This window comes from Stigmatopora nigra, chromosome 1 (genome assembly GCF_051989575.1).
Source record: "Stigmatopora nigra isolate UIUO_SnigA chromosome 1, RoL_Snig_1.1, whole genome shotgun sequence".
Classification (NCBI taxonomy): domain Eukaryota; kingdom Metazoa; phylum Chordata; class Actinopteri; order Syngnathiformes; family Syngnathidae; genus Stigmatopora; species Stigmatopora nigra.
Genome location: NC_135508.1, coordinates 10,036,912 through 10,163,030, shown reverse-complemented (window position 1 = coordinate 10,163,030; position 126,119 = coordinate 10,036,912). Strand labels below are relative to the sequence as shown.

Here is a 126,119-nt window from a genome sequence, read left to right as displayed (position 1 = left end):
GGACGCTCACCTGAAAAAGAGGAGAAAGAGTTGAGGGTCAGTGAGTACACGTTGGGATGTCTCGATAGGACGGCGAGGTGGGAAAAAAGCCAACCTGTGTGCGTACGGATGTGTCCCCTCAGGAGCCAAGGTCTGGAGAAGGCCTTGCCGCAGGTGGGGCACACGCACGGCAACGTGTGGGAGCGGATGTGCATCTTCAGGGCGCCCAGACTACTGTACTCCTTGGGGCAGTGTTTGCAATGGAAGGCAGGCCGTGGGACCTCTGCGGGCAGCGACGGGGCACAAAGGTGGGACGTCTGGTGGCGGGAAAGTGGTGAAACGGTGTTGTAGCTAGTAGTGCACTGGTAGATGGGTTGGAAGAAATCTGGGCTCGGGGGATCGGATGAACGTCCGCCGTCTTCGTCGTCTTCGCCGCTGCTGCTGAAGGGCGAGCTGCTGAGGTCCAGAGGCCCGAGGGGCGACGGAGGGAGAGATGAAGGTGCGATTGGGGAAAGGGGAGCCGGCGGCGGGCATGCCAATGGATCTGAGGGGTAGCGGGTGTGAGCAGAGGTGTGCTTCCGGCTGGGAAGATCGACTCGGGGGAAGCTTTCTGGGATAAAAGCTGAGAAGAAAAGACAAAAGATATTAGGAATTACGTGTGTCACTGGCTTCAAAATCGACATTTCTTAGTGAGTTACAAGTACAGAGTACCTAACTTATATACTACAACGGCTTAAATCACAGAGCACTTTAGTTATATACTACAAAGGCTTAAATCACAGAGCACTTTACTTATATACTACAACGGCTTGAATCCTTTAAAAGGACAATACGGCTATTTCCAGGCTGGTTCCACGTGTTGTTTGCACGCAGAGTCAACATTTGAGAAAGTGAAATGTGAACGTACCGGTTTGGCTGTGCATGAGGCTAGCTCTAAAGCATGCTTTCTTGCAGGAAAAGTACTTCTTGACGAGGAACGACCGAGGCATTGTTGCCTTTTATCAAATTCAAAGTTAATTCCGCTGCGATTGGGCTGCTCGCGAGTCAGAGAGGCCACGCCACAAGGCAACAACGCAACATCCAGCGGGAAAAGTGAGATCTGAACGCCTAGTTCGCCTCCTCAAATAGTGAGCGACGAGAAGCGGTGGGCGTCTTAGGCGAGGGTCTCCGCCCCAAGCGAGGACACACCCAGCGTGTCGGGGCGCCACGGCTAGCTTCACTCACCACAGGTGCCCCCAGTATGCGTGAATCCTTGCCGCAAATCGCTAATCTAATTGTGCATTTCACGCCTCTAATGGCCCACTCTTTCCCACCCCCTCGCGCTGTAACAATGCGGCGGACAATTGCGCGGTGTTCCAAAGGAGTTTTACTCCAAAACTTTGCTTGATGGTCGATTTCTAAATTCACGAGTGAACTTTGTCCCCTTCAACCGTGAGCGACTCCTATTGGTTAGCATTTTGTAACGCACTTTTTTAAATGGTGAAAATGGACATAGGGTTTGATCAATCTACCAATATGACAAGCTGTTATGCATTCAATGATCATGTTTCAATGACACGATTGCATCAGATCTATTTTGATTGGAATAGGCTGCCCTCCCTGTTAAACTGTTAAAATAGAATGGACATCTATCCTTGTCAATGGCAGCCAATTGTTCAATTTATGAAATATTTTATATTCAACTGTAGAATAGTGTGGGGATATATGGGAAAGATTTTTTTCTTTTGAAATATATATATATATATATATATATATATATATATATATATATATATATATATATATATATATATATATATATATATATATATATATATATATATATATATATATATATATATATATATATATATATATATATATATATATATATATATATATATATATATCACATTTTTATCTATTCATTCATTTTCTGTACACACAGAAAATGAATGAATATATATGTAAATATATATATATATATATACATAAATCATTTTGAATAGTTGTAAGGGATTATCATTGGTTAGTGAAAGATCCATTTTGGGGAGGAACTTTTAACAATAGTATAAATACAAAAGAAAGAAAATTGCAAAAACACAACTTTTAAAAGTACAAAAAGTTGCTCACTCACTGTTTAATGATCCCCTCAGTCATGTCATCGAAAACTAATTATGATTTAGTCTTACACCTGTTTCAGTGAGCGCTGTCAGATTTAATCCCTGAGGCAATGGTGCCAAACATTTGTTCTGAGCTGGAAACTTGAAGTCTTCATGTCTTCTCAGGTTCAAGAGGTCACTCTGACCCGTAAAAATCATCTGCAGTCTGCCTGCTGCCAAATCATAGCAAATGTAACAACATTGTGTAGTTAGGGGCTGTGTTCACTCCCTCTGTGGGTGTCAGGTGAATATTCAACTATGTCCTTCTATTATACATAGATGTCAAAATATACACTTGACTCGCATTGTATAGCTAAACGAATGCTGCATGTACGGGCCAGCTCATCTACCCAACTCCACCATCACATCATGCAAACAGCTGAGATTAGTTTCACACGCGTCTCTGCTATTTGTTTTTAATTTTTATTAGCGTGGTGCCCCCCTGACCCCCAGTCTCCGTGGCGTCGGCATCAACAAGCGTCTAACGACGTGTGAACTTTTTGGGCATGCCGCGACAATGGCCCCCAAAAACAGGTGCTCCCCCAATCCCAAAGCGCACATGCTCACCAGGCCCTCTAACCCAATGGGGGTCATTTATGGGCAAGTGATTTGAGGCTTTGAACATGATGTGTAGTATCACAAATCAGAAACTTCAATTGGTTGCTTTTCTGGACTGATCTTATTTGAGAAATCATTATCTATCGCACTCTTGTCTTCTCCAATTGTGGCCACCTCGGCACATTTCATGCAGCCCCAAGTCGGAACATTTCGAACTGGGATAATGGTGGCGACTATTGGCCCATTCAAATTGCACTGTGAGCAACCTGTGTAAAAAACAGCACCTCTGCTATTGAAACGTCTTGCTCCCCACTGGGTTTTGTATTGCCGTCTGCAAAAAGAACAAGAGGGTCTGTCTTCCACACCTTCTTCATTAACCCCTTCCTCGCTAGGGTGCATAAGTGCCCCGAGCAACAAGGCAAAACTCAAGTCAACTCCATTATTGTTAACCCTTCAATTGGCACCTGTTTAACTCATGAAATGTGAACACTCGCAACCATTCTTCCCATTTTAGATTCATTAGACCAGACATGTCCAAAGTCCGGCCCGCGGGCCAATTAAGGCCCGTGGACAAATTTTTACCGGCCCGTGGCCTCTATCATGAAATCAATAATACACGGCCCGCCAGCACTGTTGACCACAGTATAAAATACATGAGTTCATTATTTTTTTTGTGATGGTCAAAATCACAGTTTGAATATGCAGTGATCATTGTTTTGTTTTCAGCACTGTTCCTACAGTGGGCATATAATAGTGAATAATATGTGATGTTTCACATGAACTTAGATATCCTTGATAGTTTTCTTAATTTTTTGTGGTTTGTGATTTCGGTAAAAACCTAAATGTAAAGAAAAATGTAAAAGTAAAAGTATGCCATTTGTAATTAAAAAAAATCCCAAAAGGTTTATTTGTATTTAATGTTAATGGTTCAAAGAATGTCAGGGTAAATAGTCGGCCCGCACACATTTTCACCTTACCAAATCTGGCCCACTTTGCAAAAAGTTTGGACACCCCTGCATTAGACATTTATCGTTGTCACTTGCAGGCATCGAGTTAACTTTTGATTTGTGTCTCAAATTCAAAACAGTTTTTTGAAAGAAATATATGTTTACTTTTTATGAAGGTTCTGTTTATTTGTAATGTTAAAATATACATCTGGCCATCAGAAAACTAAAGCGGACAGAAAATGAGCCTCATTCTGGATTTCCGAGGTCACTAGGTCAATCTCCAGATGAATGCAAAATGAACAGATATATTTCCCACCCGTTTTTGCATACAGGTGGGATCTTTTGGGTCACCCCTCCTCCAACAAATGCTATTATATGCATTTCCTCACTTTAAAGAGAAAGGTTAATGACAAGAGAGGGCTGCTAGAAGGTTACACCCAGTTACTTCTGTTAAACTTTGCATAGAGTAACCTGCCAGGCAGAATATTTAACATCATTTATCATATAATCTCTACCAAAAGTGTCAAATGAAGACATTTGTGGAAGACCCTCTCAATATAGTATGTGTATATACTGTTGTGTGAATGCTAGCTTTCAAAAGACTCTGAAGCCTCAGCTTTGAAGAGTTTGTGGAGACTTATCAGGGAATCACAACAGATCAAATACAGCGGAAAAGGGCTACAGTAAATCTTTCAAAAACTCATTTGCAGGTTTTTTTTCTAATGCATTTGTAGCAGTGTGATCTGTCATGCAATGAAATGACACATTTACATTTCATTACCGACCCTTTTGGCTGCTTTGATTAAGCTGTTTCTCATTCAAAAGGTAGCCAACACCCACCTTTATTTGGGACAACTGTTTATAGGCAGGTTGCAAAGTCACAGGTCAATTTTAAAGGAGTAGAATTTACATATAAAAACAGGTGAATAATCAAGTACATTGTTGCCATTCAGCACATTCAGACGATTCAGGTAACGACCACTCAGCAGCATTTGCATTTGCCAACTTGTTTTTTTTTAGAATATTGTATGGCCAACCCCCATTGAATCTAAAAGAGAATTTGTACATCTGTAAATGTTTTTATCTTCACTCGTTCACACAAGTCATTTTAAAGACTTCTTTCTTGTTGTTTTTGTGTTCAATTGTGCGATTTGGATGCCACCTATCCCTGTCGTTGTTTGTATACAGTGTTACAGTAGTATAACTAACTTGTATCTAAAACAGCATTTGCATCACAGTAGGAAATGTTTGCTGTTTTTACATAGTGTATGTATGTATGAGGGTTAGTGCACAGTGGTGTGGTAAACCAGCAGGAGCAAGATAAGGTTATCCCCGAGGAATGTGACAAATTTTCTATGCCACGCAAACTGTATGACTAGAAGTGCAGCCACTTCTAGTCATACAAGTGTCTGCCTTTAGTCTGAATTGCCATCCTCTGTTTAAAATTAAAGTTCATCCAAAATATTATTTCCCAGATTAGTGGTTCCCACCAAACCTATGGAATATCCCCAGAATGATAATAATAATCTTTCCCAATAGCATGTATACAATATATAATAGTGCATGGTACTCACAGCACTTATCACATACTATCACCATTTAAATAAATAGAAATACCATTTATCTCTTCCTCAACAATTTTTACCAAAAGTGTTTTTCATTGCTGGCTAACATGCTAAGTGTGATAAACGTTGATGGGCAAATGCTTACAAAGCACGCAAATATATGTGCATACAGCATTTATTTTATTTTCAATATGTCAATCACCAGCAGATCATTAATGACACAAAGCCATGTTTGCTATTTAGTTATTGTGCTGCATCTTCATGAGGCTTAAAACAAACAGTGGAGAGGAATATTAATTGTTAGACACTAGTAGCTATCATCGCAGTTCATTTTTGACCCCAGATGAAGACCTTTTTAGACCGTTCTGACAGTTTTGTTTGTTAATGGCTTTAAAATACAAAGTAATACTTTAGATAGCATCCCGTAACCCAATGTTAACACAATGGTATGTTTTTTTTTTTTTTTTTTGTGTAGAAGCGTTATCTATCCAGGCAGGCGCCTACGTTTAAACCACAGTACTCCCTTTGATGTAGTAGCGGCACCATTGAAGGTCATCCAATGGTCAATTCAATCCAACGATCCATCTATCTACAACAGGGTTGGTGAACAAGTTAAACACAAAGAGCCAAACATTTAAACCGGGAGAGTGAAAAAGCCACAATTTACGTCAGAAGCAGGATAAAAAAAAATCCAATCTGCCAAATTATTTTTAAAATATAAATTATTATTTGTCTGTAATGGGCTCCGATAAATTTGAGTGTGTTTTTCGAGCGAATAAAAATAAGAGAAACATGAAACGAGGCAAAGAGCAACAGTATAGTATGCAAAATATGATAAGAAGCAAAGAGCCACATGCGGCTCGACAGCCACATGTTCACCACCCCTGGTTTAGGGTGTAGTTTGCCTTTCACCTGAAGTCAACTGGGATATACTCCAAAACCCTGAGGCCCTGACAAGGACAAGCGCTGTTAATGAATGAATGCTATTACTATTTCACTGTCTGTATGTCTGTTTACTCTATATAGTGCCACTTAGCGTTCAAACTGAATATTGCATCTACAGAAACAAATATGAAACCAACCGCAAGAGCGCAGCCAAAGATCACTGATCCAATGTTTAGACAGAATTTTCTGTTGAGTCAGTGCATGTAAAAATAATGTCAGTGTAAAAAGAATGTTGCCCTCTACTGGCGAGGTCATATAAAATCTATGGATGATCACTCTTTATATAAAATCCTCATCACAACTCAGTTGTTAATTGGTCAAGTGGACACTTGCTAAAAATAACAATACTAATAATACGTAGCAGCACATGAGGAAATCACTATGTTATTCTGAAAAACAACAACAACAACAACACATTGTTGCATATAATCCAAGCGGGCCACCTTCCTTTAGGATTTTAACATAGACCCTTAGTCAATATTTACATTGTATTAATTAGGGAAGCAGGGATCCAGCCTGCCCTCACTTTTTGCAGCATTTATCAGCTTCCCCTTCCCAAGGACACCACCAGACTGGAGAGATGCATGAAGGCTTTTTGTGAGCTCTGGTAAGAAGAGAAGGTGGGAGAAACAGTCATTTTTTCTCTCCGCTTCCATTTGCTAAATAAACTGTGAGGGAATCTCCCACATATGGGAAGGGCATACTTGCCTGATATAAACAGTGTTGTGTAATTTGGACAGAGGACAGAAGGCTATCAGGTGGAGTCTGTGTATTTCAGGGTTATCTTAGGACCACGACGTTCAGTTGAGGATAACCTTTACAAATAAACTGTATGTAACACGATGCCTAGAGCAGTGTAGTGCGTCTGTTGGATATCGATTCCGAAGAAAAAAACAGGTTTAAAAGAGATAGTTTTACCTTTTTTCTCCCATTTAGACTAAAAATAGGTTCATTTAGCCTTTCATACAGTTATTTTTTTTAAAAAGTCCTTCAAATTTCAGCTACAGTAAACAATTTTTAAACTTTTTTCAACAAAAAGTCTTCTGTACTGATCCTTATTTTCTTTCCATGTGTAAATGTAGTTGTACAATGTTTTAAATCAAGAAAAAATTCAATGGCCTTTTATTTAACCCTCAACACCAGGTTTAGTTGCCCTCCTAAGCATTTCCTGACATTAACAAAGCAGAAAGCTTTCAAACTTCTGCTTCTGAAAAAAAAAATCTTTTAAATAATTGAGTTTCAAATTGTATTTGTGATTTGTAGATGAATGGCCGAAAAATTAGAAATCATTTTACCGTTGTTTTGCATTTTTTATTAGAAAAAAACTTGGCATTTGAGAAGGAAAGCGTAGACTTAGTATATCCATGATATGCTGATATTTTGAAAGCATTAAAATCTTTTGCCTTTGAACTTTTAGAATTGTGCGGTACGCAGGCCCTCAACATCACTTGATGCACTTCATGTCTCATCTAACTTGCCACACTTGACACACGCTTATCGTATGTAAACAGCCGGTACTGCAACAGAGAGGCCAGAGAGGAAGGAAGAAGGAGAGTAACCAAAAATAAAAGCTGCAGACCACGTTGAAGGAATCAAAACACATAACAAGGTCACCGTGGGTAAAAGGGACATACCGTACTGTTCCATTCATGTGGTCTTTTATTACATAACATGGTCAAAGTGGGGACAGTGTTTTACATTTGGCATGTTTCCAAATGGTCTCGTTTTAAAATAGACTACAGTAAACACATTTCCTTGTTAGATTTCAGGCCAATTGTAATGTTATTTGTATTTGTTCAAACATAAAAATCTATCAAAGAGGACAACTTAAACAAGTAATGACCAAGTTTTGGCTGCAAAAGTTCTAAACCACCATCGCGTATACCTACAAAGCGCTTAAAAGTGCTTTTGTGTTTTTTTAGAAGTCAGCTGGGGAAAAGACTGACGTGCCGGTAGAGCATTGTGTCACATTTGTGAACCTAAACATGCGCACAGGGAGCAAGACCCGGCTCTGAACTTTCACCTATTTTTTTCAGCTGGCTTGGGAAAACTGTGGGAATTTTCTGTCTAAACTTTGGCTTTGTGTTGCAGATTTTTTTTAAAAGGACCCACAAACCAAACCTGAATTTTGCATTGATTCAATGAACATTTTTCATTATTTGAAAGGATAATTCTACCATATGTGTAATTTCTGAGAAAATATGCAATAGTAGAGTCAACAGTAGAAAAAACATGAGCACCACACAAAATGTTCTTGCATGCCCATATTGACGGTGGTGAGTTGATAGCGTGTCGTTGAGTTGCTTAGCATCTGGTAACTATATAGGCCGAAACCTTATCATCTTGCCCTAACAAAGCAAAAGCCATGTAGAGAAGGAGCCTTTCCTATTATTTCCCAGGAGGCAGATGACAGCATGACAACAACTAACAGGCAAAAATAATCTTTGTTTTAAATTTTATGGGGAATAAGTGCTGGCAGACATAATAACACTATTTAAAATCTGTTTATGTATTATTTGTTTCCACTTTGAAACAGCCACTGTCATTATACTCAGAGGCTGAGGTGATAGCAATCCCTATACTTGCTTGACTATGTTATCTTTCAACATAAATTGTCATTAGTTTTAACAATCACTAACACATGTACAAGTTTGTTCTGATGCTCTATTTTTGTGAATCAGCAGTTTCATAAAGGTGGCCCAAGACTGCAAAAGGGACACCTTTTAGGATGATAAGTTCTCTCCGAGTTTAGTAAGGTCTTCATTCAGGATGTCGAAACTGTAGACCAGGGTGGCTGAAACTCTTTTTCTCAAAGATCTACTTTTTGCGTGATCTACACTTTTTTTTTTCGGGCCGCTGACAAAGGTCAGCAGTTATGTATGCTGATGATATAATGTACCTGATGCCAGCAGGACTCAATATGGTGTAGGCAGGTAGTAATTGTCCTTGGACTTACAATGACGCTGTTTTGCAGCTCAAGTCCCATATATTATTTTACTACAAATCCAATCCCTGGAGCAAATCTTACTGTCATGCGATCTACCAATAGTACCTTAGCGATCGACTGGTAGCAAACCTTGGTGAGGGCATTGACTTTGTGATTGATATACATTTGAAGCTCCTAAATTTTCTAAAAAATAAAGTTTATATATATATATATATATATATATATATATATATATATATATATATATATATATATATATATATATATATATATATATATATATATATATATATATATATATATATATATATATATATATATATATATATATATATATATATATATATATATATATATATATATATATATATATATATATATATATATATATATATATATATATATATATATATATATATATATATATATATATATATATATATATATATATATATATATATATATATATATATATATATATATATATATATATATATATATATATATATATATATATATATATATATATATATATATATATATATATATATACACAGATTATATCATGTATATGTCTTCATGTGTATGTGTGTAAATGAAAACAAATTTAGTTAAGTGCAGGAGATTATTTGAAAATGCACGTTTACACAGATGGGCTTCGGGGCCAAGAGTTAATCAAAAAATGCACAGAAATTTGATATTAAAAAAAGAATTAAAAATAAATAAAAATAAAAAATAACTTGGAAAAAAAGATATATTTTTTATCCCTGTCTGCCCCTTATGGTGGCTGTCATATAAGCGCAGACCCAGAATCGGTTTACCATCCCCCAGCTGTGTATTCCGAAAAGGGGGCGTGGTGATTTTAAGCTGATTGGGGATCAGCCAGTGAACCGAATGTCCTCCTTTCTCTCTTGTTGCAGGTTGACGTCTCCATGACCCAGCCCCCACCCTAGCTGTTTCCCAGCACTCGGGCTTGTGGCTTGTGTACGATTCTGATTGGTCCGCTTGCTCCTTGTGGGCGGAGCAAAGGCGTGTCTCTGTGTATTGTGATCTCACAATCAGCTGTTTTGTACGTTCCACATACTGATCTGAGGATCAGCTGGAGGCAGCAATAAACAGGAGGACTAACGATAAAAAGAGGCTCGAAAAGCTGCAGATGTTATGATCTGAAACATCGGTGTAAATATATTACACGAAGCCCTTCTTCTGAGAAGAAAGCCTTTTTATTTTTATACGATGGTACTTTAACTACCTCTCTTAAAGGCTATCTACTAAAGCTATGCTTTAAGAATTTTCCTTCCTACTGTGTGTGATTACGTTTACAACTTGAATTTAACACCGCAAAGGCTGGTAAGCATATTTTCATCGCTTTGTTTTCCACATCCTCGGTGCTAATCCAGTTATGTAGACGTGTAGATGCCTCAAATGTCATCCGTCATGACTGAAAAATTCCATCGCGTTTCGTCATTTACTCAGCCTAAATCTTTTTACGATTCAAAGAGGGTTTTGTTTAGTATTTTTTGCGAGGCCCTATGCTGGGAAGATGAAACCGATCTGTATTGTGCAGCCGCTGCACCAAAAGCTCGATGGGGAGTCGACGGCGGATGTTGTGATCTTTCTTTCGAGCGGAAGGCTAACATTAGTATTCCTTATTTTCTATACATATATTTTTATATCTTTTTTTCCCACCCCGGCTTCGTTTTCATTTCCGCCAATTCATATGAATTGACGTCTTGTTATGAGCTCTGCGTCGCTGAGCCACGACTGTCATTGCTTTGACCCTTCAGCTCGAGAGCTTTACACGGATAATTCATCTGTAACCTGGATACATGACCGACACATTAGTCTGCCGCTTTACCTCGAGTTATATACTCATTTTTCATCGACCGATGACCTTTGAGTATCTAACATCACGCTAGCGGCATATTCATATTAATAATATTCGATGGTGGACATTTTTTAAGGATTAGCCCATGCACTGTTTCGTCCGGCGTCATGCATAATGTGTCCGAGAATTTTCCTATGTTTGCGCCTGTGACACTTTTTTTTTTAGGCTGGGCGACCAGTGCGTGACGTCAGAGCGTCTTGTTTTCATTCTTAGACCACGCCCACAAACCAGGCCCAGCCCCCTTTATGCAAAATCTCCACTTTTGGTATCAAAAACAAGATTTGTTGGTATAGTCGCCGTGCAGGTGTAATTTATTTTATTTCTTTATCTTTTTGTAATGATATTTGTCCAAAAATATAAGTTTTCCACAAGTTTCCTAGCTACAGAGCAGAGAAAATCTATGCCCGAGGAGCAAATGAGATGTTTTTAGGGCACAAATGGGCAAGGATAATTGCAAATGAAAAAAAAAAAAAGTTTTATTGGTATCCCAAACCAGGCCCCTGTTTATACCATTTATACAGAGGAGCCCTGATCATTATTTGTTTGCATACTGCAAGTGCTTGAGGCTTCAGTGTCTATCCAATGTTTACAACAGACATGACACATTGCTTTTGATATAAATAAGTACATAGAATTCTAAACTGTATTACTCATTGGTTTAGGTGTTCTTTTGTTCAGTAGTTAATTCTTAATACTAGTTGTGTTCTCCAAATAAGGACTGGGCGTCATACTTCACTGACATGTATCCTTGTCAGCAGACATAATGAACTTCACTTGAACACTATTACATAATTGTCACTTTTTATGTTAAACCTTGTCCTATACGTCAGTATATGATGTCCATCTTATCTATTTCATATGCATGTTTACATAATTTCAATATTGTTTGTTGCACTACCATTACCAATTTTCAAAAACTGCCTATGTAAAAATATGGAAAAAAGCATTATATTGTTTAGATAAAAATATGTATTGTCAGTGAAGGAGTTTTAAACAACTTTTCAATACCATAATGTTTTTGCTCTCTTTCAGGCCTTTGTTCCAAACCAAGTGAAACCTTACATTTTGCACTACTGAAGCCCACCCTCCACTTGTCAAAAAACCAAGATCAAGCAAGGGCAAAGAAAAGCAAAGTCAAATAATAATAATAATAATAATAATCATAGTAATAATACTTAGAACGAAAACTTTTCAAAGGCAGCTACAGCTTTTTTTTGGGCTTCAAGTCTTCAAATCTTAAGGCCAAGTCATCATGTTTAAACGTCTCAGCAACTTACTTTTTGGGGAGGTGGAAGAAGTGGCAGCCGAGCTCAAGGGACCCAATCCCTGTGTGACTGAGGCGGACGAGGAAGGATGGATGCTGGTCAACCTTTCCGGTGAGTTTTACCTGTACTTTGTTGACTTGATAATATCTTTTGGTAAATTAAATTACAACAATGTAAAGATGTTACAAAAATAAATATATGAAAAATTCAAATGCGGTTTAAAGAGTAAGTACAAGTGCTGTCCCCACTTCCATAAACATAAAGTTGTGAAGTGAAGGGTATGATGGGGTGTAGACCAAAATTGATCAAATATAGGTCATGGGGACTGAAATACCTGAGTTGTTTTAGCCATATATAAAAAACAGGACAAAGTAAATTGTTAAAGAAGTGTGGCTTTAGAAGTCATCAATCAAAGGACAAAAAAATGAAAATAGGAGAAACAGTCAAAACCCAAGAGGGTCAACACAACTAATGTGACTCTTTTATGTTTTGTGTCTCCTTGCCCTTTCTCCCCCATCCCCACCAATTTTTGTATACACCCTCACATCCCCTACACTGGTATGTGTGCGCGTGTGTATGTGATGGTCACAAAATGATCCCTACCTCCTGCATGACATTTTAAAAATGGACCACATTTGCATTAACACCGTCCACCTCCACCTCATTGGCCTTTCCAAACCTGATCTGACGTGTGCCACGCATTCAGATGAATCTGGTTGTGTGACACCGGCTGACCATGAGACCCAGGCCCAACTTATTATCGCAAGTCCATTTCCAGACAGTAAAGAACCAAACCTTGAAGATGCTCATGTGCGGACTGAATGCCAAACTAATATCGCACGCCCACCAAACAAGCGTCGGAGAACACGTAACGACCGGGCGAATGGGGCAGTAATAGCGCCAGACCCCGTGGCGACATTGTCAAGACGGACCAGACTATCCACAGCCTCCTCCGCCCAGTCAACTTCCCCTGCTGGGAGCGAGTGTGGGGGCAGTGGGGATAGCAGTAGGGCAGGCTCGGAGAGAGGCTGCATGGATGAGAGCTGGTTTGTCACCCCTCCCCCATGTTTCACTGCAGAGGGTGCTACAGCGGAGGCGAGCCCAATGGAGGACCTGCTCATCGAGCACCCCAGCATGTCCGTTTATGTTTCGCCAAGCAACCTGTCCATGGTGTCTAACAGCAACCTCTCCGTGGTGGGTGAGGAAAGCATTGTGAGCATGGCCAGTAGTAGTGTGAGGTGAGAAACACAACACATTTTCTTTGTACCCCTAAACCTCATGATGAGTATCTCGGCAACTACTTTGTTTTGTCTTACCTCTTACAGCAGAGTGGCTGAGCCAACTGCTGCCACCCACACCCCTGGGCCATTCAGGGTGAGTTTTGGACCTTATGTCCAACCAAAGGTCGCCCAAGTGGCCAGAGTCCAACGTAGCAAAGCTCGCATGGAGAGGCGTCAATTGAGCCGTAACCGCATCCAACGCCAGAACCGCAGCAGGGAGCAGATTCCTCGCCACGCCAGTCACGCTAGAAACACCTTCCTGCATCAACCCAGCAAGCGTAACTTCTGCCACTAGACCCCCGAGACCCTCTGAGGGCATATGATGAGCATAATCAACTTCATACGTATTGAGTGCATTCTTTTTGTCTCCTTGAGGTTTTAGTATATTATATTCTCACTCTTATGCCCATAAGCACTCTGAGTAGTCCTACTAAATATGATTTAACTATACCTGCTGCAATGTCCAGAAAAAATATTCAGAAAAGAGTCAAAAAAAGTTTTTTTTTTTTTAAATCTTCTCTTAAACTTCTTATAATCTTGTTTTACTGAACCATTACCAAATATATCATTAGACTAAATTTACGATATATGGAATAACTTAATGGAAGTGATTTTAATTTAATTATTCTTCACTGACTGAACAGAAAATAGTGGGAACTTTGCATGGCTGCGACAACACTGAATTTTATTTGCAAAAAAATAGCTCATTATTTCTTCCGTTTTTTTTTGTTAATATATCAACTTTTTTTTCTTGTCGGTAAACAAATGGACGTGTATACACAAAGTGTGACAATTGTGAGATGAAAAGCACAAAACCAATTGTGTTTGCAACACAGGAACTTAGAATTGTGTTATTTCTCACATCTTGGAGATAAAGTCAACAAGTAGAACCTTTTCTAAAACTGAGAGTGAACCAGACTAAAGATTAAATGAAACAACACATCCACTTGGATTAAAAACAATAATATTAGCTCAATGGCAAAAGAAGAGACCCATTTTTCCTTTTTAAATTGGTTATCAAAGTGCATCCAGAATTTCCATGGCTAAAGGTACAGGAATACAAGCAAAATCATCAATAACAGGCTCTACATTTGGGTAACAATATATGATACGATTACAGTAAATGTATAGATCGATATTAATGGGATAACTTTATTTTGTTTTGTTTAACAGTCTCTGCAGTGCTTTGCTAATAACAAGTCAAGAAGAGAAGGTATATAAATATTCAAACTTTGTCAGATAGCAAATAATATGACAATGTGTGATCCACCAGATGAAGCAACGTGCCCAGTACACACCAGCCACTGTGTGTATTGTGATTTTTTTTACCTCCGTTGTTTTCATCCCAAAAGAGAAAAAAAAATACACAGTTCCATCGTTTATTTTATCCCACGTGTCACATTTACCTATTGGAAGTTCAGTTCTGACATGTATAAAACAATAGTAAACTATGGTGCTGAATAGTAAACAAACGTTTGTATATTATTGGAGACATGGATGTATGTTTGCACTATCATACATTTTTGTGAGTCAAAAAGTTTTAGTGGTGTGCTGTGTGCTTGTGTTTTTCTTTTGTGACTGTTTCCATTTGCCTCCCAAGAATACATTCATTATGCTACTCCTTAAATATTCTTGTAAATGTTCTAAAAAAAAACAATTCATAGTGCTCTGTTAGATGTCAAAATGCCTCGAGACCTGAGTCCACACTATTTTGGTTCAATGGGTTTTAAGGTGAATATTCCCTTTGCATCACTTTGGTGCTCTTTCACAAAATGGATAAGCAAAAAAAAGCAATGTTTGTCTCATTTTGAGTCACATTTACTAAGGAGTGGACAGAAAATCATACAAAGCTTAGAGTTGATGTGCCATAGGTTCATCATGCCTCTTGTGAGGACAGTGACGTGGTTGTAATGCAATCCAAGCTGCTAGTTCTAAAGAATTAGTTGGTAAGCGGTGATGCATTCACATTCTCTGGAAATGGGATGAGTGTGTTTTAAAATAATCTTTCCAAATAGTTATCTTTTCCTTTTAAATTCATTTTTTCAGATAATCTCCCAAAAATATATTAATTTATTTCTACCCCCTTTGTTTATTCTATTCAAATTGTGAAGTGTAAACATGAAAGAGTATGCTCAACTGAATTTTTGATCTTCAGATCTATAAATGGGAGAGAGAGGGTGGGTGGGTGTGCATGCTTGCAAAGATTGAGCTGTGTGTCAGCAAAATTATTGTGTTTATTTTGACTTCCATCCCAGCCTGTGTCATTTAAGGAAATGTATTATCAGTGTGTTGTGGGTAAGCATTGGACATTTTGTGCGTCTAGAAAAAAAGACATTGTGTAGAGAGGGAGTGGATATATACCGTGTGTTAAACACCTGTGCTGAAAGCGTGTGTGGACAGGTAAATGATTAGGCAGGAGACAGTTTATATTTAAAGAAAGCAAATGATGTTTATGTATAAAAATTCATAACAATCTGCTTGTATTTTCTTGTATAGTAGTTAGAGCTAGGATGTTTAAATGAAAAACACTGAATGTCTGGGGGGTATGTGGAGTTTATGCTGTCCCCTGAAAAGATGGCAGCTTACCAACCAACACCTTGGGCTTTGGCTCATGTTACATCTAAAAAAAAACTACACACCTCCCCGTGAAATGAAATATTTAGACACATAAAAATGTGGTGTATCTGATATTTATGGTGATTGTGCCTTTCACTACTGCATGGTTTTTGTGATTTTTTCCATCCCTAATGTGGACACTGGTTCACAGACAGGCAAAACCTATGCAAAATGAACTGATGGCTATTCCAGCATCCATTCAGAAAAAAAGGTATCCACCAACAAAACCACACTCGAAAACAACACAATAAATTCTCAGGTTAACGCCTGAATCTTGTGTCATTATTCTTGCGTGGGACGCAGTGTTAGGAGAATGCAATGCAAAAAAAAAGAACAAAATGCGGTATATTTTTTTTACATACATTTACAATTTAAATAAAGAACATTTACGCAGACACATAGCCTCGTATATATGCAAAGTACCTATTTTTCCTCTGCTTTTAACTCACTACCAAAGATGTCATACAACATCCCCTTTTCTCAAATGCCATTGACTTTTTTAAAAATCTACACACAATTGTTTCCATCTGTAAACATCTATAAAGCCCAAGAATAATGTACAACTCATTTGCAGAGGCACAATGTTGTTTAGACCAAAAATTTGAGAGTATTACTATATATTTAATGTTTTGTTTTTCATGGCTTTTTAAACGTAGGAAATAATCTTGGACAAAGCTCAAAAGATTTGAGAATTTTATTGTGTTTTTGTATTTTTCACGACTTTTTAAATGCAGGAAAAAATGTTAGATAGACAAAGCTCAAATATTTGAGGATATCACGTTGTTAAAAATTTTCACCACTTTTCAATGCATAAAATGATATTAAGTATATTACAGTAATAATAGTAAATATTGTGATATGGATGACCTTTTTAATATCATTTAATTTAAGTAGAATATAATAGTTTCAAGGCTTCACTTTTGGAAAGAGGGCTTGGTGTGTTTTAATGTATGGGATGTATGACATGTTGAGGTGGGCGGGGGGCAGGAGGAAGAGGAGAAGAATGCGAGGAAGAAGCCGACAGCAACAGGACATGTACGTCGAGCAGGTAACCACGATCACAATTCGGATTACAAAATTGCGTTGCCCGCCTAACTTGTTTTTTTGGAAGATTGGCGATTATTAAATCGTGGTCATGTTTAAATAGCAGAACAATTGGCACTAAGGAATAGGACACCTGCTAGCCTCGTCAACACATCGTCGTCTGAAGTAAGTATGACTGACTAGCGCTACTTAGTAGTATACTTAGACGATCTCGTTGGTGGACATACGAGAGTATATGCAATGATGTTGTTGTACCACTTCAATGTCGATGGCTGGTTCTGTATCAATACTACTAATAATATTGGTTGGACACATTCCAGTACGAGTACGAGCTCTCTTCAATTCTACCCTTGCAATTCATACTGCAGGCGCCAAATGTTTTAAACCACGAAAACATATTATTGATTATTTTTTTACTCATCAAAATGGTATTTAAATGAAAATATGATTGTGCTGTCTTCGGGCCTAGCTCTGATTTAGTACCGGAATTAGCCAGGACTTGTTAGCTAGCGTTTGCATGGAACGCACCGAACCTGCTTTACAGGTTATGTTAATACCTTGACTATATGTTGCGCTGTTTGCTTGTTCATTATAGGTGAATGTAGTGTCATAACTACGTGGCCAGCTTGTCTAGACGTGTTCGTTTTAAAGGGGGCGATTAAGAAAATGAAATGATGCACGTTTCTTTATGTTCTGCAGGTTCCTCTTAGCCCAGATTCCGAAGTGCGCCATCATAGGAGCAACTCACTGGTTTCCCAACAAAATTGGGGCCCTAAAAATGTCCAGATAAATGGTAAATTTCCTCAAATTATCAGCAGAGGAAATATTTTTCAGTTGGGACCTCAAGGAGACTCAGAAGGATGATGACCTTGGTTCTTGATTTGTATTTTACAGGATAGGACCGACTAAAAGGAATAGCCATGCACAATAATACATCCCCGGAATTAGTGTCAGGGAACCCTGACAAATCTGTGGTGGCGAAAGATGTGACTCCAGAGACGACGCTGGGCAGTGCCTATTCGCCAGTGGACTACATGAGCATCACTAGCTTTCCCAGGTTGCCAGAGGACGAGGTGATGCAAGGGGATGGTGCGTTCAAATCTCGCAAGGATGATTACGTCTTGGGTGAGCCAGAATCAGGTGAGGAATACCACGCCACTTCAATTCTCCTTTTGAAGTCCTTCATGCAGGATGTTCTAAACTCAATTAGCGTGTTACATGCATTAAAGCGCTGGAGAAAAAGAGTGTTGGTTATAAATCTCCTTTTATATTTTCACATCCTAGACCCCATTGGGTTTTTGCAATCTGCTCGTCTTCAGCGTCTTCCATCTTCTGCATCTGACTTAGCCTACCAAGATGGCGTGTCCTTAAGGGAGACAACAACAGACCCTTTTACGCAAGATTGCGCTTGCCAACGGGATGGACTTAAAGTCATCATCACAGCAGGTCTTACCTTTGCTACGGGAGTCACCATTGCACTTATTGTGCAGATCTACTTTGGAGACCCTCAGGTAGGAACTGACATTAACAGGGTTTGTTTTTCTCAATCATTAACTGACGTGTAATGTCGACAAATGTACACTTCCTGATGACAACCTTATTTTCCGTGGTAGGTCTTTCACCAAGGAGCAGTGGTGACAGATGTGGCTCAGTGTACGTCCCTCGGGTTTGACGTTTTGGGGAGGCAAGGGTCCAGTGTGGATGCTGCCATTGCTGCAGCACTCTGTTTGGGCATTGTACACCCTCACACCTCTGGTTTGGGAGGGTGAGTTGTTTGGGGAAAACCATTCTTATGGCAATATGTATATTACAAAATGTCTGTGTGGTTTCTTTAGAGGGGGAGTTATGTTGGTGCACGATATCCGGAAAAATGAGACGAGGGTCATTGACTTCAGTGAAACGGCGCCGACTGCCATTCGGGAAGAGTTACTCCAAACAAACCTTGATTTCAACGTGAGGATTTTTTTTCCCAGTTACCTGTTAGGAATGCTCTACTTCTAATTGCTTATTAGTTAATGCAGTGGACAGATACTAAAACGTAACCTTTTTTAAAGCATGAAGAATAACAAAAAAAAAAAATCCCCAAAAACCTAATTCATGCATCAGAGGGTCTTAATGACTTGTTTCATGTGCCTTTCAGCCCGGTTTGCTTGTTGGAGTACCAGGAATGCTCAGTGGAATGCATCAAGCACACCAACTTTATGGGAGGTATTCAATAACATATTTTGATTTAATTGTGTATTGTTTTTGATTGTTTTAATATGATTTGCATTGACTGATTTGCAAAAGAAAACCTAGATTAGACTATTTTAAGGATTGGTTTGAGTTTCTCTTAATTAATAGGTAATCTGAATGTGTCATTAGAAAGATTTTTCTTTACTGACATGGATTAGCATTTGTGAACTTCGACCATGCATTGTATTGAACACTATATAGAGCAGATTAATGAGCTGTTGGTTAGCACCACACATGAGTTCCTGACTTCCTTTACTCAAAGAACATTTATACATGACAAATCGGTGAAGTAGTTTTAAATTTTTTAAACCTTGGATGACAAAGCCAACCTTTAATGACATGTAATTTTCCCAGACTGTCTTGGAAGGATGTGGTTACCGTGGCAGCAGATTTGGCTAGAGATGGATTTAATGTCACTCATGAGTTAGGTAAGTAATAGTATTGGGGATTTGTGATTGTCACTATTGAAATGTTTGGAATATGTTGCAATGTTTTTTATTTTTATTTGTATTCCTAGCTGAAGCACTTGCTAAAATTCAGAAGCAGAACATTTCAGATGCTTTTCGGGATATTTTCCTCCCTAATGGCCAAGCTGCCCTCTTTGGGCTGTTGAGCAGACGCCTGGATTTGGCCAGTATCTTGTATGCTGTTGCAGAAAAGGGGATATCAGAGTTCTACAGTGGAAACCTGACACAGGAAATTGTCTCTGCGGTAAACATTTCACCCATCCCCAGATATGATTATACTTTCCAGTTCATTCATTCCAAACATTCTTCCTCAGCATTTGTACCGTTGCATAAAATACTTGGTACTCATATTGTATATTAGGGATTTAACAATTCATTGTGCCATCAGTTTGACTTGTACCTTGATCCATCAGTACATATTTGCATCACATTTATGAGTTCATTTAGAGCGAATGTAAGTAATTCAGTGGGTTGTGTGAAATGTTTTTAATAAGGAAATCAGGACACTTTAATATTGTACTTTATTGAACACAGTAATGACATACTGGCAATTACCACCAAGGGACAGAATAATACAGTTATGCAGACAAACACATTTTACTTAGTTATTGTCATTGTTTTCCAAAAATAAAGAATGTGTATCTATAAGTATTGTTAAATGTAGAATGTCTAAATGTTTTGGTACGCCATTTTTGGTGTCTTTAAGAAATAATGATTCAATTAAAAAACATAAAAATGTAAGACCACCTCATACAGTAAATGCTATTCCTTATTAAGGCTGTCTATGGCTCCTATCATACATCAGCAGTGTGCTTGCAGACTCAAAAGCAAGGTATACTAATAAGTGGTTGTTTTAAATATACAATGTCCCTTTGTTTGTTTTAGGTGTAGGTCTAGTTTGACAGCATACAAACTGGGATTGGCTAGAACCCTTTTACTCCTAGTATTTTATTAACTATGCCAAACTGTTTCTTGTTGTGGAGTGACAGCCAAGTTGAGTCTAATACCACAATATATTGTTCATATCACAGTTTTTTTTTTAAATCAAAATTCAGAGCAAACATTTATTCAAATAACTGCTTGAATTTAAGTCATAACTCAACACTGGACGATTGCATGATTCTGTTTTCCTCATTTCTGAAGGTACGTGTAAACAATGGAGTCCTCACTGAAGACGACTTGGGTAACTACAGCACAGTCCTGCAGCAAGCAGCCAATATCAACTATCAGGGTGAATACTCATTTCCTTCCTCATTTACTTTCTTAATTGTTGCCACTCATTTTTATGACAGAAACAAAAGAAATGACATAGTTGTCTTTGGGTGTATAATGGAGGACACCATGTGATGGCGACTCCAGCTCCTCATGCAGGTATTGGGTTGATCGCAGCCCTTAACATTCTCGAAGGTTACAACATCACCAAGCACGTGCCCAAGAAGAACATCTATCACAGGACTGCAGAGGTAGTATTGTGACCTTTTACTATATCTTGTCAAAAATCAAATATAGTACAACACAGTTATTCATCGATCGTTGTTTCCAGTCTGTGAAAATAGCTCTGGCCCTGGCAAGTGGGCTAGGAGACCCCATATTTGAGACTTCAATCTCTGAGATGGTCAGCAAGATGATGAGGTAAGCGTGGCATTCAAATATCTCATTTTCTGTCAGGCTCGTTAATTAAAGCTTCACGTGTCTGATTTCTAAGCAAACAACAGGCATCTTTGCTTCGCCAAATGATCAATGACTCTCAAGCCTTTCCTGCCAGCCACTACACCCCCTTGTTTGGTTTGGAGGATGATGCAGTAGCTGCTCAGGTTATAGTCATGGGTCCAGATGACCACATTGTTTCAGTTGTAAGGTGGGCTTGCTCATTTTGTTTGTTTTTAGTTGTAGATACCCCATTTGGTTTTACTTTTGTGTTCTTTTTAATCAACGTTTGTAAGATAATAGGGTCAAAAAATTCAAATCCCCAAATGTTTTACTTAATTGATCTAATGCAATACATTAACAAACGGCATAGATATCAAACTTTATCCCAGGTCAGACTTATTTTGTGGGGGACGTGGAGATTGATCAAAGGGACCTATGAAGTAAAAACAGTCGCAGACTAAATCCAATTTTCTTCTTAGTTCCCTAAATAAACCATTTGGCAGCCGGATTGTGACTCCTTCTGGAATCCTTTTGAACAGCCAAATAATGGCCTTCTCTTGGCCTAATAAAACCCAAACCTCTACACCTAACCCTGTAAGTATGCATGTGCATGTTTATATTTTATGATGTCAGATGATAGTTCGTTATCCTCTTGGCTAACGTGGTTGATTTCATTAGTATAACAGCCTTCAACCTGGGAAGAGACCACTGTCGTTCTTGATGCCCACTGCAGTGAGGCCATCCAACGGACTGTGCGGTACATATATTGCAGTTGGATCCTCAAATGGGGCAAAATCCTTAAGCGGCCTCACTCAGGTGATAAGCTTTGAAGTCCAGTGCAACATTTTTGGAATGAGTTTTAGTATTTTAAAACATTCAGGAGCATTCTCTCTCACTTTTTTAAAATAATTGTACCTTTATTCATTTACTGCCATTGTTGTTTTGTTATCTTTCACAGGTGCTGTTGAATATTTTGTCCTCACGTGAAAACATGAGTGACAGTTTAGCATTTGGTAGGCTCCATCCACAGCTGGAGCCAGACACCCTACTAGTTGATGGTACGTTTTTTTCCCACATTCCTTAATAATTTAACAAAATTGCAATTCATTTTTTCCCCTCGAACATCACTTTAGTTATGTTGACATCATTTGATACTCTTCATTTGCACGATTGCTGTTTAAAACATTATTTCTGAAAATAATCTCAGGCTTCCAATCCCTTTTTTACAGCTGAATTTCTCGAAGAAGATGTTGCACTGCTGGAAGCAAAAGGACACAAGATTGAGAGGATAAATGTTTTATCTTTGGTTGAGGGCACTCGGAGAACAAATGACCTTATCATTGGTGTAGCAGACCCCCGCAGTGCTGATGCCTCAGCCCTAATAATGTCCAGGAAATAGGCGTTTTGCTAAAACACTCCTGCTGACTTATTTGTACACTGAACAAGTTGACTCGTGTTGCATTGTTTCATGTCAAACCAAAGTAGTTGATTTTTCTTCTACTGTTTGGACAAATGATTAGAATCAGGAATCAAACAGACTCTTATTGGCATGCCTGTCACAAGTTGGGCATACATCCACCCATTTTTAGTCACATAATCAAAAATATCAAACGTGAATTGAAGCAGTACATAAAAAAAGACAGATTATTGGCATTAAGTTAATGTTTGAAATAAGGGCAGATGCTTTTCTGTAAATAAAAGGAAAATTCTATTGATGAAAGTTGGTTTAGCAGATAAACACTAACTAGTGTGGACTTTGTCACACGTCTACGCCTAGTCAACAAACTTCTACTTTTTTTGGTCTGATTAGGGTTTCCGGATCAAGAAATGTAGACGCCAACATAGGGCATTGCTTCAACTCAACTAAATGAGCAAAAACTCCTTTTCTTGAGCCATACTCAAGATTCATTTGAATGCAAACCTAATTACAGGTGAACATCATCTCTTCCCTACACAATGGCATTATCCAGTATCTGCAATAAATAAAAAAAATTAGGAGCAAAATATCGTTATTCAATAAAATTCTGGGCATTTGATATCATCTTAAACTGCAGAAACTGCCGTTTTGCACGCGACAAGTTTTGTGAATAGGCTTTGAAACAGCTATAACTTATGTTGACAAAACATTGCTGCTTACTATGTGCACTTTAGTTTGTTTACTGTGCAGTTTTGGTTAAGTTTTGTCTGACCCACTGATAATAGTGACTTAATTAATGCAAGTGTACAGTCACCGCAACCATTTTTTTCGTTCATATTTTAAGTTTTTGGTTGTACATTCATTTATTTATACTTTGAATATCTTGTGTGAACTGGTGATAGTCTTACATTTTGCAGTTTGTCTTTGGTGCAACGGCAACACTATATAAAAAAATGATTACATATGATTTTGACTTTAAATAAAATTGAAAAAACACCCTGCTGATAAAACTTTACCTGACATTCAACTGCATGTGTCGATGTATACATTATCCAAAACTTTTTGTACAATGTTTTGTATATTGACACATTGGTATAAGTATTTCTTTTAAAATGACGATATTTTAAATTTCGAATATAATTCTTAAAACGGCAATGACCAGTAACAGGCCAGGGGCCGAATTGGGTCGTGTTTACCTCCTTTTATTTTGGAATTCGGCGCCGGAAACGCATAGCCTGCTTACTGCTGTGTACTTTTCCTTGTTTTGTTAGCTAATTTGGCTAGCAGATGTCGCCAGGTCGAATTTATTTTCTCAAGAATATGTGCGGTAAGATGTTTTATTATGATGACTATTATCTTGGAAGAACATGTCACGGGTAGCACGCAGCTATTGCACTAGCCTAAAATAGAATTGTGACGCCATTATGTGCGCTTTCAAAGCATCAGTGGTCAATTACCTGTACAACGCTAGCGTTTGCTAAATGAAGCTTGCCTAGACATCGCTTGGTTATAGATTTGACCTGTTCGTCATGTAGAAGTCAATCTTCCGGAAGCTGTGATCTTTATCATCAAACAATGGGGGAAAACGAGGGCTGCAGGATGTAGATTTTCTCGGAAGACTGCTTTGGTTGGACCGAGTCTTCGGCCGAGGCCCTCTAGTGCGGGAACCAATTGTGTCACCCGATTTATGCATTGCTTTTTATTTACTGCCTCTATCTATACTCGACAATGATGTCAGCCCTTCGTGGATTTATATCACCTCGAAGTTACAACCCCCACGGTGCAAAACCCACACCATTTTACTTCCAAAATATTTTGCTTTCCCTATTGTCACTCACCCAGGGGGAAATTTGTGTTTATAAATACGTATGTAAACACAAATAGCGTCAATTGTCAATGGGCTTCTCTTGATGAGAGAAACCGATCTGATGCTCACCAAAATAACTTGGAATTTAGGAATAATTACAACTCCCAAAAAACAACAATAAAAAAGTGACCTATGCAATATTGTTTTTATTTATGCATCATTTTCATAACGTTTGATGTGATTACACAAGTTTGCAAGACAGTTAGCTTTTCCCTATTTTTCCCTATATTTTTTTTATTTGTCATTTTCTTTCCTCCGCAAATATCTCCATTACATATGTATATATAGTTAATAGGATAAAAAAATTTAGTATTTGGTATAAAAGTGTCATGCAACTGTTATCAATTTTTTCCAAAAAATTCATCCAAGCACCTCCTCATCATTTTCTCATGTATGAAACCAACTGGGAAAATAGAATTTAATTCAAGGTCACCCTCCAATATTGATGACCAGGAATTCTTTTTAGTGTATTTGTTAGTTAAAGGAGCTACAAATACTTCCTTGGGGTGGGTGACAATTTAACATTGCTAGTGGTTCCCAGGATTAAGTTTTTTTTCCCCTTCCTTGTGTGGAATTCCAGCATAAAAGGACTAACGCCACTCCCAAACAAGAGGAGAATGGCTCATCAAGGCCTTCCACTTCAGCTGTCTCAGCGGGCAGAGGACCTGGAGAATTGCAGTGACTCCGACTGGGACTCTGGTGTTGGTGATGACGCCGAGAGTTGCCATGGAAGCCCCGAGACTCAAGAGGACAACCATAAAGATGCCACAGAAGACACCAGTGGTGCAGGAGCGCACTTTACTGTATTTGTCGCCTTTCAAGGGAGTATGGAAGATGAAGACTTTACTCATAAACTCGACAATGTTCTCTGCGGTATACCCGACATGCTTAATATGGGTTAGTACAGGTGTTTCTTTTAATACCTTAAAATGCGTAACTCCTTCATGTACAATTGGTATATTTAGATTTATAGCAAATTCAGTTATGAAGCAAAGCAAACACTGCTGACTGTTTTTTTTTCTTATGCCATTTCAAACAAAAGTCAAAACTCTATTGCAACATGAAATTTCACATTTTATTCTGCTCTCTGATAGAAACAAAGACGCTTCAGCCGCAAAACGTAGAGCCGTGGAACAGTGTGCGCGTGACCTTCAACATTCCGCGGGATGCTGCTGAACGACTCAGGCTACTGGCTCAGAACAATCAACAGCAACTACGAGACCTTGGAATTCTTTCAGTGCAAATTGAAGGTCGATATACACAAATTATTTCATTAATATTGTACTGGATTCCCATTAAGGTATAATTGCTATACAAAGTGTAAATATAGAATACAATGATGTGCAAGTGCCAACTCTCCAAAGCTATTTTTCGACTGAATTATGTTACCAATGGATCTTAATTGGTTTGTCAATTGTTATTTTTATGCACAGCACTTTTATAATATTAATTTTGGGCACTTTTATATTTTTTGTCTTATGCAGTGATCTTGTACTTTTACACTTAATACTGTGTCTTAGGCTGAACAATTTGTTTTATTCTCATATCATTTATTTAATACTTGAAATACTTCACTTGACTCCTTGCACAGAGGATATGGGACAATCTCATTGTATCTTCTGTTACAGTGACAATTAAAGCTATTCTGATTTATATGGGCAATTCAAGACATCAAAGCCTCTTAAAAAATGTTAAATGTTACCTCTTTTGTTTAGGGGAGGGGGCCATCAATGTTGCAGTGGGACCAAATCGAGGACAAGAAGTCAGGGTTAATGGACCAATTGGAGCTCCTGGCCAGATGAGAATGGATGTGGGTTATCCAGGGCAGCCTGGTCCAGGTATTTGCTGCTACAGTTTAACATTACAGGAATTGTTGGTTTTAGCTCCAACATCACATAACTCCCTTTCATAAAAGCTAAAAACAAAATTGAATTTGAGTTCTTTAAGCTAAATGTCACATTAATACTAGAAAATCCCTTGTTTTTCACCATATATAAAATAGTGTAATTACAAGAGACATAAACAGAGATAAAACTTCCACATGGACATGGAGACTTTTCTACTCCACTGCTAATCAAATCTACTTTTTCCCCAATAAGGAGTAAGGATGGCAAATCCATCAATGGTGCCCTCAGGCTCAGCCATGGCAGGCCAAGCGCTGATGCCAGGCAATAGTGGACAGATGCACCCACGTGTTGCAAGACCATCTTCACAGACAGGTTCATAAGTCTTACGTACTGTAAATCATATCCATATGAAAACAACTGAAAAGTTCTTGAATTATATTTTATAATGCACATTTTATGAAAAGATCAGAAATTTTAGCATTCAAGTATTTATATTCTTTTTTCCCCATTCATTCATTTATTAATTTTCTCAAGATGTCATGGATCCAATGATGGCAGGCCTGTCAGTTCAGCAGCAACAGCAACTTCAACATCAACAGGCTGGTCCCCATGGGCCAATTCCTCCCCAGGCTGCCCATCATCTGCAGGCTTTGCAAGCCGGTAGACCAATCAACCCTGTGGCTTTACAGCAGCTTCAGCATCATCACCAACAGCAACATGCCCAACAGCAAGCCCATCTCTCCCAGCTTGGACCCAGACCCCCATTCAATCCACCAGGCCAGATGGCAATGCCTGCTGGCTGGACCCCCTCTGGAGTCCTCCAGACACCAGCTGTGCAAGGAGGCCATGCCTGGAGAAAACCTCCACCTCAAGGCCAAATGGTTCAACGCCCTCCTTCCCTTGCTACTGTTCAGACACCCAGTCATCCACCACCACCTTATCCATTTGGTAGCCAGCAGGCAGGTCAGGTGTTCAATGCAATGGGACAAGGACAGTTGCAGCAGCAACAAACAGGGATGGGTCAGTTTGCCGCACCTCAGCCAAAAGGGCCACAGGTTGGCCCGAGTGGTGTCGTGGGGCAACCTAGACCTCCTCCACCGATCCCACAGACAACTGGCCCCCAGGGAAACCTTACTGCCAAGTCCCCAGGTTCCTCATCATCTCCTTTTCAGCAGGGTTCACCTGGAACTCCCCCCGTGATGGCTCAAAGGCCTACAACTCCACAGGGTTTTCCGCAGGGTGTTGGTTCACCGGGAAGAGCAGCACTCACCCAACAAGGTAACATTCAACAAGGATTCATGGGAATGCCCCAACACGGACAATCTGGGACACAAGTTCATCCAGGTCGGTATCTCTTTTTTTATGGGTATAATTCCATGTATACAAATTCAGTATTTATTGCATTGTTATGTACAGCATGAGATGATAGAATCAAATCTCCACCACAGGGATGCCAAAGCGGACAATGGGTTTTCCAACCCCAAACTTTCCTCAAGGTCAGGTGGGCACTACAACACCAGGAGTCCCTGGTGGAGTATCTAGTCAGCAACTACAGACTGGCCAGACAATGACCCACACAGGTATAATGCTCTCAAGCAGTGAACTCGAAAAATACCAAAGGTTTGAGTCTGTATGACAACAGGTGATAATATATACTAAATATTGTAATACATCCATATAATTTATTATTTATTTACTGTGTGCTGGCGCCTATCCCAGCCAACTGGGGCCAGTAGGTGAATGGTATTTTTAATATTGATATGAATTGTATCATAGCAAAAATATTATGAATGATAAGTGATTTTTGGATCTTGGCCTTGGTTTTATCATATTCCGTTTTTTTTTTTGTTGCCTCTACGGCAGTGTGCTAACTGCTGGTTAACTTCATCTATGTAAACTGCATATTTTCCTTCTTTATTTGCATCAGGAGTGCAGCAGTCATCTTCCACACCAAATTCAATCCATGCTCAACCCAATGTTCTGGGTGTACAAAGTGGCATGCCAAGCCAGTCCCCTAGCACAGCTACTGGGCCTAGCATGCCCCATCAACAGCAGCAACAGCAGCAGCAGCAGCCGAGCCTTCAGACCCCTATGATGGGCCTCCAGCATCAGGCCCAACCCGTGTCCTCCTCCCCCAGCCAGATGGTTCAAGGCCAGGGTGGAGGTCAGACTGTCCTCTCGAGGCCCCTCAGTCAAGGGCAGAGAGGGGGGATGACCCCACCCAAGCAAATGATGCCTCAGCAAGGCCAGGGGGTGATCCATGGGCAGGGTCAGATGGTTGGAGGTCAAGGGCATCAGGCAATGCTCCTGCAGCAGCAGCAGCAGCAGCAACAACAACAGCAGCAGCAACAGCAGAATTCAATGATGGAACAGATGGTTGTCAACCAACTCCAAGGCAACAAACAGCCATTTGGAGGAAAAATTCCTCCTGGGATCATGCCTGGCCAGATGATGCGTGGGCCCTCACCAAACGTTCCAGGTAACATGGCGCAGTTCCAGGGCCAGGTTGGTCCGCAGCAAATGACACCACAACAGCAGCAACAAATGGCTCATCTTCAACAACAACAACAGCTACAACAGCAACTTCAACAGCAACAACAGCTTCAGCAGCAGCAGCAACAACAGCAGCACCACCAGCAGATGAATCAGCAGCAGCCTCAACAGGTTCCACTTGCTGGCAATCCCAATCAAAACATGGGCATGCATGGGCAGCAGTTGAGACTCCCTGCTGGTCATCCACTCATTCAACAACAGTTGCAACAGCAGCAATTACAGCAGCAGCAGAAACAGCAGCAGCAAGTTATGTTGCAACAACAGCAGCAGCAGCAACAACAGCAACAACAGCAACAACAACAGCAACAGACAGTTCAACCACACCCACATCAATTGGGAGACTCCAATAGTGGGACGGGAGATTTGGGGGTCCAACAGATGGTTCCTGAGATGCAGGTACAGCATGCACAAGGAATTATGGGGGGCCCTCAGCACATGCAAATGGGAAATGGACACTTTGCAGGTCACGGCATGAACTTTAATTCCCAATTCCAGACTCAGGTTCCAATGGGGGGACCATGTGCACAGGCAGGTGGGTTTCCTGTCAGTAAAGATGTAACATTGACAAGCCCCTTGCTGGTAAATCTGCTGCAGAGTGATATCTCAGCCAGCCAGTTTGGACCAGGAGGCAAGCAAGCAGGTGGGGGCAATCAAGTCAAACCGAAAAAGAAGAAACCCCCGCGAAAGAAGAAACCAAAAGATGGAGAAGGGCCCCAGCAAGTTGAGGGACCTGGGTAAACAATTTTACTTGAAAGAAAAAAAAACTGTTCAAAAACAATTGTCTTGTATTACAAAATTCCCATGCAATGTATTCATTTATTGTTATGTTTTAGTGGTCTGGATGGGACTGGTACTATGGAGGATTCAGAACTGCAGAACTTTGGTGGCGAACAGGGTTTAGGCCTCGATAACCCGGGGCCAAAGCTTGCCGACTTTACCAATAGACCTGCAGGTATTTGCACAATATTGTTTTGTTTAAACATGACTTTTTTTCAAGTAATTGAATTAAGCACATAAAAGTTATTTGTCGCTAAATACAGTTGTAGCCTGTAATGTTAAATGTCTAATTTTGTTCAGTTGAAGCAACATTCTGAGTTTTTACAAATGGAGACATGTTCCTTTTTTGGTAGTATTCTCAGGTCAACCTGGTGATCAAAGGATACTCCAGCAAGTACCAATGCAGTTCATGCAGCAACAGCAGCAACAACAGGTGCAGCAGCAGGTGCAACAACAGCAGCAGCAGCAGCAGCAGCAACAACAACAACAACAACAAATTCAGCACATGCAACAGCAGCAGCAAATTCAGCAACAACAACAACTTCAGCAGCAATTACAACAACAGCAAATGCAACAACAGCACATGCAACAGCAGATGCAACAGTTGCAGATGCAAAGTCTCCAGAATCCTCAAGTACAACAGGGCATGACAGGTCCACAGACGCCAGGTCAAGGCCAATCGCAAGTCCCCCATCAAATCCAGCAACAGCAGGGTCAGCAGCAACATCTACAACATCAGGTGATTTTATTATATTACCACGGTATTTTTCAATCTACAATGAATATTCAATTGAAAAAATCATGTTTAATTTCAACCTAAAACTACAGCAACAGCAGCAGATGTTGATGATGCTTAAGATGCAGCAAGAGCAGAAAAATCGCATGGCCGTCACTCCAGGAGGTCAAGTTCCTCCTCGTGTCGTTGGCAATCAACCTGAGGCCCAGAGGCTGCCAGTCTCTCAGCAAGGGAACATGCCAGTGATGATCAGTCTTCAAGGGCATGCAAGTTTGGCACATCCACCTGACAAAACTAGAGGGATGCCACTGATCATAAATCCTCAGGTAAGGTCGAATTAAAAATTTACAGGAACTTATATAAGGAAAGACATAACAAAAACACTTTGTGGTGCCATATTTAAAAATGTTTACATTTTTAGAGCTAATTCTATTAAAGGTGACCTTGCACGGAATAGCAATTTTTTCCTCCATAAGAAAGATCAAAATGATTGTGTGACTGGGTTGATTTTTAGAATCTGTTGTTTATAATATGATTGCATTTGCACACGAAAAAGCATATTCAAAATTTATGATATTAATGTCACACTCAGCCTTATGAAGCAATTACTTACCCACTATGCTAAACCAGGGCGACTCAGGATGAAGAACAAAATGGCCAGTAAAAAAATGTAAAATAAAATGTAAACATAAAATATTGTAATTTGATCCAATCGTCCATCCAGGAAGGGGAATCGAGATATTTCCAGTAGAGAGCAAAATAGTAACTACTGGCCAACTAAAATAAATGAGTAGGAAAAAAAATACTGATTCTGTCAACTCTGCTGTGTCTTGCCTTTTAGCTTGCAAGTGCTGCAAGGCGAATGTCACTTCCTGATTCAGGGCAAGGTCCCCAAGGGTCTGGATCTGATGAGACCGCTTCTGGGATTCACCCAAAGCAGGACAGGCCAAGTGGTGCAGAAATGAGCATGCAGCCTGGAAATGGCACCCAACAGATGATGGCCAATCAGAGTTCCACGACACATTTGATGAAACAAGGCCCTGGTCCATCTTCAGTGGCCCAGCACACTGGCGCTAGCCCCCAACAACAGTTGCCAACTCAACCTCAACAAGGAGGACCTATGCCTGGCATTCATTTTCCAAATGTTCCCACCACTTCACAGAGCTCCAGACCAAAAACACCCAACAGAGCCAGCCCAAGGCCATACCATCACCCGCTTACCCCGACTAATCGTCCGCCCAGCACTGAACCCTCTGAAATCAACCTTTCACCAGAAAGGCTCAACGCTTCTATTGCGGGGCTATTTCCACCTAAAATCAACATTCCTCTGCCCCCCAGGCAGGCGAACTTGAACAGGGGATTTGACCAACAGGGCCTTAACCCTACAACTTTAAAAGCCATTGGGCAGGCGCCTCCAAACTTAACTTTACCTGGGAACAACAACAATGGAAATGGTGGAAGTAACGCCAGCAACAGTCAACAACCTTTCACGACTGGCCCAGGAGGTGGAGGCAATAAACTGGACAAGCAGTCTGGAGGACAAAATAAAAGGGTAAGCCCAAGCAATAGTCGTCGGTCAAGCCCAGCTTCAAGTCGCAAATCAACCACACCAAGTCCTGGAAGACAAAAAGGAACAAAACTAACCATCACCAACCCTTCCCAACCTCAACAGATTGTCAGTGCTCAAGGTCAAACTATGATGCTAAGCCCCACAGCAGTAGCATCAAATCCAGTACCTCTAGGTCCACAAACAGGTGGCAGTGCGGAGACACAACAGCCCCAAATTCCTTTCCCTGCTTCACAAGGTAATGCTGAGGGCAACAGAGAAGGCCAGGTAATGATGGCAGCAGAGCAACATCAAACAGCTCAGCCACAAACACATGCTCAGGCTTTGCGGGAATTACCTACTCCACGTAATACAAGTCCTCGTCTCCCCGCTCCTCCTCAGCCCAAACCTGACTTAGATTTGCAAACCACGACAGTCGATAGGCAGCCAACACAGAAAGCGGCACCACACAACTCTGGGGGACCAGTTGCTGTCAGGGCTCCTCCCACTTCCCTTAACCAACTCCTGGATGTTCGGAACAAACCTCTTCGACCTGTGCATGGTAATATTGTTAAAGATGTCATGGGAAAAGAAAGCCCCAAGTCGACTATAGATCAAGAGAGACAACATCACTTAAATGCTCAGAGTACAGACGTTCCAGCCCCTGTTGCTACCCCTACCACTCACACTGAAGCAGAAGCTAAACCCAAGCCTACTGTTTCAACGTCTATCAGCAGTCAGAGCACTCATCTAAACATGACCTTTAATACCACTCCCAACAATAGCCAAACCCCTTTAACCTCACCTACTATCAGTTCCAGTCCAAGTGTCACTCATGCCCTTTGTTCTGCTTTCACGACTGCCGTTGTTCAGAGTGCAAGCCCTAGCCAAGTTACTTCTACTCAGGGTAGTCATCCTTTAGTTGTTAGTAGCAGTACTAATAATACCACCTGTAGTATGAGCCAAGCCAATGTGACACTCAAACCTGGCATGGCCCCAAAACCAATTACTAGTGTTCACTCAGTCATACAGATTCCTGCTTCGTCAAGTTCAATTTCTCCCAACCAGATCACCGTGTTTGTCACACCTAACCCAGTGACGACTGGACCCACATCTCAAGTTCCCGCCTCTATGGTATCCACAATGGTGAATGTCCCAAACAAGAATATTAGGACACAGGATACCCGGCATCAGACACCAGTCACTCGGCCACCTCAGTTTATCACCACGACTCCTGTTTTTATCAATCCGATTTTTCAGGTCCCAAATACAACGGTGTCGCCCAATACCACAGTAGTATCTCAGTCAGTCACTGTGATGGGACCTATCCAAGTCTCAACTAAAAACATACAGCTTTCAACTTCCCCGAGTCCTACCCAGTCCTCAGGAGTGAACATAAGCACATCTCAACTTGCTCGAAGCACTGTTGGACTTCCTCAGACTGTAACTAGTGTATCATGTTCCAAACCAGTTGGTGTTAATTCAGCTCCTCAGCAAATCAACCAAGGCCCTGTTAAAATAGAAACTAAAGTTGACGCTAAGAATTCAAGTCCCCCGGTGATCCAGCCATCTCCTTCAACTCCTTCAACAACCTCTTCCTTTCACCCTTCCATTGCACCTCCAACTTGCTCAAGTCCTAGCAGTATGAACACACTTGTAACGGCCCCCATGTCCCCTGCTCCCACTGTTCCCACTGCTCAGTTAAAAAGTAAGCTAATACAGGTCACTGTAGCTTGCTCTACAGCGACTGATACCCAGATACCCGCTCAAACATCCAGTGCATCCGTTCCAACAGGTGTCGTCACTCCCTCTGCTTCCTCTGGTGTTCCAAGTGAGGTAGTGGTGGCCCAGTCAACTGAAGCCAACCCAAACCCTACTACACCAGCAGCGTCCTCTCTTGTCACAGCTCCCAGTCAGATTGCTACTTCTAACCAGGCTCCATTGCTACCTACAGCTTCATTGTCAAGCTTCACCCAGGCTGCAACGTCTCATAATCCCATTTCCGGTGAAGTTATTACTACCACTGCAGTCTCCTCCACAGCCTTGCTCTCTACAGTCAATCCAGTTCAGAATCCAGTCGCATCTGTGGTTCCAATCGTTGCCACGCCTTCACCGATCCAGGAGTCCATATCCACAAATGTATCTGTTGCTAACACCAGCAGAGTGACGCTTTCTCAGACTGGACCTGTGTCTTTTGAGCCTGCCGTAACAAAAGCAGTGGATCCCGCTGAAAATATTGGGACCATGTCAGGTAAACACAAGACTTGAAATATTGTATGAGATCCTATGGTACCTCTACACCCTGAAATTATAGCCCACAGTTTGCTCCACATAATTATAACTATTATGTAGTATATATGAATAGCCTGTGACTCTGTCTCCCCATAGAATTTGTTCAGCAAGATGCTTCACAAGAGCCGGCCGCTGGTGAGAAGATGAGTGAGTGTGTCGTTTTACATATTCATGCTCAAACAGATAATGGAATTTTGAGTGAACTCTTTGGAATTAGGTGACATGTTTGTTTTTTGTGCTTTTTCAGCTGACGAGGTCTTGATAAGTCCTGATCAGGGGTAAGAGTCCTCATATGATTACTGTCCCGGTTACTTTATGACTAGATAGCCATCTGATTACTGAGGGTTACAGGATTACCCAAAATAATCATTAAGGTATATTATCTAAATTGGCCCAAGGATTGAATAAATGGTCAGGCATGTGATTGGCCAGGGGGTACATATTGAAAATCAGTCAGCCTCAGGGCCTCGACTCTTGCTATGTACGATAACCAACGGTAATGAAAGTACCAGGTTGAACTCGAAAACAGTGGATTGCCAAAGGAGTCGTACAACTCCGCTGACTTACATGGCCTCATCTCTTTTTTGGGGAATGTATTAGTATGGTTTGGAAGTGAAGCCATGTTTGTTCAGCACAGTTGATAGTTTACAGCTGTTTTTCCACTTCTATCATAGATGGGCAAAGAAAAGAAAGACGCCCATCAACTTAGTTCCCAGGTATGTATTTGAACATGTATACGCTGCAAAAACAGAAGCAGTGGTCTTGTTGACATAGTGGAGCTGTCTGGATGAAGATGGACAGTATTTGTGTTAGATGAGGAAAAACAGCAGAGTCCTGCGTGGTATTTTGTCTTCCTGAGCAGTGCGGTAGATGAACTGAACTCCTCTTTAATACGGCTGTCTTGTCCTTTTCTCTGTCGTTTGTTCTCGTATCTACCATTCTCAGGGTCGCTGTGGAGAAACCCAAGGGACCAAGTAGACGCAGCTCCCGAGCAGACAAAGAGGTGGAGGAAGAGCCAGCAGCAGAAAGCAGTGTTAGGAAAAGATCGGCGAGACCTGGCACAACTACCGCTGCTGTGAAAGGTAATAAACGCCCTAAATTACCATGATGCATGAATCTCGACTGTTACATTACAATTAAACTATGTGGCATGTGTTATCTACATTTTAAAAGAAACTGGAGCCAGCCCCACCCAGGCCAAGCGAAGGAAGTCAAAATAGGAGCAAATGACTCTCTTGACCACTTAGGAACTATCCTGTTATGTTTGTTTTCTGCTGTGAATGACTTGATTTCAGTTCCTCTGTGCCATCGTTTTTTTCTTCTCCCAAGAAATCATGTACAGATTGTTTTAAAAATAATTATAATGTATTGTCATCCGGTAATGTGAGATTGTAGTTCAAAGGTGCATATAATTTGTTGTCTTTTTTTGTTACATGCTGGATTTTAATCGTGTTTAGACTGATAATTAATTAAGCTTGTCATGTTTGCAAAATGATGTTGAAACGGAATAAATTTTTTTTACGCTCTAGCCAATTTTCAGCTATTCAGCAAACTGTACATCAAAGCCAACTGGCACACTTCTTCATAGAGTGTATACAAACAAGCGATTGCTTCCTACCACATCCAGACTCCGATTAAAATTAGGTGCTGTCTGTGATCTGTCAGTGCCGTGTAGATCGACTCTTATTTAAAGCGGTTTGTCAGTCCGCAACGTCTGGAAAAGTAGGCAATCCTCTAGATTTCGACATTTCGACATGCATACGCAAACTACCAATGGGTACGGTGTGACAAGTGCAGTACTTCAAAACTTTTAAAAAAATCATAAACATTAAAAACGAATCAAGTCCTCAAAATTCAGAGTATTTGAGTAGAGCAAAGCATTCACCTCAGTCTGGGGCAATAATCCTTTTCAGAGTTAATTATGCTGTTTTTAAGGTGTAATGTGTGTGTGACAAATTCACCTGTTTGACCAAAAGATTTGCCCTTGAAAGGCAAATGAGTTGAAACGAAGGTGAATGTAGTATTTGAATATTCAATTACACCCCTAAAATGAGATACAATCAAGTCCATTTGTTCATTCATTTACTGTTGTACAACAGGTCGTTCTCTCTAACCATCATAGAGCGCTACCAAAAACATTTGCCTAGCTCTAGTCCATGCAAAAACCTCCACACGTACATTTCATAGTTCTGTTTCCTCCTAGTGCCATTGTCTGTTGATTTTACTTTTCCTCACAAGAGGTAATGACTAGGCGCAATATTGTTCAATGTTTTGATGAACAGAATCAACTTTCCGCAGCCAGGAAGCAGCTGGAGGCCACTAAGGCTGATCACTAGGCTTCCCAATATGAAAAAAGAAACCCTCATTACTAGATGCAAAGTGTATGAAGGTTTATATTTTTCATTATTTTATTTTTCATGTCCCCACTGGTGTTGTTCATGTGGACAACAAGTTTAAAGTCCCACTTTTCTGTCATTTGTAATCTGATAATCTTAAAACTTGGTAGCGATGTAGTACGGGCCAGCAACTATTATTTCTTGGGACCTGATTTTTTTTCTCGACTATATACGTAGTCCGTAATTTATTAACACTTGATTAAAGTACATACACTGTATCTCTTCCATGTACTCTATCTACATGAACATTGTTTGTTGAACATTTGTTTTGATTTATCATCACTACATGGTGCGCAACATTTTGTTTCTTCCTCCATGTAGGAAGTCGGCGTAGAGCTGCCTGTTTGGTGTTTGCAGGGTCAGGTGTTGCACACTCCCTTACCGATGGCCTACTGCTATTTATGGAGAACCTCCTCCTATAGTACAATGGAAAAAAGGAATGTTCTGTGTATTGTCTGGTTATCAGGCTTTCACCTTTCAGGGTAGTGCATGGGGAACTATACTATGTAATGCAGCTAAGCATATGTGAACTATGTAAAAGACAGGTCAGGACATGATAAAGTATAACAAGTTTAATGTCGGTAACTTCATTATTTTTTCATTCATTCGTTTCTCTTCCGCTTATCCTGCGAGATGCTCTACCTTATCAAATTGCAAGGTGTAATAAGACAAGAAGCCATTCTTATTATTATTTTTGTAACTTGTATTTTTTTGAGAAATTGGTTAAAATCTGCTTTTACTTAAGTATTTTTTGGGACTCCATTGATTTAAGTACGTACTTTGTAAAACAATTTGATTACAAAGAAGAGATAAAATAAGATAAGGGAATAAAAAGATACTAATTTTGCATCTGCGTGCCAGTACAGATAGTTTATCTGATTGTCTTTTATATCTGGATTGCCATGAATGTCCTTGCTCAGTGTAAGAAAAGATATCACATTATATTTTTAAAAACGTAAAAACTAAAAGTGCACCGGTCAATTAATGACATCACTGGGATAGGGTTCATAGACCCCCTCAAGCCCTGTGGCCTCACAGCTCTGGGGTATTAGGTTCAAATCCAGGTCAGTCCACCTGTATGGAGTTTGCATGTTCTTGCATGGGTTTCCTCTGGGTACTCCAGTTTCCCCCCACATCCCAAAAACATGCATAGTAGGCGTATTGGACACTGAATTTCCTTTTGGTATGAATTTGGGCGTGAATGGTTGGCCCGGAGTCAGCTGGGCTGCAGCACCCCCCGCGAGCCTAATGTGGAAAAAGCGCTTCAGAAAAACGAAGGAATGAATGACCTAACCATCTGAACAACAGTAAGCGAATAACCCAAACGCCAGAGAACCGTAATCTTGATAGGATCGCTCTTACTGTGAAAAGAATTACCAGAAAAGGTAGTGTTTTGTTTCCATCTAAGCAACATACTAGTATATAGCGGTCCAAATGTTAGGGAACCGTAGACTTGATGGCTGCGCTTTTATTGTGAAAAAATACCGGAAAAAGGTAGTGTTCTGTTTTTCTGTTTTGACGTTGCTGGTGGTCGCTGGGAGGAGAATGCGTTGGGCTGAAACTGGCAGTCTCCGACTTGAGTGAAAGACAAGACTTGCGTACCTTTGCCACGACTCGCGTAGTCTGCCCCTCCCTCTCAATGGACACTAGCCAGAGGAAAGACGACAAAACTGGACGTATTCTTGAGACTACCCGTGCTCTTGACTCTATTTGAATCCCGGAAAAATAAGGAAAGGCAACAAGCGGCAGAGAGCGAGTGTGAGAGAGAGAGTGAGAGAGAGAGAGAGCTCCAGCAGCCGTGAGAGATGTGCGGTCAGGCCGAGATTGCGACGGTAAGTGGGCCACAGTAGAACTGCTACTGCGACGTGTAATTCCCTCCGATTTTTCCTCTTGACGAACATAAATGTCAGGGATGTCAAGACGGGGTGGAGGAGCTAGTCCGATCTCCACTCGACCACATTTGAGGGACTGAAAAGCTCCAGGGCACCATGTCTGTGGCCCAGCGCGTGCTAGCTCTCGCTGAGGAAATAGCCAGACGTTTCTTGTTATCCCACTCGGCTGGTTGCTTCCCACCTTGGGCCGCCAAGTGGCTCCCCCAAATTGGCTATCTTGCTTTAGTTTGCCCCGAATCGTATTGGATCGTGGGTGCGGACGCTTGTTTTGTATAAACCGCTCAAGACCCCCAATCTTGTAAAACTACGGTACAATGTAGTGGTGGAGAAAGTTAGAGAATACATTTTGTGATAAGCGATAAAAACGATAGCCTTCATGACTAGATCTGATTTTATTTTTTCATCGTATGTGTGATTCTCTAAATTGCATTTAACATGAATTCATATTTCTTATCTGTCAATCGATTTTCAAATTAAATTATAAATGGATATATTAGTAACAGATAAATACAACACATTTTGCCTAGAGAACCAATACCAGTCAAATATTTTTTTTTATCATATTGAACTCATTGCATGCTATTGACAACGTTAGATCTTTAATGTATTTAACCTCGGGGGGTGGGCAGTTAGTGCTCATTTGTTATGGCAGCCAATGAGTTAAGTCACTAACTTTTGGTTATTTGATAATCCAATTCCATTTAAAGTACCATGCCAAATTTAAATAGTAGTTCTAATTAATGAAGAATGCTGTCTGGCCAGTTCTTTCTGACGTCGTATGTGTTTGCAAGTATGCAGAGGTCTGATCGTGAAGGATTGTTGTTTCATGGGCCTCCCTCCTCCTACTCTTGTAGGTATCCCTGTATGAGCCTAGGCTGAGCATATTGTTCTGAAAGGAAACTGATAACAAACAGGGGAAGCGAACATGGCTGGGACCTCAGGCTTCTTTTCCAACGGACCCATCGCGTGGATGGACAATGATGCAGAGATGAACAACCTCTACCGAGACCTGGAGCTGGGCACGGTGTTGACACTGTTTTATTCCAAGAAATCTCAGAGGCCAGAGAGGAGGACTTTCCAGGTCAAGCTGGAAACGAGGACCATTATCTGGACACGAGGAACAGACAAAATAGAGGGCGAGAGTGAGTACCCACATTGATACACTCAAGTCATGTCAGAAAACTAAAATGGTGATGTCAAAACCTGCATACATTACCTCGATTCAACAGTGAAACAATATGGCAGCATAACTCCAAAGCTGGAGTCTATCCCAACTAACTTTGGGCTCAGTTTTTAAACCAATAAAATCATTCTTTGTTATTATACACACAAACACCTTGATACAATAATGCCTGGATTGTTCTCTTTGATAATGATATCAATCTAAAATGATTTCCTCAGGCTTTTACTTACAGAACGTGTTGATAATTCAAACCCATCAAAGTCATTAGTAGTGAGGCATTCCTTGTTTGCATTATCATTCTAAAAAGATTTGAAACATCACACAAGGCAAACCAATTTGGCTTATTCCCATTGGAATTAGTCATACATTGCTTCTTTGTTTTAATAATTGTTTTGCTTGGATGTGATTCAAAACTGATCACAATACCAGAACTTACAAACCTGCTTGTTTACCTACATTTTGCTGCTATTGTTTGGAGATTCTTGAATGAATGAGCAAGCTGAACGTTCCTTAGCAAGCACTTATTTCATAGCTGCAATGGAATGCCATTTTTAAAATCTGTGTAGGTTTGCTGTGTTTTAACTGGAATTTTTCACCTGACCGTCTCATAGTTTGGGTTTGCTTTGCTCAGCTCTTGTATTTCAAATTTAGTCTCAGTTCAATATATTTTCTTATTACTATGGACCAAAACAAATTTTCTGTTATGCTATTCCACCTCAGATTTGGTGAACTTTCAAAACATTGAAGCCGTTGAAGCAGGGAAAAAAAACAAACAGTACGAAATGTATTTTCGATTGATGGGTCTATTCTTTAAATGGTAGATAAATCTACATATTAAATGGTAGAACTACCCAGTATTTGTATGCGTATGAACTCTGGCATTGGCATTATCATCTATACTGGAAAAAGTTCCCTACCTAACTTTGTATCTAGATAGTAGTACCACATCGCCAGGTAGCAAAGTCGGTATCAGGAGCCAATTTCTTTTATTGGTGACACACTAAAAATACTTTTAATGGATTATGTTTTATTACTTTTGAGCTGGACACAAAAAACACCACACTGGTGTTTCTATGTTGGTTTTGTGTCATTTCATTTTGTTGTATTTATTCTTGGAACCTGATGAGTCCATGAAAATATTGTGTGACATTAAACCACACTATGGCGCAAAAAAGGCTAAGCAATACCCTACCGAAGTACGTACATGGCTACGATGCCATGAGTGCACCTAACTGACGGAATTCACTGAAGCCGTTAACTCGTAAGTCTACGCCTGGCGGAGCAGGATACCTTGTGAACAGCTGCACTCTGCTCCGGATGCAACATTCAAAGGCACACACACACACACACACACACACACACACACACACACACACACACACACACACACACACCAAAAAGGAGCACGCACGTTATGTTTTTTTTTTTCTTCCACAATAGTATCCTATTCCCTCAAAGCAAATAGCGCATACACATGGAGTTCATGCCTGCAATTTGATACTCCTGCAGAGATAATGTGATGTCTCATTTGCAAAAACGAAAAGTCTTGAGTTTTTTCATTTAATCTTTTATTTTTTTAATTATTTAACATGAGTTTTTAGTTAGGTGAAGTGACCCCCACATTGTATTAAAGGCACCAGAACAACTGTCCCTTTATGTTTAACAGTCCTGGAATTTGTGGTTAAATGTATTTTAAGTTGGAAGTCCACAACATTAAATTATGTATGGAGGTTGTACTAGTTCCTAAAAAGCTTGTGAAATTTGAATTAATAAACACATTACTAGGTATATGTAATTACGCTTCCCACGCTCATATACCATGTGCTTCAATGCAAATGCATCGTAGGCTTTGTGTTAGTGTTCCAAAAACTCAGTTTGGTAGAAGTAGAGCTTTTCCCATGGAAATACTAAAATGTTGTCGATAGTAGACCTTGCCAGGCTTCCATTTCAATCGAAACATGGACTGTTAGACATATCAGTTGCATGGATGATTGATTAGAGATCTCAGCTGCCGACAAAGCTAAGTTTTATAAATGTATACAGTGGGGCATCTGAGTTCCTCAATGACAGCAGAGGAACTAATTCTCAACGACACACTCTAAGCACACAAATACCTCATTTGAGTTATAAAAAAAAAATCTTTACTTCAGTTTTTAAATTATTTTTTTTCAGAAAAGGCCCATATAATGGACAAATCAAGTGCTTCTTAAATATAGCTCCTTTAAATATCCAGACATCTGTTTGTGTGCAGTTGGTTGCTAGGCCAGTAACAAGTGGCTCCTACCAAGGCCATGCTGCATCTGGCATATTATATTACAAGTTATGCCTCCCTGAGTATTTTTAAGACAGGTAAAGGATCAAGCCCCTTTGTATCCAATCTGGTTGCTTTGTGTTTTGGCCAAAATATAGTGTATGTGTCTGCCTGTGAGTTTTTGCTGCTTTTGTTCAGGAAGATCTAAAACATCTGCATTTGCACGCACACACCCATCCCCACACAAAGAGTAAACTTAAGTTATTGTTCTTATATCTTTGTTTGTAAGCATTTTTCTTATCTCCAGATATGCCATTCTACCTTGTAGGTGTGGCATTTAAAGATGCTTATACTATCTCTAGGTGCTATCGGTATGATTAATTTATTGGGCACATTTGAGATGTACCAGATGTATGTATGTCTCTGGCTTTTCTCACGCAATACAAGACTAACTGGACCAGTCAGTTCACTAAGCTGTGACAGAAAGCCCTGTAAATAACTTTGACAGATGGAACACTCTATGCACTGCATGAATTTTTGGTATAGCGACTAGAGGATACCCATATTCATCTTCTGTTACATCATACTATTACATCATCATGTTTCGTTTCAGTCAAATAAATAAAAGCCAATGTATTGGCTAGTTTTCACTTAAATGAGATATGAAGAGTATAAAAATGTTTTTTTTTTTTACAGTTGTTTTCATCCACATATTGAAAGATTTCCTCATAGTTGGAGGATTAGTTGGTTGGTCTGGTTACTTTTGTGGTAAATTTGTTTACACAAGTAATGTTGTTTGTGTCGTATGTGTTCCATGGAAATAGATAAGCACTGGTTTGTCTAATCATGGCACTCAAAAACTCGGTTTTAGAATCATGTTAATGCCAATTTATGTAACTTTGCTTAGTCCCGAGTGATTTTTTTTCCCCACAGATATAGAAATATGAACGTAATCATATGCTCAAAGAACACCAATTTTCAGTTGCTTTATTCTTACTTGCTATAAAGATACTCATTTTTTTTCTTCTCTCACACGTCATATGTCATGCCATTTCTTGCCTGGTTTGGAAACATTTCACCCAAGTGGAAGTTACGTGAAACATGGGGGCGTATAGTTCAGTAACTGTCTTTGCCTCACTTCTGTATGGAAACTTTGATATTTCAGGTGTGTGTTGAGTGAAGGCTCACTGAAATTACAAAAACAAAAAACAAATCTTCTCTCCCGGGGGTTCTAATTGAATCTAGCCTAGAGGTGCAAGAACACAAAAATGGACATTGAATGCATTATTGTCATTGGATAATTTTTGTTGTCTTGCTCACCCACAAAAAATAATGGTCAGGTCTAACACTTGATTGGTTACACATCACAGCATGCCAAAACAGGCAGATGGGATTTCTGAGCCACAGCAAACAGTGTAGTACTTCTCCCAAATTCGTGGGATCCCGATCTTCAATATCTAGCTTGTAAAGAAAGGAAAATACACCAACAACCCCAATAAGATCCTCTTCTTTGCACACTACATGTTCAGAGTTTGACTTGGATTTATTTACTAAGGGACAGCACATATTAATGAACGTCTTCATGTTAATATATATGTATATATTTAAGATTGTAGCCAAGGGCTAATTTCCATCTTCTTCCGGCATAAAATTATTTTTAAAAAAAAGAAACAATGTAACCACCGTGGTTAACATTGTGTGGTATGTAAATTAAAGCTAGACCTAACCATAACAATGGCAAGTAGTAGAAAAAAAATAGGGATTAATCAATGTAAATGTTGTTCCCATTGTTTGTGGACATTAGCAGTGCTTGTAGGAGGCAGGATGGAGTGCTGAAGGAAGCGTGGGAGTCTGCTGCAGGGTACATCCTCTCATCTCATTTAATGAGCTTCTACCTCAGGCCAACTCCATATTTTTGACAATTACTCAACTAGTAGACCCGGAAAGGTTTGACACAAACGACTGACACAAGTCAGCCTGTCTCGCTTTTCACTCTAGTTGCCACTTATGTTGAAAACATGATTCAAATGAGACATCTGTTGGTTCAGGCAGGTGTGGTTGATCCATTACTTTCTTATTATGATTTTTTTTGTGTGAGAATAAGCTTCATCATTATGTCACCATGTGATCAAGATTCCAGTTCAAAAATATTTTCGAGATAAAAAAGTGAAAGCTGTTTATAATTTACTGTTTGAACTTGGCAAAAATAAGATTGAGAAGATCTTTCTTGTTTTTATATGCTTCAGAAATAAAAACGTGTACACCTTTTATTTAAGCAGATGTGCTGTCTAGCGACAAAAGCACAGGAAGTGTGGTGCAGGAGCAGGAAAGAGGGGCTAGAGTTGAAAAAAAAGTGTGATTCGTGTGAGTGGGTGCGCACATGTGCGTGTTTGAGTTAGAGAGACAGCAAAGGAAAGACAGAGAGAGAGAGAGCGTGAAATTTTCTGCATTTTTCAAGAGGGTCCCTGGCTGCCAAGGCCTTTGTGCTACTTCCGCCCAATTGGTGAAAATGTATCCGTTCACAGAGGCAGGTGAAAGCAAACAGCTACTGTGTTTTTTTTTTTTTTTAATCACTGAAGATCAGTAAACTACATTATCAAATATAAACTTGATAAGTACACGCAGCTTACTAAATTAACTTTTTAAATTGCAATCATAATTTCCTTTTGTGTTTTCAACACTAGAAATACACTAAAATCCTATTGTCCATTTTGCTCTTTCTTCAATGGCACTAAGCCCTTTTGCTGATCTTGACTCTCAATCCCAAATGCCACTAAGCACATTGAAGTGCTCTACTTGTTCACAAATACGTACGCTGCGGACATCCAAAACTGTGAAGTGAGTTACAGAGGCTAATTTGCAAGCTGTCTTGCCTAACTTGCCAATTCAAAACTCTGGATAGTGTAGTTATTGTTAGCGAATATTACATTTATATAACTCTAATAAGTATAGCTCTTTCATTAACGAAAGTTAAGTCAACTTGATGTCTTTGATCGCAGTGCAATCTGACTGAGCTAAGTGATGTTATCTTTATTTTTATGAAAACATAGCATTCTAATAAGTTTTTATTATTTTTTAAATTGTTAATATAACCCTCTGCTGCATATTGTAAGCCCTTTTTCCTCAATCTGGAGGATGTTGCTCAAAAATATATAACTTCCGATACAATGACTGTTGAGCGTTTGAAACAGGTCCATTGTACATTTTTCATAAATATTCACTCTATTTTTGTGTAGCCTGTCTTGTTTGGTAGCTATACGGATTTTTCGCCACACTTATGTACGCCATGTCGTGTGTGCACCTTATCTCCAGTTGACATCCGAGAAATCAAAGAGATCCGACCAGGGCAGAAGTCCCGGGACTTTGAGCGCTACATGGAAGACTCTGCAGCCAGGCTAGACCAAGCTCACTGCTTTGTCATTCTGTATGGGACAGAGTTTCGCCTTAAGTCTCTTAGCTTAGCAGGTATGCATGCATGCGTGGACTCTATAAATGGGAATGTTGTAAAAGTGACTATTATTTCATTGCTTGGGAACATAACAGCAACGTCCGATGAGGAAATGACCATGTGGGTGAAGGGATTGAACTGGCTCGTGGCTGACACGCTAAGGTCTCCAACACCACTTCAAATAGAGAGGTAAGGAAATCAAAATTTGGCATTGAACAGCTTGGTTCTCATTTAAAATTCACATCCAGAATTTCCTCTTCATAGATGGTTACGGAAACAATTTTATGCTGTTGACCGCAATAGAGAAGATAGGTAAGTTGCTCATTCAATAGTTTCATTCTCTTTTATATATTAGTATATTTCATCTTTTGGTGCCATTGATGAGGATTTATGTCCAATCGATGCTGATCCATTTTCATCCTTCTGCTGTAAAATTGAAGTTAGGCAGTCATGGGTAGATAGATGTCCGATCCATTTGACCTGGGAGGAATGGCACCAAATTCGTTTTAGATAAAGATTTGACCTTCTCCACCATGAATTCCAGCTGTAAAGTTAAAAAAAGATTAACCACACCCAGACTATTTGTTGTAAGGTGTAGTTAAAGGAAGTATCTTCAGAGAAATGCATGAACAACTTTTCCTACAGCAGAAAAATGGCTGTGCATAACTTGCGTAGACTCCTATCTGAGGAAGGAAGTCCATTTGAGGCTGAAGGGCTTGTTGTTTCTGGCCTATGATTTCTGTTAATAAGAAGTACACATTCATTTTTGTGGTTGAGTTTTTAAACCAAGCCTATGCTCATGTCTAGGATATCCTGTAAGGATTTGAAGAATATGCTGAGCCAGGTCAACTACAGGGTGCCCAACATGAGGTTCCTCCGAGAGAAACTTCCGGTAACCTCATTGTTTAACAGTATACTTCAGTTTCTCTATCAGGATCAATTTGTATTTGGCCTAATTCCTCAGTTGAAAGATGATGACACTCTTTGTTGTCTCATATTTGTTTTTCAGGATTCTGAGTTGAGGAATGGCGAAGTGTCCTTCAGCCAGTTTTCTCAACTCTATCGCAACCTGATGTTTGATGCTCAGAAGAACGTAAGTTTATGTGAGGCATCACATGGTGTGCCTATTCTTTACAGACACATCTGTCTGAGTTTATGCATCCCCTGACACTCCACCCCCACCACGGTCTGATGCCGTTATCCAGGCTTGCTTCCTCCCCCATCTGTCTGTTCTCAAATGGCAACAAGATCAATACAATCTAGTTCCTAAACTCACAAGCCTCACTAGTGAAGGCCATTAGGACACGCAATAATACACTCACATAAATGAAGAGGAGGCAGTCTGTGTTGTATTTAAAATAAAGGGATGACCTCAGTTCCTGCAACAATTTACTACCCTAACATAACACTATAGTTTGTACAAATACTCACTCAGCCTTTTAAATAACTCTATTTTTTCACTTTCCCTCCTCCATTCAGATGGAGATCCCATTTTTGCAGAGGTAGGTGAAAACTAAAGTAAGACGACAGTTCTCAGCCACTTCTCATATGTGCTTACTGAGGCATTATTTTCTCTACCAGGATCATTGACAGACCAGAACAGAGGATCTCCCTTGAGAACTTTAAGAGCTTTCTCCTGGATTCTCAAATGGTATTAATCTTCCGCTTTATTGCAGAGTTGTCCTATGCTTGTATATATTTATTTGTTTTTCCACATTCTATGGAAATGCAGGATATGTGGGCTACAGATGGCAGCAAGGTTCAGGAGTATATGTTTGGCTACCTGAAAGATCCTCTTAGAGAAGTAGAACAGCCTTATCTTCTCCAAGATGAGGTACACATGCTTATATATATTTGTTTTGTTTTTTTCCATTTTCTTAATATTTTAAATGACCCTTTATGTTCTGCTGATAAGATGTAAACTAGTAATTATAATGCTTTTTTTTACACTTGGTGCATTTCCTATTTGGTGCATTTCCTACTTCCCTATTTTTTTGCATGAGGAGTTGATGATCGTCAATTAACTTGCCTCTTTTAACTACTATATATGCAAAAAAACAACAACCTGAAAACGTATTGACAAAAGGCACTGTTTTCAAACCGAATTCATGTTTGCCTTTTGAAATGTAAACAGAGAATGTAGGTCAAAAAATTGCCTAGTTTTGATTACTGGTAATGGCATTTTATAAAAGGAAGAAAAGTAAGCTGTCAAGAACATGAGCCTTTCACATTTTGCCCATGTCACACCTACTTCTTAATGGTGCTTAATTGCATCCAGATTCTCTTATGATAAAATTACTACACTACAGGCAATAGATTGGTAAAGCATGATATAAAATCACTTGATGAATAAAACATGCACGTGACCAATAAATAGCACACCTGTCAATGTGGATAAGCATCTTGGATTTTAAAATGTTGAGAGCATTTAATTTCTGGATTATATGTGAAACATTGTGCAAAAAAAGTAATTCACAACATTTTTTTTCAAAATAGGAAATTTTCTGATTAATATTAAATGAATAATATATATATATATATATTTTGCTTTGGTCTCACCTCTCTAGTTCCTGACGTACTTATTTTCCAAAGAGAACACCATCTGGGATTCTTCATTGGACCAAGTATGTCCAGAAAATATGAACAACCCTTTATCCCATTACTGGATTTCCTCTTCACATAACACGTGAGAATCCAACACGATTTTGTCTTTACAAGTTGTTGAGTCTTGGGAACACAAAAGTCTGGCATTCAGTGTGAAACCTAAACTTACTACATAAGAGCTTTTGAATTAATATTTCCAATCTGATAAAAGCAGAGTATTGAAGAAGCAAAATCAAGTTACAGTATATTTAGCATTTTCCTTCAATTCAAAAGTGTGGATTGCTGTCAAAATGTCACCCTTCTGTTCTTGTTGCCAAACAATACTCATTTTAAAGAGGTAACTTCCGATGTGACTTTGATTGAGGTTAAAAAAAAATGTACGTGCACAGGCCAACAATCAAGATACTTGAAATTTTTACGTCAGTCATGCCGGTATAATTAAGCATGGTATGCTGTGTCTCTTTCAACTGCCTATTTTTAGGTACTTGACAGGTGACCAGTTTTCCAGTGAGTCGTCTCTGGAGGCGTATGCTCGATGTCTAAGGATGGGTTGCCGCTGCATTGAATGTGAGTAAACACAGTGTCCTTCTGTATTACTTTGACAGTAGCGCACACAGCAGTTTCACATGAACTACATTACGTCATATGTGAGCCAGTCAAGCAGGTTTCTTTGCTTTGTACTAGTGTTTATACGTTTCTTAGATATGTAAACATAACATTAGTTACTTTTTTTCCGGCAGCGAGAAGTGGCATAAGTTCAAACTGAAGCAATGTTGTTGTTTTAGATCCGGGGTGTCAGACTCCCTTTGGTCTGCGGGCCGAATACAGCTTAATTTGAGATCAAGCGGGCTGAACCAGTAAACTCATTGCAAAATGACATATAACTAACAATAAGCCCACTTTTTTCCTTTGTATTAGTCACTATACTAATAATTAGTGCAAAGAATGAGTAAATTATCAAAATGTTTATTAACTGAATTTTCCTTTTACATTATGAACAATATATTATGAACAAGAGAATAACATAAGAACATAAATATGTCAATTAATGTTGTCTGCACGTACTAAAACACTGCGCCCCCTAGCTGATAATACAAGAAATACGAATTTTAAAGAAAATTCTTTTTTTTTTTATACAATGCAGCTTTCTTCCCCCGGCCGTACCAAAACACCAGACGGGCCGGATCTGGCCCGCGGGCCATATGTTTGACAACTGTTTTAGATTGTCTTTTAGTCTTTTTTTTCCTTTGTCATTGCTTTCTTTTTTGCAGTGGATTGCTGGGATGGTCCTGATGGAATGCCAGTCATTTACCACGGACATACTCTCACAACAAAGATCAAGTTCTGTGATGTGTTGACCACAATCAAAGAGCATGCATTTGTTACATCCGAGTGAGTTCTCAGAGTTTTTGGTTACTTATTCCAGCCGTCCTCCATAACATAGATAATTAGGCTGCACACAAAAAGTGTGGAGAAACAATGTGACCTGAGGAAATTGTGCTGTGTGAGAAAATAAGATAAGAAATGGAACCAAGTGCAGTGTAAAGCGAAGTTGCAGCTTTAACTTGTGATATCTCCAACAGCTTTCCCATCATCCTGTCCATTGAGGACCACTGTAGTATTGTCCAGCAGAGGAATATGGCCACTTACTTTAAGAAACTGTTTGGTGACATGTTGCTTACCAAGGCAGTGGATATTGCAGCAGATGGCCTGCCATCACCTCACCAGCTCAAGAAGAAGATCCTCATTAAGGTGGAACTTCCAATGTCATTTTCAAAATCAATAGTGTACATTGACACATGTGCGTCTCTTTTCTATTGTGGCAAATTAGCACAGTCAAATGCTTTATTTTCTGTTTTTATGTGGATGACTTAGCCATGTTTTTTTAGTTGCAATATTATTAATATATATTTTTTTCAGCCTTCATTTCACTTTTATGTCAATGTTCTCCTTTTCTGTGAAACAGCATAAAAAACTTGCAGAGGGCAGTGCCTATGAGGAGGTGTCCACCTCTACTCCTTACTCGGAAAACGACATCAGCAACTCCATCAAAAATGGAATTCTCTATTTGGAGGATCCCATCAATCATGTAAAAACATTTTGAATAGTCTCAAACTTAACTTGTATATATTCAAGAACATTTTTCTATAGTATGTTCATCGTTTGTGGATATATTTTACTGTAGAGAAATTGTGACTGTTTACTGATTACCTTTTATTTTATTATTAAATTCTTTGTAGATGACATTAGGCAAAAAAAGCAGGCTTAAGAGAAATCTTGTTTGTGGAGAAATAATTCAAACTTAAGAAGTCATTTTGGAACCAATACAGAACCTTGTGAAACAACACATGCTGTCATAGCTTTATCGGTTTTAGTGTAACTTATGTTTGTGTTGAGTCTTTTTACTTACTTAATAGTCTAAATGTTGGCTGTAATTCTAAGATTCCATTTTCTTTATTGATTTTTATGAGAACAACACTATGCAACACTTTTTTTTTTACTTTTTAGAATCGATAAATATCGTATCTGGCTTAGAACCAAAGATCTTTGAGCTGCTTTTCTGGTTAGGTGGTGGTCACATTTCTGTGCAGCAAATAGATGTTCTGAATAATTCATGTGACTCTCATAATGTCTTCTCATATCCTGTCCCTCTCACTGTACATAGGAGTGGTACCCACATTTCTTTGTCTTGACCAGCAGTAAAATCTACTACTCAGAAGAGACCTCGAATAATCAGGGGAATGATGAGGAGGAAGAACATAGAGAGGTAATTTTGGCCTCATTTGATGTGAATAGAGACTTGGCCTCTGTTCCATAACTGTGTGACAGACAGTGTGTGCTCTTTTGTAACACTGGCGTCAAGTATACTTGCTGTAAGTAGTGTATTTTGGCTGTGAGATTACTCCTTTCTTCTCTTCAAAAGGTCACCAATGGGATGGATCAGCATGTTACAGAAAAGTGGTTTCATGGGAAGTTGGGAGCAGGGCGGGATGGACGACAGATAGCGGAACGACTTCTGTCGGAATACTGCCTTGAGACAGGAGCGCCAGATGGCTCCTTCCTGGTTCGAGAGAGTGAGACCTTTGTAGGAGATTACACACTGTCTTTCTGGTAAGTTCCATACTTGGCATTACAATTACATGTGGTTTCTGTGAACTCCGTCACATCCCAAAATAAATGGAAGTCAATGCAGTCAATGCAAGTCTTCCTGTTTCAGAGTAAAGCGATCAAACTTTTTTGACCCGGTCAAAAGTCTCTCTGCGCTATTCTATAGTGATTGGTGAACTTTAAATTAACTAAATTGACTTAAACATTTTGCCATTTTAACACTGTGTTAGTTAAGGGATGTCAAATGAGGACTGACATGATTCAGTCATTCACGGGAACTAATTCTGCATTTACTGGAACGTATTGTTGACAAAAAAGTACCATAACATTAAATTATTACCCTTGGCTTGACGTCTTGGCTTTTTATAATTACATGGCAACCAAAAAAGATTGACAAGCAATTGTAAATGTTTTTGTTTAATTATTACTTTTGTTTTTAGTTCATCTTTATGGCAACTTGGTCTGGCAATTAACAAGATACTCGTATACAATAGCTGCTTGCCCAAAGCAGAGTAAAATAAGACATTTGTATTCATAATTTGAACCATTAAATTAGTGTTATAAGCTATTAAGGTCTCCAAATCCCAATTAATTGATTGAGTGTCTCAATTCATGTGGCGACTATGTTCTTTCTATCCTTCATCAATCCCATCTCTTTTCCAGGCGCTCGGGACGAGTGCAGCACTGCCGCATTCATTCTCGTCAAGAGGCCGGCAGCCCCAAATTCTACCTGACTGACAATCTTGTGTTTGACACCCTTTTTGCCCTCATCAACCACTACCAGCAGGTGGCGTTGCGCTGCAATGAATTTGAGATGAAGCTGACTGAACCTGTGCCACAAACCAATGCCCATGAAAGCAAAGAGTGAGACTAATTTTCATAATGAGAACGACACATTTTTAAAACCTACATGTATTTCAAAGGCACGCCATTTAATCAATTTGGTGCTTTTCAAATGCTCCAAACTCTATGTACAGTATATTCTGTTGCTTTCTTCCATCTCTCATTGGATTTTCTGGACAATATTGGACAGTCTTTCATCTAAAAAACCTGTGGAGAGAATTATGCGTTTGCAGGCTTCCAAAGAGAAGCAGTTACACTGAAATCTGACAAATCTTTCTTTGAATAATCTATAATCAAACACAAAAAAATGACTATTTAGTTAAAACTGAAAAAAGCATACCTGTTCTAATATAGCCTATTTTGTGGTGTTTTTTGTTTGTTTGTTCTTCCAGGTGGTATCATGCAAACCTATCAAGGAGTCATGCTGAGAACATGCTAATGAGAGTTCCTAGAGATGGTGCTTTCCTTGTCAGGAAAAGGGCTGAATCCAACTCATTTGCCATTTCCTTCAGGCAAGTAGTAATTGTACATTTTGGAGCTATTGTATGAATTGATCATAAGCTATTTGGATTGGATAACTTTATTCATCCCGTATTTGGGAAATTTCATTGTGACAGTAGCAAGAAGGGAATGCAGATACAGAAAAGAAAAAAAACACATAGTTACAAGTTAGACAGTACAGTCGCTAAGGCCGCAGAACAACAAAGCAAAAGCGCAAAGTACAAAGCAAACAAAGTAAATGGGATCATTAAGAATCATCGAATCATTAAGACTGAAAAGCAGCAAAAACACAACACGAACAAGAGTTGATGGACCTACTGCCACCAGCTGCTACTTGAACGGCGCCATCTTGGTTGCGCTAGCAAAAACGGATACAGCCTTGGATAAAACTGGAACTTCTGCAGAGTGGGAGTGAGGTAGAGAATATGCAGAGTCACTCTTCCAAGCGTATCCGCACAGTTCCGCAGTAGTCTGGAGTAGAACTCCTCGACTCCGTTTCCGGCCTGGTACGCGCCGACAGCTCTTTCATCTTATCCCATGATGGAATAGTTGGTCTGAAGCGTTGCTTCTTCTCCCGGCACTTTTGTCCCGCACCGAATTTCCAGCGGTATTGAGGTGTTGCTTCTTCTGCTGTGTATTGTAACAGCTAGTCCCATGTGTATGACAGCGTAGGCATGGCTGAATGGTTCCAAAAAAAGAAGTAGCAGAAAGCAGAAAGAAGCTAGCCTAACAGAACACAAAAAGTTGTAAAAACATTAACGCAAAAAGGAATGTATTAAGAAATATTAAAATGTAATTTAAAAAAGATAAAAGGGCTGTAAAACACGAAAAACTCAGAAAAATAAGAGTGGACAGAGCTACTGCCACTGGCTTCCGCATGACGGCGCCATCTATATTGATATTGCTTCTATCACATGACAGTCATTTATTGTATTTTTACGCTTGCTATGCAGGGCCGAGGGCAAGATTAAGCACTGTCGTGTACAACAGGAAGGTCAAACGGTGGTGCTGGGCACTTCAGAGTTTGACAGCCTTGTAGATCTTATCAGCTACTATGAAAGGCACCCTCTATATCGCAAAATGAAGCTGCGATATCCCATTAATGAGGACACACTGGAAAAAATTGGTACTGCTGTGAGTATCACTTTGATCTTTGACCCCAATGATTAAAATTCAATTCAATTGCTGCATGGCTCCTTAATATTGAATGTCTATGACAGTGTAGATAAGAGATGTTTTTTTTTTTTGACAGGAGCCTGACTATGGGTCACTGTATGAAGGCCGAAATCCTGGATTTTATGTGGAAGCCAATCAAATGCCTACCTTTAAGGTAACTCTTCCAATCCTCCTTAAAGGTTGTCTCAACCAGTTTTTTCTTCACAGATACAAAATTGTAATTATTTTGCAGCTGACTAGTAGTCGAGTTAAGAGTCACAGGCTTAGAACTAGTGAGAAAAACGACTTAATTAATGCTGTGATTGGCTGGGTTTTAACTGCCTACTGCCCATAGTTAGCTATGATTGGCCCCTGTCAGGTTTTTATGCTTTTCTTATATATAGCAAAGTCCTTCAAAAGGACTGGGGACTGCCTTCGAAAAGCAATTCTTGAAAAATAATTGGAATATGGTATTTATTTTAATGTCCAATTTCATTTATTGTCTTTTCTGATGAGTTTGTATACCCCATGACATTCTTTTTTTTCATTTTCAGTGCACAGTAAGAGCAATGTATGAGTATAAAGCCCAAAGAGATGACGAACTCTCCTTCACTAAAAATGCTACCATTTCTAATGTGGACAAACAGGAAGGAGGGTGGTGAGTTTGACATTCATTGTGAAAGCATCTCTCTCTTTTTTTTTATTTTCTATTTTTGGTAAATAGAATTTAGCAAGTCACAGGGATTTGGACCTTGGCTGCATTATTTTAGTTAATGTTGGTAGTCCGTTGATTATAAAAGTATTCTCTCAATGTTCACTTTGCTCAGGTGGAAGGGAGACTGTGGGGGGAAGAAGCAGCTGTGGTTTCCCGCAAACTATGTTGAAGAGATCAGTCCGTCAGCTGCAGAGCCAGACAGAAGTGTGAGGATCAAATCCACACGGCATCTCTTGCTTCCTCAGCGTCACTCGATTCACTTGTGCTCTTCTCCCCTGTCCAGCAGGAGATGACAGAAAACAGTCCCCTGGGAGATCTGTTAAGAGGAAGTGTCGACGTCTCCTCCTGCCAGATTGGTGAGTGTCAAGCACCCCCCCCCCACCCCGCCCACTATAAATCATCCAAACCCTCCAGAGAGGTAGAGAGCTGCTCTTTGCAGGACTGTTATTCCTCCTCAAAAAATTAGCTGTTAGCTGTTACCCTTGATTGAAATTTGTCTCCCTCTAGTGCCAGTATTCATCTTCACATGTTGGGTAGTAAATTAGAAGTCTTAAAGTGCACAAATTGCTTGATTTAAAAAAATACATTTGGTCAAGTGGTAGACGTAATCATTTGTAAGAGTTTATCAAAACACCTTCTACAGACTGACAATCTACTTTTAAAATTAGAGAATCTAGCCCTTACCATTAATAACCAGGTAGTAGACGTATTTGCATAAATTAAATAAAAAATTGAAATATTATTGCCGTTTCATGAATGAAAGGAGAGCATTTCTTACATATGTCTCCTTTATAATAAATATAATGAATAAAAATGATCAATTGTGACTTCAGAATTTGAAAATGAGCAAATTTCAATGGAAGACTTTCTAATTTCTAACGCAACAAAACTTTGTGATTTTAATAAGAAACTGAAACCATGAATAACTCCTGTAGTGTGACATTTTGCCTTGTATGTGTGTGTATGTGTGCTTATAAAAACGTGTATATATAAAAAAAGAGAAAACTAGGAATGTTCTTGACTTCTTGTTCTGTCTGTACCCAACACAGTTGTGCGGCCTGAGGGGAAAGGAAGCAGGCCGCATGTTTTCTCTCTTGTGCCCACCACGGCCATGCGGACGGGCCCGGTGCTGGAAGTTGCTGCCAGCAGCCAGGAGGAATTAAAGGAATGGGTACACAAGATCCGTGACGTCACCATGACCTCGGAAGCCAAGGTTTGTGTCACCAAACTGTGGGGAAAAACCCTCACCTTGATGGACTGCTCTTTTAGCAATGCACAGTCAAGTCCATAAATATTTGGTTAATTTCTGGTTTTATACTGACATGTAGTACATTTTGCTTTAGACGTTTAGATTTGTGTTCATCCTATGTCTCTTTGCACAGCTGGAGGAGGGAAAGATGATGGAGAGGAGGAAGAAGATTGCACTGGAGTTATCTGACCTGGTTGTTTACTGTAGACCCGTTCCCTTTGATGAAGACAGTAAGTTGATGCAACTTAAACTCCATTGATATTTTAAAAATGCTCCTACTTGTTTTTTTTCCTTTTGAAAAATATCTTACATGATTTTTTGAAGAATTTACTTGCTCACGGTTGGTTCTCCAATGTACATTTGTGATCTTTTTGAGAGGTCATGGCACCAAAGCAATTGCTGAAAGGAAAATCTTCATTTCTGTTGAGAATGTAATTTAGTTCCAAATGTAAATGACTATAAAGCTGAGGATCTTGTATTTTAGGGAGGAAGTGAATTTAGCTTAGAGCCTTGTGCATCGTTTTCCCCAAATAAAACGTGTAAGATGTTACTTTCTTGGCGATGAATTAGGCCTTACTTTGTATCTGAAACCATTAGGTCAGTTGCTGGTAGTTTTTCCACTTTTCACGACAGGCGACACCATTCCAGGTGAGTAAAATCTGTTCTTGTTTCACTGGATCCTGTAGAAATTGGCACGGAGCGTGCCTGCTTCCGGGACATGTCGTCTTTTCCCGAGACCAAGGCCGAGAAGTACGTCAATAAAATCAAGGGGAAGAAGTTCCTGCACTACAATCGACTACAGCTCTCCAGAATCTACCCACGAGGCCAAAGACTAGACTCCTCAAACTACGACCCTCTGCCCATGTGGCTCTGTGGCTCGCAGCTCGTGGCGCTAAATTTCCAGACAGCGGGTATGTAGGCCCCTTTTTTTTTGGAAAAATGTAAAAAGGATTTATCAGAGCCAGTTTTTAACCTGCCACTTTCTGGTCCAGACAAGCCAATGCAGATGAACCAGGCCTTGTTCATGTTGAATGGAAGGAGCGGCTATGTCCTCCAGCCCCCCATTATGAGAGACGACAACTTTGATCCCTTTGACAGGCACACACTGCGGGGACTGGAGGAAGTCACCCTTCAGATTGAGGTACGCCTTTGGGCTTAATTAACGAATGAATGAATTGAAACATTCACTAGCATTACAAGAGCATACAGAGAACTGAACTCTATGAATATTTTACCCAAATTATTGACCTTGTATTTTTTTATGTGGAGTGCTAAAGTTGAAACCAGAAGGTGAAGATGCTTTAACTGTCTGTAAACAAAATGTACTTAGCTACTGCTCTCTCCTTTTTAAAGGTATTAGGTGCAAGGCACCTCCCCAAACATGGACGTGGCATCGTTTGCCCTCTCATCGAGATTGAGGTGTGCGGAGCAGAGTATGACAGCGTCAAGCAAAAAACAGACTCGGAAGGTAAGGAAAAAATATTTTTCTTCTTGGCTACTTAGGCCAAGTCATTTTGATATTCGACTGCACTGAAGTTTTGATCGCAACAAACAATGACAAGGAATGTGCTGATATTAAGCTTGTCAAAAGTAGCAATGTATCCATACAGCATTGCTGTAGGTATATGGATGCTATATTTGTAATAAATATTACGCTGCTTTTGGCATGTTTTAATTAAAAATTACGCCAAAAGGAATACATCCCTCAATTTTTTTTATTTTTTATTTTTAGTTAAAGCTTCTTAGTATGCGACAATAAATCGCAGTACAAAAATCATGTTAATCAAAATTTAAAAAGTGCTGCAAGTGGAAAATGTTCTCTATAAGCAAAAGTACTGATATAAATTGTCAATAATTTGTATATATTCTTTCAACAAAAATGTACCCGTTTTTCTTTAAACTGAGAATGTAGTACCAACAATATAAAAATAACAAAAAAAAGTGTAACCAATAGAATTATCGATTCGTTTTTTGCTGTCATACTTTGTGTTGTTATCTCTTAAACAAAGCTGAGTGCATCATTGCTCTACAATTTTTCCTGTTTTAGCCGACAACGGGCTGAATCCCACATGGCCCAGAAAGCCTTTCCAGTTCGTTGTTAGCAATTCGGCTTTCGCCTTCCTGCGCTTCGTGGTCTACGAGATCGATATGTTCAGCGATCAGAATTTCTTGGCTCAGGCCACATTCCCCATTCACAGCTTGAAGACAGGTACGTCTGGCAGGACTGCCACTCGTTCATTTTCCTTAGCTGCTACCTTACGTTGTCTTTTTGTTTTACCAGGTTATCGCTCAGTCCCTCTGAAGAACAGCTTCAACGAGGACCTGGAGTTGGCCTCGTTGTTGGTCCACATGGACATCGTCAGAGGAAGAGTAAGAATTTAATGCATGTTACAATAAATACTAAATGAAACACATTAAGTAGAAATACGAATATTCGCTTTAGTTGTTTTTAACCACTCGTGGCCTGGATTTCACCCTAAAGCCTGCCTTTTTCACCTCCAGAATGAAAACGGCGATATCGTGTGCCCGTTCTCCGTTGCCTCGTCCATCTCCACCACAGCCCAAACCGGGCGGGAGCGTTTAGGGGATCGTGTCTCGGTCTCGTCCACGTCCTCTAATGTCTCCCCCGTGCCCCATTCGCCGGGCCAGGCCGTGGCCTCCTACAGGGGCCGGGAGGGCTCTTTCGACTCCCGCTACCAGTCACCCCTCGACGACTTCAGGGTGTCGCAGGAGCCGCTGCTGGACCACATGGACCCGCAGAACCGAAGGTGCGCATGGCGAGCGGCAGTCCCGAGCTTTACAGCCCTGATTCTTGTCTTTGTCTCTCCTTCAGAATAATGCGGCGGACCAGAGTGGGCGGAGAGAACCGCGTCTAACTCGCAACAACCCCCCCACCCGGCTGCCTGCCCACCCTTTTCATCCGCACGCCTCTGCCCGTACTGATGATGTCATTGACTGCTGTGAAGAGTGTTTCCATGGAAACACCCGGCACCGCTTTGGCCTACATTTCAGGCAGCTCACACAGCCCTGACCCGCAACACCCCCCCCCAACCGTCAGCCCAAGCCTGCTCCACGTCGGAGAGGGATGGGACCACGACACCAGAGAGGAAACCGGTAGCTGCACAAATAGGTAGAAAAAGAAAGACGTTTTGAGAGAGCGAAAGTTCCTAACCGTTTCCCGCTCCAGCTTGTTTACTCATCTCCGTATAGGAACTCAATGTATTTATTCCTGGCGCTGATGGCGGCGCTCCACACGCTCTCAAAGAGCTCCCGTCTCCCATGTTTTTAATTATTCTAATTATTTAAGCATTCATAATGTGAGCTTTCCGTTTCCTTTTTGTGTATATGTGTAAAACACGAGGGCTCCGTGACTGTTTTTCAACGTCTCACTCTCTCTCTCTCTTTGCGCTTACGGAAATATTATGGACCTCGTATGTAACTTTTCTTTTTGGTAGGGAAAGGCATCAGGAAGCCGTAGCCGGTGAGATGGCAGATGTAGCCGTTTTCTTTTTGTTACATTCCAGACAGATATTGCACATGACGATTCCGTTCGGGCGTTACAAGCCAGTCCGGTGCAGTCGAAGGTCAGTCGCGCCGCTCTTATGTCAAATCAATTGCATCGTTGTATTTTGATTCATGTCGGCAAGGATCACTTTTGTATTGCGGCACTGTCTTGTCAAAGTTCCCAGATTTTGGTCCGCCAGCCCGCAGGAGGCAGAGAATAGCCCATATTTAATAAGTTAGACCACTGCCATCATGCGTTTTCGAGGGTCTAAGTTTCACTGCCGATGTGCTTTCGTCTAAATGCAAACGTCATTATGTGTTTTGGCTTTACAGGAGGGGATGCCTCGGAGTGTTTGGATGAATGTTGAGGTGCCTTCAGTGGTTGCGCGTATACAAACTTTGCCTGTTACTTTTCTCGATGATGATGATGTAGTCAGTATTGGTGCTCGGAGTTTGACCTCTGAGACACACCCAAGCCATAAGGTATAATGTGATTGAGGTAAGTGCGATAAAGGTAAGCGCAAGGATGAGTGGGATCACACACCCGCAAGAAGTTTTTTTTAGCGTCCCGTATACATCCGGATTCCATGCTGCATTACTACTACTCTCATTCCCAAGCATTCACCTACATTGAACTTGCAGCCGCTTTGACTGACCCGGGTTTCTAGAAAGAAAATGATGCCCTCATGCTCAAATTGTTTGTTTTTGTACACTTTTTTTTATGATTCATGCAGTTTGGGATTGAAAGAGGTCTAGTACCTGAGAATCACCCAATTCTTACTTTGATGTCCGTGCAGGGCCCATCAGTGTCTTTTTATTTCTTTACTGATAGCCTGGGCTTTCTGTAATGTGCCTAAACTAAAGAAAGTAAAAGTATTCGTTTTAATTTTGCCTTTCATAAGCGTATTCAAGCCTGTGAAGTAGTAAATAAAATACCTACTTCATACAACACTGTCTTAATTCCTGTGCATGCATGTTCACTTTGTTAGGGTATGTCTAATCCACATTCATATATAAAGCATCTTTAAGTATACATAATTAGAAAATATAAGTATTGACCTACAGAAAAAATATTTTGTGGATATTTCTTTATTCTTCAAATAACTAACTGTAAAAAGTATACATTAAACCTAAATAGGGAACTTTGGAAAAGCCCTGTTTTTTGTCTTTACACCTAAATGTATTATGTAAAAGTTCCATTAAAAACTAACACGTCAAAGACAAAAAAAGAAGCACTTGATCTAACTGTATAAACAAAACTTTCCACTTGTCAGTATTTGATTTTGTCTTCTTAGGAAAAAGGCATCTGATCCTTTTATAATTTTATACAATATACACAAAAAATGGACAGTCAGGAAAAAAAACATCAGTGCTTAGTTTGTCATAAGACCCTTATGAACTTGCACGTTTCGTGTCAGCTGCCAGAGTCCAGAATGAGTGCAACGTGGCGTGTCTTCTTAAGGCGTCAGGGAACACATTTAGCAAAGAAAACTCACTAAATGAACATGATGAAAACTTGGTCTAGCCTCCTATCTGTAGATCCCTCAGCACCCTTTGTCCCTATTCCACTACTACTTGAACGGCCTAGAAGCAACACGGTGCACAGCAGGATATTGAAAGGAGCATGAAGAGGGGAAAAAAGGGTGGATGATCAGGGCCAGACATTTGTGTCCATCTCACATAGCAGCTAAGGTCCCATCCACCTATTGTAGTGGTTCAAGGCCCATTCACAGCGAGTGATTCTGTCAGGTCTCCACCATCTCCTCCTGTAGTCATTCAAACAGCAAAGGATAGCATTAGACTGCTAGTACATCTCATTAGATTTCACATTGCACAAAGTACCTTTAGAACAGAGAACCTCGCGAGAATTGCCCTCCCCTGCTTGGCCACACAGCGACTGCCCTATTTTCGCATCGCTCTCCCTTCTCGGCTGCGACTCTGGAGGGGAGGAGCCTGCAAGCAGTGGCTCTGCTGCAGGTTTTGGCAACGCCCCTCGCTCGGGTTGAGCTGCAGGCGGTCTGCTGGCGAGCCAGTGTCTCACGAGATCTGTTGTCAAACCGGTCATTTTTGCCAGCTTCTGTAACTGCAGCGAGAAAGGCCAGGGATCAATTTGGCTCGTATCAAAGATGCACAAAAAAGACCAAAGTATAGATGAATCATTAAACTAACACCCCCAACCCGATTGGGAAAAAAATGTGTTAGCCTCGCTTTGAATTGGATATGGTTTAGAACTTTACATTTACAGGGTCTATTGTAAAATAACTTTGAGCCAATAATTTACTTGATTGTCATCAGTACCTGGGACTCTTCCTGACTGCCATGGCTATCCAGGTGGGCCTGGAGGAAGTGCTCATTCTTCTGGTCAAGCTCTTCCTCCAGGGCCGTGTTTTGGTAAGCCTCCAACCACTTCAGTTGGCTGTTCTTCTGCATGTAGCGACAATCGCCGAACCAGCGCACCACGTCGGGCCGGGGCAGCCCCGTGCCCGAGATGAGATCGTCGTACTGGGTGGCGCTGGGCCACTGCGTCCGTGCGTAGATTTGCTTGAGGAGGTGCAGTTGCTCCGCCGTTTTCTTACCTCGCAGCACGGCGGGTTTGGCCGTCGGGTTTATAGTGGATTGAACGTTTCCGGCGGGGCATTCCGGCGCTCCGTCCTCCGGGTTACCATTAGCTTCGGTCACCTTTAGCATCTTTAAATTGATTTTGATGGGGTTGACTTTGGGTTCTCCGGAAGCGTCGTCGTTGGGGTACTCTGCTCCGTCAGCTTCCGTCTCCCCGTTGGATGCCCACGCAGTCTCTTCTTTCCTTTTTTCAGCCGCTGCTGCTTTCTTTCGTCTCTCGGTGAACCAATTATGGATCTCCCTTCTGGTCATTTTGGTCTCACTTCGCAGTCTGTCCACTTCGTCTCCCGACGGTTCGGGGTCCTGAGAAAAACTGGCCTCTAGCGCTCGGATCTAAATGCCAAGAACAAAAGGAAATCAGTGGCTTAAGAACCAAGTGTAAACATTGTCATTGGTAGTCTCCTGCTCACCTGATGGGGTTCTCTCTCCTTGTAGCGCATCAGCGTGAAATCAGGAGAAGGCGATCTGGGCAGTCTGCGCGATGGCGTACTAGGTGATGTGGGAGTGTGCGTCGAGGTCGGGCTAAGAGAGGCAGAATTGTGCTGAGGCGTTTCTGTGCCAGAATTGCTGACGCCGTTTTCTGACAGGTCAATGGGTTCGGGGCTGCTCGCCTCGACACCGCCTTCGCCGCTCCCTGGAGTGGACTTGGTTGGCACACCCGTGCTGGCCCGCGGGCCCTTGAGGTTGCGAAGGTGGTAGCGTCGATCGCTAAACCATTTACGAACTTCCCGCACCGTAAGCCCCGTCAGGGAGATGAGCCGCGCCACTTCCTCTTGGTCAGGGTATGGGTTGGTCACAAAACTGTCCTTGAGGGTTCCCAATTGCTCCTGGGATTTTTTGCTTTTGCAAAAGTTGGGGTCCAAGAAGGTGTTGACGCCACGGGAGCCACAGGAGGCCCCCACTGCCGGGGATGGTGATGAGGATTTGGAAGATGGCGACGATGCCTCGTCCATTTTTAAGAGGTTGCTTGTGCTCACGTCCGTGTCGCCCATGTTGGCACTGGAAGTTTCGTTTTTGTTGTCGCTACCCCTTGCGTCTTTGCCCTTCTGCCCGCTGTCTTCAATTGCAGTGCAGCCTTGTGAAAGCTTGCTGTCCGCGAGGGCTTTTGGAGAATTTGATCTCTTACTGACATCGGTTTTGCTGCTGTGGCTTTTCGCCTTTTGGTTTGCACGATGATTATTCCCCAAAGTGAGGTTGATGACACTGGCTTGACCCTCGGCGCTAATGACGCTGGCCGTGGTGCCTCCAGCGCTTCTGTTACTTTTACTGCTACCGATGACGTCGTTCCCCACGTTACTGCCTGCCGCCCCCACCATCACGCCGGCGCCCTTGTCGGTGGTGGGCGCAGCGGCGGGCCGTGCCTGCATTACGGGCCGGGATGCCGCCTGCGGCTTAGGCGTGACAGCCAACGCCACGGGGGCACCGTTGACCTGAATTCCATTGGCCACCATGGGCTGTGTCACGATGACGCCCGCTTGGCTGACGAGCGAGCCTTGCAGGATTTGAGGAATCCCGGTGGTTCCCAAGACTGTGATTGTGTGCGGAGCGGGACTCTGCGACTGGTTCTGTGCGCCGGCGCCGGCAGTTTGGATGATAGTGTTGAACATCTTTCTCCTGGCCTCTTCGATCTCCTCAGGAGACCAGCTGATGCCCTGTTTGAGTCTTTGTGCTGTGAACCAGATCTTGATTTGCTCTTCGGGGAACTTTGTGACCACAGTCAGGTAGCAGAGTTCCGCTTTGGTGGGGTACGGGAATTTGCTGAAGGAAGTCTTCAAAAAAGAGGAAGAGTCCATGGAAGCGTTGTAGGTTGGGATGCTGCTCAAAGGAATCATGACCTAGATTAAAACAGAAGATCTGGTGAACACATGGTTTGTTTTTTCTCAAAAAAAAAAAAAAAAAGAATAATGAAATCATGAATCATTTATTCTAAATCCCGAATTTGTGCGCAAATTTTCAGTTAACTTTAACTTCCTTGAACCAAATCTGAACTTTCACCTAACTCAACAGGATGGATTGAACGAAAAAGCAAACAACATAGAGATGATAGTGGCATAATACATCAACTTTTTGAGCATGACGACGTCAATGCTGCCTACATCAGCCTACCCGTATTGGTCGTAAATATATAGGCAGTAGCAATCGCTTATTATTTTTCTTCCCACATAGCCCATGTATCTAGTTGTATTATTGGAATGGCCGGCAATTAAGCACCACACGAGCGCAGCCTATGAAATAAGTGTTCAGGAATACTGTCGAAAGGAAAATTAGTTTAGTCCTTACTTGAATTTATTGAGGACGGCATCAAGTGTCTAATATAATAGAAACATTGTTAGATTTTTTTTTTTAGGTATTCAGCGGTCATTTTTTGTTTTTAAATCAAATTTTTGATTAAAAAAACATAAAAATCAACACAGATTGTCCATGCTTAACAGATTGTGATCAAAACAAGAATTACCTTTGGGAGATTCTTGGCAGATGTGGCATCTGAGGAAGCTGTTGTAGGAGAGGACTTATGGAGGCTCTTGTTCTAAACAGAAACCACCATTGTACATGTTGAATGTCTTTTTGAAAGTGTTAAGACAGTAAAACAAAGCATGGCCTAAGCAAACCTTACCTGTGCGACGGCGGTCTTGATCACCGGTAATGTTCCAGACCCATTGACAATCTGAATCGCAGAGGGTATGGTGACCCTGCTTGTTCCGTTGTGGACAATTGTTGGCACGTGTGTGACTGAGACGGTCTCCTTTTTCTCCTGCTCTTTGGAACTACATACAGAGTGCCCATCTGAGGAAGGCAGCTGGGAGACTACAATTCGTTTAGGCTCAGATTTGCCCTTCAGCATCTTCATGATTGGAGTTCTGGTGATGGAAATCTCATTATCTTTGCCCTCATCTGTCCCACTTACTATAGTCTGCTCCACTACCGCCCTCCTCTCCCTCCTCCTCAGCTGCAGAGGGCAGTTAAAGGTGCTGGGGTGAATCCTGGCATTATGCAGCGCCAGACCTTCAAATTTCAATGCCGAAAACCCGCAATTCACACAGAGGAAGCACGGGTCTGAACGGAATTCTGGGTGTCTGGCGTAGACGTGGTCCAAGAACAAGTTGAGGTCGTAGGTTTCAAAACTACAAGGCTTACAAATGTAGGAACCGGCGTCGTCTATGGTGGCGTCCGCTGCTTCTAGTTTGGGAGCGTCTGCCAAGTCATGCGGGCCGCGTGCATCTCCTGAAATGGTGGTTTGCTTCTGAAGAACTGGCATGTCGGCTTCAGCGTCTTCCAAGTTTCGTATGATTTTGCTGGGGATCATACAGGGTGTTGTGGACTTCCTCTTGCTGGCCATGGTGTGGCCGCACGGTGGGGCACGGGGCTCAAATAACTGCGAGCGGGGTGCGATTGGGAGGATGGGTGCTGGTAACTGGTAGCCTATGGGCTGGGCGCAGAGGGAGGGCGTGCACACAGTACGTCCATAGGTCCACTTGGAGCTTTCATGGCGGCCTGTAAAAGCCAATGTGGAGAGACAATGAAACATTTGATCTTACAACGCCATGCAAACATCAAGTTGGTCTATTCCAATGATCGACAAGACGGATTTTTAAAGGGAGGATGCGTTGTCTTCCACGCTAAAACCAATCAAACCAACAAATGAAATGGCCTTTGTGCGTCATCGTGCTCATTGGTGAGGATTTTTCAAGCTCCCTCAACTTCTTGGGAAAAGCTTATTTTAGGAGTGTTCCTTTCTGACCCCTTCCAATCCCCTCCCCCATTCTGCTACGTCTCACTTCCCCTCCATCAAGACCCCCCTCTGTCCCCACAGGGAGAGCTTTCAGGGGAAAATGTACCTTGCACACCTTGGCGGGAAAAAAGTCAAATATTTGCAGTACAGTTCTACTCTTAACTGTAGTTTTTCATATTTTTCCACCTAGGTGAGGTTTTTTTTTGCTACCAATGGATGAATATTTCTTGTGTATCCGCACAAAATGGCGAGGTTTCCGGAGGAGGAGTTTTACCATCTCACCCCCCTTTTGTCCCTCCCCCAGGCGCAGAGCAGAGTAGCCAGAATCAACACATGGAAACGTACTGTTGCTTGAGATTAACGCAACAGTTAATCCAAGTAATTACTTTTGCAAATCTCCTCTTGATATATTTTTTATCAATGTCAAAGACACCAAAAATATCATTTTAGGCACTTGTTTGTTCAATAAAATATTGGCCATTCGGCCACAATTGAGTTTTTACAAGTCCTGGAAACGGGATCAAAAAGACAGTTGGAGGGGCCACTTCATGTCGCGTTCTCGAGTCCGCCTCCGACTCTCGACCGCAAGTCAGTCGTCAATCTGCGACACCGGGAAGCAAACCCAGGTCTCTCCGGCTGAAAGCGAGTGAGCAACCCACTACACCAACTCGTGCCCCACTTATACATGGTTAGTGAAATGTTTTATCCGAGGAAAAGGGTGAAACACTTAGTCCTTTTTTGGACAAAATGCTTCATCCACCACTGAATACTTATTCAGTTAGAAACTTAGCCATTAGAACTTATCCTTTTAACTGAATAATATTTGGAAAATCTTTGCAGGCACTGGGATTTGAACCCAGGACCACAGAGGTGGCAGACTGATGACTTAACCACTGACCCACTATTTTACAGTTTTTTTTGTTATAACATGAATTTCACTCTCTCTACCCATATTCTATATAGTGTACTGTATACAGGGGGCTAAAAAAATAAAATGTAATTAAATTCAAATAAAGCATTTTTGAAGGGGAATCCCTACTTCGCGGAAATTCACTTATCGCGGGTGGTCCCGGTCCCCATTAACCGCGATAACAGAGGGAACACTGTATTAGTATTTTGTATAAAAGTGATAACACAGTCTGAGCCCGCATCTTTGCATTCGGCAAAATATTGTCAGAATTCTAGATATTGCATAACTCTAGCCCCTTGTATGTGTCTCAAGTTCCACATGGAGATGCTGTTTAAACTATAACAGTGGCAATTTAAGGAAGACACAAATGACAGCACATGATGTCGCTGTTTTTTTTTGTAGTTAATCTATCTTTGTTCCACAGCACTTATACTCATTCAGGGCAAGGGTGAGCTGGAGATTATCTGTAAATTAGATTTAGAGATTCCTCCCATTCTTGACGTCAATGAGTCACTTTGAAAAATGTTTTGCTTCTGTGTAGAGTTGTGTTAGCAAGTTAATTTAGGGGGTCGAAAGCAGCCAAATGTCAAAGGTTTGTCAATAAATTTATCAAACAGAGCTACGGGATAAATGTTTCTCTTAAAAACCCAAAAATGATTGTGCGCGCAATAAGAAATCCATAAAAATACAAATAGCGATTCAAAAGTAGTTAAATGATGACAATTCAAGTAAGTTGTGTCTTCCTCTAAAGTAGTAGTAAAAACAATGCTGTATTAAAAATACATAGACAAGCACAATTCACACAAAAAATGTATTGCATAAATGGAACTCGATAGTACACACCTCTGATAAGGAGGAAGGGAAGAAGACTCGTGGAAAGATGGTTCTTAGGCCCTGGACGTGACACTTCATGCGCTAAGTGACCAGGCAGGCACTCACCAGTTTAACTGGTAAATTTGAATGCCCTACCCCTTATTATGCAAGGCACAATTGCTCCTAGAGATGCCAAATCAAAATGTTGCCAATAATAAAAACCTGCCTTTATACAAACAGTGTCAAGACCTTCTTTCTCTCTCACTTGTTCCCGCAAAGTAAACATGCAAAAATAAGATGGCGAAAAAAAAACATAGTATGTTAGTTTCAGACTCCACTTAACACTCACTCAACGGCGACGCTACACTTTCACACACCGAATACGCCATCAGCAATTCCTTTCATTGAAATGCTAAAACGTTGCTCCACATCTTTTAACAGAGAAATGGAATTGGGTTTCTTCTTCCCTCATGCTTTGTTGAGCCATTTGCCATAGCTTAGTGTGGAAGGTAAGGAGTTAATAGGCAACAGAGATTGGTTACTGTTGAAGGAACATGATGCCCCTTGTTCCCCGGTCCACCCAGAGGGAGAGTTGCTACGCTTGGCCAGGGCTATTCTGCACCCCTCCTACTTCTTTGCCATTGAATTCTGCACCAGGGAGCACCATGCTGCCAAGGCAGACTGGTCACGTGATCGGCACAAAGGCTCATGGGTGGACAGTCGGTCATCCATTACGTGGCTGTGTCGGGTGAGACGAGCGGGAGACACCGGTGGGGGATGGTGAGCTGCTTTTGGGATTGTGGAAGCGTGGAGGTGTCTTGGAGAGGAATTTGCCCTACGCGATACCCCCTCCAAACACCGCACCCTGCTCACCCCCGCTTTTCGACGGCCCCTTCTCGCTCTGAACTACAATCACGCAGCACTCCACCCCGCTTCGCCACCTCAAACGGAACCCCCCCATGCTGTACTGGCTGAGACTGGAATGTTCCAAGGCAAAGAAGCTCCTCGGTCAATGAGTAGAAGCTAAATGTAGAGTCTATGCGTTCATTTAATAAACTCTTTCAGTGCCAGTCATCCAATCACGTGGCTTGTTGGATCCTTCCGCTGTGAATTTCAATATTTTTGAGACTAGTAGACATCCAATATAAATTTTTAAACTGGGAGGGCTCATCTCAATAACTGCCCCAGACTTAAGATTCTCAACTTAATACTGGATGTTGGGAAGGAAAAAAGAAAAGAGAAACCCGTTGATGATGTAGAATTCAGGGCTCCGTATAAAGTTCAGCCTTAGTGGTAGTAAAGTTTGGGCTAATCAAGGGCTACAGGCCTCGTCCAGGTGAAGATGCAAACAAAGCACAATACTATGCCGTGAACAAAAGGCCATCTCGTTAATTCACTGCGTATGAACGCAATGGCATCAAATTGGGTGTCACGTGTTTGTGCCTGCGTGTCAGCATTTGCGTGTGTGTGCTTCCTGTGCGAGTCGATGGGAGGCGGGGCAGGTTGAGCGAGGGCGCATATGTGCTTACGTACGTATGCGCGCGGGGGTGGTAGCCTGCGTGCCTGCGGGTGTGTGTGAAACTTGTTTACGGCGGTCTGGAGGCGGCTGCTTTTCCTTCGCACATCTTCCATTGACACAAACGTACAAGTTGTCTTGCTAGTTCAGAACGGTCATTCTCTACGCAGCCTGTTCGCTGACCGTACGCGACATGACCTTCCATCCCTCGGCCTGACTTCATTGGAGGCCTCCGCTGAATCCACCAAGCTGAACGCACATTCCAATAATAACACATTCACAGAGATTCCTGAGGTCTGATAGCTTGGTAACAGAAATATCAGTCGCAAAGTATTTCAACTATGACGAGATGACTATGCTCTCCTCAATGAATGCACGCCGGTTGCTTGTTTATCTAGTTTCAAGCTTCCTCGCTTTTTACGTCACGCATATACACCCCCCTTCGCCCCCTAGCCTGCACTTCCCCTCTAGGCCTCCCTCTGTTTTGTCCCCCTCCTCCTTCTTGTAGCATGTTTGGGCGAGGGAGACAGGTCGGCAGCGCCACTGGTGTGTTACTGTCCCCATGGAAACCACCTCCTTCCTACCCCTCCGCCCCAAACATTACCACTACCCAGAGACAGTTCAGGAAAACAAAGTGTCTCTACCGTACACATGCACACCGACTATGGTTAAGTTAGTTTGTTTGTCACAACATTCCAAGCATCTTAGCAGCTCCCACCGAAACGCTAGCATTTCCCAGCTCGGTGTGGTTGCCTAGTAAAGTTATTGGGCAGATATGATGCGGACTCTTCCTGCTAAGCAAGTACCCGAGTACTCTTTTAGACGTCTGCTTTGGCTACCTTTCGCGTTCTCCCCTCAAGATAAGAATACAACATCTTCCCAAAATCATGGCCTGCAGTGACGTCATGACAAAAGCCTGAAATAAACCTTGTTTTAAAGTTTCGGGCCAAGTCTGCTCAATGTCCTTTTGTATATAAATTCAAGTTTTAGTTAAGTCATTTGGCCCAATTCCACCTATGCTGATAGTCACAATTCAGGGATTTAGCTTGTATCGCTCCTGATTCCGGGAACAGTAAGAATACTACATGTCGGTTTCCTACTGGGTCAGCCCATCATCTCTGTGCGACTTTCAGGTCACAGAGCAGATGGCTGTGTGGGTTGAGAAGGGCTGCATTGCTGTGGCCTCTGCTGGGGCATGCAGAACTGGGCTGCTGAATAGAGAGGGAGAGGGAGAGGAGGGCAGTGAAGGGAAGGGAAAAATGGCGTCGCATCGTGCTCTGTGCTGTCGGACCTAAAATGGCTGACATCACAAGCTGGTAAGTAGCCAAGAAGAGCACAGGTTGCTGGGGCTGACCCAAAGCTGCTCGCGCTGGGTGTGGGTGTGAATCACCTTGCTCTTGCCAAGACTGTTCGACTAACGGTTGAAGCAGAGCTCCTTGTCAACTTAGAGGTACCAGAGTATTGGAGTATTGTCGTGACACAGTGGGAGGGAGCGTGACGTCACTGATCGGGCGGCGTGCAGAAATGACTTCCTCGTAGAAGCATTTTGTCAAGACTGAGCTCGTCAAATGAAACAATATGCATGGCCGATGTAAGAAGGCAAAAGGTTTTTAATTGGTAATCTCTCATTCATTCATTCATTCACTCACTTATTCATTCTCCACCATGTGTAAACCTAAGCCCAGAAAAAAGTATTGAAGAGAGTTAGGTAGTTGCAAGCCCGAGGAACATCTCTCTTGTTGTAAATTTAGTGGCATCAGAGCAACCTGCCTTCTCTACATTGAGTCATGGGCCCAATTGACGCTGGGGGTGAACTCTTAAATCCCCCAGAGTCACACGGTCATGAAAACAAGATATGATTCATCACCAGGACTCCATGCTAACTCATTGTTGACAGTAGTATATCACAATCCAGCTACATCAAAAATGGGACAGACAACAGACGATGTGAACGCCATTCATGAGAAAGACGTCGCTCAAAGTATTTAGTTAAGTAGTTTAATCATAGAGAGAAAACGACAGGTCTTATAAGTGCTGCCATTGCTGTGACATCAGTTCTACCCATACGCAAACACCAAGACTGGAACTTGGGTGAATGAGCTAATGCGTTATATAAAGTGTTTCTGTTCCTGCGCTGGCGATGTAACACAAATTCAAATAATTCACATTTCATCTGTGGAGCCATAACCACAGTGTTCTTCTGATTTATGTTCATTTCTATTGTTTAAGTTTCTCATTGTACTAAATCATAAAAAAATATATATTATAAAAACCACAAGTAATAATAGGGCAATTATATAATAACTAAGATCAGGCGGCCAAATCGCAATTTTGGGTCATTTAGGCCACACTTCTATAGCAAATGTTAATATTGTGATCTATTGTTTAGGTCTTTATGGGGTTTATTTCAGGTTTTTTTTTAAACAAAAAGTCACTTGCCCTATTAATAGTAAACTGCATAGCAATATAATAAATAATAAAGGGGCAATTTTTACTTTCATTCAATTTTTGAACACTTATGCCTATTAAGATATTGTAATTTCATTATTATTTGTATTATTATACTGTTAGTTTGAGAGCTGTTTTAAGTTGGTGTTAAAGCGAAAATAGTTAAAGATTAATTGTGAACTTTAACGACTATAATTGTGAATGAGAACAATTTACTATTATTCCCGATCCACAACTTTTCACTTATCACAGAGCCCAAACAATAATAAAGTAATTTACTTGCGATATGAATGGAAATCGGTGCAGCTTCACTTCCATCAGACATTTCTCCTAACGATGCCTTCCTTCCTTCCTTCCTTCGGCTCAAGTTAGGCAGGCGCGGTGAGTCCCAACTTCGTGGGCACGAAAATAATACGCGTGTTCGAACCTTCGCACCCGGAGTGGTGGGGGTGGGGGTAGGGGGGTGGAGGTTGGTTGGGTAAATCCCCCAGCCCGAGAACAACCCTCACCCTCACCACCAACTCCCCCCGTTGGCTGTCGCCATTTTAAGCAGGCGACATACGGTGCAGCTGGCCGGCGAAGGTGGACGCGAAGTTGGGCGAAGGCTTAAAGCGGCGGTGCGAATGGAAGACCAGGAAGCAACACTCACCTCAACGTAGTCGACGCACGTCGGGCTGGAAAAACCCAAAGCAAAACAAAGCGAACAAATAAACAAATAAACAAAACCAAAAGTTTTCAATGCTCGCAGCTCGGCGGAAGCAGTCCGATGCCGGGAAGTCTACGCCTCATTGATGGTAACTTAAAGGTGGAAGCTGCTCGGTCCATCGGCCGGTTGTCAAGACGCCTTGGAACCCGATTGCTCGCCACTACGGCCCGTCCACCCGTCGTTTGTAGGTCCGGGCTTGTTTATTTCCAGTGCTTCCAGCGTCGGGAGCAGGCAAGCCAGTGGAGGGAAGGAAAATACGGCGGACGCAGAGAGGGAAGAGGCGAGCACGTGACACACACGTCACTGACGGTGGAGTTGGCGTGAGGCGCGAGGCGAAGAGCCGAGGAGGATGCGCCTTGTCCGGGGCGTCAATTCACGGGCGGGACCAGACCGGACGGGACGGGACAGACACCCATGGCCCGCTGCTATTAAACAGCCACAGTCGGGCATTACAGCCATATGTACACCTGTCTCCCCCAGGTGACCTCTCTCTTAAAGCGACATACACTGCTTAAATGCTTTTGGCACCGATTTACACCCAGATAATTTAAAATGGGAAAACTGTAAAGGTTAAATCTTTCAGTATCACTAGACTAGACTCTAGTCTGGTGGGACTCGGGTAGGGAACCTATGGCTCCGGAGCCACATGTGGCTCTTTTGACCGGTGGTGAGAGCCGACCAATAGGAGCGTCACGTCGGGACTGTGGCATTGTTTTTCTTTTTTTCCTTCTGTATCCCTTCTTTCATTGAACTCATTGATATTCATTGATTAGCCACAGCGTAACAACATTGTCCAAAGAATTCAGAGACTTGTTGTACTTTAAAAGTGTTAAAATGACTAAAAAATATACAATTTCATGTATTTTGCACATTTGAAAATAGGAATTGTTTATGGCACTTTTTCAAAAAAACTCCACATATAAAATGTATATAGAAACTAAATAAGAGCCTCACAGTTTTATTTGCTTTTTACCCTCTTATTTGCCAAATATCTCTTATACAATGTTAACCCGGCCAGGCTGTTTTGTCCAATGATTGCACTTTGGTAGGTTTGTTGTGAAATCCTGGCAAAAGCTGCAATGTTATAATTAAAAGTTCAGCCCAAATGTATTTTTTTGGTTAAAGGCAGCAGTCAAATTATTGCCTATCCAAATTGATGGGTAAATACAGTATAATGAAATTCTAATATTTACACACATTTAATCACACTCAATATTCCCTACACCAGGGGCGGAGTTTGGGGGGGGGGGGGGCATATTGGGGCCCCGGTGGTCGAGGGGCTAAAAATAAAGTGGGATGGTGTGTGAAGAATTTCATCTCAAAGAGCTTGTGAATGCCACAACAGCACCCAACTGCCCACATCTCAACCCTCATTCGCCTGATGGTGTAGTGGTTCACTAGGCTGACTTTGGTGTGGGCAGACGCAGTCTTGATTCCCACTGGTGGTGTTATGATTGTGAGTGTGAATGGTCATCTGTCTTTCTGTGTGCCCTAGAGCTGACTGGCGACCAGTCTGGGATGTACACAAAATTCTAAATATACACAAATTCACATGTTGACTTGTCCATTTTCAACTGCGTCCCTTCTGCAGAACCACAGTGAGTTCCAACTTTAAACCATGTACTGATGATGAACCTTTTCCTTCAGAATTTAGATCCTGAAGTTCCACTACTTACTTCCACCACCAGATTAAACTTTTGCTATGATGTTCTAGTATATTTCTGGAACACTGTGCTACATTTACATCTGGTAGAAGAGTCTTGGTGTCATTAGAGTGTGAGTACAGATTTTATATTTGTATTGATTAAAGTATTAAAAACAACTGCAGAGAGTTGTATCTGAAGAAGTGAGACTTTACATGTAAATTAAAAAAAAGATAAGTATCCGTTCAATTACTACAAAGTGACGTGACACTAAACTGATTGTAATATTGGGAATCAGGATGTAGTTACAATAAATGTCCACTTAACGTCGCTGCATTTTCCACGAGCGCTTGTGGCAGCAAAAACGTGTGGACGTCGCAGTCTCTGATTGGCTATTGTTGACAGGGGTCAAACTGTTTTGCGCATGCTCAATGGGATCTCGAACGCTAGCGTCTGAAATCTGACAGATCAGCACACCGTCTTAACCCGCAATACGTTTTATACATTACGACAAGGATTCCGTTTAGTCGCTGTCGGATACTTACGTAGACTTTTAGTTGCTATACTTGGTTTTTCAACGCACGTGGTCTCAAAGAAAAGAAAAGAAATGACGAGCAGCCAAAAGCGGAAAGAAGAAAGTCATCTGATGAATGGGGGTGTAAAACAATCCACATGGAGCAAAGCGTTCAACAGTAATGCAGTTTGGGAGGAGAAGGTCAGCAACATTTAAATCATAAAAACAACACATCTGTTCTTTGCATCAAAATACGATCTGCGATCTGGTAAAATGATTCAACCACAGGGCAATCTAAAACTGTTCTGAATGTTCCAATGGCATACTTATTTTAGGATAATCGAAGCAATCGTTTTTTTTTAAATGTCACTTTGACATTTGCATGAACTTTTTCTTCTCCACTGACAAACAAACAAAAATCCTGAATTTCAATTCAGCAATATCCAAAATGAAATTCTACTGGGCAGAGTTCATCAATAAAGTAACAATTCTATTCAAAAAATTTACAAAGGTGATTTGTGAATGAACGCAGCCAAAAAACAACAACAACACATAACTTGAGATACTTGAACATAATTTAAAAACAATCAAACATTTTTAATAAAGTCAGCGACATCTAGTGACAAGCTAATTTAAATTCACATTTTAAGGATGAAAAAGCCTACATGATTTAGACGTCTATCATCGTCATTGGCACTGATAGAGTTAAGATTAACTGGTATGAAAATAAGTACTACTTTAATTAGTAAAAAAAATGGACAGTAGTTCAATCCAAAGCCATTCATTGCTACAATTATTTAGCATATTTTTACACACTGCTGCTCAACAATGTGCTGTTATTAAAATGGGGAAGGAATTATCTAAATGGCATCATCATCTTTGTACAGATATCCAAGAGTTCATCTTTAAATCCGCTCATTTTATAATATGTTAAGATTATATCTGACGTCTTGTTGGAATAACTTTTAGTAAACTTCATTTTTATGCAATGTTTATTCATGTTGCTACAATGCATATATTTCCGAATGATGGAATTTTACATAGACAAGAATGGTTAATGATTAAATGAAAAAAAAAAAAGCACTTGGTGAAAAATTTCCACCTATTTTTTGTATTATCTGAGAATATCTGTGTGAGTTGTGTGTCAAACCTAACTATACCAAGTCAAATGTAGGATTTACTGGAAAAGTATTATTCAATTACCACTACAATTTCCCCATAAATGTAATTAACATCATTTACTAATGGGAACATAATTAATTATGAGTCATGTTACCAATTGTAATCATCATCTTTTTTTTTTTTTTTATATTCCAGGACGAATTTCTGGATGTGATTTACTGGCTTCGGCAAATCATTGCAATAATCCTCGGAGTCATCTGGGGTGTCGCTCCTCTGAAAGGATTTCTGGGAATAGCCATGTAAGCCCAATTGTACTTTTGACTACAGCCCTGGGTCTTCAAATGATTCATTTTCTTTTCCTTTTTTTTCCTACGGTAGATTCTGCATCATCAACGCTGGTGTCCTATACGTATACTTCAGCAGTTTTCAACAAGTTGATGAAGAGGAGTACGGTGGAACGTGGGAGCTCACCAAAGAAGGCTTCATGACATCTTTTGCTCTCTTTCTGGTAAGGGAATATTTGATTATAAATTGTGGAAAAAAATGCATGCCACTCATGCTAAAGATAATAACGTCTGATTAGATTTTGAAAGGAGGACTATTTAGGGGACGGAGAAAAAAAAATCATATCTGGTACGAGTTTGAATAAGGGTATATATTATATGTTTGGTACCACATGGAGTTTAAGCTATTTACTATTGGGTAGTGAAAGCATTCTGACTAGTACTAGTCAAGGAGGCTATGTTGTAAACACTATTTATTTGTGATAAAAGGGAAAATATTGGTCTAAATTTTGAGGTACAAATACCAACACTAAACTTAGTTTAGATACTTTGTGCGTATCTCTTTGTGAGCTTATTAGATTCACATTGATTGTTTTATTTTTGTTTATCTTGACTTGGAACAAAAAAAAGAAGAAAAAATGCCATAATCCAGTGTTAAACAATCACTGTATAAAACAATCCTAGTGAAGATTTGATTGATAATTTGACTTGTGTTCAATTCTATGACTGTTTGTCCTTCCCAGGTGGTGTGGATAATCTTTTACACAGCTCTACACTTTGACTGAAAGAATTCTACTGGACACTTTATACAAACATTTGTGTCAAGAAACAGAAACCTCAAGTGTGCTGACCTGCCCACCAACAAACAGCATGACTCCTCAGTGCGCTGGAAAATGGGAATAGGTGTTTGAAGATGGACTAATTGAAATCACTTCTTTTTATTGCTGGGTTGCTTTGTACAGGTCTGATCCTTTACAATTGTCATTCTTCCTTTCCCCCAGAGTCATTGTCACCGTGTCTGACGTAACACTAAACGCAAAATTATAATGGATTTGATTTGAATTTGTAATGAATCAAATACTTGATAGAAAATTCATCATTTTATGCTGTTATTTTTGTCTACGTTTTCTATTGGAAAACACACGTATGGTCATCTGTGCTGATCTTGCATGATCCAGACAATACAGCTTATTTTCCACAGAATGGTTGAATGTGATTGATACTTTTAGTTTCTTAAGGGAGAAATCACACCAGTCAGATGCATTAATATTGAAAATAGTGGTCATTTGTCCTGCGAAGTGTGTCAAAAAGGTTTCAGGGCCAGTTTCAGAAAGGCTATAGTACTTCAAATACAAGCAAAACTCTTTCATCCTTTGAAGAAAACTTTCTTGTCTTCCTGCAAAGATATTCCCTGACCTTCCATTTTGTCATTGTACACGTCCTTAAAAACGAGAAGACAACCTAAAATTTAAAAAGAGTGGGTAAAAAATGACAAAGTCCAGTGTTTATTGCTTGCTCCATCCAGCACAAGATGTTAGTCTTTGTCCCTCCAGTTTAGGATTTTTTCTTTTTTTTTTTGACACACCCCGTATTGCGTTACTAATTTTTTTTGGCGATGATTTTTTTAAAAAAACGTTTTGTCTTAAAATTTTAGCAAAGAATGTGGATGCATATTAATATTTTTGTAACATGACCTACTCCAACATATTGTACAAGCCCACATTCAAAAATATTAGAGTATTTACCATGAATCACAAATTGTCAGTCTAAAAGAGGAAACTGTTCAAAGATGTAAGCTTGTTGGTATATTTAATTATGTCACTTCTCAAGGACAGTAGAATTAATTTAATGTAGCTACCACAGAAGGTTTGATTTTAATTCTGTTTAATGAACATGTCATGCCAGTCCCAATCAATTTACAGTACCAATATTTTCTAGAATGTGACTTTGCTCAGTATTATAGTTGAGAATTTTTCTTCTCACTTTTATTGCAAAGTTGTCATGATAATGTTAGCTTTGTGTTTTCTGATCAAATCTTTTTGGGAATCATTAAAGATGGGGTGAATTTAACCTCCATTTTGAAAAGATTGTGTGTCTCTTAATTTTTTTACAGAAAGGAACTGAAAAGCATTTACTGTCTATAATTGACCTGTATTTTTTTTCTAAGATGACTGAAATATAATTGTCAATATACTCATGGTTATATTATTTACAAAATTGTCACTTTTTTGCGTGGGGTTAAATAACTAAGACAACCAACAGTGACACCAAGCATCGATGACCTAAATATTGTCCATCTGCCCAACGGTAGTACAAAAGAATGAACACTTGCTGTGCATGATTCATGTCTTGAGATTTTATTGGAGAATGTCAAGAAATGGCAGGTAGCATTATTTATACCAGCAATGGTTCTATGTATACACAGCAGAGCATTTCACGTGCAACAGCTGATTTCCCATCTAACGTATGTTGTGCTTCTGTCATTAGATAAATGGACCCTAGGAGTAGTGGGACAAGAAATCATGCATACCTGTCTTAAAATTCAAAACTGGATGTCATGGCAAAATTTGTATCTTAGTTGAACTGGGAAAAATTAAATACAAAATACATTTTTAAGTGCACATGTAGTACTAACCTGTAATTTGTATTTAAACTATTACTAACTTTCATTGAACTAAACACCTGCATTGCTAATGTATGTGACCAATTTGAGCGGATTCTGACAGCTAACATAAAATGAAAAGGATCATAAATGCTATTCATTTTGCATCTGAAAGCATGTAAACGCCATTTTAAGTCACTTGTCCACAAACAGCACTGTTTGGTTTCCACAGATTTCCTGGTCAAATGCTTGTATATTTGGATGAATGAAATGAGTATAACACATTGATGAAGGGAGGTAACTGGCACTGAACGGCAAAAAGACAGAATAATCTCCGTTTTAGCACAAAAAAAGTCACAAGGGCCTTTTCACAGTGTCATCGCAGACCATTTTAAAGAATTAAAAATGAACTGCAAGTAATACTACAAGTAACATTTCTAAAGGCACCTAGGTTATGAGAGGGAACAGCAAATTTGATTTAAAAAAGTTTTAAACTGAGGCCTGTCTTCACATTTCAATGTTTTTCATAATTTGGTACCCAGCAATTAAAAAAATACAACTTCTGAAAAAATAATAAGAGCCTAGAACCAGGTATGACTGCAAGCATTCCCCGGAGCTGAGCCTTCTCTGACTATGTACAAGTATTATCTCTTCTCACATTCATCAGCAATAGCCCACACGCTGATCTAATAGAAAGGAGATCACCATCAAAAGGCAAGTGTTGACGAGTATGGTCACAGTTGAGCAATGTAGTCATGATTAATAAATAGGGGATATTTATTTACACGGGGAGGACTCAAGGAAGAAGAGACTTATATGATTCGGGATCGCTTGCTCCCAAGAGAATCATGCTGAAAGAGAAAAGTTGTTCTGTTAGTGTCTTCAGATGAACTCAATTCACTGATTTACAAACATTTCCACTTACACGATGAGTTACAGGCAAAGTAAAATTGTACTCATCCATGTTCTACCATTTTACAGTAATTCCTCAAATATCGCGGATAATGTAGACCACACATGGTCACGATAATCGAAAAACCGCAAAATAGGATCACTACTATTATTATCAAATTATGTTTAAGTGAAATGCTTCCATTCAATGATGACATTGCATCTGAGACAGCTAACTTCCATTAATAAAATCCAGGATCATGTTAGATTTCATCACTACACTATGGCTAAGTTCCAAAAACTGTCAAGTGGTTGCTATACCTAAAAGTGAAATATGTCAGAAAGGAACAGATGATTATGAACTTTTCACCAAAGTGGGATATAGTAACTATAAGGAAATGTTAATGAGTGTCGCCACACTTTTCTGACTTACTTTAGCCTGCTTGTAAAAGTGAGGGGCCAACTCAACCAGCCAGGAGGACTCCACTGCAGTCACGTCTCGCATGAAGTACTTGCTGGTCTGCAACACTTCATTGAAGACAACCCTATGGTAGGAAATAGTGGCCACAAAAACAGTATTGCATCTGTATATGTTGTATTTGACTGTATTCACACTAAACCTAACACAAGAAAAAGTAGTAAGAATGAACAGTAAAATCAATTGAACAAAAAATGTTCTAACCATTTGGGCGGCTTCTCTCCATACAAGACAGAATTTGGGTGGATGTGAAGTTCACGATCGTCCCGTAAAGTCCTGGCAGAGTAGAAAGAAAACAAATGTTATTTATTAATACAAAAACATGGTGTGGTAATGTGTCATGAGATATCATCAAGTGTGCCACTTATTGTCTCCCTGGGAAAAAACTGAAAGGCATTCATGAAACAACCCTCCCCAAACTTACCGATAGGAACCAGAGTGGTGAAAGCGTGCCGCATTGGCGAAAAAGCCAGCCACAATGCACCTTAAGATCACATCGGGATCACCTGGGAGGGAGCAAACAAGTTGTTAGTTGCAAGTGGTAAAAACCCACACTTCCAAATGCAGTTGACGACAGAGTAGTTCAAATGAAGTCGACGTACCTTCACTGGACGTCCACACCACCTTGAACTTGTTCATGAGACGCCGCAGCTGCTCCCGTACAGTCAGGGCACGCTGCAGACCTTTGTAATTGAGAAAATGCTGCTGACACCACTTGGAGCTCTTCTGATGCTGCAATTCCCAACACAGAAAAAATAGAGAAAAAACTCTTTTCAGTCACCCTTCTGTGTCAAAAAGACATGTCTGCTCACTGCACCTTTACGTAAGCTTCATACACATTCAGCATGGTGAGATGATCCCCTTCGGCAACAGCAAACTTCCTATGCTGGCGGGCCTGCACGGAGAGATTGTTGAAATGACTTTGGCTGTTATAAATAAAGCTTTTTATTCTTATTCTCCTCACCGCTGCTTTTTTCTGATTGGGGGGCACAACAAAGATGTTCTGAATCTGCATCATTGCCGCAATGGTGACAATTTCTTTAGAGCAGCCAAAGTTGCCAGACTCGAGAAGCATCTTAGCAAACATGGGGCTAAGTGGGAACTCCGCCATCCGCACCCCCAAGGGCTCCGTCAAACGTCCATAATTGTCCAGACCTGCAAAAGGGCAATGAAAGAACTCCAGATAGGGCCATTAAACAATATAGCATCCTCCTGCACTTTTTATTTCTTACCTCCGAGAGCGAAAAGAAGCTCTAGAGCCTGAACCATCGACTGAGCTGGAGGAGGCTGTGGGGAAGAAAAAAATAAAATAACATTAAAAATAAGGTTGCTTCAAACTCAATAGCTTTCAGGATAGGGGATATACATTGCCAAATATTCATTTTACGTAGGGGTTCTCATCAACTACTAATTAACATTTCAAACTGTATTTCACACGTGGAATCCCCCCCAAAAAATCTGTGCCTTGAAATGTGAATTTGAAGACAAGTATGAATACCTCAAAACATTTCCTTATAAAATTTTAAAAATATACAAAAACATGGAAAATGATAACACGAAAGATTAACAGCAACCAATTCATTCACTTTTTACTTTCAGTGTCATTCCATTGAGATTTGTTAAAAAGGTAACAAAATGTGGATTAAAAATGGCTAGAAATTTCAAAGTTTGCTGCCGCCATCTAGTGGTGAGTCAGAGGTGTACATGTAACTCAAATTCTTGCTCATCCACTAAAGAGAAAACTTAAATCATTCAAGTAACAACCCTTATTTTGAACAATTGAAATCAAGGCAATCATTACCAATGCATCATACTGGTCAGGATTTATATTTAGAGAAATGATTTATGTCCTATGTAGAGCATTGTGCCCTTTATTGTGTATGGGAAGCGAGCTACTCACCGAAAGGAAGCTGAACCGCAGCACATTGTCGATGCCTAAAGCTTTGAGCTGCAGGATGACCGGGGCCAAGTTAGTGCGCTGCATCTCTGGCACAGTAGAGGGGGGCAGTTTCTCAAAGTCCTCCTCTGGGAGGAAAAAAATGATTAAGTTACATAAATTCATCTTTCCTGATAAGACCCACTCACACACACACACCTGTGTAAAGTCTAAAGCATTTCCCAGGGCGGTTACGGCCGGCCCTCCCTGCCCTCTGGCTTGCCGATGCCTTGGAGATGGGTGTCACCACCAGTGACTCAATGCCAGTGTTGGGGTTATACGCACGGAGCTTTACGAAAGCACAATCGATGACGAAAACGATCCCATTGATGGTGATAGATGTTTCGGCTATGTTGGTGGCCACCACTACCTGAAAGACAATTTGATGTAAAATGCATTAATAATACACACCTTAAAATTGTATTTGTTTTTGGCCTATTTGCCAATCCTTTCGACGATAGAGCAGAAAACAGCAAAACACATTACTTTGCATTATGAAAACAGTAAGGACATGAATAATGTCAATCACTAAAAATTGCTCAAATGCAATGGTTACAAACAAGCGGTGGTTTTGAAGACTACTTACTTTGCGAACTGTGGCTGGCACCCGCTCAAAAACCTTCATCTGGTCAGCGTAAGGTAAACCGGAATACATTGGCAAAATCCGCAGGTGTTTCCTCATGCCTTGTCTTGACAAAGACCTGGCCTGGTCTTGTAAAAGGGACACCACCTTCTCCACTTCTTCCTGCAGGAACAGTGGTAAAGCCATCTGGAAATGTATACTATGTAATTCACATTTTGACAAACCAAATCATGGTGACAAAGTAGTGCATCGAGTTGCAGGTTTTATTTATTATCCAACCTGATTTGAAACTCAAAACACGCTTTCAAATCATAGCTTTCCATTGAAAAGAATGGAAATGCCGTCGATTCATTTCAGCGCTCCAAAATAAACTAGAAAATTGTCCATAAGACAATTGCTGCAGGTTAACAAAACCTTGGCTCACATTTGCAGTGGAAAAAGAATAATGAAAGCAGTAACTTGTAACTCAATGTGCCACGGTATCAGAAGCATCAAACCTGTCCAGTAAGGAATGCCAGCACATCCCCATTATCCTCTGCATCGTGTATCTTCATCACAGTCTCCACAGTCGCCTTCACGTAGTCTGGTACAGGACTGAAGACCAAGCACAGACACTTGAGAGCAAAGTCACATTTGAAGGTTTCACCGTGCGTGTTTTTTTTTTACCTAAGAGTGTAAAATATATCAACCGGGAAGGTGCGTCCCTCAACACTTAGGATGCCGCATGTGTCCCTGGTGGGATCTCCGGATTCATTCTGGTTGAAGAACTCGTGGAATTTCTATAGGGGGAAGAACAAATGAAGGCTATTATCAACAAAACTGTTTACTGGAATGGAAAGACCAAACTCATTCAGAAATTGATGCAAATCACAATGATAACTGGGAAATTTGCAATGGCAGCTCAGAATTAAACCCACAATTCACTCCAACCTCCGAGATGCCGTTTTGTGCATGATGTCCGTTTCAGTCTGACTAAATTATGTACACGAACAGTCCAGATTTATGTTAAAGACTGGCCTATTTTGCATTAGTCAATGCAATCAGATTTGACCGGACAATGACTTGCATTTCGTTTCCGCCACTTCAGCATATCACTTGATCTTAATGACAAAGTTACCTTGGCATCCAGAGTGGCAGAGGCCACAATCAGCCGCAGTTCCGGACGTTTCTTTTGAATCTGACAAAGAAGAAAAAGATGATTTGAGCAAAATGAATCCTCAAAAAAGTGCCTAGTAACCTTGTACGCAGTTTACAATATAGACCACGACTCTGCAATACCTTCTTTAGAAGCCCAATGGCTATATCAGTGTACAGGGTTCTCTCATGAGCTTCATCCAGCATCAACACACTGCAAGACAGCAAAGAAGAAAACTTTCAACCTGCTATTAAAACCACAATGTGATTTGTTCCTCTACCTGTATTTTTTGAGCAAAGGATCGGCCATCATTTCCCTTATTAAAATTCCATCTGTAAGGAACTGAAGAACAGTGACACAAAACAATGAACAATTGCATTATTTACATACTACTACTACTAAAATGTTCACCGTGTTTCAGGCAATACCTTGATCCTTGTAGCTTGAGGGTCAGAGCAGTCATCAAATCGAATAGTGTAGCCGACTTCATGTCCTAAGCGGGCACCTCTCTCTTCTGCAACACGACCGGCCACCTGGCATCAAGGAAAAGTGGTTGAAGCGCCTATGTCCTTGAGTGTTATACTGATTTTCCTTGAGTGAAAGGCACAAAAAAGGCTACTGCAGGACTCACTGAGATAGCAGCGACGCGTCGAGGCTGTGTCACGCCAATCACCTTCCCTTCTGCAGCCCAGCCGACCTCCAGGAGGTACTGGGGAGGCAGAAGGGCATCGAATTAAAACAGAAAGCTCCACGATGAGCCGAGCAGACTGACACAAGATTGTCAAAAGTACTAGCATCCCACGTTTAAGTACATCTTCAAAAGTCCAAACTGCGTACTCAGCCAGGAGGAAATGAAAACACATCTTTTGCACTTTTCAACCACCGATCGCTGTGTTGACAAATACCATGCTACTGCATGCATGCGCAAACCTTACCTGAGGGATCTGTGTGGTCTTCCCACAACCAGTTTCCCCAACTATGATGACAGTCTGATAGGTTTCCAGCAAGTAGAGGATGTTGTTTCTGTGCTGGAAAGACAGATTTCACCCAGTTAGACAGAGGCAGGTGAGGTCAGGTGTTAAGACTAGTGATACTAGTAGACACCTTGAAAACGGGTAGCTTCTGTCTTTGCTTCTCGATGGAAAGTGCAATGAATGGATTGTAGATGGCGGTGGATCCGCCGATCTCCGTGTTCAGATCACGTTCCTCGGAGATTGTGGGTGCGTCGGAGCCTGCACACACGGGATATGGACGGAACTCTACTTGTCATGCAATGTGCAATTCCAACAAACGCATCTAATTCGTTGCTGTACTTTGAGGACATGTTTGAAATTGAAAGGCGGCTACAGATATCGCGCATAATTTCAAATTGACGGCAAAGTCACACGAGATCCTACTATATTACCAACGTGTGTATATGTTGACGAATTTGTTATTAAAAACGATACACTGCACTGCGTTGATGTAAAAGAACTTACCGGGCTTCCAAAATTTCATCGTGGAGCGGGGACGCGCCATTTTGGATTTGACGTCATGCGTCACGATAAACGTGATTACGTCACATCCCCCAATCCTTTGCCTCCCAACTCTGCAGTTCTTCAAGGAAGAAAAAGCAATTGACCAAAATATAGTTACAATCCTTGCTGTGTATTTAAGGAAAACAGTAGGATGTATCTGTATTCAATGTTCCGTACAGCCTCACAGTTAAGGGCTTGATCCCAAGTGTGTGTGGTGTGCTCTGTGATGAAAATGATTGAATCTTCAATCAACGTGGCCCAAAAAAAAGCATCAACAGGTAATCAGAGGTAAATTAACATTAATTTTTAATGGCATTCAGAGGTGTCAATGATAAACATCATCCGTGACTTGGTGGGTGAATGTTGCTTGTTATATTTCCCTTTTCCCTCTTAAAAAAATCGTTAAAGTGCTTCCGTCAAAATTAAACAATGTTTAACCTGTTTTTAAAACCCTGATGGACGAAAAAGAATACTTGCGTGCTTTGCAATGATCCCGAGTTTGTACTTATTTTGAAAGGAAACAGCAATGGTAAGTGAAATCTTGTCATGGAAGAATCTATCTTGTATTGTATCCGTACATGTTTTGGCCGAATGTAGATTGGACAAAACCCGGTGCATACAATTGAAGGCCAAGCTCAGTATTCACTAATATTGTACCCCTGTTATGGAACATTAAAGGATAAAGCAGGAAATGTATTGAAATCTCTAGAAACTCTGCATAATTTTCAAACAATCCTATCTCTAAGATCTCTGAAGCACATTTTATATTTGGAAGCGATGCAATCAGTATCCTCGGACTCGCACAGGCCTCCGAGGGTGACAAATTGGAAGTGTCGCGGTCTAGTTTATAGCCCTGATCAGGTCAAAGGAAAAATATTGGAGGTCTGTGTGAAGAGACAGGCCCGCCTGGTGTAGATAAATGGACTGATCATTTCTTATTGAGAAACAATTCCTAAAAGGTAGTTTACTGTGTGACTGGGGAAGCGGTGAGCTGAGAGCACTGCTCCCTCCCTGACCCTTCCTCCACTGCCGGAATTAAATGGATAGAGAGAACGCGTGTTTCTGATGGCACTCCTCTGCCAGAGAGACACTCCATTTGTTATGAAGTAGGGGTTCTGATGAAGTGTAGAGAGCTCCTCTTTCTTTTTTCTTGCCCTCCCCCCCAGCCTTCCTTTTTCAGGCACTACAAGGCCGGCCTTCAGTCTGCTTCGCGTGAAATGGATGGAAGGAGCCGATTGAATTTTACACTCCCCTGGTCATGATTAATGTGTTTGGTGTGGAGTGTCTTGGCAGTTAATCGCCACTACCGCTAGCTGGTGCTCAAAGCTCTCTGTATTTGCAATAGCAGAACAGCGCAGAGGAATGAGTGGGCCGGGGGTTGTTCTCTCCTGGCTCACAACCCTTAGAACCTCTCTCTGCTGTTAATAGAAAATATCTGCACTTGCCCACTCACTACTTCACGGTCAGCTTCTCTCCATGCGCTCTATCTAGTACTACTTTAACTTGTCAGGGTGGGCTGTAAATGTCAGATTACCACTTAACCCATTGTTAAAGGGTGAGGGGTTTAATAAAAAGTAGTATCTGGTCGTGTTAGCCAATTTCTTAATACATTCTCACTCATATTTTACTCTTATTTTACACTTCATGCCACATATACATTCCGAAAATCAGTGTTTCCCAAACTTTATCTGCCCTGACATTTGACCCGTGCCAAAAAGAGTCAGCCTGCCTTTGCACCCGCTGCCCTCCCCAAGATCCGTTCAATAAACTTTGCATTATTAGTAGTTCCATTCTCTCTTATTCTCTTTAGGGTCCACCTTCATCGCAAAGAGCAATGTGGGTCTGCACTGGCCCAACGGACTGTCCAACCCACATTTACATAGGTTTTAACGTAGGACCAGAACTGGCTCATGGTCCCGAGTCAACACTCAGCACACACTGTTAGTTCTTGGCCTAGCCCATGCCACAAACATTGTCCTTGCCAGTCCTTTGCCAGCATTAAGAGTCTGAAGTTTTAATGACATTGTTGTTGTGTTATTAGGATATCAGGCTAAAATTTAAATTGGCTGACAGTTTCCCCTTGCAAATTGGAAAACCGTGTCTGCATCTAGGTCTCAGTTTGTAGCAATTCAGATGTCTTCCAAGTGTCTGGTGATAAGGTGACGCATATTTAATGGCATTAATGGCCAGGAGGAAGAGACTGGATTTACACAAGTACCTTAGATGAGAGATCAATAAAGAGGTAACTGAGTGGATAAGCCAGACTAAGCAGGAAAGGGGGAGGTTTAATTTTGCATCAATAATGTAGTCTGAGAAAGAGTAAGAGAGTAGATAACGAGAATGCAGTCAAGTGAAAATATCTTCTTATTTCTTAGTGTTTCTCAAATACTCATTGGGATGCATTTCCCTTTAAAATTTCTATAACATACTGGCACTGAAACCTGTTGGCTAGAGTATACTACTACTTGCAGTGGAGATTTATGTTCCATTGATAAGCAACAGTCTTTTCTTTCTTTTTTAGATTTAAAAAAATTTGCAATTGGATGCCATTTTAATCCATTATAAACCCTGCCTAATGAACTCAATTCAAAACCAAAATTTTCTCCAACCCGTACTCAAATTGCATTGTTTACGGAGTTCGACAAATGCTTATATATGTGTGCATATATTATTCAATTTTCTAAAGTGTAAAACTACTGAATCTGAAAGCATGAAGACTAAAATGAATGAAATTCCTTCTCCGGCCTTGTGTGTCTGTCTTGTACTACAGTAGTCAAAAGGTAGAATGCAGTTCAGTGTTTAACTTAACATGGATCCATGAGGGGTTGGGGGTGAGATGTTGATGGAGGTAACCGGAGATAAAAACAATGGAAGAGTGACGAATGAAGGGATGGCTGAATGAGAGAGAAATCGATATGAAATCAGTGTTTGGGGAGGGCCTGTCGTTTATCAGGTGACTCGGTTAAACAGTGTTAAGGCACTAAAAGTGAGAAAAATATGGGCTCTCCCTGTACTGGTATTGATCATGAAGAAATGGGGTGGCAGAAGGCCAAAGCCACTAATAAAATGAGACATATCTGAGTAGGAATCCGTCAGGGATCGATGAGCTCGTTGATCAAGGCAACATCTTCACCGGAATTGAAGTTTGTTCTGTGGCCCTGTAACAGTGTAACCCTTAGCAAACTTGGTAAAAGCAAGAACTGGCATGAATTAGAGCACAAGGACTTGACTTTAAAACTGGACCGAACTTTAACCATGCTAAGAAAAAGCAGAAAAATATTGTTAAAAGAATTCCGAGACTTTTTGTATGTCAAAATGTGTTGAAATTAGTACCCAAAAAATGCAAGCATTTTCATATATTTTTACAATTACATTTTGATTATGCCTCAAAGAATAACATTTAAAAATATGAATTTGTATGTGTCTCTGTCAAAAATGTTGCCGATCTTGTCTCTGGGATTATTATCTCAATCTTCTGATTCTATCCGTACAGATGCCCACATAAAACTTTTAATTTTTTTTTTACTGACAATGGCAAAACACTTTTTCTGTGTTTTCCCAGTCAGTTTCCTGACTAGCATACAGTAAAGAAATACTGTAACAGGGGGGAAAAATCCCTGCCAGTTTTCTTTCCTGTTCTCATTTATTCATTATCACATCATGTGGCATAACAACGATTCTTTGTAAACGGAGTTACTAATGGCAAAAGGGGCATCTTGACCACTATTTTGTAATCACTATATCTTTCATCATCCCTTGCAAAACACCGCAAAAACACGCCAATTGAGTCATTTCCATTAGCCCGCTGCTGTTGTTCCTGGATGCCTTTGGTCGCTGCTGTGCATTCAATCCATCAGCAATTTGATGTGTGGATAGTTACAGTATTCAGAGGTTTGACAGCCAGTTTCCCGTGTCAAGTAAGAATGCCATAACTGGCAAGTGTTGTTTGTTAGCAATGACACTGCATAGTGGACAGAAGGATTTAATGATGGATTGATTAAACAAATGTGGGGAAACCCGGTTTAGGTTCATGGTAGGGAGGCTGCTTACAATTTGGACCTATTGCAAAAAGTAGTAATTGGGGATTTATCACAAAATGACAGCAATCAGTATTGGGGCTTGTGTTTTTTCCCCCCTACCTTTTCGAGGTTTAGCCCAAGACGTAAGGGTTCGAGTTGGGCTCAAACTTCAGATGAGGTGGAAATAAACAAGTAGTTACGCAGGCCAAGAGGATTGCACAGGGTAACGGAAAGTTCCGTTGAACCTACCTGCTACTCCGACCTACACCTCTGTCTCATTGAGCCCGAGTTGTTGCCCAATGGTTGGTATGGAAACTGGGCCTTATTTAGTGTCTGAACCCCGTCCTTGTTCATGGCTGGTGATTTGTCCTTGTCTAATTATGGCGGTTGGCTGCTGCCTGTGTACACATGACTAATGGAGGGGCTAGGGACAGGGAGGGGCGAGGTGGGGTGCTGGAAGGTGGGGGTGGTGTGAGAAGGAATCACTGGACGAGCAGACCAGTCACTACTGATTTGTAGAGCAGGCACTCTGTCACTGCTCTGGGCCCATTTGTCTTCAAGAGGAGATGGGAGGAAGAGGAGTGGAGATGGAGGGGACAGTGCTGGTGTTTGGGGTGGGGGTTCCGGGGCACAAAATGCTTCACAATGACTCCTGTTTTCTAGCCCTTTCATCTTTGGCCACAACAACGTGCACGGTTACAAGCAACAGGATGCGATGTGATTCTCGTCGTGTGGTGCAAGAAGGCTAATGTCTGAACCCTAATACTCAAATTTCTCTTAAGAATAAGTTATTGCAATTGTTTTTGGTGAACTTCTCATTTCTGTTGACCAGTGCTTCAAATTTGCCAAGAAAGAGCAAAAAAACTACAAAATCTTCTCATTTTCAGGCCGAACATGCTCTTTCTCCAGAGCATTTTAAGTAAACAAACACCCGATTTTTCATCTTTGTCCAGTGAGTGCAAGTGTTGATTGAGGAGTCTGGAAAGACGGAGGGAAAAAAAAGGCCCAACTCTAGTCTTGAGGTGGGTAAGCCATGATTCATTCGACCATCTCTTAGGTAGGGGAATTTTGGAAGAATTGTTGAAAGGCGCCCGTGGAGCCTCTCCATGACCTTCCCTGCTCCTAACCTTCCCTGAACGCTCTTTGGCAGCTCTGGTCCTAAATCACTGCCTGTCATTGCCTTGGCAGAACAATGGTACAGACTCTTCTGCGCCATCCCAGGCTCCAGGCGAGTGGACACAGTTTCCTCCATCGTTAGTGTTCTCATTCCTTCCACGGTCCTTCCTGGCCCCTGAATCCCAAAAGAGGTTCAGGGTTAAGATCAACTCAATGGTCTGGTGAGTTTTAGGTTTTTTCAGCAGCAGTTTTGTTGCAAAGTGGTTTTACGTAGATATCCAATCCTAATGGAAGGAATACAATTATATCGTTGGAGTGCAGTTGCAAAATTTCTATCGAGAAGCGCTAGCGGCCAAAACTGTTATGCTAATTATTTTAGAGGTTTAAGTACAATTACTATCAATGTTCTTGAATTGGACATCTGCGAATAAGTGTACATATGTGGCTAAAACCTTTACTCGCTTAAATACACTGGCCGCCATTTACGAGGGTAGATGGCCATTATTCCACTTGAAATGAGAGTGCTGGCTGAGATTATTTATTGTAAGCTACTCCTTGTTCAAAGAGATTTGACATCTGTTGCTGTCAATGGCTCTACAACATGATTATTTATCCCAAGTCTGCCCTGATCAAATTGATTGGACCCCTATTGGCGTTAAAGGCAAAAAGTAAAACAATTCTTTGTTTTCTTTTTGTCTTCCTTTTCCCTTTTAGAGCCAACATCCCGAGGTCAATCTATCAAATCTCCTAACCAAGGGTCGATCAATACGTCAGCTGCCCAACACTCTCCTCAGTAGTTATGATGATGTCCATGGTGCCGGGCCACCCTCAGTTGCTGTTACAGCCGCTGCAGTATGTTGAGCAGGGGATCGAAACCAGCCTGTCAGAAGACCCGACGAACAACATGAATCACTTTTGCTGGTGCGCCGCTCTAGCCGTCACAAACTTAAAAACTCTGAGACCCTAAATTACTATGCCAGTATTATTGGACAAAACCATTACATATAGGATTTAGAATTTGCAGACAGATGGTTTGAAAAGTTTTATCTCTGTCTTATTTGTGTCTTCTCTTATACTACAAAAATAGCGTTGAATTCAACTACATACCCAGACCTGTACAGTATTTAAAAGTACACAATTCATCATGCAATTAAGTGAAAGTCAGTATTTGACCCATTAGCTCCTGGAATATGATCCAGACAGCACACTGCTTTTGGAACTGTTAGCTTTGTGTGAACCCAGTTCATTGAGCTTGAATGGGTTCCGATTACCCATCTAACCTGATTGAGGCTCTTTAGCCACAGCTATCAGATGTCTTAGACAAACAATCTGCACACTAATAGCACCACGCCGTGTGTATTTGGTCTGTCAGGGTGTTGCTTCTCACTGTTATGACGTGTTAAAATGGTTTGTGTATGTGTGTGTTTATGTGAACAGCTCCTGTGTTAGTGTGTGTGTGTGTAAATAATTTTTCTAGTTTACAGGATGCAATTTCTCCTTAATATGCCCATCCTAATGTAATTTGGCGTCTGTGTACTGAGCTTGACTGGTGTATGTTTCTGCTGACTGGTTCGCTTTCGTGTGGCTGTGCATGAGTGGCTCACTGGGTGAATATTATGCATCCTTTTCAGCATTTAAACGATTATGTGCATGGCGGCTTCTGAGGCATTAGGCAAACTAGGAAATATGGCTTTGATTAAAATGTCTTTCTAATTTTTGAATAAAAGCCGTCATTGAATAATAGTGCTTCAGTTTATTCTCTTTGTTAAATTTTACCATTACATGTTCAGTTGTCTTGGCCTAGTAAGAATTAATTTAGACCTTATACAACATTTCCGTAATGTGTCGCCTCTAAAATACAGTGGAAGTATCAATGGCTTTGTATCTTTTTTATGGCCTTGAGGTCTAAGGAAAAGTGTATAGTCAGGCCACAAAGGAAGATAGGTGAGAGTCCAGATCAAGTCCTCAACTTTTGACTTGTTTTCTTGTAGGAGCACTCTTGTGTTAAACTTTTCAGCCCTCTATTGCTGACAAAGAGCAACAAAGGGACGGCAGGTTTGTGTGTCTTCTGTGCTTGATGAGGAGCGAGTGGGCCGAGACTGAATGAGAACAGATGGAAATGTGCTCTTTAATTAACCCTGAGAATCACAGGGCTGAAAACAGGCCTCAGTCCGTGAATAACATCCAGCACATTCAGGGTTTGTATAAGGTGCTACGCTAGTGTGTGTGTGTGTGTGTGTGTTCATGCTGTGGACTAGCCAGAGCATCGACCCGTCCCCGGCCCCCCTTCCCCAGAGCGCAGCGTTTTATTTCTCATTAGCGGGCAGCAAACTGCTGGGGGATGAAATTTGCTAACAGGAATTAAAAGTGCATTAACACATCTGAGAGATTCATTTCTGATAATAGTTTTATTAGTACTCTGACCTTTCAGTTCATTAGAGGACTGCAGGAGGGTGTAGAAGGGAACCGAACAAGACCTTTTGAAAGCAACCCAACTTTAAAAACAACAAAGGTTATCACTTACAACTTTTCTCACCTTGCAATATAGTAGTAACATTCTAAATTGAACAAACTATTCTTCTTCCCTTCTTTTAACAAAATAAATAAATACAATTTATGTTCAACTTTCTGATCATCCAGAAAGTATTTTTCTAAAATGTTCTTCTATCTCTCTCTTCCTTCTTAATTACCAGGATTTATAACGCATTGTTTTTCAGGGCCGTTAGCGCTTGAGTGTATCACTTATCCAGGCAGTTAATTGTTTATGAACTGTGCCGTCCCTATTTCAAAACAAGGTGAGGTATCCAGGAAGGAGTAAGTGTGACACAATTGGCACAGGCAAGGAAACGGGGTGTGAGAAACGGCAAATGTTTTTGAGATAAGGTCACCGTCCGCATATAAGAGTTGCTCATTGCGTCCTATGGCACGATTGATCCAAAGTTTGTCTTTACACTGAAGGGGAGGCCATCCCAAAGAGAATTAATGTTGTTTTCCTTGTGTTTTATTGGCAAGCAAGTGAGGCAAGTTACAACACAATTTGCTCTCGCTTGTTCCCTATAATTAGCACTGTACAGAAATGAAATCACATTGACGAGAAGGTCAATAATCCTGATCTATTGTGAAATTAATCCTGCTATCGACACAACAAGCAAACAATACAATTAAGAGAACAATAGGAAAGAGATAGCTTACAAAAAAGAAAGAAGTTCAGAGAAAAAGCACGTTTTTTTCTTTTTAATCTCCTGGGCTCACTATGCAGAAATCCTATGAAGGCTTCTAATGAATTCATCCATTGTTAATGAGGGCCAAAGCGAGGAACCAGGGATTAAATGTGAGAGGATGGAACACAATTAGCGATACCAGGCGAATGATTGCTTTTTTAATGTGCAATTGTTTCGGCCTTTTACTTGGCTTACTGTCGTTTTGTATGTTTATTGGACATTCTCAACTCAACGTATCAACAGATAAACGGTACATATAAAAAGTCTACACTTATACAAATGTTGGTGTTTGTTATAGGATTTAAATAAAAAAACAAGACAAATATAATCTTTCCCGAACTGTATTACTAGTTCAACTTGATGTAATGAATGAGCTGGGAGAGGAATAAACAATAAAATGATGTTTTTTTGCACTTGTTTAGTTCATGAAGACATTAGCAACATTGATGATATAAATTAAATCACTAGTAAACTGAATGCGCTTTTTGTCATTCTGACATGGTTTGTTTTACTCTAATGAACGTGATTTATCTTGTTTTGGATAGCATATTGTGAGACAAGACATGGTTTTATCAGATCTTAATCAATATATCCCCCCCCCCCCCACCTCCTTAATAACTTTGGATGTATTTATTTGATAACTTTTAATAAATTTCAATCAAAAATGTTAAATTTCTGTTTTAAGGGCAATGAATTTAACACATTTGTCTATTAATTTCTATAATGAGGGATTTTTACAGATTGGTTATTGAAAATACAAACTTACATAGTGAAATCGCACTGTTTGCACGTGACGTAACGTGATGTATTATTGTTTTAGATCTGTCGAAATCTTCCGAACATAAATATTTGCAGACACCTTCATTTATACTTACTTGTTCATCGATTTGGATTCTAGCCCGCCCGCCCGCCACAAATGCCATGCAAATCTATCTTAGTGCGACAACTCCCAAATGCTATCAACCGTCTGCAAACCATCTGATGCCAGTTACAGAAGGCCCTGATGCTGTTTCCATCTGAGTAGGTTTAACTTGTGTTGGGACTGTCCTGGGGATGTTGAAGGGAGCATAGGGCAAGCATGGTGGCTGCATCCAAGCATCCGAGGGTGAAGAAGGATGGCCTTTCAAGAATTACGAGCCATTAAATCAGGGCTTGGAAATCTCAAGGTTCCCCAAGACTGCTGCACAAGGAATCCGGGCTGGAGAAATATTGTTTATGGTTTGAAAGGCTTGGCGATGGATTTATAAAAGAAACATTCATCATTGCAGGAAAACGGAACAAAACATTCTGGAAATAAATACTCACTCTATAGGTATACTTGTCACCCAGACAGCACAATAACAAGTGAATTGGGAGGGAGATCCTTCATCCGTTGGCAGCTACAGCCCCAAACATACTCTGTCTACACGTGTGGAACCTCAAGGTGGTTTCAGCAAAGATTGTTTATTGGGGAAAGGTGTGTGTGACATCTCCCTATGTATTATATTTTGGCCCGGATTTGCATTTTTAGAAATGCACTGCGTGTCCTGGCTCTCCTTACTGTTAAACAATGTCGATTGGGAACTGAAGGGACTGTTTCTACTATCTGGCAAGTCTGCCAAGCATCACAGATTAGTCTCCACTGATGCTTGTGTAATGGGACAGCACATCCAATAACATAACTAACATACAATATTTACTCAGTGTTTTCATTTCAGAAATCATTAGTGTTTCCACTACGTCCCTCCCACATTGCAAACTTTTCTTTTACCATCATCTTGCATTTGAAGTATCACTGTAAATGAGTTCTCCAGTAAAAACAATTAAGCATATTGATCATCCTGGGCTGTCCCATAAGTAGATAAATATGGCTTTTGTGTTGTAGCCGTTTACTGGAAGGTGATTGCTTTCAGTCATTGACCTTCAGACGGTGTGGAAAATCTATGCTGATGTCTCACCACTGTCCAGTACAAGAACAACTAAACCAAGACGAAACCTTGTTGACCTTCGTCAATGTTTTTTTCATAATAGCAGAGAATTAGTTGGTTCACTCTCGTAACGAAATATTTAACTCCAGCTCTTCCCAAATGTCTAGTCTTTAATTACCAGCCTGCTCTTATTGCAACATTGAAATAATCAAACAATTACACTCAAGTCACTAATCTCCTCTACATGTCGAAATATACATATATACAGTACCTTATCCTGACTATCCAAGTAAACCAATTTTCCATGCAAAATAGATTGTAACCCTTTTGAAAGCTTTTTTTAAACACGAGAATGTGCAATGTTTATCAATTGAACTTATCGGCATTTCTCAGATGCGTTTGAATAAACATTATTTTCCTTTTTTTATCCACTGAGAATTGTGGCCAGGAATTTATGTATTGATGAATGAATCCATTGCAATACCAAAAAAAAAAAAATGGCTCAGATTGGCACGTCAAGCTTTGTTCAATGGTGCGCTTTGCTAATACGCTTGCTGTCTTACGGATCGAGTATGTCTTTAGTATACAGGGACAAAGTGAACAGAAGAATTATTGGATGACATGTCTGGAAAAAGAATTATGGTGGAGCTAAATTCTACAGTCTACACACACAAAATGTGCTGTTTGTGCATCAAAGGAGGTTGAAGATTCAGACCTATCCGTGTATGAGCGCATCTTCCAATGTCCAAGCGGGGAAGGTGTTGACTGTCAACCAGCAGAAGTGCGTCCGTATGTTAGCCCGAGTGTCTGTGTTTGTTTGATGGATGAGCTGGCAGGGCAAGGCCGTGGATAAAGTGCAAACAAACAGGGTAATAAATGAATGCGACAGAGGAGTAGTGATGAAGCCTGCTCCCAAGTTCCTGATGCATGCCGACCAGTGCCCAGCAGTCATTTGTACTGGAGAAATGAGCGGCTGTCGCTGGGATGAAGAGACAGCGTGGGGTCCTTAAGTGAAGATTAGTATCTCTTTCACTTCCACTGTATACACACATGCCAGGAGCAATGTGGAGCTCAGCTTTTTGTGGTGCTAATGCCGGCCGTAATGAGGGCACTTCGCTGACGACTCACAACAGCTCTGTTTGGATGACAAAACTGTTGGTGTGGCGGCTTGTCCAGGCATATGCAGACTTTCAAAAAAGAAGAAAATGCATACACAGTGGAACGTTGAAATCCTTTGCTTGTGCAATATAATGAACAAAAATATCCAACTGCATTACTCCTATAACACCTGAGCAACTAAAAAAAGAATGGAGTATCGCTGTATGGTCTTTTTTTTAATAGGGGTTCATTTGTGGGAGACGTATATCAGAAAGGATCCAGGACTGATATTATTAAAGACATTTTTATGTCTTGAGATACTTAAGATATAGATAAAGACAGAGTACTCCCATGTTTAAATGTATAAATTAAAAACACTCATCTTCAATCATCTTTTTCCATTGAAACAAATGGCTCAGCCAAAAATATGTAATGATTTTATCAAGAAACTTAGCATCTTGAAATATTGTTCTTTATAATTTGTTGAGATATTTGGTACTCTTAGATTGACTCACATTCAAAATGTTAAAGTGTCACTTTAATGCTGTTATTAATGATGAGGAAAGCTGGCAAAATGTATGCCTTGAAGATTTGTCTTTGCTTTCAGTTTCATATTTGCATTTGTTCTAAATGAGGGAACACAATCTTTCAGTGCAGCGACATCAGGCATTTTCTGTGCCACCCAGTCACTTGCCGGTATCCACTTGGAAAGCCAGTGGGGGTGGGCGACGTCCGCTTGTTTCATTTATATATTTGTGTGTTTGCATGAGGTGTGCAAATAGGGGAGAAGCAATTTGAGGCTGCACCTGCGTGTGGATAATTAATGTTGACTGCGTGGTACCTAAATAAATCAGTGCATCTTGCAGACTTCCCTGTTGAGGGTCAAAATCCCCCCCTCAATGCACTGTATTAATCATGTCCCCAAGCAAACGCAAGCTGTATTTCCTTTTTTGGTGAGTTCTTTCTATGTACTCTTCATGCCCCTCTTATAGCAAAGCTGCAAGGTTGTTGTTTTTCTCCTCTCACTTCAACCCTATTCTTTGCTTTCTGATTTTAGAGGAGAGAGGAGGGGGGAAAAATCATATTTGTATAATTAGCGTTGCTGTCTTTGCTGCAGTGATGAATAGGTAAACCTTTTGTTTACATTTGTCATGCTGTGTTAGCATTGTCACTGATATGGAAACAGGAGGAAACTCAGGTTAGGGAAGAATTTGAATGAGAATGCAACCTTGTGATGACAATGTTCAGCAATCATTGTTTGTTTTCTGCTCAAATACGCAATGTTATTTCTTCTCACTGATGTCCAATACTGTATGAGTGTGAGGGTGAATGGTTGTTTGTCTCAGTGTGCCCTGCGATTGGTTGGCAAACAATTCCGGGTGTTTGCCGCTAATGGATGTTCCAAGTGGGATCATTCTTAGTTTGCATCAATACAGAATGTTTATCTTGATGCTAGAGCTTTGTCTTCATGATTTCTGGTTGTGAACTGAAAAAAAAAAATTAAACCTACAGTATAAGTGTAATATACAAAAGATCACACGGTTTGAAAAGGCCGGATTCATACAATAATGTAATTTAAATCCATTGCTTGATTAATGTATGAATCTGAGTGGCTAGCTTTTTTTGTAGTTATACTTATATCCGCCATTTGGTGCTATCTCTGACAGCAAGTTTGCCGTTTTATCTTTTTCTAGTTACCCAATTACAGAGCATAAATACATATTAGACCGATTGATACCATCTTTTCCCTCTTGTATTATGGATACAATCTTTTATGTTCATTTTGACGGAACTACCTGTAAACTGGGACTTCTGATTAGCTTGTAGGCTCTGAGGTTTCTCTTTCATGGAGAGGAAGTTTATATTTATTCATTCATTTTTCTTTCCGACTAACACAGCCTCAAACATGCTCTCTGATTGATTTCTGTAATGGAATGGAATTTCCGCCCCATGGGAGTACATAGACACAGAGATGTGTTCTTATGGCTGTTTGGGGAGGAAATTAATGGTGCATTTTTTGTTTTTATAATGTGATTTAATGATGCAATTCGTTTAATATTTTTTTTTTCAAAAAACATTCATACGTTCATTGACACATTCCCTCCGTCTCAGAAGGGAAACCCAGTGGGCCAATACAAACATCTCACTCCTCTCGCCTATTCTGAACGCTGGAGGCCTTTTTATTGTATCGTGATGGATGATTTCCGTTTGGCATTTTCCTCTGCTACACATCTAAATACCCCCCTCCTCGTTTGAGGCCATCCTATATTCACAAAGCGGACATCTAATGCATATTGAGTGTGTTTTGTAAAGGATCATTTGATAGTCTTGTAGATGAATCCCCCCCCCCCCCCCCTCTAGCTGCTAATTTAGCCACATTCCCTCTCATTGGCAAGAAGAACAAACGACAATGGCATTTTCTACCTCTCATTTGACGTTATAGTTGAAGTCTCCTTTACTTTGGAAAAAAATGCCTGTTTAAAACAAAAGTCTGACAAAACAGCAGCTGTGTATATATTCAAAAAAAAATCTTTGCATACTTCCTTCAGATTGGCCGTTTCGAGCTTTCTACCTTCCTCCCAATGGTCCCCCCTTCACCTTCTCATCCTATCACTCCATCTCTTTAGAGGATGTGCATGTGTATCTGGTTTCCTGAAGCATTTAGCACTTTAGCCACAAAACCCAGACAGGAAGCCCAGTCTATATGGAGTGTATCAATTGCTCCGAACAACACAACGCTCACCTCCACCTCCCTGTGCGGCCGGCCGCTGGCTCAGCACACACTTTGTCACATGCACCCATGCACAAACACTTGCGAATAAGTTGGCAAAGCAACATTAAGTACCGTCGGTGTGCTCTATCAAAGCCTGCAGACCTCATCAGCGTTAGCGCCTTCAGCTAAATGGACAAAGGCGTCCCTGTCCACTCACATTCACGTACAGGGAAGCTGACCTTGGTACCAGCTAGTTGCAAGGGTTCATCTTCAGGCCAAGCTGGCAAGTCAAATGTGTCTGAAAGCCAAGATGCTGATGCTGCTGGGATCCATTTCAAGTGAGATGGTACCAGATAACAAAATAATTGAAAATAACTAAGTGGCGGATTAGTAGTTTGTTTCCTGTGGTTGAAAAATGAAACAATCCATAAGCCATGCACCGATGGAACAGCCATTCCAAAATATACGTGTGCTCACATGAACAAATGAAAACTGTTCCACAATAGTAGAAACCAAATCCAGCAGATCATGGACCTGAAACTAACTCTATAATGAATGTAAATGTATCATTTTAAATGCACCTGCGACTTGGACGCAACGTGTGGAGAGTCCTGATAGGCGATATATTGTCATTGAATCGCGACAGACACTGAAAATATCAAACATTTTATCTTTTAATGTTAAGGTGAGTGTGGGTTTTCTAAAACCTTACAAGATAGGCCTATAGGACACTACAAATTCTCTTTGGTTTGATTGTGAGGATGATATCCACACAACCAGTTCAGGTTTTTAGTTTTTTTCAGCGCCCTGACCATGACTTGATCAAAACATTCTTTTTCTCTTGAAGTCTACTTGGACCTCCATGCATCTCTATTTTAATGTTGGTCATTATGTTATTACTACTTAGGAAGTCAAATATTTTTGGAGGTGGTTACTGGGTATCAAAAGTTTGAGAACTGCTGAAGTAGGGGATATTGTGCAGTATGTGAAGCCTCAAAGTTTTCCAATCACTCTGTGAATGTGACTTGGCACCTGTAATACCTCCACCGCATCGCCCAGTTAGTATTTGTCTTTTTGCAGGTGTTAGACCACCATCCTTTACTGGATGTCAGCATAAGAACATCCAAGTCAAACGCAACGTGTGTACAAACGGATGCGCTTAGCTGCATTGTACGTGCGTGTGCGAGAGCAGTAGCAAGGCGCCTGAGGCGATGCCTCTGAAAGGCACTTTAGAAATTAAGGCCCTGCCACTGTTCTGTAATGGGGCTTAAATGATCCAGAAAACACAAGATATATTGAGCATTTAATGAAATGCTCCGCAGTTAATTTTGCCCTCACCAAAGGACCTCCCAAACCTGCCCCTCGGCTTGCCTCCATTAAAACAACAACCGCAAATTGATGCAATTGGTTTTTTTTCAATTTACCAGTAATATAAGAAATCTGACTATTAAAAATGAAGAACAAGGGAATAAAAGCTATGATTGGAACCTGATGAAACACATACCTAATTATTTGCAGTAAGTAAAACTGCTGTACTACGGTAATTGTTCCGTTCACAGTGTTCCTCTTTATGTGACCAAGTGGTTGAGAACGAAATGCTTTAAGCCAAGCTGCCAATGCGTTTCCCCCCTTTAGAGTCCCTGTCTTCCTTTTTGTCTGAGAGTGTCCTTTGTGGTTTGGCAATACATTAATAATGTAAAAGTAATGATCTTCCGACTAAAGGCCCTGTCTTGTCTTGCCCCCACCACCCCACCCCGTCCTTCCATCCCTTGTCTGTCAGTTGTACAGCCTAATGAATCATTGAAGACTTTGTCAAAAAAAAAGCAGGTGAATGTGTGTGACAAAAGAAGGCGCAAAACACCATTTTGTTTTATTAGATTGAAGGAAGGAAACCAAAGTCTGCTTCTGTAGCTTTCAGCACAACTTTTCAAGTCTGGATGATGGACGAGCAACTTGCACTGTGGCCTCCGATGCCCTGTACTTTTACTATCCTCTTCTCTCAGACGTAGTTGCAGTGTTTGCCGGTGATGGATGGGGAGGTGGTTCTGTGGCGGTTATAGCAGAACTGCATCTTTATCTTTTACAAACATCTAAATATAGAACCTCAATTACTCATATACATTAGTTTTTACCCTTTTTTTTAACCGTTGCATGTATTGTTACACATGTTTTTTCTTTTTTTTCACCACCTTAAGTCATTATGAAACTCATATGCTACAGAAAAGTGACCACTTTTTGAGTAAATATCTTAAAATTGAGGTGGAATATTGATAATAAGGCAAAAAAACAAACAAACAAACAAACAAGTGAACCAATCTCTTTGTTTTCCTACAAATGTAATTAAAACAAAAGAATAAAGAATGTTCTATGCTTCAAGGTGTAATGTTTTTGACATATTAAGAGCGGGTGTTAAAAATAGCCAAAAATACAAAGAAATATTAGAAGTACAACAAACTGTAAAAGGATATTTAACATTTTACAATTACAACTGAGTGACTGAGAATCTAAGATAAAGAAGATGCATTAACCCACAAATATATTTTTTCAAAGAACATGAAAATCATATCCTGAATTAGTTAACAATGTCTCAACCTTTTGAAATGGCCCCTTAATGGCAGTGGCTCAAATATGAAATGCAAATATGGAATGAAACCTTCCAATAGACAGTGTATGTAGTCTGTTTCAACAGTAAAGACAAATGTCGATGGTTTGCCTTTTCTCAAAGTTTAGATATTTCAATCTTTGAACAACTTTTTCTAGTTTCCACCAAATTAATCATTGTTAATCTTCTTAGTCTCTCGAACAGAAGAAAACCAAGAACCAAAAAAAAAAAAAACAAAAAAAAACGAGAGCTCGCTAGAGGAAGAAGAAAGAAAATGAAGGGGCAGGATGGGGTGCAGACAGGGGGAGGAGTGTTCCAAAGCCACAAATAACTACCATCAATCATCAAGCAGTCAACAATTTAACATGTTGGGATTGCCTTTTATTGGCCGCGGCCGGGTATGCGTGATGGTGTCTTGCCCAACCCGGCGGGCCCAGCCCTCTTCTCACCAACCTGGCGTCTCTTGAAAAAAGTGACGGCCCAGACAACAAGTCGAGAAATTCTCCTTGTCAGCACCGACCTGGCAGGTGTGTTAACTCCCCCGATGCCAAATTAGGATGTGCAAGATTGCAGAAAAGCACAGGCTTTCATACCTCACTTTTTAATCGCAAATATTCAAATTAGCCGAGACGCACACCAATTTAGGTGTTGGCTTTCGTGAGATTTCTGAAGTGGGATCACCGTTAAGAAAATATCCCAAAGGGAGTGTCATTTTTTTTTTTTGGTCTGCCACTGTCTACCTTAGTACTATAGTTAGTTTCTTTGTAATGGAAGGAATATGTATATTGTGAAAGAACACCCAAAATATAGCTTTTTGGAGGTGTGGTTTAAAAATGAAACATTTTGTGATTTTTTTCGTCGACAAGTTTTATTGCATAGTTGATTGATATTTCTGCTGTAGCTACAATGTTTTATTTTTTCTGGATTTAAATTTTTTTGATTTTTGCAGCAGCCCCTTGTGACAATTATCAATAATCCAAAAGGATTATTAATAATTGTCACAAGGGGGTGCTCTAGGTTTGTTTTTACGACTCGCTGCACTCTGCGCTTAGTTTATTCACGTGCGTGCAAGGTGTTGTGCATCCTGTGAAAACCTCAAGTCACCCTTCCTTTGACCAACTGCCCCCCCCCCCCCCAACATCCTGCCAGAAGACTTTTTGTGATTAACTCTGTTTGTGTTTAAGGTCAGAAGTGAAGCTGAGTTACAACGTATTGCATACTAATGGAGTTAATGTATAAGAATGATTTGGTTTTGGCAGCGACACTCCAATGTTGCTGAATCTGCACAACTTCCTGACTAGAATCTTGACAATTCACTAATTGGATGTTCAAGTGCTCATTTTGGTCCTGTTTTTGGAATGTTTCACATTTAGCCCGATGCTCTAATTCTGTCAATAGTGAAGCACTCACTGGTCCCGCCCGGTGTTCTTGCACTCACCAAATCTATACAAAGCAGATATTATTTGAAAATTTCAGCAGGTTCATTTTGTGCCGTAGAAAGTGAAGATTTTCAACAAAGCTAAATCTGTCATGTATTTTCTTTAGATTTTCATATGCATAAAGTGAAATTAATAGACATTATGACTTGATGGAATAATGTTCTTAGACTGATCTTTTAAATCATTATTTAAACATCAGTGTTTTGGATTTGCTTGTTATTAAAAACAAATATTTATCATTTTTTTGGTCCCCAACTATCAAACCTCATCAACTTTGATTTTGAGATATTACTGAAATTTAATTCATGTGAATATTTCCATTGTCATAATTATTTATGTTGCACATTTAGTTAAAGTTTTGTGAAAAAGCATCAGACATACCCACAAGCTTAACATACCAAATGCATTTTGCCTTTGTGTGTGTGTGTCTATTTATTTATCACTTGCAAGATATTCTTTTTTTTTCTGCAAACGGAAAATCAAAATGTCAAAACCTTTATCTAATTACATTGGCTTTAGTCTTTTCCATCTTCCTAAAAAATCACTTGAGCTCATATACCCCAGGTCAAATAATGTACTGGATAAAATCCCCACAATCTTATTGTGATATTTAATCATTAAATGGTTGAGTGGCATTTTTGTAGCAATTGATCATTGCTACTCACCCTGAATTGAGAAGTTGTTAAATCATTGAAATAGTTTTGTATAGCTGAGTGCTAATGCCGCACATGGCAGAGACGAGTAATCCTTGCCGTAGATATGATGCATCTGCTACCGGGATGCTGAATGATGATGTGTAGATTTGGTCACATCTCTGTCTGCCTCCGCCTCCATTGTCATTTTCAGACCACACACACACACACCACAGAACATGGGATGTTTCATGGGGAGGGATGGAGGAAGGGGGGTTTGGTTCATGGCAACATACAGCCAGATTATTCACCATAGTCCGTTATTGAATATGTGACTAACACATTGAGAATTGCTCTGGGAAATCAGATTAAGAAATGAATTATTTATGAGGACATGGAATTCTGGTCTGACTGGGTTGAGCGGATGGAAAAATACACCTTCAATATTCCCCAAACAACATTATAAGTTTGAACATGACACTTCCCTCAACAGTTATTCATTTCTCATAATCATTGAGGGTTACTTCACCGCAGTTCCGGGTTTCCTGATATTAAAATGTGACTCATGGTGAATAACATAGTAAAGACGATTATTATTTTTGCTTCAATAATATCACCTGTATTTTCCCCACCTCACACAGTCTAAAATATATACTATATTATTGTGGAAGCCATAATTCTTGGTATTGAATCACACTTATTGCTATTTCTTCTTCTGTATAAACTCTCCTGTCCCTAAGTCCCATTGGAGTAAAATGTACATGCAAAACAATCTTTAGAGCCCTTAATGATGAACTCTCATATTAAAACTTTTCACATTTAAATTCCTTAATATAAAGAGGCAACGCTTACATACATACAACAAATAAAAGCACTTTTAAGGATTTTATGACAAGATAATCTTGTAAACAAATTCATTATTACTACAGCATTAGTGGCAGTCATAATTATATTCATCCCTGCTTTGTATATACAGAAAAAAAAATTTTTACATCGAAAACACCAAATGTGTACATGCATTAACCTCTTTCTAACAATTCATAAAAAAACATTTAAGCTATGCAATGTGTCTTTCATTATGTAAAGAGTAAATTACAGGCTTCTACTAAACGTAATGTTACATACCTTTCAGCCACCAAACAATTCCTGGACGTACAAAAGACAATTTGCTTATGTGAGATGAATGAATCTGCCATTTAGGGCACTCACCTTTAACATCATCTGTGATATACAGTATGAGGTGAGCCAAAATTCCTCTCACCTTCTGCTGGGTTTTATTTTTCTTTCTTTCTTTTTTTAACAGATGTAAATTCATCCCTGGCTTTTTCTGTTGCTGCCGTCGTTTTACAGCTCCCTCTCTAGGTTCTTTGAGAAGCAGCCAGTGTGCTGACAGAGGAAAGTGTGAGGGCGTTGGGGAAAGTGGTCCCTAACTCACCACATGCTCTTATTTTATCTCAACTTCTACTCCAACTGTAGCATTTTTTTTCGGGCTTTGATGATTTTTTTCCTCCTTCCCGTTTTTTGTTCTCACTTTTGATATTTGGGACTGGCCTCAGGTGCACAGGTGTGTGTGTGTTAGTCCTGCGAGCCTTTACAGGTGGATGTGGCACAACAAGGTTATGTCAATATCTTTCACCCTTTTACACGCCTCTCACCTCTCGCTTCTGGGCCAAACCACACATTTGGCTCCAACTTGGGAGAAATAGGGCGTTCCAACTATGAAAATACTGAGGTGAAAGAAAAAAAAAAAAAAAGAAACCAAGCGACCCCTACTTCGGCTTCTTTTACACATTTTTGAAACTGTTATGCGGTCAGCTTATATGCAGCATCAACACAAATGGCCTTCCTTAATAGAATTTTCAAAACCTTCACACACAGGTGGTATTACATTTGCACATCTCCTGTCAAACCCCCCTTGGGATGATGTTACAGCTCACCCTCATATACGTAATGTCTATATCAAAGCTTGGGGGGGGGGGGGGGGGCATACTTATACACATGCTTATAGGCAACACTGATATCTGTGATGGGAGCGAGAAACAGAGGGGCGAGATGGGGAGGATGAAGGAGTAGTCGCATCAGCAGAAAGTTGTTTTTCCATGGCCTGATGTTTCTATTTAAAGCAAAAGAGGGATAGAACCGGAGTGCTCTGTAGCCTGAAGAAATTGAGACAGAATAAAGATGGTGGTGTATGGGTGGAAGTAGTTATGTAGAGAAGGTAACAGAAAAAAAATTCCAGTACCGTAGCTATGACTTGTTTTAATTTAATCTGCTAATGTCTGTTTTTTCCTCTTTTCTCAGATGACTTTTTTTTTGCTTGACAGTTTGTGAGAACGTCACTTTCGGTTTCCATTTGCACTGTAAGTGTGGAAAAAAAAAAGTTCTCATCCAAAAATTAACAGTCTCTTTCTCTCTCTCTGTCTCTGTTTACCTTTCTTTCTCTCAGTGTCTCACTGCACCTGCACTGTACTTTAATTTATGAACAGTCTGCCTCCACAAAAAATGTCTCTTTCGCTGTGCCACCCATTTACACAACGTCATCCGTCTCTGTCGCTGTGAGAACAGACGCACCAACACAGTTGCCCTGCTGGGTGACACCACCCAAAACATGGACACAGATCGCTCATAATGTATGCAACTTCTTTCTCAGTTTTATTCTATTGCCAAGAAAAGAACAGGGGGTAAAAGATCTATGAATGTCTTCCCAAACTGAGTTGGTTCAACAATATTCACTAATGATGCATAAAATAACACATTCTCATGCTGATGTTGATGTGGGTCATCTATCACAAATCCATCTGTTAATCAACTGGCAAAAAATGATTCATCTTAATCGTATTGAAGTATGTAATTTTTCTTCCATTAATGGGCATCATTATTGAACATTAAACGCTTTTGTCACAGCACATATGTTCATAACCACTGATTGTAAAGGCCACAATTTTTCCTCAGAGTTTTTCAACAAACAGTCGTTATGAATTGATCATCTCATTTGAACAAATTGCTTATAATTGTCTAGCCAAAATAATGAATTGTATGAGTTTCCCAACTCGATCTTTTATTTTATATTGAGGTCAATTTTCTTCTTCTGTCAATGTATTGTAACCCCCTTTGTAAAACTCGCCAAGGGGATAAAATTTTTTTCTCATGAATCATAGTAAAATGTCCAATTTCTACATTATTTGTGTTCAAGAGGAATGTCAAAGCATGAATAAGAAACTCGTCCGCTTCTTATCCAAAAGGCCATCAAAGGTGGACTTTTAATTTAGGTACTACATCCCTGGAAAGGATGGCTCTCTGTCCTCTTTCTATTGCCCGTCCATCTGCCCAAGATTAAACAGAGCTTGCTTCTTCTTTTCATTCTTTTTCTGCCCATCATGGTGAAAAATTACCGTTTAGTGTTCTTCCTTAATCACACTGGCAGTGAAGCAATCAGGGATGGAATAATGGTTGGGCATCTGGCTGTTTGAAAACTCCTTTACAATTTCTATAGAGACTGGACTGAGGTTACAATGATGGTAAAGCTAACATAAAAAAATACTGTACAGATTGTGTAATAGTACTGCCCTTACAAAGAAAAAAACATTTGTATTTAGTCCATTTCTACGGGAAATGTTGATTTGACATACAAGCTCAGTCCCTGAACGCATTGAGCTCGTATCCCAAAGTTTGACTATATGTCAAACATTGCAAAAAAATGTATTTCGGCCGCTCTGCTCACTCCGGTCTCATGCACTTTGATTCTTTCTGAATTAATTGCTCCTCATACGGAAAGAGGCACACGATTAGTCTCCATCGTGATAATGGCGTGTGGCTTGGCTGCAGGGAATATACTGCCAGTTTGCTCATAGAGCATCTGCCAAATGATTGGTGTTTACATGCCACATCCCCTGAGGAGAGTTTGTCGCAACCGTACTTTTAACATCTAAATAACAAACTGGATGGAAAATAACATGAGAAACTGTGGGTATGCTAGCATGGGCAAAAAATTCAATTGAAAAGTGATGTCTCAAGATAGGAATTCATTAGTTTCCGAAAGCATGCTCTTAAAACAAAAATCCTTACTGTTTGTCACATCATCTTTTGCAATAGAACTCAATAGAAATTCTAGAAATGTACTCCAGCTTCTCTAATACCCCCCCCCCCCCCCCCAAAAATAAAGTTTTTTTTGCACTGCATGATTTAAATGGTCATTGTGCTGTGTGTTTGTAAAGTTGAACTGTTTAATTTAGCAACAAATTTCAGCCCAACTTCTGTTTATTATAACGTATGTTTGTTCACAGTCACCACATAGAACTCATGTCCGAAACCCTGTTCTTGCAAACCAAAAAAAAAAACAATTGTACAAAAAAAAGCCTCACGTCACTCACTACTCTCTAAGACGCCATTGTAGATGGATGATGACCTTTAAAGCAATATGTAGGCAATTGCCCATTTATGCCCCTCCTACCCTCCGTTTTACCTGATCACTTTTTTGCCATCTCAAACAATTTGCTTCCTCCCTTCATATAACTCTCTTGCTTCCCTCTTTGCCTCACACCACAGCTTTATCACTGCTGTACCATTAATCACCTCTCTCTAATTAACAGGTCCGCTGTTCTCACTCCTCCCTCAGCTCCATACCCTGCACCTGGCCCAGCCCTGTTACCCAGCAGGCATTGAGTTCTAGCCAAAAAAAATCGCATCCACACACTACACAATAGGCAGCTGGAGTACAGCTGCCAACTGACCAGTGCAGGAAGATGCTTGTAGAAGCGGAATAATCCAATCACTATTTTTTTCTGTGTGTGGAATTGGATTGGACAACTTTGTTGCATGAGTTGGTTGCACATAGGAAGTCCTTTCATTGAGGTTCTTTTCATAACTTGTGTGTTCAGGAATTTCCTCCCCTGCTGTTTATTTCAGATTTGTTTCTATTGACACACAACATCCTTAATCCTGCTCTAACACTTCCACCTTGTCTTTTCCAAGTTTTCTCCTCCTCTTCGCCTTTTAGCCAGGGTGGCCTTAGCTACCGCGAGACCATCTGGCAGCGCAGCATGCCGAAAAGCCTGGTGACCACACACACTTGCCCGCAGACGCACACAAACACGCACAGCTTGGCGAGGACTCTTTCCAACGAAGGATATACGATACTGGAGCTTCCAGATCATTGCGGTTCTGAGCGTCACACATTATGTACTTGCACACAAGCGGCCCTGTTGAATCACCTGCTTCATTTGTCTCCCAATAGGGAGAGCTGGGGAGCATCTGTTAGACTTCGGGACAGTACAGGTTCAAATGATTTCAATAGTCTCATAGATGAAGTAGGCATGAGTCACCATGTGGTCGTGTACTCCACGCTGAATACAACAGAAGAAGCAGCATATTCATATTCTTGAGTTCAAAATTTCAATTTGTTTTGGATGTTCTTAAAATGTTATAATAGCATATGTTTTAAAATGTTTTTGACAAGGCCTTTTAGCAAAAAAAAAAAGCAAGATAAATTGATGCATACGAATATTCTGGTATATTCTATATAAAGGGAAGGTGGCACGTCGTTTCAACAATTTGCCTTGAATCTTCTGTCTGTCCATTTATTTTGCTAACGTCTCCTGTTCAGGAACCATCAGGGCTTAAAGCCTAAACTAGTTGGATACTGTATATTGCACTCCATGCTAAATGAAATTGAGTAGAAATCAATTCCACGTAAATTCATTATAACTGCAGGTTCACCCTTGTAAAATCAACATCTAAAAATTCCAACATCTCACTTCGATTGTTATTGAACAAGGCTGAAATAGAACGGCTGGCAAGTGCAGCAATTAGCAAATGAGCTCTGGCATGTGATATTGTTGGAGCACAGTTTGGTGCTGTGTAGCCATGCTCTATTTGGTGATATGAATATGTGGATGCCGTCCGTGCGCTGGACGATGGGATTTTGTGGATGTATGCGTGTGTGCGTGTGTGTGTAAAATGGTGTGCTGCCAGGTGCGAGTGGGGGTCTGTGGCAGTATATTTATTAGCGGCTGTCACGGAGGTGACAGTTTGATGAATGGTGCAGAGTAATCAGGGCTGGGCTTTGACAGGCTTGCACGCACAGCCTTCTACCTGCCAAACAGCCCAATCGCGCGCACATACACACACATACACCACACACACACACCACACACACACACACACTAACACACACACACACACACTCTCACACACACACACACACACAGGCGATTCTACATACACACATAAAGTGTACAGTACATGAACTAACTTGGTTACCTGTAAATATCCCACCGCTTACCCAACTACATCATCAAAATGCCTTCATCCTCTGCTTTTATCTGCTTGTTAACACATGGCCAACATGATATATTTGTTTTTATTGATTCATTTTTTGCTGTGTTTATACTTAAGTAAAGAAAAGTACCCAATAAACTTGTGATGTTATTATTGCAGATACAGCTACAGCCGTTTTAAATAGTTCTGAAATTGTGGTTTGAGCTTTCCTACACATACAGTAAAATGTCTAATGCCTCTGTTCAAATTCTGAGGTTTGAACTTCATATTCAAGAGCGAAAAGAAAATATTCTAAATACAATACTATGACCTAATTGTGTTAATAATTAGACAATCATTTATGCTTCTTTTATTCTTTAGAAATTCTGCCAAAAATGAACAATAACAGTTGAGGAAAGTAAATAGGATTTATAGACAATTTTAATGGTAGAAAACATTTTGGAATCCTTTATTTTGCACAATGCTCGGAATTGTGACAAATGGTGCATGTAAAGTTATAGTTAGACCATTCTACCATTCAAGTGCTTTTTAAAAAAAAATCCCAGATTAACTCCAGCATTTCAACTGAAGCGTAAAATGGAAATTACTTCTCCATGAACTTCTAGAGCCTCCAAAACCATCAAGTAATAGGAGAGTTGTAATAATTTGTTTTAAGTTTGGTTTTCCAAACTGTTTTCCACAGATTCTGTTGACAGACCACAGTCTGGCACTTAGGAGATGAGTAGTAGTGGAGACAAGAGGAGTGGGAAAATATGAGCGAGAGGAAGGGAAAGAAAGTGATGGAAGACTGGAGAAGATTACCATTGAGTGTATGCTATTATTATTGTTAGTTTTTTTTTTTTTTTTTGGAACGGCAAGTTTTAAACATGGGATCTTTTCTTTTGTAAGTTGTTCAGTAATATTCCTCCTTTGAGAATTATGGTATGGTCTGATTTGAAGATATTTGCAAATTTTTGAAGTTTTAGAGGGAGAGGACATTTTAAGTTTGTTAATATTACAGAAACGTTTGTTGGAACAAGGAATGAAACATTGAAAAAAAAAAGTGAATGTCCCTATTAATTATTCAATAAATGTAGACTTCAGTTGGATCTCTTTCTCCAGAGGAGGACTCTCAGTGAGGGGTAGTAAACTCTGACAGAGTAACACTTATCACTCTTTTACTCCAGTGGAAATCAATTGTGCTGTAATAGCTGTATTTGACCCATTTCCTTTCTCCAGCACACCCTCCCTCCATCTTACACAGTCTGAACATAAATGAGCCCCAGCCAATCAAGTCATCTTTAACGTCCTCAAATCAAGACGATGGATCATTTGGCAGTGAGCTGTTTCATTAAGATTTGAACAGGACAGGTTTGTTTCGATAAAATACTTATCAGCGATATCAGCTGAGCTTCAAGCTATCTATGCCATATTAGTGATTATCTGGCAGCATTTCCCCGACCATTTTATGTCTCAAATTAATTGAGACAATTTACGTACTCATTTAATTCTTTTAAAGAGTTTCCTATCAAGACCATTGAGTCAGTAAAATTGTTTACTGGGATACTCAATCAAGTAGGAAAAGAGAAGCTATCCGCAACCAGTTCATTTTTCCTCAAGAATGCACATCTCAACACTCATTTATTCATTCATACATCTTTTATGCCACTTATCCTCACAGGGGTCACAGTGATACTGGAACCTATCACAACCAACTAATTTAGAGTGTTTAAAGAAGCTACTCTGCAGTTTTTTTGGGAGATAACCAAAGGGAACTCAAACAGGCATTGAAGGAACATGGACAATCCCCTGATAGATGCCGAAATTGAACTGTTTATCTCAGAACCATGAGGCAGATAGCTTTACCACTCTTGCCCCCGTCTGAAGCTTCAGTAACAAATCCAAAAAAATGCTATAGACCTCTATAACTCCTAAATTTTACACAAAACAGAGGAGAAAATTGTTTATAAACCTGGCAATTTTAAATTAACGGCATTTAATCTGCTTCCAATATCGGCCAAATTGATTAAACTAGAATAACTATATGTAGCTGTGATTTTATGACACTTCTTAACAACGAAATGCTCTGAAATTTCCAAAGCTAACTCTGAACACTGGATTTTCCACTTTTCTGCTTTATGTGGATTTTCAGGATCATAGTGGATATGTTTGTGTTTTTTAATTTTTTTTTTTAAATCTGGCTGTCTCCCGCTCAGTTTTCTGTGATGAATAGTCATCAGCCTCTTAGGTTAACATGACATGACAGCAATAAATATGTACCTTGGCTGCACACGTTTAACTGACGGTAATCACTAACATATTTTTTCTCCCGGTTTATCATTAGCAAGCAGATTTTGGCATGATTAGGTCAACTGATGATTTTTGTATCAGTGCCAGGATGCACTTGATGTTCAACAGTAATGGAAAAAAAAATCTTTGCTTAAATTTTAAGCAAAGTAAACATAATGAAGTTAATCTCACAGCTGCAGTTTTAAACCTTGCCAGGACTTTTTTTTAACTAATAGCTATAAATATTAACTCTATAAATATTAACTCAGCACTCCCATCCATTTTTTTAACTTCATTTAATAAGCATGCCTTAATACATTACGTTGACATTTGCTAAAAGAGCATAACAGATATATGGTTTGGAGTATCATATTCTTTTTCTGTATGTGTTGCTACCATTTAAGTTCAAGGATAATTGCGGTATCGATGTTGCTGTCGAAGGAATTTTTAATTAGGTGTTAGCGTTAAAGAGGAATTAATGTGCATGTAATTCCAATTTTTGACTGCTTTATGCATAGGTCAAACTGAATGTGTGACATGCGTGACCTATGTCGTTTGCTAATTAAGAGCGATCCCCTTTTAAAGTCCAACCACCTTGCAATCAAGGTAACTTCACATCGTCACCTTTATTATGTACTTTAAGGACCTGCCCACTTTGCACTTACCTAGGTGACCTGGCTGACAGAAAACACCGTTGCATTCATGTACAAAGTCAGCCAACCTTAGACAAGTTCATAAATGGCTCTAATTTAATTTGGCAGAATTCCAAAAGCATTTTGCGACCAGGCTTATGCTGCTTTTTCTATCTTATCTACTACTTTGTATAATTGTGGGTAAAATAGTGGAATTGTTCAATTATTGTTGTGCCTTTGCTGTCTAGTATTTGTATTTTTTTTTTTCAAAAAAAAATCTGCGAAGCTCTGAGTCCACGATAGCTGAACCGTGAAGTAGCAAGGGAACACTGTACTCTAGTTTAAAACTCCTATTCATATTTCAATAAACTCACATGTCAGGTAAGTCCGTTGAGGTACAAATGTTGAAGGTTCCCCTCTCTAAGCTAAAGTTAACCATATAGGCATTTTGTGTGTAAATGGCTGGTCAGTTGGGTAATGAGAGACACGTTGTCCTTGTCTTGCTTGTGCTATTACACCAGTATTAATCTCCTTACAGCAAATACTCCCACGTTGAAGTGACAGAAATGCTCAAGGGGATTTCACAAAACTCGTACGGACATGTACATGCACACAGTTTCACACAGGGGCATTAATGCAAGGTTGCATTGGCAATGATAAATGGAGGTGTTCTTAAGATGTGTGTAAAAAGAGTAAGGAGCATCCCCTGTGAACAGTCTGTCTGGGGCTTTAGTTATCAGCACATTTGAGCACACTTGTATGACATGAAAACGTGAAGTAGTATTGGCAATCAAAATTATATTGGCAAAGTTGCCTTGAAGCTTAGCATGCCTATCATTAAGTGGGAAAGTACTGTATGACAGGCAAGATTGCACCTGTTGAGTTTTAGATCGAAGCTAGGGTGGAAGGTGTGACCATTAGAAGTCAACTTGACAATGTGTTAACACTATCAAGACCGAGGTGATATCTCCAACAACCTGCGAGTGTTAAGTGTCTGCTGCTCATGTGGCATTAACACATTCATGTCATTCCGTCTTACCGACATTGGCATCATTTGCCACCATGTCAATCGCATTTTGTGTTCATGCCAGTTGCTACACAAACCATTTTGCTGACCACGTTTTGATAATAAAAACAGAGTAAAAACAACACTGATCCGTCATCGTAATTGGACAACTGGATTGGAATAATATATTTGGATGATGTACTTAATGTGGTTGTATTAACTCGGAGATAATACTCAGTTTTTCCTCTGACGAGCAAATTGCAGTGTTTGGAACAAACAGACACAGTTATGTGCTAAAGCAAATGACACATTTCATCAAGGAACTCTACATACTACTTAGCCTGTGATCTTGTGTTGCTGGTCATTGCCTAAAATGACCTATGAATTATTATAACTCTTAAGTGAAGTAGAATGTAGCTTGCAATTCATAGCTGAGAAGGACAGTGTGTTGGAGAAAGGGTTTTAAGCTAAGTTGTGTGAGACAGAAAGATTTAGGTTTGGTTCATTCTAGAAAGCAAAAACTGTGGATATTTTCAATGAATGTTTACTCATTTTATTGTGCGTCCTCGCTCTCCCCCTGACAAACATAAACTCACACACACATGCATTCACACACCAAATTATGATGTTACCTTATGTCAGCATCACTTTCCTGTCAAGCAATTTGTAACTGACACTTGGATGTTTTTTTTTCTCCACTCGCTTGCCCCTCAGTTCTCTTTTGAACATGCGTCCTCATTTTTTAACCATCTATCATGCTGCCAGGTTCACTGGGGCCTTTTAAACTGTGGGATTGACACTTTCTCAGTTGCTGAGCTGGAAAAAGGATCGCAAGCACACAGAGATAAGTGCGAGGATGGTCGACTTCAAGCAAGGGGGGGCTCGACTCAAGCTCTGTTAGCACAATTGGACTCATTTTTGCCCACACCAAAAAGTATGTTTTCATCATCAGGCAAAAAACTTTAATTCCCTTGTACATACAACTAAAAACGAACCTATTATTCAACTTATTTTTTTGTTTAGGCATATTTAAAGTGTGACAAGAACTCGTTTTGTTTCCAGTGTTCATATTCTGTCATTGACTAAAAAGTTTCCAAGTTTAAGTCATCAGTATAATTGCAGATTGTTTTAGACGGGACGATAAAATTAGACGGTGTGGCTCATCCAGTTGTTGGCTTTTACGAGTTGACAAACTTTCTCTCACGCTGGAGCGAGGTGTCTGTGAAGATGAGAACTGCTGACAACATCTGTGTGCTCAAACAAGTGTTTTTATACATCACATGAGTGCATGCAGATATGCCACATTTGGCAAACATGAAGGAATAACAATGCATGCTGTCAGCAGGTCTTGTCCCTGCCAGGGGGTTGGAAGTGTAGTACATGGAGTGTGAATCCCTCAAATGTGTAGAGAACCTGCGATGACACCCCATATCAATGCATACAATAATGACGTTTACATGGGAAAGCCAGAAATTCCACTGAAAGAGGCCGGATTCCAATACGGATATGCAAATTACAAACAATGACCCCCTTGTACACAGAGCTGTCAATTTAAATGTTGTTAAAATATTTTTTTCTCTAAGACAATCCTGATAAAATAAGTCAGATTTCAAGCAAGTTGAATGTTATGAGCTCAATTCTTGAAGGGGTTAAGCAAAACTGTGGCACGTTTGAAACGCTTGAAGGAAAATGTATTCTTTGAATTTTCTAATTTTGGGACTTTGGATGCTATTCTTATATGTGGTCACGCAAAAAAAAATTTTTTTTTGAAGAGAAAATGAATGAATGAAAACTAATATTACACTGTAAGCTGTCCCCAGCTCTCGAGAGTGAGGCCATCACTTTATCTTTTCCGTCAAAAGCAGGCCTACTGTGGTCTTTGTCTCTCTGTATATCTTCCGATTACAATAAAAAATAATGACACTCAGTGAAACGCTACAGTAGACTCATAAGTAGTGCCATGATCATTTCTCGATTGTCTATTAGCAAAAGTCATCTGACAAAATGACTGTTTAAATTCTAATTAGAGCTATTAAACCTTCTCCCCTTATTGTTTTCTCTGAGCAGCCCTTATGACGCCTTTTATCAAAATTATTTCATCAAATTTAGGACCTCGTGTGCATTTCGTTCTGGTAATTAAGCGGATATTATCTTTTGGGGGTTGTCAGTAGAGGGTGCTCTTTCACAAGTGGTCTGTTTTGATTTTCCAAAAATGCAGCTTGTGGTCTTATGTTACTCAGCACAGTTAGTTGATATTTGAAAAGAGTTGAATTTTTATAATGAGAAGTTTTAGAGGGACCAGAGAAATCATTAGCTCACATAGTGTTACTTAAGATTTAAATTATATATATATATATGTATATTAATCAGCAAGTGAATGTTTTCTACACTGTCATTATCTGCTGTAGTAACCCTCGCAAACACAAACATTTTCAGCAACATTTATGAAAAACATCTGGATGAAGCCTAGCTTTTATCATTTATTTGACAAATAATGCAAACTGCATGAAATATGTTTCACATAAAGGTTAGGTCCGGTTGTTTTTGTAAATCTCCTTTACCTACAGAGTGTCTAGCATTCATCTTAAACGAAGGTATAACTTTTATTGTTATTATTTATTTCCCATCTGTAGCAGACTTTTCTTAAAAGAGATGTATTCATACATTCTGCTTAATACAAGTGTTTTACACGTCTAGGGAGCAGCTCGTAGATTTTTAATTTCCCTAAAAGTAATCATCATATTTTCCCTCATATTTGACAAATACTAGACGAATATATAAACAATTATAGTACAAAAGATTTGAAATAGGGCTCATGTGGTTGCTCAGATTTACATAGCTTTTGACCTGTATGCCTTTTGCTGTGATGACTGTCGTTTCTGCTTCGCTACAAATGTTTATATTTTGAATGTAACCCTCCACTGCAAATCACTGTGCCTCGATCTGGAAGATCTTGCTTTGGTATTGCTTCAAAACAAATCACTAACATCGTAGGAACTACGTTTTACGCTTCCCTGCCATAGACCGACCCCAGAACTGTGAGGCCGATGCGGTAAACCCTCAGACCCCGGGCCGCCCGAACAAAAGATAACAAGCATGTTTCTATTCACTATGTTATTGAAGGTCATGCCTTCACAAAGACGGTTTAGGGAACTGTGCCTGCACTGTCACGAGTTGACTTTTTCAACATAGTCTTTTCACCCACAGTTTACTGGAGTTCACTTGCAATAGCCATGACTCACAAATGCAGCAGATTAGTTGTGAGGTCTGAAAAAAAACATTCTCAGAGGGAATTTTAATCACACCACACCTCTATTGTGCCTCCATGACAGTCTATTAACTAACCTATGATGGCTACTGGAAGCAGGTGTTTACAGCAAACCTGGTTATCTGCTAATATATCTTCAAATGGTGCAGGTCTTCAGTTGTACAATATCCTCCAGCTGTCACCGTGTTTTCTTGATACATTTTGAGCTTCCAGTACTCCCAGCATCAATGTTATTTGAATCCAATACAGCAGCTGCAATTTAAAGGGAACATGTTCTCATTATGTATGCTTAGACCAGAAACCAACCACATGTGTTCGAACAGGTGTTCTGGTGAGGAAGGAACTGAGATAAGAGCGTTAAAGGCATGGCGAGATTGCCTTCAATTAGCGTGCTCGAGGAGAGACAAGGGGAACAATGAGATATAGATTGGCACGTAACCGGACAAGAGAGACGGCACAAAATGGAGAACGTGTGTGTGAGGTTAATGACAGTCTACTCACAAGACAGGTACTCTTGCTCACCTTCTCTCTTTGGGTATAATCAATTTTGTCTCTCTTGTCCCACAAGCTGTGGTAATTACTTGGACAATTATCTTGCTCTATTCCACAGTGAACTGTCCCATTGCCTGCTAGAGTGACACTGCCTCTTGCTTCATTCGCAGCCAGGTGTTTTCATTCTAGTTCTGAGTCAGCAATTTATTTTATCTGTATTACTTTTTGCATTGCATAAGGCATAGATAACAAGAAAACATTTAAAATATCAGGATTGAACAATTAATTGAAGTTACAAAAGAGTTTTTATAGGGGGAGGTCAGGGGAAGGGTTGTAGGGTTTAGGGGAGGGAAGCCACTTAGGCACAGGGAGAACATGAAAACTTCATACGGGACAAAGGATGTAAGGTAAATAATTGAAGGTTTGCAGAAGAGAGGGTAGACATGGTTAATATGACTCAGAGAACTAATAAATAGAAGTGTTTTACTCTTTTAAATTAGGCTTGGCCAGGTTATTTCAGTACCCGTCAAACATGGAAACTTATACTGGAACAATGTTAAATATTCTCTAAACAGGCCAGAAAATCATGTCTTCCCTTTTATTGAGACTCCAAAACATAGCACGAGGAAGAAGCAAACTGTGATAAATTACACCTGTAACACTTTTCACTGAGGAAACCAGTTGCAAATGGCCAGCCACAAATGGGTCATTGTTTTGGAATACACAAAGAACGTTTACATTTATGATTTGCTCTGTTTCTATATTAACAGATGTGTATTCATACAGCTGAGGAGTGGAACCAGGTCTGTTAGGTGAAAGCACAGGACTGTCAATCATTGAGCCTGTTGGTGGGGGTTAGTATGCAGATACTACTAGCTGTCAACAGACCCCAGGAAAATGGATGCCTGAGAAAGCCATAACTATGATAAATTTACTCAGTGTACACCCCCCTCCTCTCTCTCCCTTTTGGCTCTTGCCCTCACATTGTGATAGACATGCATACAGTTCACACACCCCCACACACAAGCAATACCCCCGCTCCTCACTTCAAGTCACTATACACTATCTCACCCAGGCTCCTTTTCCATCAGCAGCCTGCGAGTGTGTGACTAATGTATGCGGTAAAGCTGCTCGCTAACATGCCGCTCACCAGCCCACCGCTGGCCCATCCATCCCTGTGTCCGCACCGGTAGACCGCATTAAAATAAATGTGCAGTGTACATTTCTGATATATGGTCGCTAGGTGATTCAAAGGGTTGCTTAGGGACCGATCAAAAACAATCTGCTCAATTGCCAGGAGGACAGGGCTGGGTATTAAAAAGGGTATATACAAAGTATATACTGTATCTGGATTATATATATATATATATATATATATATATATATATATATATATATATATATATATATATATATATATATATATATATATATATATATATATATATATATATATATATATATATATATATATATATATATATATATATATATATATATATATATATATATATATATATATATATATATATATATATATATATATATATACATATACATATACATACACACACATATACACATACACACATACATATATATATATATATATATATATATATATATATATATATATATATATATATATATATATATATATATATATATATATATATATATATATATATAAATAAAAATTCTTGTTTTTTTTTTTTGTTTAAATGTACGTATGGGTGTATAAAAAATGATTAGGGCTTGGCTTATAGCTTTAGTATCTTCGTTTGATCTAAGATCAAACATTTTTTCAATGCTTGAGCCAGTTCAACTGAAATCAAAGTCCAATCATGTTCAAATGACTTCTTTTACCCGGTTAACACAGAACTTGGAGTCCACAGGAATAAAGTAAACAAACTAAATACATGTTATCACTGAGAACAGATTGTACCGTTTGAGCAAACTGTAAGTTTTTACCAATTCAAACTGCCACCAGTGGGGAGGTGCGACTCAGGACGTCCTTTTCAGAACAGTAGCACTACAAGAACATAAACTGAAAGTGACTCACACTAGCACTGAACAACCAGCTTCTTTCTTCTTACATTTGTGATTACATGTCTAAAGCATATCAGCAGCATACAACGCTCATTGACTTTTTAAACTGAGGAGGAATGGCAGTCATTTTTTCTAATTTTCATATGTAGTTGTGGGGAAAAAAACTCACATTGCTTAAAACCTCATTGGTGCAATATTACTGAGAACGGAATACTGCGTCTTTGCATTATGATGAGCTCCTCGCTGTCAGCTGTTTTGTCATAATGACAGGAGACAGAAGAGGCTGTCAACAATATTGACTCATCATTCCTTCTTTCCCTGACCTTTCTTGTAAACACACCTTGTTTTTTTGCCTCCTCTGTCTTGCCTCCAAAATCATGAGTATTTAGACTCCCTTCAGCTCCTTGCTGTTTTCCATCTATCTGTCTCTCAACCTATCAACAAGATGAGTCACAGACCAACCAATGTCACGCGATAGCTATTTAGTCATTTGCTTTTAACCCTCCAGATATATCGTACACAGACAAAATAGGTTGTTGATAACTTTATACCTCATTCCGAGCATTCCCTTTCTATATTTAGCAAGTGATAAAAACACTGCGAACATGACGAGCGAGTGAATCAGACACCATTTCTTATCACAATAATGCCGTCTCATTGCCACAATACAATACAAACTCTACAAAAACAACACCTTTAGCTCATATATGTTCTCACATCTACTTTATTATTTTAAAACAACAACTTTTGTTTATCATTTGTGGCTTGATCAAACATAGCTTCCATACTCACTAAGGTAAAGTAAGGGAAAAGGTATTTTTGATTTAGAATTATTAATTTTCCATTCTCAATCTTACGCTTTGGTGATAGTAGTAAATACCTCTTGCCAGCCCTCACATATTTCACCAGATTTACAAAATATATTCCACATGACTCCAGAATATAGCTTGGCTCATTGCAGTAGGGTTACCGTGACCTGTGTATCACTATCTTCTCCAAGCTGGATGTCGTTCATTGCTACAGCATTTAGGTCCTTTACTTTGTTGAATACCGGGAAAGATCCAAATAAAATTTCCTTCCAGATGTGGCTCTCCTTAGTAATGTTAGCTCCAAAAAGTAATAAGAAGTCTTTGGCCTTTTCAAGTCTGTGATTTCTTACTTTCATTTTCTCTGGTTATAACACCCATGTGTTTCTGCACACTTCTTTATTATATGAAGAGTTTTGATTTTTTTGTCTTTGTTGTTGTTTTTTGGTGTGTAAATGTGTCGTACTGTCCATTTTCCCCAACTTTTAAGATACTCTGTCTCTTCTAGTGGGCTTCTGCCATTGTAGAAACAATTTATACATGGTGGTTAATGAGCCAACAGTGAAATTTAGTTTTGAATTAATTTTATTTGAATTATTGATGTTTTACAGTGGGCAGTTTCATCTTTATATAACTAATATAAAGCTTTTGTAATTGTTACTGTCTGCCTGAGATTGTAAGGTCAGATTGTCAGTAAGATCCAATGATACTCAATGAAAATATGAAGTCTATAAATGTCACACATTTTAATCCATTGGATTCTACTCAACATCTGATCCACAGAGAACTGGATATTCATATTTCTAGTCCTTCAGAAAGTACACGTGGACACTTACAGGTCATGGCTTTCAGTTATCTTGACGAGGACTCTGTCACAAGCCATTTCACTTTTTCTTTGCATTCCTTTGTTTATTCCATCTTACCTTTTTTATTTATCCATTTCTCTCCCTTCCCTCGAATGACATACAGAGGCATCCGAGAGTCTTCTCTAAATCACTTTCTGACAGTGCGAAAGAAAGGAAGATGGAGAGAGATAAAGGGGGAGAGCAATAGAGAGAGGAGGAAAGAGAGGGATGAGAGCTTGAGCATCCATGGAATGAACCTATCAATCCAGAGTGCCTATTATCCCGTGTGAAATGCCGCTTGCCAGTAGACGCCTAGTTAGTGCGCCTGTTCAAAATTAATAAAACGCCAGCTGAGTCCGGGCTGAAAGTGCGACGGGCCCGGTTATTGATTAAGTCATGTCAAAGGAATGGAAGGCTCTGCCATTAAAAGTACAAATTATGCAGCACGTTTAGCCATGCCTCTTATTCATGTAATAGACAGAGTCGGTAGAAGAAGAATGGGAGCCTGCTCCATATTCTGGCTTTTAAATGGATCAGATGCAGGACTGCGAGTCTTTGTGGAAGCTTGGACTGTGGGTGTCTGGAAATGTCTGGAGACAAGATGAGACAAAGAGGAGCAAGACAAAGAGTGATAGGACAAAGAAAATGCAGCGCCAGAGAGAACACTAAAATGTAAATGATACATATTGCGTCGAATCATATTTGGAGAGTCAAATTTTCCCAAAGAAAGGAAGCCATTTAATCACTTAACAATTTAAATGATATTATTTTGTCACACAGCCAGATGGCAAGCCTCTTCTTTGGAGCAGAGCACTAAGAGCCTGGTAGACATTCAGCCTTGAAGAGTGCTAAAATGAATTTGTCTGGAGTATGAATATTTTGCACATTCAAGACAGAGCAAAGCAAGTGGTCTCAAATGCGAGTCTGAAAGGAAATATTCCAGTTATCATTTGAACCGATTGTGTATAGCCAAGCATATACACGAGGGTAGAAGTGGTTATATACAATAGTACGTTATTGAGAAGATACTGTAGTTATTGGGTGTCAATAATTTATAGCGATTGCCTTGTGTCGAAAAGGGCAAAAAGCATTCCGCTCCCGCATCCTCAGGCCAACGCTACGCTTGGAGCACAAGCTCTCGTTTGAAGAACAATGTGGCATACACATCCATGCAGACAACCCAAAGCATTATGCAAATGCTGCCACCTTCATGGGTATTCACCCACACTCAACATGCCACAAGACCAAAAAAAAAAAAAAAAGGAGCTTCACTTCAGCTATCTGGCAGGTCATTAATTTCATGACGCAAAACCCAAGCGCTGGAGATGGAAATGACTAGAAGAAAAAGAATATCCCAATGCGTAAGGCTGTGTTGTGTCCTCATTCATCTAAGAGACATCCTTCGAAGAAACCCATCATTGTGCATTCCAAAGTCTTTTTGTTGTTGTGGTTGTTATTGTTTTCCTGAAACCGTTTTGACGACCCTCCTGATAGGGGAGGAGGGTTTTTTTTTTGAGTGGCAAACACTTTGTTGTATGATTCATTAGTTCAAAAGTGCAGGTGAAAAACCAGATCATAATGTTCTTTTAGTCAGATGGACAAATGCTCTTATTTTTTACAAATTAGGTTTGTCTGTAAATTTGACAGAGCAATATTAAGGTTTATATGACAAATGTTTGCAGAGTTCCTATAAGAAACGGAGCTTGTGAACCACAGGGCAAATGAAATCATTTCTTAACTAGGGCTGATTCGTTAAACTTTCTGTAACGGGTGCAATCTGGACGCGGTGCATTCTCGGTAAACCTCACTGCAGATGCATTCAAGAAAGTCTTTTGGTAGCTGGCCTGGATTTTGGGCTTAGTGGCTAGCTGGCAGGGTGACTTTGCATACTGCACTAAGAGGGACATTGTTAGCACCTTCTAAGACGAACCGGTTTTATTTTCACGAATCGTTAAAAGTTGTTTCTAACGCTTTGTGTGGTCATTCCATTTTGAAAAATAGATTTACTTCTCAGATTTTGCGGTAATAATTGTCTGAATTTTATTAACCCTTATGCACAATCGATTGAAAGTTAGGTCAGAGGACATTGCCTTACTAAATCTTAATAATTAACTATTGTTTATAGTTGAAAACTAAATATTTGCAATCAGGCATTCTGCTGAAATGGCCACTATTACAGGAATCTCCTGTAATAGTGGCAATTTGATGGAACAAACCAAGACCAGAAAATGTTATCCACTTTTGTTTAGAGCATTAGTTTTTTTTTAATTTCTCATTTACACCATGATAGTGTTCCTTGTTTCTAATGATAAATTGTAATGATGTAAAATGCATTCATCTTCTCTACTACTTATCTTCATGGGGGTCACAGAGCTTATGTAGCCTATCCCAGCAAAGAATAGGAAGGAGGCAGGGTACAAAAAAGGTTGCCAGCCATTGCAGGGCACATACAGACAAACATTCAAACTCACAATCACTTATATGGGGAATTTAGAGTGTTCTATCAATCTACACTGCATGTCTTTTGTAAGTAGGAGAGCCCATAACTGAACAGCGAGGCAGAGGTGCTAACCAATCTACAATGTAAAAGTTTTCAGTTGTAACTTCTTAGTAGATCTAAATGATCACATTCATAGATGTCTGGGGTCTAAATCTATGCGAGTACATCATTTGGGGCTACTTCAAATGAGAGCTGCACCTGCACCTGTCTTCCACAGAGAGCTATTTTGAGGTCTACTAGTCAGAAAATACATGTTGAGGCCAAATAACCTGCCATAGCTAATTGTGGCCTATAAGGAAGTTTGACTGCCCACGGCCATTGCGGGGCAATGCAGTAGAACTTGGTTGAATAGGCACTACGGGGAGCCATTGATGAAGTTGGACCTAGTGGAAACATTTACAATTAACTTACTGTGACTTAAGTGGCAAACTATGCAATGTGTTGAGACAAAAATTGTGAATAATGTCAGCATTTTCTCTCATATTGAGATACAGGCAACTTTGCACATGTTAAAATCTGTCAGTTGGCGTGTCTGCGTTGGAAGTAGGCAGCGACAGAGCAACAGAGGGGGAGAGTAGTGGGGAGGGGGTGGAGGGTGGCGGCGTGAGAGCTGAATCAGCGGGAAGCTTCGCTAATCGCCGTGGCTCATCTGTTAATGGAGTTAATGAAGAATGGGAGCAAACCAAATGCGCTGAGATGAGAGAAGTTCCGGCACACTGCTTAGGCCGCAGCGCTTTCTGGCCGCTCCACTAAGTCAAACAGACACAGCATCAAATCATTCACGCCACTGTTTTATTTATTTATTTATTTTTAAATCCCCTGTTCGCCACATCATTTAGACGATTTTCTGTTTTTTTTTTTTTTTGCTCTCATTCGCACCTTTATGAACAGCCTGTTCGTTTCACGCCCGTCCCTTCTACTCTTGCATTCCTCGCCCTGTCCTCTTCACATATGTTAGTTTTTTTCACCTTGAGAAGTGTGTGGGCCCCCTTTTTTAGCCCCACAGCTAGAGGAGATTTGCTATGATGCCACTTTGTTTGTACAAGAGGTGAAGAGATATTCAGTGACGCCATGTGGACCTCTCACCCACATTGTAAACTTGATGGTTTGACAGGTCCCTGTGGTGTCACATTCACGTGAGCTGCTGTTCACTTGTTACAGCTTCACATTCGCTCATTAGCAATCTTTCACATGGGCCTTAATGACAAACCAGTTATTGCTTGATTACAATGGATAATCAAACCTGTACCGGAAATTCAATTTGTAATGTGTAGGTGTGTGTGTGTGTGTATGTAATGTCTGTATTCTCACCCTCTTGCTATTGTGACAGTGAAATTTCCCGAATACGGGATGAATAAAGTTATCTAATCTAATCTAATGGATAGTTTCTAGAGGAAGTTTCGTAGTGTCATAATTGAAGAGGTTGGAAAAGTCAGGAAAAAGTTACTTCTTGCAGAATGCTCATTTTTTGGTACATATGTCATTTGTGTTAATGAAAATTAATAAATGTAACACAAGTCTTATGCATCATAATGCATGTTCACCATATAATGCTCGCATTATATCCATCTATCGTACTTCTTATGTTGTCTCAAAAGGGTTTCTTGAATACTTTCCTCTTGATATTGCAGCATTAAGCTGCATTCACAAGTCAAACTGGCACTGCTTCGTCATTGTTACTGTCAAAAAAAAAAGATAAACCAAAGCAATCATTCATTGCGCGGCCTTGTGGGCCGTGCCTATTCGGTCAAAAGGGCGATATTGTGCTGATCTAGACGTGCACTGGAAAAAAATGTTTGTATATTTTGTGTAATCCACGGTTCAGGGCATTCAGGGTGATTGGAATGCAATTTATGTGTGTGGTCATATGACTACCAAACTCTGTTTTATTGATGAAATGTTGAGTATTTTGTCATTGACAAAAATACTAAATTGGAAAAGTCCTACGAGAGAAGTATATTATGACAAGTATAATTTTATGTAACAATAAGAAAATTCAATGAATGTAAAGGGCTAATTTAGAGAACTACTACATTTACTGAACGGCAAGTAACATGTTATCTTTCCTTTTCCTTGCTGGGATGGACTGTGTTCTTTGGCAAGGATACTAATCATTCCCCGTTATAACAATTTGTTGATGAAAGTCTGCCAAACTCAGCTATCACTAACATTCATTTCCTTCTGTAGTAAAATTTCTGTTCAGCTACTTTGGCAGTTTATAGATGGAAAAATAAGTTGCATTCATGTTTCAACCGATAGTCATCTCGGTCATTAACACGTTTCTTGTCTTAGCCACAAAAGCAACGTCGGGAATGTTAGACCCTCCCTCCGCATACGCGTGCATACAGATGCTGGTTAATCAGCTGTGGAAA

The 126,119-nt window shown here is 40.2% G+C and overlaps 8 protein-coding genes and 1 long non-coding RNA gene across 17 annotated transcripts in view; 6 read left to right on the top strand and 3 right to left on the bottom strand.

Moving 5' to 3' along the window:
* snai1b (snail family zinc finger 1b) overlaps positions 1-1,416 on the bottom strand; it is a 2,119-nt gene extending 703 nt beyond the window's left edge. The window contains exons 1-3 of the mRNA XM_077717564.1: positions 887-1,416; positions 95-601; positions 1-10 (exon numbers count right to left, since the gene is read on the bottom strand). The exon at positions 1-10 is cut by the window's left edge and continues 703 nt beyond it. Coding sequence (XP_077573690.1) covers positions 1-10; positions 95-601; positions 887-968 — 599 coding nt within the window. The 5' untranslated portion in view covers positions 969-1,416. The remainder of the gene's footprint in view (positions 11-94; positions 602-886) is intronic.
* Positions 1,417-10,141: 8,725 nt separating this feature from the next.
* tp53inp2b (tumor protein p53 inducible nuclear protein 2b) lies at positions 10,142-16,403 on the top strand. 2 transcript variants are annotated; one of them, XM_077717546.1, is made up of 4 exons: positions 10,142-10,432; positions 12,003-12,346; positions 12,942-13,473; positions 13,561-16,403. In XM_077717546.1, exons 2-4 carry the CDS (start codon positions 12,223-12,225, stop codon positions 13,808-13,810), a joined length of 906 nt encoding a protein of 301 aa, XP_077573672.1. In that variant the 5' UTR covers positions 10,142-10,432; positions 12,003-12,222; the 3' UTR covers positions 13,811-16,403. The 2 variants fall into 2 exon arrangements, with proteins under 2 accessions (XP_077573672.1, XP_077573679.1); XM_077717553.1 differs by having other exon boundaries at positions 10,143-10,432; positions 13,314-13,473.
* A 648-nt stretch (positions 16,404-17,051) lies between these two features.
* Positions 17,052-23,238, top strand: ggt7 (gamma-glutamyltransferase 7). Of its 4 annotated transcripts, XM_077717478.1 has the most exons (18): positions 17,114-17,179; positions 17,279-17,340; positions 17,875-17,968; positions 18,070-18,315; positions 18,460-18,686; positions 18,789-18,940; positions 19,011-19,128; positions 19,316-19,383; positions 19,765-19,838; positions 19,928-20,121; positions 21,021-21,108; positions 21,213-21,340; positions 21,421-21,509; positions 21,583-21,735; positions 22,007-22,121; positions 22,206-22,343; positions 22,486-22,585; positions 22,757-23,238. In XM_077717478.1, exons 4-18 carry the CDS (start codon positions 18,096-18,098, stop codon positions 22,924-22,926), a joined length of 2,034 nt encoding a protein of 677 aa, XP_077573604.1. In that variant the 5' UTR covers positions 17,114-17,179; positions 17,279-17,340; positions 17,875-17,968; positions 18,070-18,095; the 3' UTR covers positions 22,927-23,238. The 4 variants fall into 4 exon arrangements, with proteins under 4 accessions (XP_077573618.1, XP_077573599.1, XP_077573604.1 ...); XM_077717492.1 differs by lacking the exon at positions 17,279-17,340 and having other exon boundaries at positions 17,052-17,179; positions 18,523-18,686; XM_077717473.1 differs by lacking the exon at positions 17,279-17,340 and having other exon boundaries at positions 17,052-17,179.
* Positions 23,239-24,192: 954 nt separating this feature from the next.
* Positions 24,193-36,090, top strand: ncoa6 (nuclear receptor coactivator 6). 3 transcript variants are annotated; one of them, XM_077717445.1, is made up of 18 exons: positions 24,193-24,271; positions 25,392-25,708; positions 25,906-26,061; positions 26,527-26,649; positions 26,911-27,030; positions 27,193-28,002; positions 28,107-28,238; positions 28,586-29,607; positions 29,707-29,945; positions 30,045-30,163; positions 30,342-30,727; positions 30,817-31,050; positions 31,566-34,521; positions 34,659-34,709; positions 34,810-34,840; positions 35,237-35,278; positions 35,508-35,644; positions 35,736-36,090. In XM_077717445.1, the coding sequence occupies exons 2-18, from the start codon at positions 25,429-25,431 to the stop codon at positions 35,780-35,782; spliced, it is 6,885 nt and encodes a 2,294-aa protein (XP_077573571.1). In that variant the 5' UTR covers positions 24,193-24,271; positions 25,392-25,428; the 3' UTR covers positions 35,783-36,090. The 3 variants fall into 3 exon arrangements, with proteins under 3 accessions (XP_077573571.1, XP_077573554.1, XP_077573562.1); XM_077717428.1 differs by having other exon boundaries at positions 28,586-29,945; XM_077717436.1 differs by lacking the exon at positions 35,237-35,278 and having other exon boundaries at positions 28,586-29,945.
* Positions 36,091-38,458: 2,368 nt separating this feature from the next.
* plcg1 (phospholipase C, gamma 1) lies at positions 38,459-60,360 on the top strand. Of its 2 annotated transcripts, none has more exons than XM_077737126.1 (33): positions 38,459-38,790; positions 39,705-39,992; positions 45,597-45,749; positions 45,828-45,921; positions 45,997-46,044; positions 46,540-46,624; positions 46,742-46,825; positions 47,212-47,234; positions 47,314-47,383; positions 47,465-47,566; positions 48,300-48,418; positions 48,818-48,903; positions 49,608-49,728; positions 49,920-50,088; positions 50,303-50,425; positions 51,002-51,103; positions 51,260-51,447; positions 52,108-52,308; positions 52,680-52,799; positions 53,742-53,922; positions 54,041-54,118; positions 54,498-54,601; positions 54,771-54,864; positions 54,945-55,014; positions 55,708-55,871; positions 56,041-56,137; positions 56,594-56,818; positions 56,900-57,048; positions 57,261-57,375; positions 57,955-58,116; positions 58,189-58,277; positions 58,410-58,675; positions 58,741-60,360. In XM_077737126.1, exons 2-33 carry the CDS (start codon positions 39,776-39,778, stop codon positions 58,781-58,783), a joined length of 3,942 nt encoding a protein of 1,313 aa, XP_077593252.1. In that variant the 5' UTR covers positions 38,459-38,790; positions 39,705-39,775; the 3' UTR covers positions 58,784-60,360. The 2 variants fall into 2 exon arrangements, with proteins under 2 accessions (XP_077593252.1, XP_077593175.1); XM_077737049.1 differs by having other exon boundaries at positions 54,942-55,014.
* A 122-nt stretch (positions 60,361-60,482) lies between these two features.
* zhx3b (zinc fingers and homeoboxes 3b) lies at positions 60,483-72,621 on the bottom strand. Of its 2 annotated transcripts, none has more exons than XM_077737320.1 (7): positions 72,097-72,621; positions 64,645-65,522; positions 64,486-64,557; positions 62,441-63,865; positions 61,710-62,363; positions 61,254-61,494; positions 60,483-61,177 (listed from the first exon to the last, which is right to left on the bottom strand). In XM_077737320.1, the coding sequence occupies exons 2-7, from the start codon at positions 65,365-65,367 to the stop codon at positions 61,128-61,130; spliced, it is 3,165 nt and encodes a 1,054-aa protein (XP_077593446.1). In that variant the 5' UTR covers positions 65,368-65,522; positions 72,097-72,621; the 3' UTR covers positions 60,483-61,127. The 2 variants fall into 2 exon arrangements, with proteins under 2 accessions (XP_077593446.1, XP_077593369.1); XM_077737243.1 differs by lacking the exon at positions 72,097-72,621 and adding an exon at positions 71,727-72,043.
* A 1,590-nt stretch (positions 72,622-74,211) lies between these two features.
* Positions 74,212-77,801, top strand: rab5if (RAB5 interacting factor). The gene is made up of 4 exons (XM_077718591.1): positions 74,212-74,511; positions 75,628-75,731; positions 75,811-75,940; positions 76,460-77,801. The coding sequence occupies exons 1-4, from the start codon at positions 74,404-74,406 to the stop codon at positions 76,499-76,501; spliced, it is 384 nt and encodes a 127-aa protein (XP_077574717.1). The 5' UTR covers positions 74,212-74,403; the 3' UTR covers positions 76,502-77,801.
* Positions 77,802-78,057: 256 nt separating this feature from the next.
* On the bottom strand, positions 78,058-84,974 carry dhx35 (DEAH-box helicase 35). Its single transcript, XM_077718580.1, has 21 exons — positions 84,820-84,974; positions 84,446-84,573; positions 84,277-84,369; positions 83,973-84,050; positions 83,770-83,874; positions 83,622-83,683; positions 83,485-83,554; positions 83,324-83,383; positions 82,873-82,985; positions 82,704-82,800; positions 82,210-82,368; positions 81,783-81,993; positions 81,588-81,712; positions 80,920-80,974; positions 80,652-80,842; positions 80,505-80,582; positions 80,290-80,419; positions 80,112-80,193; positions 79,892-79,963; positions 79,643-79,754; positions 78,058-79,169 (listed from the first exon to the last, which is right to left on the bottom strand). The coding sequence occupies exons 1-21, from the start codon at positions 84,857-84,859 to the stop codon at positions 79,131-79,133; spliced, it is 2,100 nt and encodes a 699-aa protein (XP_077574706.1). The 5' UTR covers positions 84,860-84,974; the 3' UTR covers positions 78,058-79,130.
* LOC144197900 (uncharacterized) lies at positions 84,785-91,736 on the top strand. Its single transcript, XR_013326614.1, has 2 exons — positions 84,785-85,146; positions 90,708-91,736. It is a non-coding gene; the product is annotated as an uncharacterized LOC144197900 (long non-coding RNA).
* Positions 91,737-126,119: the final 34,383 nt, after the last annotated feature.

Coding starts and splice junctions, on each gene's coding strand:
- rab5if (XM_077718591.1), top strand. CDS start 74,404: ATGACGAGCAGCCAAAAGCGGAAAGAAGAAAGTCATCTGATGAATGGG. Junction 74,512..75,627: donor ATGCAGTTTGGGAGGAGAAG/GTCAGCAACATT, acceptor TTTATATTCCAG/GACGAATTTCTGGATGTGAT. Junction 75,941..76,459: donor CATCTTTTGCTCTCTTTCTG/GTAAGGGAATAT, acceptor TGTCCTTCCCAG/GTGGTGTGGATAATCTTTTA.
- plcg1 (XM_077737049.1), top strand. CDS start 39,776: ATGGCTGGGACCTCAGGCTTCTTTTCCAACGGACCCATCGCGTGGATG. Junction 47,384..47,464: donor TTCTCCTGGATTCTCAAATG/GTATTAATCTTC, acceptor ATGGAAATGCAG/GATATGTGGGCTACAGATGG. Junction 49,729..49,919: donor CATGCATTTGTTACATCCGA/GTGAGTTCTCAG, acceptor TATCTCCAACAG/CTTTCCCATCATCCTGTCCA.
- ggt7 (XM_077717473.1), top strand. CDS start 18,096: ATGCACAATAATACATCCCCGGAATTAGTGTCAGGGAACCCTGACAAA. Junction 19,129..19,315: donor AAACAAACCTTGATTTCAAC/GTGAGGATTTTT, acceptor TGTGCCTTTCAG/CCCGGTTTGCTTGTTGGAGT. Junction 22,122..22,205: donor AAACCTCTACACCTAACCCT/GTAAGTATGCAT, acceptor TGATTTCATTAG/TATAACAGCCTTCAACCTGG.
- ncoa6 (XM_077717428.1), top strand. CDS start 25,429: ATGGCTCATCAAGGCCTTCCACTTCAGCTGTCTCAGCGGGCAGAGGAC. Junction 26,062..26,526: donor TCTTTCAGTGCAAATTGAAG/GTCGATATACAC, acceptor TCTTTTGTTTAG/GGGAGGGGGCCATCAATGTT. Junction 28,003..28,106: donor TGGGACACAAGTTCATCCAG/GTCGGTATCTCT, acceptor TCTCCACCACAG/GGATGCCAAAGCGGACAATG.
- zhx3b (XM_077737243.1), bottom strand. CDS start 71,772: ATGTCTGATGGAAGTGAAGCTGCACCGATTTCCATTCATATCGCAA. Junction 65,523..71,726: donor GATTTCCATTCATATCGCAA/GTAAATTACTTT, acceptor TGGCTTTTACAG/GCCGCCATGAAAGCTCCAAG. Junction 61,178..61,253: donor CGAGGTTCTCTGTTCTAAAG/GTACTTTGTGCA, acceptor GAATGACTACAG/GAGGAGATGGTGGAGACCTG.
- dhx35 (XM_077718580.1), bottom strand. CDS start 84,859: ATGGCGCGTCCCCGCTCCACGATGAAATTTTGGAAGCCCG. Junction 83,384..83,484: donor CCATTGGGCTTCTAAAGAAG/GTATTGCAGAGT, acceptor CTTCTTTGTCAG/ATTCAAAAGAAACGTCCGGA. Junction 81,994..82,209: donor TGCCAGCCACAGTTCGCAAA/GTAAGTAGTCTT, acceptor ATTGTCTTTCAG/GTAGTGGTGGCCACCAACAT.
- tp53inp2b (XM_077717546.1), top strand. CDS start 12,223: ATGTTTAAACGTCTCAGCAACTTACTTTTTGGGGAGGTGGAAGAAGTG. Junction 12,347..12,941: donor GATGCTGGTCAACCTTTCCG/GTGAGTTTTACC, acceptor CCACGCATTCAG/ATGAATCTGGTTGTGTGACA. Junction 13,474..13,560: donor ATGGCCAGTAGTAGTGTGAG/GTGAGAAACACA, acceptor TACCTCTTACAG/CAGAGTGGCTGAGCCAACTG.